The sequence below is a fragment of the Monodelphis domestica genome, chromosome 1 (genome assembly GCF_027887165.1).
Source record: "Monodelphis domestica isolate mMonDom1 chromosome 1, mMonDom1.pri, whole genome shotgun sequence".
Lineage (NCBI taxonomy): Eukaryota > Metazoa > Chordata > Mammalia > Didelphimorphia > Didelphidae > Monodelphis > Monodelphis domestica.
In genome coordinates this window covers 93637293-93781471 of record NC_077227.1, presented here as the reverse complement: position 1 = coordinate 93781471, position 144179 = coordinate 93637293, and the positions used below count along the sequence as shown (strand labels likewise).

Here is a 144179-nt window from a genome sequence, read left to right as displayed (position 1 = left end):
TATAGTGATGGGAAAAGGCATTTTGGTTTAGTATCCAGCCATCCCCCATTCTCATTTCTTGATGTATGCATGCTGGATTTGGTGTGTTTTTCTAATCTGATAAAAATTTTTAGTGAGTTGTAACTGAAACTGTTTCCAAGATGAATGAAATCATTTCCAGAATTTATCCAAGCTTGCAAGTGTTCATGTTGATGGTGATGGCAGGAAGATAATTTCCCTATGCTAAATGTAGGTGACTGAATTTACAGGGCTGGATCGTGTTCTTTATGTCTCCCTATGATGTGGAAATACCCAGTTATAAAATAACAAATATGACAATAATATAGCCAAACTGTATTAGAAGGTTAATTGGCTCTTTCTTTAAAACATGTTTTTAAACCAGTAGATTTTAAATCCCTCAAATTTGGTAAAGGACTGTAAAAATGGAGACTTGAATCCAGGACTTCAATCCCCAGAAGTCCTTGCTCCACTTCCCCAGAATGCCCTCTAATCTCACTGAAACCTTACCTGGGCCGAGGGAGATGGGGTATTTAACCTGGTTGTGAATAGGCTCTGCCCCCTTTTCCTACTTCCCCTTGGGAGAAGAGGTGGCTCTCCACCTAGCAGGCAAGATGTGAGTGGTCGTGAATAGGCTCTTTGGGCCTAGATACGTGCCTCTCTTACTTGTATTTTCTTTATGTTTTAATCTTCAATAAACCTCTAAAAATATAATACTCCTTGCAGAGAAACTAATTTCTACCTGCCTCAGTTTCCCAACATTTTAATTTTTACAGGACTATTTGAATAACTAAAAAGAGTACCTGTTGGGGGCAGCTGGGTGGCTCAGTGGATTGAGAGCCAGGCCTAGAGATTGGAGGTCTTAGGTTGAAATCTGGCCTCAGACACTTCCCAGCTGTGTGACCCTGGGCAAGTCACTTAACTCCCATTGCCTAGCCCTTACCACTCTTCTGCCTTGGAATCAATAAAGACGGAAGGTAAGGATTTTTTTTAAAGTGCCTGTTAACACGAAAGAGAAGCATTGCTCATTAGGTATGTTATGGAGGTAATTCTTGTTTAGGTGTGGGTTGGGCTAGGTGGCCATTCACATCCTTTCCAAATGGAAATTCTCTGATTCTATATAGAAAATGTGTCACAGATGTCATAAATTGTTGGAACCCATCATTTTACATATGAGGAATCTTTGAGGTTCAGGGTAGGTGGGTTTGGAGGAGGTCAGTAGTTTCTCTCTGAGATCATGTACCTAAATTATATCTCTAAATTTACTCTCAGCTTCAAATTCCTGTGGTAGAGCAGCCTGACCCAGTAGGAAGCACTTCGAATTTAGAATAAGAATACTTCGGGGTTCTAAGCCTAGCCATGTGACCTTGAAAAAGTTATTACTTAGCTTTGAAATTTAATTTCTTCTAATATAATATTCTTCTATAATATAATATTCTAATATAATATATTATATGTAATAATAATAATTTCTTCTAATATAAAGTGAAGGAATTCAACTACATGACTCCTAGTTAAGGTCCTTTCTAGCTTTAAAATCCTATAAGCCTAGTCAATTAGGTATTACAATATGCTTCCTGACTATTAGACTGTTTGCTGCCAGTGATACTAAGAGATCAAATAGTTCAACTGATTTGTATCCTTGAGTACTGAAAGAGTAGGGGCACTGAGGATAGAGTGCCTGGCCTGGAGTCAGAAAGACTTGAGTTCAAATCCAGCTTCAGATACTTTTTAGTTGTGTGAATCTGGATAAGTCACTTAATCTTGTTTTCTTCAGTTTCCTCATCCATAAAATGAACTGAAGAAGGAAATAAATGGCAAACCACCCCAGCATTTTTGCCAAGAAAACCCCAAATGGGATCACAAAGAGTTGGACACAACTGAAACAACTGAACAACTACTGAAAGAATAGGCAGATGAGATTGTTGGGTCATTGTTTGTGATCTTTGAAAAATCTTGTAGTACAGGAGTGTGTTACAGTTAAAATTATCTTAAGAGACTGATTTTGGGATATGACTATACATTTACTGATTACATCAGGTTTATTAGTTAGTCCAGTCATCATAACCAATAAAATGATATAGGTCTGTCTTTCTGGACCAGCGATGCTCTGAGCTGTGTCAGGCAGCTTATTAAATAGATTTAAGGAGCTCATTATTCAGACCCTCCCATCCCAAGACTTCTTTAATTGGTGATACCTAATTAAGTGTTGGTCCATAAACCTATCCATCCCTCTCCATCCCCACAGGTAGGCAGGGAAAAAAAAAAAAGCCTTTTCCTCTTTATTTATAAACCAAATTCTGTTAAAAAAGAAAGATATTCCTTAACATTCCCAAGATTAAAGAAAATTCAAAAAAGCAGCAGACTAGATCTCTGACCCAGATCCCAAACACAGGAATTCTCCCTAATACAAAGGAATTAATACAGTATATATTAAAAAAAAATTCTCACAAGAGGTACAGCCAGCTTGAAGTCAGAGTAAGAATGAGGGAATGTTTGACCTCAATTCCAGGCACAATTCTAGAATGCATATATAATCAGTGAACCTCTAGAATAGGTGAGTCACAAATACCCTCTGGTTATAGTAATAAGTAACTATAGTAGATTGACTTAGTTTCCTTTTTTTTGATAGTAACTAAATGGGGAGAATGCTGTAGGTGCAGTTTATCTAGATGTTAGCATTGGTTGTCTTTGTTCATTTGTTTTGCATAAGTAAATAATGTGATGTTGGCAGCCAAGAAAGCTAATGCATCCTTGGCTCTGATGAGAAACATAGTGTCCAAGTCTGCAGAGATGATAGTACTGTTTCGCTACCAAAGTCAGACTGCATTTGTTATACTGTCATTGGCATCATATATTGGGAAGGCATTGATAAAGCTAAAGAAGGTCAAAAGATGGCCATCTAGGATAGTGAAGAACTTTGATATCATACAAAAGCTCAGTTAAAGGTGTTGTGGGGTATAGGGGTGTCCCCTGGGCTTCGGGAAGGATACCTTTTGCAAGAATGCAAGACTCTGAAACTTAGCTTAAAAGTAAAGAGAGATTTATTAGTAATGTTGAATTTTTTGGCCAGCAAGACAGCATGAGTGGAAAACCTGGGAGGTTGCTCCCAGAATGCCTCCATTCTGGGGTTTCTATATTCTTCTACAGCAGTGGGGATGTGAATTTGGACCAAAGGGTTGGGGGGTGGGAGGTTAGCCCAAGGGCATGGGGGTGGTTCTCATAATTTGGAAGATGAATGAATTAGGTGTGTCTCTTTGTCCATCTAAATTCAATGGGGCAATCAAAGGAGGGTAATCTCCAAAGTCAGGTGTTTTGGGTTGGGAGTCACTGAGGGCCTAAGGGAGCAGAGGAATTTCCCTGATAATAGTTTGCCTGAGTTTCTGGGGGTACACTGCCCATGCCATCTCCCCCTTCTCCAAATATTTAAGGGGAAAAGGAGCAATGGTCTCCGTCTTCTATAGCTTCTTCAGACTTGAGAATGGGTGTAGAGCTGTCCCCTCCTATTGTCGGGAGAGAGAGAGGTATTGGCCTTAGGCAATGGCCAGGGGTTCAGGTCAGGAAGGTTGTAGGGTTGCAATGGCATCTCAATGACTCCAATGGGAGCTTTCACCCTAGAAGCAACTAGAGAAGTAACAAGGTTACAAATCAGAGAATTCTCTGTCCAGCTGGCTGGACATGCATGATTAAAACAACAGGAAAAGACAGAAAATGTAAGAAAAAGAATAGTTATGGCTAGAACAAGAGACATTTGAAATAACAAGGAGGAAAGGGGTAGATAGAATGACTGGATGGGGTCCCTCCCATGGAGGTGTTAACTGGTTTGATCCACTCCATGTTTTCCCATATATCAAATTTTCTGTCCAGGCTGCGTGGAGAGATTCCTCCTTATCCTCTCTTGAGAAGGATATGATTAGTGTATTCTCTCAGAACCTAATGGATCAGGCCAAGTTGCTTAGAAAACCTAACAAGGGTATGGATTTCTGTATCTAAAAGAACATCTGAGGTTAGAAAAGGTGTCCCATACAAAGATTCAAATGGGCTCAGCCCTAGATTTGCCTGAGGGGCATCCTGATTCTGGTTAGGGCAATTGTGAGAGCTTGGTAATTAGTGAGACATCCATTTGTGGCCTTTAGTCTCCCAAATACTCAGGACTCTATGTGGGGTCGGAATTTCTAGGGGTTGGCCCAGAGTTATTTTAGATGCCTCTTCTGCCATTTGGGCTGTGGCAGAAATTGATCTTCGTTATGGTGGCCACCCTTGGCTTCCTTTGAGGATAAGGAGAATCAGGTTTGAGGTACATCATTACAGGATTCTCATAAATGGCTTGTCCCAGTATGCTTTGATCCCAGACAATGGAAGGTACTTTCTCCCAGATTTCTGATGAGATTGTTGGAGGCTTTTGCAGGGAAGTGGCAAGGGAAATTAGAGTTGAGATAAGGGAGAATTGGGCACAGGCTAGGGGTGCCATTTCCCTACATCTAGGTATCATATCCCCAACTCCAATTATCTGGTGCTGCAAAGAGATTGTAGGACTATCATGTGAGGTAAGGACAGAGTGAGTTGCCCCCGAATCTATGAGAAACTCAATCATCTTACCTTCTACCTCAAGATTAACCCTGGGTTCTGCCATAGTGATGGAAACCGGGAGCATGCCGGCCCCAGGGCACCCCTATGCCGAGCCTTCAGGAGACTGGAGGATAGGGGGATGCCTCTTGGGTCACTGGGGTCTCTGTGTAGAGGGGCACTGGTATTTCCAGTATCCCCATTTCCCACAGGCTGGGCATGGAGTTGAGGGCAGTCTTCCCTTTGAAGAACAATCCTGTGACCAATACCCATTTTGTCTTCAGGTGTAGCAAGAGCCCCTTGGCCTCTGCCCATGGGTCAGGGAGGCGAGGGCTGCTGTGAACAGTTTCTCAGGGGTTTGTCTTTCCATTTTCACCTGGTCCCTATTATGAAAAACCATAAAGGCAGCATCTACTAATTGGTTTATTGGAGTTAAGGGGTCCCAGATCCAGCTTTTGCCTGATGTCTGGAGCTTACCGTCCTATAAAATGGAGGTCTAAGATAATTGCCCTCTCTTCACTCTCTGGGTGGACATTTGTATACTGTTTCATGGCCTCTACTAATTGGGACAAGAAGAGAGCTGGATTCTCCTCTTTTCCTTGAGTAACCTCTTTTAGTTTGTTATAATTTACTTGCTTCCTAATCCCTTTCTGCACAGCCTCAAGGAGACAGTGATCTCTGTGCTGTCTATGTCTTTCATTCATATCTGGGTCTTGCCTTGGGACAGTGGTAGCACCAGGGATTCCTGCCCATGTGTCACTTAGGGCCCTCTATCTCCTATTTCTACGGCCAAGTCCCAGATCCGCTTTTTCTCATCTGGAACCTCTTTCGTGCTCTCTCTCCAATCGGCCCCAGAAGTCAGTCTAGTCTGGCCACTATCTAGTCTATTGACTCCCCTTTTTCATACTAGAAGATGTTCTGGTGAAGGGGAGACTCTTGTCTCACTAACATGAGTGCAATAGGTCGGGCAACCTCTGTGGACACACAGTTTTTGACCCTTGGCCATTCTGCATCAAAATGGGACAGAGACAGAGTGTACCCTGAGATTCCCCTTTGGGATATATACTTGAAAATTGGGGGAAATTGGATCTATACACTTGAAAAAAGAGAAACTAATTTCTTTTTGTAATGTTAAATGGCCACATTACACTCTTGATAAGCAAGAAGCATGGCCTATCCATGGCTAAATTATACCATCCAACACTTGGACTTGTTTTGCATGAGGAAAGGAAAAAAAGACCGCACAACCCTATATTTCAGTATTTATTAAACTCAATCTGAATCCTGAGCTTATGAGGGCCTACCTTACTGCACTCTTGCTGACCCCTACTGGGAGAAGTCCTCAAGAGGACATTTTGGATGATTCAGCAATCACTGGCAATTTGACCTCCCAGAGGGGAGGGAAGGGGAGATAACAGTTCCCCTACCAGCTGAGGTTCTACCACAGCCTCCCTTTCCCCCAACCTCCTCAGAATTAACATTCACTTCAGGATCCCTCCTCCAGGTTTAACTGTTTCCTCTTCTCAACTCTCTGCTCCAAAATTCCTCTCTTACTCTCTAGGTTCAGAACCTGAGACCATTCCTGTCTCCTAAACCACTCCTAACCATAATATCCTTTGGTGCCCACCATTGTCTGATAATGTTACCTCACCCATACCCCAACCAAGCCCACTCCACACACTGAATTATAGTGACAGGATCCACCTCCTTCCTATGAGAGAGGTGCCTGCACCAGATGGGCTGGCTCCGGTACATATCCCTTATTCTATGACAGATTTAGCACAAATTAAGGAGAAATTAGGTCACTACTTAGAGAATCACTCCAAATTAATTGAAGGTTTTAAATTCCTACAGTTTGACCTGTCCTGGACAGATTTGCACATTATTATCTCCACCTGTTGCACCCTAGATGAGAAAAAGTGGATCTGGGATTTGGCTATAGAAATAGGAGATGAGAGGGCCATAGGTGGCACATGGGTAGGAGTCCCTGAGCAACTTGGAGGTTGCTCCCAGAATGCCTCCATTCTGGGGTTTCTATATTCTTCTACAGCAGTGGGGATGTGACTCTGGAGCTAGGGGTTGGAGGGGAAGGAGGTTAGCCCAAGGGCATGGGGGTGGTTCTCAGGATTTGGAGGATGAATGAATGAGGTGTGTCTCTGTCCATCTCTATTCAGTGGGGCAGTCAAAGGAGGGTAATCTCCAAAGTCAGGTGTTTTGGGTTGGGAGTCACTGAGGGCCTAAGGGAGCAGAGGATTTTCCCTGATAATAGTTTGCCTGAGTTTCTGGGGGTACAATGCCCATGCCAAAGGAACTGAGAGTGTTGAAATCTGGGATTAAAATGATGCCATAATAGTGCATACATGATAACTGTCTTCAAGGATTTGAAGGGGTTTGATGTGGAAAGAGAGGTCAAACTTGTTTTCCTTTGTCAAATCCTGCCATTTCCATCTCCCTTGCTTGTCTTATATCCTCCCCATGAATCACAGAGGTAACACCTTAGTTTTGGCCTTTATCACTTCTCCTGGACTATTATAGTAGTCTTTTAGTTGGTTTCCCTGCCAGAGGTCTCTTTCTCACCTATCTATCCTACATAGTTAGCAAAGTGATAATTGTCACTGCCCTACTAAGTACATTTCCAGAAATTCCCTATTGCCTCTAGGATAAAATATAAACTATTTGATTTTAAAAACTCCTCTTGGCATCAATCTCTCTTTCTCACTTTGTTTTATATTTTATGTGTTTGTACATACACACATATGCACACTTTTCTCTTGTCGAAGTACCTTCCAACCAAACTGGCCTTCTTGTTGTTCTTTACATTGTGAAACACACCATTTCCTGTTTTCTGTTTTTGCATTGGCTGACCCTTGTGCCTAGAATGCAATTCCTTCTTTCTTCTGCTTCACTGAATCTCTTGCTGTCTTTAAGACTTAGTCCATTTTGCCTTCTTACAGTATGAAACCTTTACACACACTCTGCCTGTGCCCTCTGCCCCAAATTACTTAGTATTTATTTTGTGCATAGTTGTATATGTGCATACTTTCTCCTTTATAGAATATGAGCTTCTCAGATTTTTTTGGTCTTTGTATCACTAGCACCTAGACTAGGTATCTGGTACATAGAAATAGACATAATAAATGCTTGTTAATTTATTTGCTGCAGAGAATAGAATTGTTAGCAATTAATATATTTTAAAGAGGCAAATTTAGATTTTAAGTAAGGAAAAATTTCCTAGTAATTGGAGTTATCCAAAAGTAGAATGGTAGATAAACAGGTTTTCCTTTACTGAAGGTCTTCTAAGGCTAGATAATTACTTTTTTGGGTGTTGTTGATGCAGTTCTTTCTCAGGTACTAGTAAGACTAGATGAGCCTTTGAGAAGTCTCTCCCAGTTCTAAGTATTGTGAGGGAAATCTGCTTGGGTTGGAGGAGTTTTCAAAACTTGCTTAAAGACTAAAATAAAACTGTAGATATTGCATATATGGTTACAATGTGCTTCATATTTCTAAAGAACCTTTCTAAGGATTATAGTCTTTATTTTTGTTGTGTGACCAATTCTTCATGATCCTCTATGGTTTTAGTGTTTTCTGACAAAGATACTAAAGTGGTTTGCCATTTCTTTTTCCAGATTATTTTACAAATTAGTATACTGAGGCAAACAGGGTTAAGTGATTTGCCCAGAGTCACCTAGCTAGTAAGTGTCTGAGGCTAGATTTTAATTCCTCTCTTCCTGACTCTAGTCCCAGAGCTCTTTATCCACTGTGCCATCTCACTTCCCTCATTGTAGTCTTTAGGCCACACAATTCTACCAACAAGTATTTTAGTCCATTTGTATACTTACAATGTATATTGTAGCACTTTAGATAGCTGTGATTTTTATCAGTGTAGTTGTTTCCTTCATTGATACAAATCACAACATCTTTATAAAATGCCTTTATGAGTTGCTGTGGTAGAAAAAAAAATTCATAACCTGGTTAGTATAGTCTTCTGAACTAGTTAGACTAATCCTTCATTATCTTGGAGCAAGAGATTGACAGATATAGGCCACAGGCAAAAAAAAAGGGCTCTGTTTAATATTTAATCATTAAATGTTAGAGCCTCAGATCAAAGGATCACAGATTTATAGCTAGAAGAGATTCCAGCCTCATTTCTTCCCTTTACAAATTAGGATACTGAGACTGGAAGACTTGTCTAAAGTCACTCATCAACTTAATGGCCACTACTCAGATAGAATAGGCCTTCCAATTTCCCAAGCCTCTTTCTGAGACAGGGAAATTTATTAAATAGCCTTTGATAGTATTTCTTGCCCCTGAGGAGGAAAGTAATATTAGAGGCAGGTGAAAGGAAAAGGGCAGATGTCATGATGGAACAGTGACAGGACTTGTGTGAGAGGAGCAGCTAGATGACTTCCTGAGATTCCAAGGGTAGAAACCACAGCCTACTTTAGGACCCCAAGTAGAAGTAGGAAGGAGACCTATCTCTGCCTAGAGGGCTAGTTCCCTTAGTGCCAAATAGTGGTGACCCAACAGCTATAGCAAATCCAAGAGACAGACAGCCAGGCAAGATTAAAATTAGAATGAACTACCTTATTAAGGGGATTGGTGCTTTGTAGATTCCCCAGCCCTAGGAGCTCTCTATTGCTTCTCTATATGCTATGCTCTGGGAAAAGGGTTATAGAAGGTTGAGGCACCCTTGGGAGGGGTGAGAGGGTGCCATCCCTTCCTAGGAATAGCTTTTTCCTATCTTTCAAAGTTTTGCTCTCCCAATAAGTGGATTGGAATCCGAGTAGAGTGAGCACCGAGGTTAGGGTGTGCCTAAAAGATGTGGAGGTGTGGGCCCAGACTTTCTACTTAAATATTTATCTAAAGTCATTAGTCAAAGACTGTTTTCTAGAGAGATCCTAAAGGGAGGCCATCTTTCAACAGCTTGAACAAGAGAGTGCTGGCTTGGAAGTCAGAACTGGGCTCTAGTATCTGCTCTGACACTATGAGTTTCTCATTCCCTATCTGTCAAATGTGGAGGTAGGAAAAGGTAGTTAATTTCTAAAGTCCCTTCTAGGTCCAACACTCTGAGTCTGAGATGTGGGCTGCATTGATGTCACCACATTGCAGCTTTAATATCAGTAAGTTTTCTCTAGGTCACAGGCAAGTCATTTCCCCTCCCTTGAGCCTCATTTTACCCTTCTGTAAAATGAGAAGTTAAAACTAAATGCTTCCTAAGGTCCCTTTCAGTTTTCACATGATTCCTTGAGAATTTTGGAGGATATGGCTTTTCACTCCCTCCCCAAAACATCTCTGTGTTTACTCCAAGGGTTATCCACTGCCCTTATCCCAAAGGGTGAGCAGCAACCTTTTGTATGTATCTTGGAGTATCTGTCTCTTTTGATGGGGTAATGTCCAGTAATCCTGTCCACCCCAACCTCTCCCTGCAAATAGTTTACCTTTCATGCCTTTTGACTTATTCAGCACTTTTTGGATATGATTTGTGTGGCTTCTTCCAGGTACATACATTCCTACTTAAAGCTCTGTATTTTTCCAGTATATACCATGCTGATTTAATCCTTGTGTTTGGACCACTTTCTCACAGTAGCAAACAAAGCTGATTCATTAATACGTGTTTGCATTAATCAGTACACAGTTAGATCTCTCAATGACTTTCTCTCTACCAAAAACTGTAATGATCCTCCTCCACAGGAGGCAAATTTTGAAAAGCCACATGATACTGGCCCTGGAGGATCCATATGGCTCATTTTACCAACTTCCTAGGATGGAGGTAGGAAAGACAGGAAAGAGTGTCACTTCCCCATTACCTCTGATGATTGTCCCTAGGCTATTTTGTTTGGTAGCCAAAAGTTAAATTCACAATCTTGCTACCAGAAGATACAAATTGAAAACCCTTTCTCCTAGCTTCCTTTTCAGCTAAGCTCAATTACAGTGAGTCAGCAATTATACTTTGCAATAAGCTCTGTTTTTAGAACATAGTAATTAATGATTTGAAAGATATTTTTGGAATCATGCAACCCAGTCCCATTCTTATATTAGTAATTGCATCTGAAATTATTTTTAAATTCTTTATTTTAACAAAATTTACATGAGCAGTCATTACATGAAATGTTATTAGTAATCATGAACTCCCTGTATTCCTAAATTGTGTTTTAAGCTGCTTACTAAAGTAATGCATAAATGGCTGTCCTATGTCACTTTCCTCCACACTGGCAAGGTATCTACCCAAAATTTGTCAGAAAATCAATTAGAGATGTGTGTGGGACCTGAAAGGTGATTAGCCTCTATTTAAGAATATTACTATGAGGGACCAACAAAGTGGCTCAGTGGATTGAGAGCCTGGCCTAGAGATAGGAGGTCCTGGATTCAAATTTGACCTCAGACACTTCCTAGCTATGTGACCCTGGGCAAACCATTTAACTTCAGTTGCCTATATTTTGCCACTCTTCTACCTTAGAACCAATATACAGAATTGATTCTAAGAAGGTATGGGTTTAAAAAAAAAAAGAATATTACTGTGAGCAGAGCAGACCAGTCCCCAATTTGCTCTTAGCATTTGATGTAAACAAACCCTTATTAATCTGTTACTTGAGTGGAGCTGGCAAACAAGGGATTGCTGGAAATTCAAGAGAAATGCTGATGTAGTTTCTCCTCTTGATATATACCTAAAGTGATCCCTTCCTCATCTCTTAACACTTTGTATTCCTTTTATACTTTTGGTCAATACTTTTTATTTTATCAGCCTTAGGAAACTCCTTGGTATGGAAGGAATTTTTGGAGAGTGGGCAGAACACCTATTGTGCCTCACAATAATAATACCTCATAAAAGGTAGCTGAGTATCATGGATAGGGGCCACTCTTGTAGAAAAGACTTAGGTTCAAGTTCAGCTTCTGAAACTAGTGTCTTAACCCTGAGGCAGACAAGTCAGTGCCCCAAGGAAACCCTCTAAACCCAAAGATAATAGACCCAGTGAGGAATCTTCCCCACAGGAAAAGAGGAAATTTCCTAAAAATAGGAAGAGAGTATGGAGTAGAAGAGGGCAAGAGTCAGAATATATCTCAGGATTATTATGAGAATCAAACAAGGTCATATCTCTGTGTAAAGTTTGTAAACCTTAAAGCACTATTTAAATGTCAACTATTATTTTTTAAACCTTCCATTCCCTTGTAGAATCAATACTAATTCAAGCCACTAAGCCCCCCGGCTGTCCCCAGTGTCAACTGCTATTAATCTTGAAATGGATCTGCCAAGATGCCTACTGTGAACTTTTTTTTTAAACCCTTACCTTCCATCTTGGAATCACTACTGTGTATTGGTTCCAAGGCAGAAGAGTAGTAAGGGAGGCAATGGGGGTTAAGTGACTTGCCCAGGGTGACACAGATGGGAAGTGTCTGAGGCCAGATTTCAACCTAGGACCTCCTGTCTCTAGGCCTGACTCTTAATCCACTGAGCTACCCAGCTGCCCCCTACTATGAACTTTTTGAGGGCAAGAAGTCTAGTTTTTCTTTATCACAAACAGTGATTGTCAGAATAGGCTCTTGATAAATGCTTATTGAATTAAAATTTAGATGTTCATTGGTGATTTAAGGTACTGATAGAAATCCTCAAAAATCCTAGGGAATGTTTCATTTACATATTATGTAATAGGACCATTGTTCACCAGGGTTATTCTTTGTCCCCATTCATATATTAGGAAAGATTTTCCCTAAAAGGCAACAAAGCAAGTATTAATGGGGAATGGTTCTCTCAAACTGGGCCTGCCCTGGCAGTGTTGAAGCAGGTCCTGGTCATCTCATCCCAAGTCTTACCTCTGTGGTGTTGGCACTCTTCAGACTTGGTGTATGCCATAAGACTGGCCATCCTTTTCCACTTAGACAAGGGACGGGTTGAGTCTGTGCCAGCCAAGCATTATCATATCCTTGATGCAGGGCCTTGCGCCTCAGGCTTTGGTAAATTCTGCACTGACCCTATTTGAGGACTGCATTTCATTCTTACATAGGATCTGAACTAACAGGATGCCGCCAGCCTCATGCCCTCCACTAATATGATGTTTTGTGCTTTTATCATGTGCATGTGTGCTATATAGTAGTAATTGTAGTCTGTACCTATAGTCCTCTACGATTTTTCTGCTTTCTGCAGAAAGGCAATTTAATAAATAGAGAATATACTATGTTCTAGCCACCAGATGGTGCTACCCTCAAGGCACCAGCTTTTGATGCCCTACCATAGTTTCCTCTGTAATGTGTGGCTCAGTTTCCCAGAGATAATAGTGTTGCAAACCCTACCTACTATGTAAACAAACCAGTAAGAGTCTGATTATGTCACCTTGCTCAAGAACTTTGCATGCCTTCTTCTTTCACCTAAGATCAAACCTTAACTTGGCATTAAGGCCTCAGATTCTGGCTCTTTCCTCTCTTTCCAGAATTATTGTCTATTATGTCCCTTTAGCCACTCTGTTCCAGCCTACCTGGCCTACTTGTGCTCTTCAGTTGGCATTCCATCTCCTATCCTTATGCCTTTGCATAGCCACCTCCCAAATCTAAAATAGTTTCTCTCCTGACCTCTGCCTAGCTCCTAGTTTCCTTCAAGCTCCAGCTTGTGTGCTAGGAATGTGCTTTTCTATGGAAAGGCTTTCCATTAGTTATTAGTGCTTTATGTAATTATAAATGATACTCAGTTACTAATGTTCTATCCTTCCTGATTAAATTTTTATCTATAAACTTATCTATTTACATGTTCCTTCTCTTCAACAGAATTTAGTTCTACAGAGGCAGTCTTTATATCCATAGGACCTAGGCCTAGTGCAGTATATCACACACATAGTAGACATTTAATACATTTTGGGTTTGATCAATCCCGTTTTATGTTTAGCAGGATAGAGATTGACTTTGACTTCTTATCTCTAGTTTCATGACACTTTTCCTTATATTGTATCTTTTTTTCCACTTACTAAATCTTACTCTAAGAAGCATATATTTACTTATTTTGTATTGTTGTTGTTTAAAAACCCTTACCTTCTGTCTTAGAATTGGCACTAAGTACTGATTACAAGGCCAAGGAGTGGTAAGGACCAGGCAGTTGTAGTTAAGTAACCTGCCCAGGGTCACACAGCTACAAAGTATCTTGAATCCAGATTTGAATCCATATCCTCTAGACACTAGGCCTGACACTCTATCCACTGTGTTACCTAGCTGTCCCTATATATTTACTTGTTAAACCACAATTCTAAAATAATCGATTTTCATTTCTTCCCCAGACTCCAACCCCAGGAATTTCACAGCTAATCCTGAGTGGCTGGCTAAAGGTACCTTCCTAGGAATTTGGCCAAAGCACAGCCTTCCAGTCCCACTAGTGAACACCCTGGGATAACCTCTCCCTTAGTTATAAACAAAAGATCATTTTATTCTTGCCTCTTGATGATCCTCACATGGGTACTCATAGTAGTAGTTGAATATTAAATATGTAGTGTAATACATAATACATAATACCTTGTGTATTTCTCAGTACAGTGATGTTTATAAATATTTAATACTAAAGGTGCTTAAGAAGTTTAAAATCTTTTCTAATATGTTTATTTTCCTTTCCTTTTAACCAAATTGCAATCTCAATCAAAGGTTAGCCTGAACTGAGTGAACTTTGTAAATAGAGTAGGCAATTGCCCATATAATATGATTTCAGAGACCCAAAATTTGTTTTGTACCTAAAATTCCACTTTTATTCATTCTCCTATATCTTCTTATTTTTAAACTGTAAGCACTCCTGGAACTTTGTGTAAATTAGTTTGTCACAAGATTTCCTCCCAGACAAGTGGATTCTGAGCACCTTTGAAGTGGAGGTTAGAAGAGGAAGGTACAGAAAGAAGAAATGAAAGCCCCTTCTTCTGCTTCACAATTTTACTAGAGTCCAACTATGACCAAGGTATATGTATTCAGTACAGAAAAATATATGTTGGTATATATACATATGCAAAAATACATGATATATGTGTATGTGTACATTTCTGTTGATTTTTATAGCTAATCTTTATTAGCTTGATATTATCTCTGAAAAAATATAATATTGAACTCTCAGGATATATCCTATTATAATTACCATACATTACTGTTGTTCATCCTTGAAGAGGACCAGTGATTTCTCAGGGTGATATTTTGACTTATTGAAGAATTGGATTTAAGTGAGGCAGAACTGCACAAAGTCATTACCCTCATTCTTGCAGAATCAACCAAGTTCAGTGGCAAGATAAAAGTCCAAGATGACTGGCAATGGTTTGAGATGAAATGGATGATCTTGGCTTTTTAGATGTCTGACCAAACTCAAGCACTCCACAGTGGCCTGCTTCAGCTACCTTTGTGGTCACTGAACAATTATTCCGTTTTGCTGGAAGAAGTTTTCCCCTGCTTGGGGAGGACACCCCTTAACTACCTGGAGGTACTAGTCCTCCTTGAATACCCCATACACTTCACGGAACTATATACTAAGAAACTGAAAGTATGTGATATCCACTGCCTAAGGGGTAGTGGGAGAGTACCAACAACAATTAGGGACAAAACTAGTTCTCTGAGTAGAATGATTGAGGCTTTGCCTCAGGGTCCTGATAACATTTAACTCTTCTTAGCAATTTGAAAACAACTGAGTTTAGTACCTGGTTAGCAAAAATAATTTTGTAGGGAGTATGTGATAGTAGAGTGCCCCTGGTAATTGTAAATAAAAGGGATAAAGCTGCAGAGGAAAGCCCATGTGATGAGCCTCCTTTCCACTCTTGTTTTCATCAGGGCTTCTGGCTCCAAACCAATAGTCTAAAAGAAATATATGCTAAGTGAAGAAGCCAAGGAATACCCTAGTAAGGTATCACAAAAGGATACTCATCTCAAATAACTCACTGAAAACACTAGGAGAATAATATCTTCAGTTTATAAATCTCTTTTTGCTATACTTCTGTTTATCACCCTGGGAAGACTTAGATTTTTGTCATGGACAGCACCATCAGGTTTGTGAGTTTCAGGGAGACTTCCATACTTCCAGCCAAGTAAAGGAAAAAATAATAGATGCATCTACTGCTTTTGTTCCAGACTTTCTATTTCCATTTCTTTTGCTCGGATAATATCATATAATTGAAGATTAGCACACTTTTTTCCTAACTATAGTATATAAAAATGAAACATAATATCTTTGGTCGTGATTAATGTGAAAATTTAATGCTTGACTATGCATATTTGTTACAAAGAGTTTCTTATTTTTCTTCAAGAAGTTTGAAGGGGGGGAGCAGCTGGGTAGCTCAGTGGATTGAGAGCCAGGCCTAGAGATGGGAGATCCTAGGTTCAAATCTGGCCTCAGACACTTCCCAGCTGTGTGACCCTGGGCAAGTCACTTAAACCTCATTGCCTAGCCCTTACCACTCTTCTGCCTTGGAACCAATACACAGTATCGATTACAAGAAAGAAGGTAGGGGTTTAAAAAAAAGAAGTTTGAAGTGGACCATGGGAGGGAGAAAGGTAAATGCTTGTTATTTTTTTTTAATGTTAAAGAAAAAAGAAAAATTTTATGTAGGAGGTAGCATTTGGCCTGAGTCTTGAAAGAAATTAGGATTTCACAAGAGGCAGAGATGAAGAGAGTACATTCCAGTCACAGGAACAACCTGCGTGAAGGCACAAAGAAGAGAAATATAATATCTAGGAGGAATAGCAAGTTTGCCAGCTTATTCATCTTTGTATGCCAGAACATAAAGTCTAGTACATAGTAAGTTTTTAGCAAAATATTTGCAGAATGGAACAAAAGAGAACAGAACAAATGGAAAAAACAGGAACTTCTGACAAGGATCCCTCATGTTTTGCCAGTTAAATTGTTCCCAGTGGTTTTCCTCTAGCAGTAGTACCACATTAGCAATGAGTTTGAAATAAGTCCAACCAGAAATAAGCAGATAATAGCAAACATTCCTGTCTAATTAGCATGAACAATACTTCCTTTAATAAGAGAAAAGAGAAAACTTAAACCAGATTGCCTTGTTTTGTAGAATATGATTGCTTCTTAATAAATAAGGAAGTAAACCTAAAAGACTGGGATTTTTTTTTTTTTAGTTTTGTAAATCACTGAACTATGGACGAAAATTTTCCAAATGAGAAGTTGAATTGTCCCTTCAAGATGTCCTCCTCAACTTCAAGCCAACTTACTATAAGAAATTAGATGATTTTTAAAAAAAAGTTTGGGAAATAAAAGGGCATATTCAGGTTATGAAAAGGAGTTGTGTATGGAGGCCAAGAAGATGGGAAGAAGAACCAGAGTGAAAAACTTGGATCCTAATAATAATTTTTCAAAAAAAAAATTTTTTTTAAATATAGGTACTCCCTACACCAAGATAAATTCAAAATGGGTGAATGACTTGAACATAAAGAAGGAAACTATAAGAAAATTAGGATAACACAGAATAGTATACATGTCAGACCTTTGGGAAGGGAAAGATTTTAAAACCAAGCAAGAGTTAGAAAGAGTCACAAAATGCAAAATAAATAATTTGGACTACATCAAATTAAAAAGGTTTTGTACAAACAAAATCAATGTAACCAAAATCAGAAGGAAAGCAACAAATTGGTAAACAATCCTCATAAAAACCTCAGACAAAGGTTTAATTACTCAAATTTACAAAGAGCTAAATCAATTGTACAAAAAATCAAGCCATTCTCCAATTGATAAATGGGCATGGGACATGAATAGGCAGTTTTCAGATAAAGAAATCAAAACTATTAATAGGCACATGAGAAAGTGTTCTCAATCTCTTATAATCAGAGAGATGCAAATTAAAACAACTCTGAGGTATCACCTCACACCTAGCAGATTGGCTAACATGACAGCAAAGGAAAATAATGAATGCTGGAGGGGATGTGGCAAAGTAGGGACACTAATCCATTGCTGGTGGGGTTGTGAACTGATCCAACCATTCTGGAGGGCAATTTGGAACATGTCCAAAGGGTGCTAAAAGACTGTCTGCCCTTTGATCCAGCCATAGCACTGCTGGGTTTGTACCCCAAAGAGATAATAAGGAAAAAGACTTGTACAAGAATATTCATAGCTGTGCTCTTTGTGGTGGCAAAAAATTGGAAAATGAGGGGATGCCCTTCAATTGGGGAATGGCTGAACAAATTGTGGTGTATGTTGGTGATGGAATACTATTGTGCTCAAAGGAATAATAAAGTGGAGGAATTCCATGGAGACTGGAACAACCTCCAGGAAGTGATGCAGAGCGAAAGGAGCAGAACCAGGAAAATATTGTACACAGAGACTGACACACTGTGGTACAATCGAATGTAATGGACTTCATTAGTGTCAATGCAATGTCCCTGAACAATCTGCAGGGATCTAGGAGAAAAAACACTATCCACAAGCAGAGGACAAACTGTGGGAGTAAAAACACTGAGGAAAAGCAACTGCTAGACTACAGGGGTTGAGGGGATATGCCTGAGGAGGGACTCTAAAAGAACACTAATGCAAATACCAACAACATGGAAATAGGTTCAAATCAAGAACACTTGTGATACCCAGTGGAATCACACGTCAGCTATGGGATGGGGGGAGGAGGGGGAGAAAATGATCTTTGTCTCCAATGAATAATGCTCGGAAATGACCAAAATAATGTTATTAAAAAAAAAAAAATATATATATATAGGTACTTTAATAATAGACAAAGTTGAAAAGGGAGTGCAAATAAAGATATCTTTCAAAACTAAATTTAATCACTTCAGAAAGGAAAATTTGATTGCATAAATTGTTATATTCTATATGATAAAAACATTATTGATATAATAAAGCATAATTCAAGATAAAGGAGGATACCAATTATAGCATTATCAAAAAGACCATTGTATGATGCATTACTATAAAATTCCAGTGTCCCCTGTCAGTTCATGAGATGTATAGTGGAAAGTGCTCAGAGATCTGAGTTCTAATACCACTTTTACAAATTCCTGTGTGACTTTGGGCAAATCATCACATTTCTGCTGGCCTCTGTGTCCTTAACTGTGTTAAATGAGGGTGTTGGACTAGATAAGAATAACTCAAATTTATGTAGCATTTTTAAGTCTTATAAAGCATTTTCCATACCACAGCCTGAAAGGGATATGTGATCTAAGTATTACTAATCCCATTTTACAGATAAGAAGGAAAAAACAATCTCAGAGAGGCAAAGGGATTTTCTTGCCTTCATATAACTAGTAAATACCTAAAATGAAGCACCTAGATGTCCCACATGTAGCATCTACTGAGATTTCTGTTCAGGCTTCATGATTCTAGTATATTGAGCAGGATGTGGTTGAAAAATTCCATAGCCCAGAAGTTAATATGGTATGGTTCTAGACTTCTTGTCTCTTGTTACCTTTAAAGATCATCTAATTATGGTATAAGTAGAAAGAACCCTAGATTTGGAATTTAAAAACCTGGAACCAAGGTCAAGATTTCCTTAAGTTATTTATATGCTTTCAAAGTTTGTAACATAAAGTAAATTCTGTCTAGGAAGCCATATACCAAGAATTATTTTTTCCCATTAACACCTAAGCAAGTAGTATAGTTTTCTGATCCTGGACTGAGAAAGCTTGTACATACAGGGTGATGGTCAGTTACCATTGGGATATAACTCATGTTCTTACTACTGTTACTTGCAGAGGCAAAAAGTCAAAGCACTCAAACTCCAACGGTTTAATGGTAAATACTCTAAAATATGCAGCATGAATTGGCATCACTTTCCTTTGAACATATTGAACACCAACAACACTTCTCATATATGCCATGTACCATTTGGAACCAGTAAAATCTGTTTCCAGTTGTAGGGTTTTCTCTTGACCTAAATGTCCAAAATGGTGCCTTTGTGCCCATAACATGAAATAGACCAATTATTCCATGATACCATGTGTAGGATCAGTTACAATCTAGTATAATACTTCATTGCACAGTTCCCATTTTTGTCATCATCTTAGTGCCATGATGTGAAAATATCAAAATTATTACCTCTGAATCAATCTGTACTGTATTGATTCTACAGTGTAACAGACTATGCTTTATTAATTATATAATTGGGGCTGCATCCACCTGACAAGTTGAGCTCAGGAATCCTGCTGAGATAGCTGAAAGTTAGTTTAGTTTAACAGAAAGATTATCTTTCATGCCATTATCCCCCAGGATACTTCATGGATATCCATTTGTTTAGCCCCACAAATTATCCCCAAAAGATATGTAGTCTGTCCTTTCCTGTTTTTGTATAGTTAAGGGAACTTTTTATTTCTTTAAAGAAGACAGCAAATCTATTAGTTGTGGTCCCCTACTAAAGACTGCAATATAGATGAGACTCCACAGAACAATTGACATTCCTTGATTGTTATGTGGTGTGAATAGCCTTGCCTGAATTGCCAGCTTACTTTTCTCAATATAACCAGTCATAATGTTCTTGTTCCATTCCTACAACCTATCACCTTTTCTCCACATCTACCAAGACCCCTTCTTTTATATGTGCTAATACGAGGGTACTTTCATCCTTTGAGGGTCACTGGCCTTGTTGAGGTAGCCAATCTGACCTTTGTTAACAGTGATATAAATTACTGTTAATAAACTGATGACCTTTTGACTTTGAATTTGTAATCCTAAAGATCCTATGACTTTGAGTAAGATACATTGAAGAATTTACCAAAGGAAAATAATAAATTTCTCAGGAGCTCTACAGTTGTTACTGACAAAACTCAAATAATCAAGCCTAATCATTTTTATTTTAAGATTTTGTACCTTAATGGAATTTTTATTCCCCTATTATTTGCTTTTATTGGCAACAATTTTTATATGGTTAATGGTGTCTGAAAAGGGTATATATGTATGTGTTTATATATATATATATATATATATATATATATATATATTTATCAACCTTTATGAAAATGTTCCAGTAATAAAGAAGGCTTCAAGGGCAGATCAGACAGTGCAGGGAAAAGTTGTGCCTCTAAGCAAGATGAGATTCCAACTCCAAAACACCACAACCTGTAGGAACACATCAATTGGAACCTTTATCTCCCACTATCAAGATCCAGAGTAGTCTGAGAAAAGGACCTTTGTGGGGAAAGGCATTCTAGGATAAGGAGTAGACTTAGGATATGGCCTGTGTACCAAGCAAGAAGGTTCAGAAGCAAGTGACAGTGGTGTAATGTGGATCCCAAGAGTAGTGTTTTATTTCCTGATTCATTATAATTTGATACCTGCAGAAAAATAATCAGGTAGCAATCTCAGACCAAAAGGAAAACTAAATACAGTTCTATCATACTAACCAGAAGTACTTTCTAGCAGGCTGATAGATGCTGAGTCGATCTACTGTTGCTTGGACCAAAACCCAGGTCAGGAACTTGTAATGCTCAGAACAAGAAAGCATCAATCAGATTTTGCCCTGGATCAGTCTCCTTGTGAATATGAAAGCTTACAAGTCCCCAGGAGTAAGAAAGCAGTAGCAGGATGAGCCTAGTCTTTCCCTGCAGAATTAGTGTGCAGAGCCTGGCCCTAACAAAGTTGAACTAGGAAATTAAAAAACCATCCCACCATTGAAAAGTTAAGGTAACAAAGGACACTCAAGACACAAATACAGAAGAAACTAACATTAAAATATTTAACAGCAAAGCCTCAAAAAACCTCCATCTTGAGCACAAATACAACTTGAATTTTTATTTTTTTAAAATATATTTTATTTGATCATTTCCAAGCATTATTCGTTGAAGACATAGATCATTTTCTTTTCCTTCCCCCCACCCCCCATAGCCGATGCGTAAGTCCACTGGGCATTAGATGTTTTCTTGATTTGAACCCATTGCTTTGTTGATAGTATTTGCATTAGAGTGTTCATTTAGAGTCTCTCCTCTGTCATGTCCCCTCAACCTCTGTATTCAGGCAGTTGCTTTTCCTCGGTGTTTCCACTCCCATAGTTTATCCTTTGCTTTTGAATGGTGTTTTTTTCTCCTGGATCCCTGCAAGTTGTTCAGGGACATTACACCGCCACTAATGGAGAAGTCCATTACGTTTGATTATACCACAGTGTATTAGTCTCTGTATACAATGTTCTCCTGGTTCTGCTCCTCTCGCTCTGCATCACTTCCTGGAGGTTGTTCCAGTCTCCATGGAACTCCTCCACTTTATTATTCCTTTTAGCACAATAGTATTCCATCACCAACATATACCACAGTTTGTTCAGCCATTCCCCAATTGATGGGCATCCCCTCGTTTTCCAGTTTTTGGCCACCACAAAGAGCGCAGCTATGAATATTTTGTCGCCCTTTGGGCATAGTTCCAAATTGCCCTCCAGAATGGTTGGATCAGTTCACAACTCCACCAGCAATGAATTAATGTCCCTACTTTGCCACATCCCCTCCAGCATTCATTACTTTCCTTTGCTGTTATGTTAGCCAATCTGCTAGGTGTGAGGTACAACTTGAATTTTTAAAAGAGATTAAACAAGTCTTTAACTAGCAAATGAGAACACTAGAGAAAAAAACTGGAAAAGAAATGGAATTATCAAGAAAGAATTTTTAAATATTAGGGGGAGCAGTTAGGTAGCTCAGTGAATTGAGAGCCAGGTCTGGAGACAGGAGGTCCTAGGTTCAAATCTGGCTTCAGATACTTCCGAGCAGTATGACCCTAGGCAAGTCACTTAACCTCCATTGTATAGCCCTTAACACTCTTATTCCATGGAACTAATATTTAATGTTGATTTTAAGACAGGAGGTAAGAGTTTTTTTAAAAGTTAGAATGAGAATAGCTTGGTATAAGAGGTACAAAACAAAAATAAGCTCTCTGAAAATTAGAATGAACCAAATAAAAAACAATGACTCCATGAGAGAAGAGGAAATGTTAGGAAAAACAAATCCAAAAGAACGAAGAAATAGAGAAAAAAATTAAAATATTTCATAGCAAACCAGAAGACCATTGTACATGGAAACTGATACATTGTGGTACGATCAAATGTAACAGACTTTTCTACTAGCAGCAATGCAATGACCTAGGACAATCCTAAGGAACTTATGAGAAAGAATGCTATCCACATCTAGAGAAGAAACTGTGGGAGCAGAAACACAGAAGAAAAACATGAGTGATCACGTAGTTCAATAAGTATATGATTGAGGTTTTGGTGTTAAAAGATCATTCTATTACAAATATGAATAATATGGAAATAGTTTTGAACAATGATACATATATAACGCAGGGGAATTACTTATCACCTCAGGGAGGGGCGAGAGAAGAGGTATGGGAAAAAACATGAATCATGTAACCATGGAAAAATATTATAAATAAATTTTAAAGAAAGATATTTCATAGCAAAAACAATTGACTGAAAACCAGATGGAAAAGAAAAAAATTTACATATCATTGGACTTCCTAAACACCATGAGAACTACATATATTTCTTAAGAGAAAATTGCAGAAGGCAGAATCAAGGTGGCAGAGTAGAGGCTGCAACCCTGTTAAACTCTCCTAACATTCTTCTCCAAGAAGCTTTAAAATAACACATTAAACCAAAATTTAGAGCAGCAGAGCCAATAAAAGGTCAGGATAAGACATTTTTCTAGCCAAAAACAACTTATTAGGAGATTGACGAGAAAAATCTCTGATGGTAGGATAAGGGGCTGGCCTAGAGCACACAGCAGGACGACCTGGAGTGAGCCATAGAGGCATCCTCAAGAGCAGCAATATAGTATTAGGAGTTCTCAGCCTAGAAATGGTAAGGGATTTGGACAACTGGTAAGAAAGAGATTACAGGGAATCCTTTCCCTACACCAGATGCAGCTTTCACTAATTGGCAACTCCATTACCTACACACTGGTCATACTATGTATGGTTCCAAACTGGAAAGGACTGCCCTTGAGGGAGCAGGGATTCTGGTTGTAGTTCCAAGGTTGCTTACAGCTGTAGGAGAGCAGGGGACCTGGTCATTGTTCCAGGGCCAAGAAAGGTGCTAGCACTTACAGTTACAAGGGAGAAAGGGGCTTTTCTTGGTAAATACCACAAAACAGATCAGGAGTAATCTTCAGCTCCTAACACATTGGAAGCACTGAAATCTTAAAGACCCTCAAAACTATATCTGAAAACATTGCACAAAAAAACTGAAGCTTGAAACAGTGCCTCCCCACTCCCAGGTGAGCAGTCAAAATCAAGAAATATGCTGTGAAAGTTACCAAACAAAAACAGAATGACCATAAAATGTTAGGGTGGCAGGAAAGACCAAGACACAAACTTTGAAGAATACAACAACATAAATATAGCTACAAACAAAGCCTCAAAGTTAAAAAAAAAAAAGTTAATTGGACATAAGACCAACAAGAATTCCTAGAAGAGTTAAAGAGATAACAGTGATAGAAGAAAAATAAGAGGGGAAAAAATTATGAAGGAGAATTAACAACTTGGTTAAAGAGTCACAAAAAGAAAGTAACACTTTAAAAACAGAATTGGCCTAACAGTAAAAGAAACACATTCACTGAAGAGAAGAACTTTGGAGAAAGCAGAATTGCCAAAAGGAAAAAGAGATACAAAAGCTCTAATGAACCATTAGTGAAGTTATGAATTTGTCTGACCTTTCTCAAGAATAATTTGGAACCAAACTTAAAGGGTTATAAAATTGGGCATACACTATTCCCCAGCGATATCCTTACTAAGTATGTACCCCCAAAGAGATCAAAGGAAAAGGGCTTTTGTACAAAGATCTACAAAAATGTAGCAGGGTTTTTTGTAGCATCAAAGAATTAGAAATTGAGGGGATACTCATATACTGAGGAATGGTTGAACAAGTTGTGGCACATGATTTTGATGAAGTACTATTGTACTATAAGAAATGATGGAGAAAAACTTGGGAAGATGACCTATATGAATTGATTCAAAGAGAAGTGAGTAAAACCAGGAGATCGTTATATACAGCAACAGCAATATTTTAAGGGTAATCAGTTGTGAAAGACTTAGCTTTTATGATTGATAGTTTGATCCAAGATAATTCAAAAAGATTCCTAATGAAAAAAGAAGTTCCCCTTCAGAGGGAGAACTGATAAATTCTGAGAGCAAATTGAAGTATAATTTTCTGTTTTTCTTTTTTTTTTGTGATATGGCTAATAAGGAAATATGTTTCAAATTATTTCATATGTATAATTGATGTATTACTTACCTTTTCAATGAATAAGAGAAAGATGGATAGGAGAAAATAAAAGAATTTGGGCCTATAAAATTTTTTTAATGTTAAAAATAAATAATAAAATTGAGAAAGAAAAGAGAACTGCCCAGAACTCTTAGAGCCAGAAAGCAATATAGAATAGAAAGAATTCTTTGATAACCTCCAGAAAGAATGATAATTCCTAGGAATAATATAACCAAAATCCAGAGCTTTCAGGTCAAAGAAAAAATCATGCAAGCAGCTAAAAAGTTATCAAGGAGCCACATCTATCATAATACACATGATTTAGCAGCCACTACCCTAAAGGAACAGAAAGTTCAGAATATGATCATTCAGAAGGCAAAGGATATAGACTAACAGATAAGAATTAACTTAATTATCAAAACTGAGTCTAATCCTACAGGGAAGGGGGGGTGTGTGTGACATTCTTGACTAAAAGACCAGAGCTTTATAGAAATTTTGAAATTCAAACATGAGTCAGGAAACATGGAAAAAGTCAACAAAACAAATTGATAAAGGACAAAAAGAGGATAAATTGCTTACATTCTAATATGGAATAATGATATATTTATATGATTTTGTATCCAATTATTATCAGAGGTCATAGAGGGAATTTAATTAATAGGTCTGGAAGTGGTTTTATTTGATCTTAAAAGGAGAATTGAAAGGGAAAGGAAGAGAAATATGCTGTAGGGGAGGGAAGGGAAAGGAAAGTTAGGGGAAATTATCTCACACAATCAGGATATACAAATAGAAGTCTATTCAAACAAGGAGAAAGGGTAAGAGAAGTGGATTAGTCAAGGAAGGGAAGAATTTATAGACACACAGAATTAGGTAAAGAAATACATTTCACCCAGAAATAGGGAAGGGGGAGATGTGAAAAGGGGGAAATGGAGAGTAGATTAAGAAAGGAATCAGTTCTAAGCAAAGCAAACTAAAGATATAAAAAACCTGCCTAGCTCTTTTTGAGGTGAAGAAGAATGGAAATGGGTGAGGGGCATAAATTGAACAAGTTATTATGGTACATAGACTATGAAGAGACTTGTATAAATTCATGCAGAGTGAAATGGGAGAAAAATTTATACTATAACAACAATGTAGTAAAGGTATATAGCTTTTCAAGACTTAAGAATTCTCATCAACATAATGATCAACCACAATTTCAGAGGACTAATGATGAAATATGCTACTTCCATATATACATATATATGGATATATATAGATATATGCATATATGTATATGTGTATACATATATTTTTTCCTTAAAGAGATAGCCAATATAGAAATGAAAAAGTGATACAGTGGATAAAGTGCTGGGCCTGGAGTCAGGAGGATCTAAGTTCAAATACAGCCTCAGACACTAGCCCTGAGCATGTCAGTTAACCCTGTAATTTGTAAGCCCTTATTTGGAAAATGAGCTGGAAAACCATTCCAGTATCTTTGCCAGGAAAACCCTAAATGGGGTCACAAAGAGTCAGACATGATTGAAAAATCTGAATGACAGCAGCAAAATGCAGTAATTTGTTTTATTTGAATTTATAACATTTTGTCTTTCATTTATTATTTAGGGGTAGGAGTGAGAAGAAAAGAGGTTAGATTTTTACTGATTGGAAAAATAAAATTTAATTTTTATGTCTTTTCCTTTCATCCTATACAGTTTGTTGCTGTTCCCTCTAAGTATACTTCTTTTTGCTGCCCAGGTAATAACAATAGTTTTTAAGAGTTACCAATGACCTCTTTTCTTATAGGGATACATATAATTTTAACTTATTGAATCTCTTAAAAAAATGTTTTTTTTTCTTTTTTCCCCTCTTTTTTAATTACCTTTTGATGATTCTCTTGAGTTCTGTGCTTGTACATCAAATTTTCTGTTCAGGTCTGGTCTTTTCTTTACGAATTCTTGAAATTCTTCTATTTTGTTGAATGACCATACTTTCCCCTGAAAGAATATAGTCAATTTTGCTGGGTAGTTGATTCTTGATTGTAGACCTAGTTCCCTTGCTTTCTGGAATATCGTATTCCATGCCTTTCTTTTTTTCAGTGTGGATGCAGCCAGATCCTGAGTTATCCTCACTGTGGTTCCTTGGTATCTGAATGACTTCTTGGCAGCTCGTAATATCTTTTCTTTGGTCTGATAGTTCAAATCTAGACTGAGATACCTCTAGCTGGGTGACTCTGAGCAAGTCACTTAACTCCCATTGCCTAGCCCTTAACACACTTCTGCCTTAGAACCAATTCAGCATTGATTCTAAGATAGAAGGTAAGGGTTTTTTGTTTTGTTTTTTTTAAAAGGAAAGAAAAGAAACAGGTTTAAAGGGACTTGCCCAGTGCCATATAGGAAGTTAAGTATTAGAGAAGTGAGATATGAAACTGGTTTTCTAACTCCAAATCCAAGTTCCTTCCATGCCTCTGTGATGAATCAACATAATTTGAAATCATTAATAACATGAAATGTTCCTCTCCAGCTTTTTACTGACTCTATGATTCCTCCACAGACTATATCTTAGAAGCTTTCTCATTATGAGAGATGCTTCCACACCTACAGCCTCTTCCCATTTGTGAGTTTCTTCTTTGAACCTCCATTTCAGGAAGTAACCAAGCCAGCCACACCCCATTTTATTCCTCTCTTCTGCTTCTAGCTTTCTAGAATTCTCACCTTTCAGTTCCTTTTCTTGTGCTGTCTTCTACCATTAGAAAGTAAGCTCCTTCAGGGGAGCTACTGCCATCCTTTTTGCTTGTATTGGTATTCCTAGCATCTGACACTGACATATAGTTAGCACTTAGTAAATACTTTATTTACTTTTGCTATAAAATCAATTAGCTAGCATACCATTTATAATATTTCTTTTGTAGAACTAATTGCTCCTTTGTCATTACTTTGTCTCAGTATAATTCTACTTTGTAATCTGATATATTTATTACCTTTAAAGGCATTTTTATCCCCAGAACAGTGCCTGGCACATAATAGGCACTTAATGCTCTTAATTTGACTTGAGAAAGGGTCTTTAGGCTTCAACTGACTGTCAAAGGGGTCCATGACACAAAAATGTTAAGAATCCAGTATCATTTATAAATAGTTTTAGGAAACCATTTAATGACATTAAGTGAATCATGTCAGTGTTGTGACAGTGCCTTGTATGCAGTAGTCACTTAAAGTATTTACTAACACATCCCACTGTATCATACTATTGTTCTAAACAATGTCGTTATTACAAAAATAAACTAGTACAGGCCTCATTTGTTCAAAACAGATTTCATTGACTTGCAGTCCCTTTAACCTTTGGAATTTCTGAGACCCGTGTCCATCCAACTTTTTGTCAACTTTTGGTTAGTAATGAGATTATTAAACCAAACTCTGGCAGAAATTTCTTTGATTGCTATGAGTTAAGAAATATCCAAGGCAAAGATTTTGAAGATACTGAGGTTTTTTTATCCCTCAGGCTAGCAGAATTAACATTAATCTATTGTCAAGGGCCACCCACAGAGTTTCATCTTTTCTAGTTGATGTCTTAATGAGAAGGAGGAAATGATTGCTTACAAAAATCACTTTTAGCTTTATTGACTTCTAAATACTGAAGTCCCAAATGTTGCTTTAATACAGGATATTCCAAATCTCAGGGGCCAGAGGACTGTCCGTTGTCACCATTGCTACATCCATTGGTAATTTATTAAGGATACAAATCTTAGATTCTCAAACAGCAGCTTCTGTATTAGCTGTCTTATATAATAATGTTGTATAATTCCATATATGTTATATGTCCATTTTCATGGTCAGTGCAGTTATTTCCTCCTGAAATACAAAGGCTACATCTAGAGAGGAAACCCTAGAAATTCAAAGGGCAATGAAAAATTGACTGGTAGTGATGAGACAGCACAACATTGTCCTCTTGAAATGTTAAAAGAAGAAAAGATTAACTCACAGGCAGTGCCCTTCCTGAATCCCTGTCTCCTAGACAAAGAAGGGGTATTTCCTTGGCAGCATGATCCCAAGAAATCTCCCTTTTATAACTAGAAGGAGACTAGATTCTGGAATCATGGGGATTGGGAAATCCTTCCTCTTCTAAGCAAAAAAATGGGAATTTTAGAATGATACTCCAAAGAAAGAGAATTTCCTGAGCAGCATTCCTCTCAGAGAAGAGAATTACCCACTCCCCTACAGAAATTAACAGCAAGGAACTGTAGTCACAGTATAGAGGAGCAAGGGCTCAAAACCATCCCTCCTCCACAAACACATTATTGCAGTGAGTTATTTAAACAATGCAGATCCTTTGGGAAAGAGAATTGCTTGTCTAGAAGCCCAGCGTATAGTTTCTCTTCTGAGGAGAGTTCAAACCACAGGATGGCAGTCTGGGAGGAAATAGAAAGAACCCTCTAGGAGAAAGGGAATCACTAGAATGTTGAGATGTTGAGATGTTGCCCTTATGTTGTGTGTTATTCAGTTGTTTCAGTAGTATCTGACTCTTTGTATCCCCTTTCAGGGTTTTTCTCAACAAAGATAACAGAGTGGTTTGCTGTTTCCTGCTCCAGCCCATTTTATAGATGAGGAAACTGAGGTAAATAAAGCAAGTTCTTAACCAGGGTCATACAGCTAGTAAGTATCTGAAGCTAGATTTGAATTCAGGAAGATGTCTTCCTGACTCCAGGCCCAGCACTCTTTTCAGTGAGCCACCTAGCTATTGCCTCAATTGGCACTTGACTTATGTTTCCTTCCAAGGAGAGTCTAAACAATAAGGTGATGCTGAGTTGGAAAGATCTTAGGACTCTGGTGGAAAAGTGGCACTCACTGGAAAGAATGAATGAATAAGCATTTATTAAGCACTTACTATGTACCAGACACTGTGCAAGTGCTTTACAAATACTAATTAATTGGATCCTCTGCCTGAGAAAAGAGTTTCAGTTGATTGCTTATGGGCAATTGAATGAGTTTCTGTTTTCTCTACATTTGTTTATAAGTTCCTTAAAGTCTTGTGTCTTTTGCATTTTCTCTGGGGTAAAATAAAAACTATCCTGAACTGATGTGTTTTTTTTTAGTGATTATACTAACAATCAAGAGCTAAGGACCCTGTTATCCATATCTGTTGAAGCCTAAACACAAGCTATATTTATGGAAATTTCACAAAGTAATTCTGGGGAGGAGTGTAAAGAGAACTATCTCCCAAGATTAAACTTGAAGATCTTAAATTTATCTGAACTACAGATTAGAGAGATATTATAGAAAATATGGACATCAGTAGTAGCTTGAAAAATGAGAAGGCTTACAGAATATCTAATTAGTAGAGGGATACTTAACACTAATGGAATTATAGATCCTTCAGTGTATTAGTAATTGTACAGAGCATATAATGCATAATTTAGCATTTATCAATTTTAAAAAAGAAACATTGATATCCTACTACTTACACTTAACTGTTACTTATTTCACTTATATGACTTTAAATTGTGAAGATTTTTCAGTACTTCAGAAGACTCGATTTTATCAGTGATACTTCTGTAATTAAAACTCCTTCACCTAGCCATCAGTAGATGGTCTTATATGTTGCCCTGGTCAAAACAAATAATTTATTAATGTTTTGATAATAACCTGTATTTGTATATCACTTTAAGGGTTGTAGAACATTTTACAAATATTACCTCATTTTATTCTCATGACCCTGGGAAGAAGTTGCTATTTTTATCCTTATTTTTCATATGAGGAGAATGACAGATATTACATGACTTGCATAGGGTCACATATAAATTATGTGTCTGAAACTATATTTTAATTCAGTTCTTTCTGACTTCAGGAACTGGACCACCTAGCTGTCATCACCTAGGAGACAATGTTCTGATGATGAGATTTTTGGAACTTACCTCAGGCTGAGCCTCAGATTCATCCTATTGTCCCAGAAACCTTTTCAGTTCTGGAGGATAGGATGCCCAGTTGTTGAGGCCTTAGGGTAAGATTTCAGTGGCATGAATAAAGTTTTTTGTTTAGTAACAAGGATATGCTGTAAATAAAAGTATTGAAAGGTTAATTAAAAATTATCACTAAGGAATAAATATGTTCACTGAATAATAAATTCAATAAAAATAATTATTTCTAGTTTCTGGAACAAGTCAAGGTAGAATCCTTGATCTCAGACAATTCAGGCCTTTCAAGAAAAGAAAGATACCAGATCCTATTCATTGACTGTTGTTCTTTTCATTTGTATTTTTTGGACTGGACCCATGATTTCATTTGGACATGGAACCAAGGAGACAATTTACTTTACTAATATCAACTGCATCTACTATGCATTATCATTAAATAAATTTTATATACTGGGTAAAATGATAAATATAGAATTCTGTCTTTCCATTATATTATGATCAAATGGCAAGTATTCCTTAAAAATGTCACAAGGACTAAAGGAAAAGGGTTGGTGGCTTGCAACTAATTTTGATTGGGTTGGCTATACACAACCCTAAATAATAAATGATGCTCCCCCATTAAGGAGAGATAGAGCTAAAGGATAAATGATTACTGACTCTCTGTTAACCATATAAAATAAAGCAGTAACTTAGTATGTCTGCCTTTGTTGCATGCCCTAAGCATAAGGATGAGTGATGAATCCCCACTGAGAAACTATCACCTCCAGCTAGTGGGTAAATCAAGTTTGCAGAGATAATAAATGTGGGAACAGGAGTTTGAACAAAAATTCTTATCTCTGAGTCCAGTATTTTTTTAACTAGGTGGCATCTAGGGTGTCTTTCAACTATAATGTTCAATGAATTCAGGAAGCCTTATTAAATGCCTTCTGTTTGCAAGGCACTGTGCAAAGTGTCAAGTTACAAAAAGGAAAGATACATATGTACAGATGTAACTAGAAGAATTTCTACAAAGTAATTTGAGGAGTAGGAAGAACACTATTCTATTCTAATTTAGCCAGAGTAGGAGGAGCTCATAAAAAATACTCAAAAGCTAAAAACTCTTTTCTTGTCTGCCTCCACTTGCATGTGAAGAAATATTTTTTAAAATTCTGCAATGCTATGTAAAGTGCTGAGAATCATTTCAAGTGAAGATGTTTTAATAGCTGGATAGAACATTTAAAGCTCATATTTAACTTAAATAATAGCTCCACTGCTGCTTCATGATAGGAGACTACTCCCTAATACTTGAAAGAATATTCTGCCTCAGCTGACAGTTTGCAAGATGTTTCAAGCACAAACTTGCTTGACACCCCAAATGACAAGTTATTATGAGCTCTTATAAGATACTTTTGAAACTGGAAAAACTCCCTAACTCCCAGACTTTAAGCACTGCCAGAAAACAGTGGAATCATAATTTAGAATAAGGCCCACATGATATATAACAACAAAACAACTCACATTTATGTAGTGTTTAAATTTTACCTTAAACAGGCTTATGCAGGGCTACCAGATGAACTGTTTGGAGAGTTTATTCAAGCTGGTAATTTGGTCATTTCAGTCAAATACCTAATTTAATGACACAACATCTTGCAAACAATTTAATGAGCAATTACCATGAGTACTGCTCTGTATATTGGTGGGGATACTCCAGCAGCAGAGGACTTAGAACCTGCCTGCTCCAGAGCATAAGTTCTGAATCTCCCTAGGGAAAAACATCAAAGATTAATAACACAAGGTAGTATATTATTAAATGCCACTTGTGAAGTACAAATAGTTGCCAGTTTGGGGGCGAGGGAGCTTTGGAACTCACAATCTTAAACTTTATTTTTATCAAATATTGCACTGAAATTTTAAAACTAAACACCATTATCACAAACTAAATTTGCTTTTCAGTTGCTTACATCTAAATGACTTTAGATGTAGAAATATACTGATGCATTTTTATTCTTTCCCCACTACTACTCTTCATTGTCCATTCTTTTTATTTACTTTTCTTCTTATATGTTGGTAGTTAGAATATTTTGTTCTGTTGTTTTGGCTACACTCATTTTGCATTATCCTATAAAGGTTTTTCTGGAATTCTTTATGTTCCTTATACTTGTCCTTTTTAATGTCATTAAAGATATTTCATTACATAAATGTACCACAATTTAACTACTCTTAATATTTTTGGATATTTATGTTGATTCTAGCTTTCAGAAAATATGCTTATACAGTGCTGCTATGAAAAGCTTTAAAGTTTTTTCCCTCCTTTTTACTTTAAATATTTTTAAATTTTTATTTGTATTGTTATGCAAAACACTTCCATATTGGTCATTGTTGTAAGAGCAAACTCATACATAACCAAAATCCCAAAATAAAATCATACATTGATATGAGATGACTCCAATAGTTCTCTTTCTGTGGAGTTGGATAATATTCCCCATCATAAAGTCTTTATGGATTGTCCCAGATCATTGCATTGCTGAAAGTATCCAGATCTTCACTGATAATCATTGTTACGATATTGCTGCTATTGTGTACAATGTTCTCCCAGTTCTGCATATTTTGCTTTGCATTAGTTCCTGCAGATCTTTCCAGCTTTTTCTGAAATCATCTTATCATTTCTTATAGCACAATAGTATTCCATCACCAACATGTACCACAATTTGTTCACCTATTCCCCAGTTGATAGACATCCCCTCAATTTCCAATTCTTTGCCATTACAAAAAGAGCTGCTATAAATATTTTTGTGCAAGTAGATCCTTTCTCCTTTTTTATTATCTCTTTGGGATACAGACCCAGTAGTGGTATTACTGAATCATATGGTATGCACAGTTTTATAGCCCTTTGGGCATAGTTCCAAGTTGCCCTCCACAATGGTTGGATCAATTCACAACTCCCCCAATGGTGCACTAGTGTTCCAGTTTTGCCACATCCCCTCCAACATTTGCTACTTTCCTTTATTGCTGAATTGGCCAATCTGGTAGGTGTGAAGTGGTACCTCAGCGTTGTTTTAATTTTCATTTCTTTAATTGGGTGATTTAGAATATTTTTTCATATAATTATGGCTTTGATTTCGTCATCTGAAAATTGTTTGTTTATATCCTTTGACCATTTGTCATTTGGAGAATGGGTTGTGTTCTTAAAAATTTGACTCAGTTCTCTATAAAGTTTTAATTGCTTAATGATCTAAAAAGGATGCATTTATTATTTCTGTTTTTCTGCATTTGGTTGTGAAGTTTTTATGCCCTTAAACATGGTTAGTTTTTGTGTAAGAGCCATGTACTACTGAAAAGGTGTATTCCTTTCTATTCTCATTCAATTCTCTTCAGAGATCTATAATTCTAACTTTTCTAAGATTTCATTTACTTTCTTTTTACTTATTTCTTGTTTCTTTTTTGGCTTGATTTATCTAGATCTGAAAGGGGGAAGTTATGGTTCCTCAGTAGTATAACTATACTAGTTTATTTCCTCCTGAAATTCATTTAATTTCTCCTTTAAAAATTAGAAGCTATACCAGCCTTGGTGAGGTATTGGCATGCGAACCGAGCTGGCCACAACAGGGACAGTGGAGTGCCCTGTACCCCCTCTTCCCAGTGCCTGAGGCATGCCCCGCTCCTTTGTCCAGCTCCTCAAAGTGAGCACATCCTTCCTCCCCTCTCTGGGGTAATGCAGGGGGCTTACAGGCAAACTTGAAGTTGCATTTTGGGTATGTAAACTTGAAAACCTTTGCCAATGCTGGACTATATACCATTTGGTACATATATGTTTAATATTGATATTATTTCATTGTTTATAATACCTTTTAGCAAGATATAATTTCCTTCCTTATCTCTTTTAATAGTATCTAATTTTGCTTTAGCTTTGTCTGAGATCATGATTGCTACTCCTGCTTTTTTTACTTTATATCAGTGGTTCTCAACCTTTCTAATGCCGTGACCCTGCAATACAGTTCCTCATGTTGCAGTGACCCCAAACCAAAAAATTATTTTGGTGGCTACTACAAAACTGTAATTATGCTACAGTTATGATTCAGAATGTAAATACCTGATATGCATTATGTATTCTCATTGCTATAAATGGAGAGGTTGAGAACCACTGCTTTAGATGATGCACAATAAATTCTGCTCCAGTCCCTTATCTTTTACTCTCTGTATGTCACCCTGCCTCAAATGTGTTTCTTTTAAACAACATATAGTAGGATTCTGGTTTTTAATCCACTCTGCTGTTCACTTCCATTTTATGAATCAGTTCTTCACATTCAGTTATGATTACCAACTGTGTATTCTCCTCCATCTCATTTTCCCCTTTTGATCCTGTTCTTTTTCCTTTTGTTCTGTCACTCCTTACCAGTGTTTTGCTTTTTTATTCTCCCCTACTTCCCTCTCCCTCCTAATACCATCCCCCTTTCCTCATTTTATTATCCTCCCAGTTCTGTATAGGGCAAGATAAGATATTCTACCCTAATGGGTATGATTATTGTTTTCTCTCTGAGCCAGTTAATATGAGAGTAAAGTTTAAGCATTGCCTGTTACCACCCTCATCCTCCCCTTCACTGTAATAGTTTTTCCCTCTTAAGGCAAGATAATTTACCTCATTCCATCTCTCTCTTCCCTTTTCTCTCAATGCAATCCTCTTTTTTACCATTTGGGGTTTTTTTTTTGCATACCATATCATTCTTATCAGCTTATTTCCACATTCTCAGTCTATGTATACTCCTTCCTTCTAACTGTTCTACTACTGAAAAAAAATTTTTTTAAGAATTAGAAATATCCTCTTTCAATGTATGAATATATATTATTTTATCTTATTGAGTCCTTTGGTATTTGAATTGTTTCTTTCTAGCTGCTTGCAATATTTTCTCCTTAGCTTAGAAACTTTTGAATTTAGTTTTATTTCTGGGAGTTGTCGTTTTGGGATTTATTTCAGGAAGTTATCTGTGGGTTCTTTCAATTTCTTTCTTTTTTTTTTTAGTCCTTACCTTCTATCTTAGAATTGATACAGTGTTTTAGTGCTAAGGCAAAAGAACAGTAAGGACCAAGCAATGGTGGTTAAGTGTCTTATCCAGGTGACACAGCTAGGAAGTGTCTGAGGCTAGATTTTAACCTAGGACCTCCTTTCTCTAGGTCTGGCTCTCAATCTACTGAACTACCTAGCTACCCTCAATTCTTTCAATTTCTATTTTACTCTCTTGTTCGAGAATATCAGGGCATTTTTTTCATGGACATCATATGATGTCCAGGAATTTTTTTATCATGATTTAGAGGTAGTCTAATAATTCTTAAATTGTCTCTCTTAGATCTCTTAGATCATGTGAGTTGCTTTTTCAGTGAGATATTTAACATTTTCTTCTTTTTTTCATTCTTTTGAGCTTGTTTTATTGTTTCTTGATGTCTTTTGAAGGCAATAGCTTCCAGTTGTCCAATTCTAATTTTTAAAAAATAATTTTCTTCATGGGCTTTTGAGCCTCCTTTTTTCATGTGGTCCATTTCTTCTTGTATTATTTTCATTTCTCTTCTGCATTTTTCCTCTCTCAAATGATTTTAAAAATCCTTTTCCAATTCATATTTTTCTTTGAAGCTTTGCATGTGTTTGCTTTGCTTTCACTGCCCCCTTCAATGTCTGTGCTTTGCTCATTGTATCCATAACAATTTTCTATGATTAGGTCTTTTGTTTGATGTTTGCTCATTTTCCCAGCCTTTTTCTTCCTTTCATTTTATTTTAAAAGTAGGCTCTGTTCTCAGAGAAGATAGGGCATTCTCTTAAACTTCAGTTCTTCCTCAGTGCTATTCTAAGCCTTATTTCTGGGTTTCTACAAATTACAGTTCTTCCAAGGAGGTATGATGGCCTGTGGGCTGGGAGCTCTGAGAGCCACCTCCCATTGCTGATTCAATCACCCTCTGAGACTGCTAATGGCTCAAATTCTAACCTCAGCCTTGAGTGGGGGATTTTGACCTCACCCTGGACTTGATCAAGTCAGACACATGTTAAGGGTAAAATTAGGGTTGTTGACTGAATATATTATGTTAGTAGTCACCAGGGATTTAAATTCAATCCCAATAAAATACTCAAATCAGTTTGGGATTTTTATGGTGGTTTAATTACAGTAGAATGAAGAAATTAAGAAGGAGAAGAGGGTAAGGGTAGGAGATTTTCTCTAGCCTGGAATAAGTCAAAGGGAGTTCAGAGGCCTCAGTCAAGGGGCCTTCTCAGAAGATTAAATCTAGCTCGGCTTCCATCCATGAGGCCTCCCCTGAGATGAGGGGCCTCCTAGGAGGATAGTGCTTTTCAGGAGGTCAAGGAAAGGAGGAATCAGCCTTACCACTCACCAAGATCACTTAGGGAAGACACCTCACCCAAACCACACTACTGAACCAAACACCGCAAGCATGCCAAAGCACCACCCAGAGCTCCCAATGTCGCCAAGAGAGAGTTCACAGGAAGTGACACGAATTATATAGGCAGTTCTTTACATCACTTCCTGTGTCTCACATGTACCAGTGGTAGCTTAAGCTTGGCTTAGGACAGTCCAGGGGGTCAGTCAGTTGTTTCTGATTTGTCACTTACTAGTACATTCGGTCATAGGCCTTCCTCCCCAACACTTAATCCTTAAGTGAGGGTTTATACATTCCTTGGTTGCTAAAATTCTAAAGACTAAGCAGGGTGGAATAAATCTAAAATTCACAGGCATACCTTGGGAATACCCTTCCCTGGGGGCTCCTCTTAAGCTTTGGCAAGGGTCACTCTGAGGATTGTCTTTACTGGGGATCTGAGGGCTCAGTGTGGGTCTACACTGACCCAGAGTGCCACACAGCCTATCCAAACTGGTATTCAGGTTCTCACCACAATCCTGAGCAGGGACTCCTTGCCTCCTTCTGGGCCCACACAGATTAGGGGTATGCATTTGGGTTGAACTGCTGTTGGCCTAGGCAGGGTCTCAGGTTCTGGATGTTGGCTTGGACCCAGGTTCAGAACCTGAAACAGTGGATATGGGGGCTGGAGGGTGTTGCTATTGGCTTGCTCCTACTGGCTATGCTCCTCTCTCACCCCAGTAACCCAGAAACTCTCTGCCTACCTTTCAAGTTGTTCTCTGCTTAAAAGTTACTTTATTCTGCCTTCTTGTTGGTTTTTTCACTCCTGTTCATTTTATGTCATTATTTTAAGATTGATTGGAGAGGATTCTTGGGGTGGTTTTGAGTTTCCTTGCTTCTATTCTGCTGTCTTGACTCTGCTTCTCCTTTTTTTCTTCTTCTTGATAACATTTTCAGAATATATTGCCAGCAACAGATTATTGGGTAGAAAGATATGATTGTTTTTATAATTTTTGCTACACACTACCAGATTACCTACCCAAAAGATTTCCCAAGTTTGCAGTTCCACCTGCAATGAATAAAGTGCTTATGTCTCTACAACCAAGTTGAATATGTATGTATTCTTCTTGAGTATAGGGTTTGTTCCTTTTTCTCTTCATATCTCCAGCACCTACTACTTTTTTATAGTAGTTACTTAACATAGAATTGGACGTCATCAAAGTCAAATTTACTTGCTTTTCATTGTATTTTGCCAACTAGAAACATTTTTTCATTTAGTTTTTTTAATTAACAAAAAATATTTTCTCTCCCTCTATATTAAAAAAAAAAGAAAAAACAAAGTACTTGGAACAAATTTATATAGTCAAACAAAACAAATGTCCAAGAAGTATATTTCTCATTCTATACCCTGAGCCTATCACCTCTCTGTTAGGAAGCAGTTAGCCTGCTTCATCATTGGTCTTTTGGAATTGTGGTTGTCCATCATGTTGATCAATGTCCAAAAGTCATTCAAAGTTGTTTGTCTTCACAGTGTTGTTATTATTGCATCTTTTCCCCCCCTGGTTGTGCTTATTTCATTCTGAATCAGTTCATATAAATCTTTCCAAATTTCTCTAAAACTATATCCTTCATCATTTCTTATGACACAGGATTCCATCACATTCATGTTCCCTAGTTTGATCTTCCAAATCATGGGAATGTCAAACTTTTAATAAGATTAAAAATGAGTGCTGAAACCTGTAGCCCACCTGTTCAATTTTGTCTATTTTTCTTAAAAGAATTTATGGAGCATGTTATCATAGAACCTTTTGTACATGCTATTTTCAGTTTCATATCAATTAAGCCATTATACCTCTACAATTTCCTTCCTAAAAGCTTAACTTTTTATTTTCTTTTTACTCTCAAAAATACTATGCAATCATTGTTTTTTCAAATATTCTCAGTTAGCCAGGCCTGAATTAACTCTAGATGTAGTAGCTAATTTCCACTATCTGAAGAGATTTATTTTTCCCCCCTTCTCTCTACTATCCCCTCTTTCCCTCCAATTTACTGTGAATCTCAAGCTACCAATCTTGAACAGTAAAATGGGAGGTAGGAAGGGGGTAGAATGAGTTGGGGTGGGGGTGGGGGGCACATATGGTTTTTATTCCCTGATTCTTGTCCTTTCCCATTTGCTGAGATAATACAGTCATGCCAATTTCTATGTCCCATTACATGGATTAAATCTTAGAGTATAAGTTTTTAAGGTGATGTTTAAAGCCCAATAGCTTGGCTACACTATACTTGTTATGATGTAAGATTGTTAGTCTGGAGTTATTTCGGATAAGGTTGTTTTATAATCCTTCACAGTAGACTTTTCTGTGAAACTGTGGTTTCATAAGTTTAATTTTAAAAAAATCAGTTCCCCTTCCCCTTAAAAAATGCCATTTCTACCCTCATCCTACTATGAGGTTGTTGGGTTAGATTATTTTAGGCATAGGCAAACTCTTTATCTATGATAAGATAAACTCACACAGGAAAATGTTTTTTTATACACACCCCTATCACACCTTACTGTGAACTACCTCTTACTATGAAACTATGAATTACTATGAACTAGTAATTACCATGTTTGTGATCTGAAGTAAGTACTGTTGTAATTAACACTTCTGTCTTGTCTAGATGAAAAAACAAATCTCTGTCTTCCTTATGGGACTACAATCTTGTGGAATAGCTTTTGATTCTTAGTTCTTTTAAGACGAGATCTATAATTGTCCAATTGAGTCTTTTAATACCAGGTAGGCCACGGCATGAATCTGTGTGTCTGTGTCCAAAGTGAGGTTAGCCAAGCTCAGAAAGCTAAGTGGTTACCAGGTGATGATTTTTTTGGCCATTGCAACTCATAAAGACTCTCTACAAAGGAGTAGAGGAGTTGTGAATTGGTGGTGATGGAGGGAGGACCCACACCCACAAAACCACCTTGCTTTGAAGTACTGAAGTGTAAGTATGTCTATCATTCAGACCCAAGAACAGGAACAAAGATTGATGGGGAAGTCTATGCCTGATCCAAAACCTCGATTGTCCAGAGCTCTGAGGAGTGCTGCCCTAATGAACTGAGTGGGTCCTTTCTTTCTTTTACTTAGTGGGCAATTATTGCCCTTGTTTAGACTTTTAAGTAATAGGCTTTAGGGAAAAGATTGCATTATCTTACCAACCCTAAAAATGTTATCCATAATAACATCACCAGAGGTCACACTTATTCATCATGGCTTACAGCTAGTTAATTGAAGAAACAATGGAAACCTCCATGCCCCTGGCTTCAAACATACTGAATAATTCACAGTCCTCTGTCCTGTGTCACTGGGATGGCTCAACCTCCAGAGCTCTGTCCTGGCAAAAAATGTCTGCAAGGCCTATAAAAGACAATGCTTATGAGGGTTAAATCATAGTACAACAACTTTTACAGACTTCAGCCAATATTTATTAATAAGTTGCAAAAACTACTAAAAAGTTGAGAGGCACAAGATGTAGTGGATAATCTCTGAAGCGGAGAAGGCCCTTGAGTTACAAAACTGCCTATGATGTAAAGATCATGGGCAAGTTACACTTAACTCTGTGCCCTAGGAAACCCTCTAAGACAATATGTTACTGACAAGTGGCAGATAAGCATTTTTGAATGCATTTGCATAGGGAGATCCCTATGCTGATGAAATCACAGGTCCAGATCCCTTTCCCACCCCCAACACAAAACAAAACTAGTTACAAATAAATTGTATTGAGCAAAGAAAGATATACATGAGTTTAAAATTCATTTTGAATTTGACTTGCAAAGGGGCAAAATGAACACAACTGGGAAGAGGTCCTTCTCAAACCCCTTTTCTATTAAGCCTTCCTAGACCATTCAAATCTCAGAATGACATCACTTTTCTTTGACCTCAACAATGATTTAGCAATTAACAGTCATGTCATTTATGACATTTCTTGTATTGTGGTATAGTACTGTTATTTAATACCTGTATTGGTGTCTAGAGGAGCAGTGAAGACAAAGGATAGAGGGCTAGCCTTGGAGTTAGGACGACCTGGGTTCAAATTCTGCTTCTGATATGTACTACCTGTTTTAACATTGTATAATCATAGGCAAGTAATAACCTTCATGTCCTGAGGTACCTGAGCTAGTTTGGTGTTCGAGAAACTCCAAAGAAAGTGTAGGAGAAAAGAGGTATTAGGGTGCCTACCAGCTTTGAAGGTCTATAGAATCATTGTGCTAACTTCATTGTTGTATACTTTTGAAACCTGGACAGTGTTCCATCACCATACCAGGAAATTGAATGGCTTCCATTTGAATTGTGTTAGGAATATTCTTTCAATCACCTGGCAAGGAACCAGACACTGTGGTCTTTTTTCAGGCTGAATTGTCAAATATTCAACTCTACTGCAGAGTGCAACTGTGATTGTCTGGTCACATAGTTCGAATGCCAAATGTACATTTGCCTAAAAGATTATTTTATGGAGAACTCACACAAGGCAAGCACTCACACAGAGGACAGAACATAAGAACACTTTCAGGGTCTCTCTAAAAGAACTTTGGTATTGATTGGGAAACATGGAAGACATTGGCATAGCATTGTGTGCCAGCATCAAAGAAGGCATTGTGCTCTATGAGCAAAGCAGACTTGCAGTAGCTCAAGAGAAACATGAGATGAACAAATTTAAGAGACATCTCCATCCAAAATGTTCATATGGATTATTTGTGCCTAACCTCCAGTAGATTCTACAGTGACACTGTACATTGATCCCAACATGGTAATGTCATTTTGGTCTTGAGTACGAAGGACAGCAATGAGCAAACAAATCAGAGGCAAGTGACAACCTCTCAGGCACTAAGGTAATTCTCTATGATTATTTGTATAGATATTTTGATGAAATCTATATGCTTTGATGAAATCACAGGTAGGAAGAAAAAATTTACCTAACTTTTTATGTTTGTCTTATTTCTGCACCTAGATCTTAGGCTTCTTGTGGATGATTTCAGACTATGGTTTATATTTCCTCCTAACCAAAAAAATCATAGAATTTTAGAGCTGGAAAACACCTCAGAAGTCATGTGATTTAGTGTCATTTTACAGAGAAGAAAATCTGAGGCCCAAAAAGGTGAAGTCTCTTGCTCTCAAGTCACGTCTGGTAGATAGTAGAGCAGGGGCTATCATACTAGCTCATGGTATATAGAGCAGGGATTATATATAATGCTCTTTTCATTATACTATTATCTTCCTTGAAATTATAAATTCCTTGAGAGAAAAGACCATGTCCTCAATTTATTTGCTCCTCCTTCCCCCAGCAACTTCAATAAAAATTGAATTTATTAATAGCATGAAATGTTTCTTGACTTCTTGGGATGCTGTTGTTTTGGCTGTATACTTACCTCATATAAATATGTCTCCATATAGCAGTGTGTTGTTAGTTGTATGGAACTGAAAATCATCCTCATCTGAATACGATTTCTCAAAGATCTAATTGGTTCTGTTCGAGGCATTGTCATAAGAATTATATGGACCTTATACCTACATGGCCTCTTATGACCTCACAATTTAAGACTGAAATAGATGTAGGAAGACCTCTCTCTCTCTCTGTGCCACTTAATTCCTATGTGACTTTTAGTAAGTCATTTAGCTTCTCTTGGCTGTGGTTTCTTCATCTGAAAATGAGGGCATAAAAGTAGATGATTTCTAAGGTTCTTTCCAGCTCTAACTCTATGATCCAGTGACCCAGGAAAATAGGTATAGTAAATAAATCAGTTGTTTCTATCATATAGAGGTCATCAAATGTGATCATAATTTAGGTATGAATAGCTAAGGTTAGAATGAAATTAGAGTGGATAGAATTGGATTTTCTGTATTCATATTAAATAGAATAAGAGAAATATAGTACCTGTTCCATAAGAATTTATAAACCACAACAGCTGTGGACAGATGTCAGTCACATAAGTATGTGAGTTAAACATTTACATTACATTGAAAGCTTTATGAACTTTCCCCAAGAGGTAGCTGCTATACTACTCCTATACTCTAAAAGTGTTAGGCAACACTATGTGATTGGAAGATATGCCATAAACCATTTTCAGTGTGTCTATGAGAACTAGGGAGCATGGTGTGACAGTGTTTCCTGGATCTTAATACTATGGAGCATTCTTCTTTGGGTAAGCTGTGATTCTGTGGTCTCAGCTTCTAACCTGTGCTTTGGAGAGTTAGGACTCATAATTAGCACACAAAACATTTATATGTGTCTAGGGTAAGAATGAACTGACAGAATTTGTAATTCTAGGAAACAGAACCATTCCAACCCTTTTTCTAGTCTGGACTTAAAATTTGCATGGAATTACTGAAGGCCAGAGGCCTTCCATCTGGGAGTTAATGAAAAGATTAATTGACCTTGTTTCCTTCTTCACAGATCCACACATCAAGATATTTTCTCCTTTTGTACTTTAATTTATTCAACATCTATTTTATTTAATGGCAATCAACTCTTTAAAAAATAAAGATGATTTCCCCCCTTTATAATGGTTCATTGAAAAAAAAAATTCTATGCTTTGTGTTGAATTATATTGAACAATCTGGGCCCAGAAAGGAAATGAGGAAATTGGCTTCCTGGCGCTTGAAGAAGTGTAATGTACATTGTAAAATGTGGACAGGTGGTCCACCTATGGATGTGGAATATTCGTAACTGTCCAGAATGGTAGTCCTGTTGGTTAGTTTTGCTTAACTATTCTTTTTCACAAAGGTCCTTGGGGAGTGGTGGTTGAGGGACATATTCTGAAAAAACCTGTAATGAAAAAACAAAAAATGTGTGAGAATGGGTAATTAACCTGGGTGAGAAAAGTAGGAGAAAACCTTGACTTTAGGGGAATGTTTTCTTCTTGAGAATACATGCACGTGCTTCATTCGGAGATATTCATTCTCTTTGGGAGAAATAATGTTAGGTCAGATTTCCCGTGACTCTTTGGAGCATGGAACTCAAACAGTACTCCATGTGGCACGTTAGACAGTTCTTATCCCAAAAGAACTCAAAATACTACGGGAGAGATTTCAAAACACCAGCTATAGTAGGAACAGGCGCCCTGCAGGTGTGTTTGCTCGCTAATCTTATCCCTGCTAAAAGACAGTCATGACCATAAGAAGTGAGCCCAGGGAAAACTGCACCCTTAGACGCGGGCACACGAGTTAGCTGCCGGGAACACTACAGTTCTACGAACATCAGATCCAAACGCTGTCTTTTTTGGCGTTGCCTTGCCATTTCCTCTTTGGTAAAAGAGTCTATAAAAAGACCCACATTCCCAATTAGATTTCTTTTCTGACCAGCAGACCCAGGTGGCTTACTCTTGAAAAGGCCAGGCTTTCTTCAGCTCCCCCGCCTTCCTCCTTCTCAACCTGCAGACGGGAGCCATCAACAGCCCAGGAAAGTAAATCGATTTTCTCCTGGTAAAAAGAAGGCGAAAGTAGCCCTGAATCGTCGGGCTCCGGACTGGGTGGAGAGACTAAGGGCCACAATAATAGACCGATGACTCAGGGTGGAGCTCTGCATCCTGGAAAGGGGACACGGCCAAGTCTGCTAGATGGAACCAGAAGTTTCTACCGGGCCAGTAGCTTCCTCCCTCTCGCTCCTCTCCTTATCTCCTCTGGGCCTCTTTGCACTGAGGGCTATTTCCAGATACTTCCAGCCCTTTCCTCTCACGTCACTCCACCATTAATTCATAAAGGTGCGTGGCCGCGGACTTGAGGACACCCTTGTCGCCGGACTCCGTCGCCTCCTCTTTAACCTCACCCTCCCCACCCCCCCAGCCTCCGCCCAGCTCAGCCCAGCCCAGCCCAGCTCGGCCCCACTCACTCTCCCCGCCCTAGACCCAGCCCCAACCCCAGCTAGTAGCAGCCTCTCCAGCAAGCAGCAGCCGCCGCCGCCTCAGCCCTAGACGTAGAAGCAGCAGCAGCAGCAGCAGCAGCAGCAGCAGCAGCAGCAGCAGCAGCAACACGAATAGTACTTGTAGTCGCTCCTCCCGCAGAGCATGAGCGCGGCCACTCACTCTCCAATGGTGCAGATGGCGACCAGCAACAGTGGAAACGGCGGGGATCGAGACCCCTTACCCCCAGGCTGGGAAATTAAAATCGACCCACAGACTGGTTGGCCCTTCTTCGTGGATCACAACAACCGTACCACTACGTGGAACGACCCGCGCGTCCCCCCAGAGGGGCCCAAAGTGAGTGGTCTTCCCTCCCCCACCGGCCTTGCCCACTCCTCAACCCGGGGCAGTAGGCAGCATTTGAGGGTTTGGGGATTACGAGGAGGGACTGGGACGTCTTTGGGGCTAGGACCGGGAGAAGAGAGTACGCAGATCACCCTTTTCTCCTTTTGGTCTCTTTTGGGGAGAGTGTTGGGCAGTGCAGGGAAAGTTGGTAGCGGAAAGGAGGGGCAGCAGGGCGGTAGCGGCGGGGTGGTGGTCCGTCAATGTGGCTGCGTGTGCGTGCGCGCGCCCCGCCGAGGTACAGGTTACTCTGTCCAGCGGCGTGGCAGTGCGGAGAGACCCGAGACTGTCTTGGCTTGGGGGGAAAAGACCTGGAGAGGTCTCCGAACAGGACCCAGGCGGATAGTCTAGTGCTAGAGATTGGGCCTGGAGACAGATTAGCCGGGTCACTGCGGGGGGCGGGTAGAATCCAGGAGAAGGGGGTACGGGGGCTGGCCGGGAAAGGGCAGGAGATGGAAAGGGCATTCATTGGCAAGCACGCTCTCACCCCACCCCACCCCCAAGTGGAGGGCAGGAGCTGCCTTTTGTCTCTGACGCACTGCAGCTCCTCTTGGTGCGCTAAATCATTTGATACTTCAGCCTGTAATGTTTATTTAAAGTTGGTGAAGTCCACCCGAACAGCGCAGAGAGAAGGGAAACTGATTTATTCTTCAGCTAAGTCTTCAGGTTAAAACAGTGGACTACGTTCAACAGGAAAGACAGAAAAACAGTTGAGTGGTGGCTGGCTGCCTTCTTTTTCGAGCTTCCTGGGAAGTTTTGTCCCCTACCCTGTTTAAACTTATGTTCACCAAGAGAGGCATTTCTATTCTAAATAAGTCCATAGATAGCGATGCAAAGGAGAGAGGCGCCCGATGTAGAAGAAAGCCTAGTGGCACCATTTAGAGGATCTGGATTTGAATTCCAGGCTTTGCCCCTTGTTATCTGGGTGACCTTGCTTGGGCAAAGCACATAAATTCTATGTTCCTCAGTTTCCTCATGTGAGAGGATTGGATTGGATTGGATGGAGCAATTGGATGAGTCTCTTCCATATCAGATCCTAAAAGAGAAGGGAAAGACAGGAAAAGAGGATTCTCCCTGACAACCTATTATATGATTTCTGGTCGACATTTGGTCCAGAAAAATGTTACATTAAAAGTTGCCATTTGTGTTATCTGTTCAGAGGGCGCATTAGACTGCATTTTAAGGGAAATTTTAGTCTCTTGATGTCTTGCAAAGCTTATATTTGATTTTTCAGTTTCCATTCTTAATGAAAGTATCTTTAATAAAACTGTCTCTAGCCAGGGGTGGGAACACCAAGAACCAGTGATTCCAGAAATGCTCTTTATGCCTGGGCCATGGTCTCTAGCTGGCTGAGCACAGGGGAAAACTAGAAGAAAAAGACTGAGAGGTTGCTAAAGGCCTATGTTGAAAGAAGTTTGGGTGGACTCTCTGGAGCCACAAAATTTGGCTCATGGCCCCAAAAGGCCTGGCCTCTTTCCCTGCCAAGGAAGGTTCCTGACACTTCTTCAGAAATGGGTTGAAACTTCCCAGCTGTTACCCTAAAAATGGTGGGCAGAAAGGCAGACAGCATTTTTTTCTGTTGCCCACTCAGGCAGCAGCAAAATGCAGAGTCCAGCTAGCTGTGAAGGTGACTCCTCATCTCTGTAGTAGGCGGCACATTTGTGGGGTTGCAGGCCTAGTCCTTGAAGCAGACTTTTGCTCCTGGACTAGATTTATCATCATTAGGCTTTTAGATTACCACTTTAAGATAAATGCAAGTATACCAGTTCACAGAGGAATAGCATTTTCATATTTGTTAATAATGGACTTTTTTCACCTTTAATTTTATATAATTAAGCAAAATACTCTAAGTCACCTAAAAAATAAGATCAACTCTTATTTCCAACATTTAAAAAATAACAAAAATCAAAACCAGAAAGGTTGGTAAAGCAATAACCAATGGTCAGGTTATTTTAAAAGTTAAAAGGTATTCAAACACTTGTGAATGTCTACCTCCAGAGAAAGAACTGATAAATAGAAATATGAAAGGTATAATGTGTGTGTGTATATATATATATACACACATATCTTTTTGTCTGATGCCTTTTGTGGTGCAAGGATGGAAGATTGTTGAACTACCTGAGGAATATGTTCTAAGGGGAAAAAACTATTTGATGGTGACTTTTAAAATTTAATTTAATTAAAATTAATTAAATTAATTGATTTCATTAATTACAAATTAATTTAAGGAAGTATTTTTTAAAAAAACTTTATTGCTTTTTTCCACTTGAGCTTTACAAACTACTATCTACTTCTCAAGCTTCCCTGGGCTGCAGTTTACTGAATTATCAGATAAAGGTTGGAGATGATCCCTTCTAGTACTGAGACTTTGATACTATGATCCTATGATTTTACAATGCTAAGGAAACTCCCCTGCCCACAGACATCAAATTCACAAGTAATTAATTATATATTCATTTCTAAAAATTAGCAGAGCTGACTAATTTTCTATAATTAACTTTGTATGTAATTGTGTGCATGAAGTTTTGAATGTGCAGATACTTAGGTGGGGTAGAAATCATCTTATGAAGGTTTTTGTGTAGTAACTGGGTTGGCATTTTAAATCACTGTAGAAGATATTAGGTAGTTATGGAACATTTGTTTTGACATGTCATTCAAGTATAAACTACCAAGTTTATGGGAAACCTATAGAAATCAGAAAAATGTGAGGTAGTTGGTAATAAACTGTCAAGTTTGAGCATTTGCTGCATGTGTTGAATGGCCTAGATAGTCTGGTATTTTGTTGTAAACATGAAACTGGTCTAACAAGTCCAGAATGCTATGTGCAAGAAATGTCTGCCCAATACATCATGTAGGCCGTGGCTTTAAAAAAAAAAATCAGATCAAATGGGAAGAGCTTTGGTTTGAATAAATTTGAAAGTCTATCACTCTGGGAAGTAATAACTCATTTTTTAAAAGTCCTTTTCTTACAAAAACCATGTAGGTAATATAAATATTATGAACTCTGTTTTACAAATAAGAAAACCCAGAGAATTATAAGAGATTGACCCTCTGACTTCATCCTTGTTGGAGTCAGGACTTCCCTAGGTCTTCTAAATTAAGTTAGCTGTGAGTGAGACAGAATCAGATTAAAATATATTGGAAAATGTTTAACAAAATTAATAAAAATTAGTATAATGTTAATTTGCAGCCCTTCCTCAGCCATTCTTCCCATGTTCTTCTATCTAATCAGGCTCATTCTTTCTGCACTCTGGCTTTATGACTTCCAGGAAATTGGATCTCTTGTACTTCCCATATTCACAAGTGTATGGCTAGACAAGTTCCCAGGAAAGGTGTTAAGACACCAATCTATGAGTGAAACAATTCAGGGAACAGTAAGGTGGCTCAGTGGATAGAAAGCCAGGCCTAGAGAACAAATCTGCTTTAGATACTTCCTAGCTGTGTGACCCTGGGCAAGTCACTAAACTCCCATTGCCTAGCTCTTAACTGCTGCTCATCTGCCTTGGAACCAATACTTAGTATTGATTCTAAGAGAGAAGGTAAGAGTTTAAAAGAAAGAAAAAGAACTCGGGAAATAAGAAGAAAGCATTCATCCTCTCCTGGGCCTTTTCCCAGAAAATAAGCATGTGCTGGACTTTTCAAGATGCCTCATATACTAACCCCCCCCCCCCCCAATCCCTGCATGAAAAGAAGTGGATATTTGTTTATCTATGTAGTCAATAAATTAGCTCTCAATAAACCAGGAAGGAAATAGGAGATGGGACTATTGCAGGGGTGGTGTAAATTTCAGACCACCTCAGAAACCATTAATCTAAGCCCCTCTGTTTATAAATTAAGAAACAAGAGGACCAGAAATGTTAAGTGATTTTGCTCACGGTCAAACAGGTAGCTTCAGAGCCAGGATATGAAATCAAGCTCTTGGACTTAATTAAGTCAGTATTTTTCTATTCATCTGTAACCAGCTGTTTATGGCTAAGCATATCTTTTTGTTTTTGATCTTATAAGTTTAAAAAAGTTTTTTTTACAAAATATCAATAAAAATAATAAACATATGGAGGGACTCATGTAAGGTAGCAAGCTTAAGGCCTTCCAGAAACTAGGCTCTCAAGTGTTTTTTTCCTACCATGCTGCCTGTCTCCTATAACATCACTAGTATCGTCATACTCCCCTGCACACAAATCTTTCATTTTTTGTGAAAATCTACAGGCTTCCTGTTGTGTTTCTAAGATGAAGCCATAGTCATCTCTTCCTGAACTCTGAAAATTGTGATTGCTGGAAAGAAGGGAGGCAGGATATCTCATCTAATCATCTTAAAGGAGGGAAAACTGAGGGTCAGAAACAAATTAGTTTGCCCAAGCTACATTAGCTATGTGGTAGGGCCTTTAATTCCTAATCTTTTGCTTATTCCATAAAACTACTTAACTATAACATTATCCTTTACTGTCTTACAACATTTTTTCTACTTATGTTTTTTTTACTTATTACTTGCCTTAATCTTTCAAATAAGAACATGGATTCTTTGAGAACAAAAATTGTTTTGTTGTTTCTCTTTTGAGATATATCCAGCTTTTTGTAGAACAGGGCACCTTAGTTCAAAACAAAGTTGAAGCCAGATACACCAGTTTCTATAGTCGTTCCAATTTAGGCACTGCATTTCCTGGTGTTAGGACACAGAAGAAATGTAGGCTTTGTCTCCCAAAGGGTGGCTGTCCTTAGGAAGATGAACTGAATAATATGGCTTTCCATATAGGCTTAGAAGTAGCTATCCACAGGCCAAGTATCAGCCAATCAATTTCCCCAAAATAAAAAGGACTTCTTTCATAAAATTGTGGACTAATAATGATGGATTCTTTGATTTGGAGAAGATTCTAGGAACTGATCCTACAACATATATTTAATCATCCATAATTAATTCAGAAATATTAGTTAAGCATCAAACATGTGCAAGATACATATTGATGAACAAGAAGACATGGACTCAACCCTGAAGGAACTTATACTCTAGTAAAATGGAAATGTCTATCTTTACTGTGCGTACTCTAGACCTTCAGGCTGAGTCACAAAGCATTTTGCTTAGTGACTACAACATGCCTTTATTTAGCACTCTTACTCTCTACAGTTTCCCCAGGAGGGCTATTTCTTTTTATAATACCTCTGGCTCTTAACATTTTTCTGAAAATTGTGAATGACATACATCAACTAACTTTTCCATATAGAAAGATGAGGAAAAAAAAGATGGCTATGAATGAAATTGAGTCCTTATTATGTACAATTTGCCTTTTGAAGTATATTTTAAATTGAACAGAGTAGTACTAATATTGCCTTTCTTGTCTTCTTCCTTAAGCTCTCAAAAATTTTTTGAAATGTTTTATCAATTTTCTTTTCCTTTTAAATCAGTACTACTTCTACAACTCTCTGCTCCCCAAAATAAAAGTCCTCATAACAAGTATATTGAAGCAAAAGAATTCACAGATTGCTTGTGGCTGATAATATATGTCTCATTCCATACTTACACTTAATTATTTCTCTGCTAAGAAGTATAATGTGCTTCATCATCAGCCTTTTGGAGCCTTTATTCATTGACTTGTCAGAATTCATAATTCTTTCAAAGTTGATTTTCTTTATGATATTGTAGTTTATTGCATAAATTGTTCTCCTGGTTCTGCCCACTTCACATTCTATCAGTTCATACGAGTCCATCCAGGTTTCTCTGAAGTCAACCCTATTCATCATTTTTTATAGCACAATAGTATCCATTATGTTCATATATGATAATTTGTTAATCTTTTCTTCAGTTGATACGTAGCCTCTGGTTCTATTTCTTGGCTACAACAAAAAACATTGCTATAAATATGTTGAGCATATGGATCCTTGCCTCGTAATCTTTGACCTCCCTTTGAGGTATATACCTAATAATGGTGTCCCTGGTTTGCAGGGTGTATATATACATATATAATGTGTGTGTTTGTGTGTGTGTGTGTGTGTGAGAGAGAGAGAGAGAGAGAGAGAGAGAGAGAGAGAGAGAGAGAGAGAGAGAATGAGAGAATACAGAGTTTAGTAACTTGAGGTATATTTCCAAATTGCTTTCCAGAAAGGCTGAACTAGTTCAAAGCTTCACCAAAAGGACATTATGGGTTTTATTTCTGCCTCTTAAACAATTGTCGTTTTCTTTTTTTGGTCAACTCCTAATCTGATGAGTGAGAGCTGAAATTTTAGTTACTCCAATTTGCATTTCTAGAATTATTAATTATTTTAAAGCATTTTTTTCAGATGGCTATTGATAGCTTGGATTTCTTCTCTTAAGAACTGCCTGTTCATTTCCTTTGACTCATTAACTTGTCTATTCTCATACATTGTCCATTTATATATTAAGTAATGGTTCTTGTTCTTTGTTCTTAGATATTAGAATTTAGATACTTTTGTTTTCAAAATAATAAACTACTTCTTTCTGGGTAACAGTGACTCATCCTCTTCAAAGATGGTAAACAGGAGAAAGAGACAAATTTTCAGCTGATAATAGGCCTGCTTTTCATTCATTTCTATACAAGTTCCATTAGGCACTGAGCTATGGGTCTCAATTTGTTTGTTGCTGGGCTGTAAATAGGGTAAAACCACATTTCATCTTTTATTTTAACATTTCAATTAGAAAACCACAAGATCTCTGTAGTTAAAAAGCATAATCCTTTAAAATCTCATAGGCACACAGGAGCCTAGATTTTCAGAAGACATTCAGGGATTTGCTGGGGTTTTCTTCAGATACCCAAAGTGATTTGAGTAGGGGATAGAGAATGTGTGTACGTCTAAATACCCCCCCCCCCCCATCTAAGCATAGAGGGACCTCTAATAACTACATGGCAGAATGTGTGTCTCTAGTGAAAATTCAGTAACTTCCTCTGTTAGTTGAACAGAGCTTCCCTACTCACTAGGTAATGTTTTACACACATTTTCACCATGTGTCGCAGTAGTTAGTGTAGTGGTGGCAGTGACTCAGAATCAGGGCCTGTGCCCTCTCAGTCTGGACTGGAAAAATGACTCAGCACTGAGCCTGTAGACGCGATGATGCTTGAAGCCCAAGTGTACTGAATGTTCTCTACTGAATTCTTATCCTCACTCAGTGAGGTGACAAGCTAAAAGCTGCCTTCCTGTGCTGTTTATTAAGACTAAATGGTTAAGTATTTTCATGGTTTCTTTCCTTTTTTTTCAAACAAGCACTGGCAGCATTTTCTTTCAAAAATTAAAGAGATATAGAGTATTATGCAGCCCATTCATGTTGGGGGGGGAAGGAAGCTCCCCAATTTAAGAGAGGAAATTTAACTCAGCCAGTCTCTCCCCTTCCAGCTCTGGCTCACCTGATTATGCGCCCATCTGCACTATATCTTTAGCTATCTTCCCCTACGCTAGTGTGCCTTCCTGGACTCCTTGGATTTTCTTGACTCCCCCAAAGCTGACCAACCTCTAAGATACAGTATATAGCAAATTGACCTCTCCTGATAAAGAAACAGTTGGTTGGCAGGTCCTCCAGGAGTTAGCAGTAGCAGGAAAAGGGGTTGTTGGCCAGTCACTCCTGGAAAGGATGTGGACCCCATGTTCTGACAGTTTGCTTTCACTGCCATCATTGGGATAAAGCAGATGAGTGGTATCCAGACACATATACCCTTTACATTTTTTGGCTTGTATGTATATAATTTTTTCCCCCTTCTAGGCTGCCTCTTCTATACTTTTTTTAACCTGTCAGAATGGAAGCAAGTTAAACAATATGAATGAAGGACTCTCTTTTTCATCTCTGAATAAGGGCAAATAAAAGCCATTGCACATAACAGATGTTTTATGAAAAATGATTAATTTAATTTGTATAAAAACATTGGGAGGAGAGAACCTCACAATGTGATTTGCCCTAGGCCTGGAAGTCTTGTAGGAATGACTCTGATGACCATTTTTCTCATATATATTTCCTGGGATATCCCTGAATCTTGTTCTTTCCCTATGTCTATTTGAGAGGAACGTGGTATCACTTTTTCTCTCTACTTTCCTTCAGCTTTAAATGATGCTCACTCTTCAATTAGGTCAGATTACTTATTCAGGTTAGAATTGCCTCCACAGGGTGGGCTTTTATAGTGCTTTGGGGATCAAAAACTTCATCTTTCTTTTCCTTTCCTGAAATAGCAAAGAGTGCTTTCATGAACTGTTTTTAGGTCATATTTTGGACATGATAGCTGCTCATTTGCATTTCCCATTGCTCAACTCTGGGAAAGTTGTGAATTTCCTTGCTTTAAACATATCTAGTGGTGTTGGTTGGAGGTTACCTCATCTAGACCCTTCATTTTACAAGGAAAATGAGGAAACCTAAAGATCAGAGGTCAAGTTACTTCCCTAGGGTTACATTAGGAAGGTAGTAGAACCTGGATCCCCCTTCCACATCCTGTGACTTAAAAAAACAGTGAGTCTCTTTCTCCTGCCTACTCATTAAAAGTAGTGTTTGGACTGAAGAGGGTATTCTAGTTATTACCAAATATGCTTCCAAACAGAAAGAGATAAAACAAGTCACTTCCCAAAGCAGCTGGATATTTGATACCTAAAGGATAAGAAATCCTGGCAATGAACTTAAGTTTTTTCATTTTTGAAGACTTGACCTTGAAAGTTCCATCCTGAGTTACCAGCTATAAGAATACCATTGTTTTAGTTATTACTGTTAATGTGTTTTTATATCATTTGCATTTTCTTCTTTCCTTCTTCGCAATAAACCTTTCCTTGTACCAGATTTTTTTTTAAAGGGGTAAAAAAAAATTATTCACCAAAACCTACTGGCAGTATATGCAGTATTCCACACCTATACCTGTGCAGTGAAAAGCAGGAGATGTATTTTCTGATCTCTTCTCCAGAGCCACGCTCCTTTATTATAACCAAGTATTTAGTTCTATTTTATTCATTCCATTTACATTGTTGTATGTAGTCTTGTTTCTTACATTGTTTTCTTGGCTCTATTTATTGATTTCACTTTGCATCAGTTCATATGTCTTCCTATTCTTTGAATTCTTCATATTTTTCACTCCTTTGCTGTAGGAATATTCCACTGAGTCATGTACCTTAGTTCGTTAGTCATTACCCAATCACTGGGCAGTACCTGTTTTGTATCCAGTTTTTTGCTATCTCAGAAAGTACATCAGTGACTATTTTGATATGTATATAGGCCCTGCCTTTCAGTATTTGACCTTCCTTGGAACTTCTTTCTTTGACTTTGTAAATTTAGACCTAGGATCTTTGGAACATGGAATATAGACATTTAAATTATTTTATGTGAGTATTATTACAACATTATTTTCTTACAAAATTATTTTCTTTATTTTAAAAGGAACAATTCCAGGGCTTATCTTGTTCTAAAATAAGCAAAATTTTGTATATGTTGTTCTTTTTTTTTTTAATGCTTCTGTCTTAGTAAGTATAAGATAGAAGGACAAGAGCTAGACAATTAAGTTAAGTTACTTACCCAGGGTCACCCAGCTAGAAAGTGTCTGAGGCCAGATTTGAACCCAGAAGCTCTCATCTCCAGGACTGGGCTCTCTATCCACTGAGCTACCTAGCTTTCCCTATGCTTTCTTATGTATTATTTCAGTTGTGAGATTGGTTAAAATGGAAATCCTCATCCTTTTTGTGAGAAAGCCTTAGTTTTAGAGTTTCCTAAAAAAATGAGAATGAACCAAGGTAGTAGGGAGAAAAAAGAGGGTAGGCTGATAGTAAAACCTTTCAAAAAGAAAGTAATGGTTACTTGGTCTGCTGAATTCCAGAGGAAATGAGGTGGAACAGCACCAGTTGGCTTACAGTCTTGAAATCTACCAGTAGGTCTTGATCTCCTGATTGAGAACTCCAGGTTAAAGTTTTCAAATCTGTGGCATGTTGATTTTGCAAGCAGCTTTTAATTTTTTATCTCAAGGCTGCAAAATAATGTATTTATCATATATATTTACATATATATCAACACATATATAAACATATGTATATATACACACACATATAAAATTTTATGTATATAATCTTTTATTCTCCCTCTCCTCATCTTCTGTGAAAAGAGAAGATATTTTTATCTTATCTCTCCTCTAGAACCTTCATTAGTTTTTTAATTACTCAGAGTTCAATTTCCTTTAGCAAACTTTTAATTTATATGATTGAAGTCATTGGGCATGTCATTCATTACTATTTTTAAAGCAAAACATGGTTAGGTAAGTAAATATGTTGGACCAAACAGAATTTCACAAAAGATAAACAAGTTATTTTTTTACAATTTTTTGCAAGAGTTCTTAACCTAGGGTCTATGGATAGATTTGAGTGTCTGTGAATTTAGGAAAAGATTCCAGCTTTCACTAACTTTTAACTGAAATTTAGCCTTTCGTTCAACAGTGAAGGAAATCCCGTTCTCTGGTTTTGGTGTACGCATATGATCGCTGAGAATAGAGCATACCATTGAGAGTTTGCCTTTTTGTTCTCATACTGTTTATTTTAAGCAGGTTGATACCTGTTGACTAGAGCAGGGAATTTTTGAGTTAGGGCACTGGAGTTTTATATTGCTGCTTTCTGTTTCAATTATTTGTGGGCATAGTTCTTGAGTCTTCAGCAATTCTTCTGTTAAATGGTTACAAAGTAAACTGCTTTATGAGACTTGATACTGGAAAAAGGTTTTTAAATTTGCAGCTTTAATGTGCTGAATAAATTACAAAGTTCTTTTTACCAATCTGCACAAAAGCCACTAATAGAAAAGGCATGTCAAGCCTTGTCTTTACATGGATAAAGCAACTTATTAATGATAAAAAAAAAACACACACACACACACAAAGTAGCTGTTTGACATCATGTAAGCCTAGCCTCAGAGAACAGCAGTTTTAAATTTCAAGAAGTTGGGTTTTTTAATTCAATTTTATTTTATTTTCAGTTCCAGATTCTCTCTTTCCCTCCCCCAACCACTGATGAAGCAAGAAAAACAAAACCTTACAATTATGTACATTGGTACAAAACAAATCCGCACATGAACCATATCTTAAAGCAATGTTTCATGCTCTCTAAGCATGTTTAAATGGCATATTTCATCTTAACTTGTGTTGATCAGATTTCCTTGTCTTTCAGGTTTTTACAATATTGTTGTAGTTATATAAATTGTTCTCCTGGTTTTGTTCATTTCACTTTGCATCAGTTCATATGACTCTTCCCAGATTTTTCTTTTTTTTTTTTAAACCCTTAGCATCCATCTTGGAGTCAATACTGTGTATTGGCTCCAAGGCAGAAGAGTGGTAAGGGCTAGGCAATGGGGGTTAAGTGACTTGCCCAGGGTCACACAGCTGGGAAGTGTATGAGGCCAGATTTGAACCTAGGACCTCCCATCTCTAGGCCTGACTCTCAATCCACTGAGCCACCCAGCTGCCCCCCCAGACTTTTCTAAAACCATCTCGTTCATTATTATTTATATAGCATGATAGCATTCCATCACATGCACATAACTTGTTAAGCTATTCCCCAGTTGGTTGCCATTCCCTTAGTTTCCAATTCTTTACCACATCAAAAAGAACTTTATATTCAAAAAACTTTATATTAAAAAATAATAAAAAAAAATATATATATATAGTGCTTTTTCCTTTTTCTTTGGTCTCTTTGGAGTATAGACCTCATAACAGTAGAGCTTAGATCAAAGGGTTTGCATAATTTAACCGTTTTGGGGTAAGTAATTCCAAATTGCTTTCCAGAATGACTGAACCAAAAAACCTAATCTAGTCTTGTTTTGTTTTCTGTAGGAAGATAGTGAACATCCAGCTTTTTTAAATTCTGGAATTAAATATCCCAGTAATCACAAATAAACTATCAGGTTAAACTTGGTACCTTTTAATTTCTTACAAAGCCTCCTTAACACAACAAGATTCTTGTGTTTCTAAGCATCTCAGTGCAGAATTTAAAGAATTATCTTTTTAATCACTGCACATTTATTGAGCACCTGCTCTGTCCAGGAAGGTAGGGTGGGAGGAGGGAAGAATTACAAAGAAATGTAAGCTGTGCTTTCACCTTGACCTGCACATTTTGATCCTTCGTTTTGTAGTAAAAACAAACATTTCCTAGGCCTGTTATTGATTCATGCCAAATAAAAATGTAATGGCCACTTGGAATGTTTGGCATTCATGATACAGGGAAAAGGTCACTGGATTTGGAGTCAGAGCTACCCGAATTCATCTCCCAGTGCTGCCAACCTAGTGTAACTTTGGGCAAGTCGCTGAACTTCTGCAGGCCTCGATTTTGTTGTTATTTGTCCTTTGTAAAAGAAGACCAATGGCATGAAGGCCACAAATTTACTTCATATGTAAAAAGAGGGAGTTGGAATAGATGGCCTTCAAGGTCCCTTTCATTTCTATCAGTGCTCCTAAGTGACTTCTCCTCTCTGGGTGTTTGTTTCTTCACCTCTAAAATGAAGAAATTGAGAACTGCTAGATCCAAGGTCTCTTCTAGTCATGAATCTATGACTACATAAAGATTTTTTCTCTTATGAGTTAATATCTCACATTGAAAAATATTTAAAATATTGAGAAACTAATTCAATAGGATGTCTCCTGAGCAATAACAACAACAGTAAAAAGATTTTTATAATACACTGGAATATATTTTGCCTTTGTAGCCAGGGGGAAAAAATAGAGGGAGAGTAAAAAGAAAGAAATTGTTTTTGATAGCTCTATTAACCAAACCATTGTTGTATATTGAGGGGAGGGTGTAGGAAGGCGGGGAATCTTGGCTGTTTAATAGAGATAAGCAATAGTTTTAGTATCATCTGACATCTGTAGACTATTTAACCGAGCTAAAAATGTTAGATGTTGAAACTTATACATAACTCACCTGACTCCTCAAGAAGTGGGTAATAATAGTTGATTTTATATACTTTTTATAAAACTTCAAGATTTGCAAGATACCATACATTATTCCCTTTTGAACCACACAACAACTGTATGGATTATAATACCATTATCTCCATTTTACTAAAGAGGAAACTGGAGGTAAGCAAGATAAAATAACTTGCCCCTAAATCACACAGTTAAAAATGCTGGTGTCAGGAGCTGAACCCAGATCTTCCTAGACTTGAAGCCCTTAATTCATTCTACTACATCATGCTACCTTTCTGTGCCTAAATCACTTCTTTTAAAACTAGTTCCTACCCCAAAATTTCTGAGAAAAGACTTTCAGTCTCTTTATTTCCTTCCACATTTTATCATCTTGAATTTGACTGCACTTTTCTTGGTCCATCATCTAATTGACTGATCTTAGTTGCACTTTAAATGGTTCTTCTGGCCTAAAAGCTCAGATAATTAAATCTTTGTCCTACTTAAGAACTCTACAGTTATGCAGAATTCAATGGAACCATTATTACTGTGGTAATCTCAGGTCACAGAATTGGTGCCTAGAAATCATTGGTTTAAATCTTTGTTCAGGTGAGGAAACTGAGAAGCAGTAGATTTTAAGTAGCATTGCTCAGATCGAAACCTTTGATTTCTGTATTCCAAATTCAGAACTGTTTCTATTATACCATGTGGTGACATCATTATACTTCATTTGAGATAGCTTAAATTTAGCAGTAGTTTTCAGGAGATTCTATGTTGGTTAAAGCAGTGTTTCCCAACCCCAGCTATTTAATGTGAAGAGATCAGTAAATGATCTAATTTTTTTCTTGTAGGCTGCTCTAACCTCTGCAGGGTTCATAAAGTAGAAAAAAATAACTGGCAGTGGTATCAGAGGACCTGAGTTCAAAATCCTTCTCTAGCATTCATTCCTTATATGACTGGGCAAATCATTTAATCTCTCTCAGTTTCAATTTCTTCATCTTTAAAATGAAAAGGTTTGGACTTTGGCTAGAGGACTTTTTCAGCTCTATGATCCTGTGTGAGCGAGGGAGAAACTGGGAGTGAGGGAAGACTCCAAAAGGAAAAGAATGGAGTGAGCTTTTGAAATCTATACATATTAAGCCATAAGAATCTTTGATAGCAAAAATGTATTGATAAAGATTTGCTGGGATCAACGGTTGAGATACAACATATTAAGGATTTGTGCAAATGTGGTCAAAGATTGGGAATTCCTTGTTTAGTCAAGAACACTTTGGTTTGTGCAGTAGAAAGAACCCTCTGCTGGTCTAGATTTTTCCAGCTCCCTCCTTAATCCTAAAGGGAACCAGAAGAGAGAGTATAAGTGGATCTTCATGATCCTTTCACCCTATAAGGGCAAAAAAAGTCCCCATTCACAAGTATATGTCCAGATACTTGCTGATAGTTTGAAAGTATCCTCTCCATATTGGAATGACAACACTTTTGAAGGCACCAGGGCTTAATTTGAGTTCTTTCTGTTTTTGTTTTGCCTTAATTGAATGCAAATTTAAAGTTTGATGTTTTTATACAGATATTCTACTGCTTGTATTGAATAGAATACTATAATATCCATAGAATTAAAATTGGGTTTTCACTCAGAACTCAGTGGCAAGTAACTGGTGCATGGTAGGGATAGCTCTTGTGTTCCTGTTATTAGTATCCCTGGCATAAGAGAAAGAAAGCAAAACCACAGCAGTACATTGAGCCAGCCTCCTATGGGAAAGTAATAGGAAGACACAGACAAGTATTACCTAGGCTAGGCAGGCATGGATGGGTTGTAATCTTCATTGATGGTGGGAAGTCCAAATAGATGAGATCCCAGCTTCACTTGAGAATATGGGTTAAACTTTATTGTTCTTAAATATAACATTAACGTAAAAAAATTATTGCCTTTTATTGCTTTCCCTTTAAACTCATACCACATTTATTATTGTCTCCCTTGTAATAAAAATATTTAAGCAATGCTGACCTCATGTATCTAATTCCACCATCCATAGTACCCCATCCTTATGTATGCTTTCTTTTAAGTTCTCAAGCACAAACATTCTTTAGATTACGTTTAGCTAACAGAGCAGCCCTTTAATTTGGTTGAGGCTGTGGAGGGAATGAGGATGGCCTGAAGCCAACCTTTCTTTACATGTAGGGAGTTGCCCCACTTTTGTGGATGAGACCGATATCCAGAGAGCTAAGGAAATTGATTTGGGGGCCTACTACTCTTTAAATTCAAACTTAAGTCTTCAATGTCTATACTCTTTCCACCATACTATGCTGAAGATAACACCACTTGTACTGTCTACAACTCAGTCATTTTTATAGTTCAAATAAGGTAACTGATATGAAAGTGCTTTGTAAACTTATAAAATGCCCTTCTATAATACCTTACAAGATAATCGTTTTTCCCTTAAATCCCCATGGATTTTATGTTTTGTATCAATATAAAGTAGTTTAAGTCCCTGGAGTAAAAGCCCAAACTAAAAACTTTGCCCTAGGTATCCTAATAAATACTTGTGCTTACTAGAGATTTTTATCTCACCCAGGGATAATTTTTCCTTATCTCTTATTCTGGTAATTTTCCATGGAGTAATTCATCTATAGAAACTGGCCCTTGAGGGCAGGGCAGTTTTCTGAGAATTTTATGGCAATTTACAGAATGACTGGCAAGAGCCATCAGATGTTAAATAAAATACAGCAAGATAAGCAGTGGATGGTATTAAAATAAAAATAAATTGAATAAAATAGAAATATATTTTGTGTCATGATACATGAATAACTCAGATTGAATTTCTTGTCAGTTCTGGGAGGGAGACAATATGGACTATATGACTTTGGAAAACTTAATGTGGAAATTTGTTATTAAAATAAATAAATAAAAGATGAGCAGTTGTTTTTTTAGTTCCTCCCTGGGCTTAGCAAATAATACATTTCCAATGTTTTTACCTAAAAGATTATGTCACTTAGCAAAATTCTTTGGCATAAAGTAGTTCCCAGAATGCTAAGATTGAGGTATATAAAAATTAAATTATCAAGTTAATTCTTTTTTTAAATTAACAACTATGCTTTATAAAGTACAGACAATAATGTAAAAATACAAAAAAAATGAGACACTAAATACTGTATTAAAGCAATTAGAATATTACCCAGCATCAAGTTAATTCTTTATAAAATTTTAGTTAAATTTAAAGTTAAATAAAATAACTTTCTAAGTAATAACATTAAAATTACATTTTTTTAAAAGTAGCTTTGTATACATGAGAGTTTCACTTTAATTCTATGAGGTAAATAATTATACTATAGGTATTATTGATTGCCATTTTCCATATTAAGAAATTGACTCAGGTTGAATAATTTGTCCATGATCACACAACACAGCTTTTAATTAATATGTAAAATATTCAAACTTAGGTTATCCTGACTCCAAATCTGTCATTACATCCACTATGCCAATCTGTGTCCTCTAAATGAAAATGATCTATTCAAATTCTTTTTTATCACATATTTTGTTTTAGAGTAAATGTTGAAAGTGTACTGTCATGTCATGTGTGTAAATAAATTGGAAGAAAGCTGAGCAAGAGATAGGATAATTATAGTAACTTGTTCCATATGTTGAGGTTTTGAAGTTAACAGCATTGTTTTCTGCAAGTAAAAAGAAAAAAAGCCTTACAGATTCACTGTGCTTATGCCTAAGTGAAGACAAGGATGCTTTACTGTAAAAAGAACATTAAGGAAATTATATCTTTTGGATGATAAACTGTGCTGAAACCTACTTGCTTTCATGTTAATTTTTTAGGATTACATTTTGTTGATGTCTTTCGCGTTATAATTGTTTTGCTCCTCTTTCCCCATCTAAGTTGAACCCTTCCTTTTCACAAAAAACCCCCAAAACACACATTAAAAATATTTGCTATGATGGCTCCATTTTATGGTATATATACAATGTTCTTGGCTTCCTAGTCCCCCTCCTTTCTAACTGGAAGGTAAAGGTATGTTTCACCATTTCTTCTCTGAGCTCTTCCCTGTTTTTTTCCATTACTCAAGAGTTCAGTTTCCTTTTAGTGATCTTTTTATTTTACATTGTTGTGGTTATTACATATTTTATTTTCTTATCTTTGACTATTTTGCCCTGCATCATTTTATACAGCTCCTCCTATTTGTTCATTAGAATTCTTCATTTGCCATTTCCTTTACATTAATATAGCATACTTTTTCCCCAGCCATTCCCCAATCAGTGGCTACCACCTTTATTTCCATTTCTTTGCTATTTATAAGAAATGCTGCTGTGAATATTTTGGTATATATTGTTTAATCATTTTTAAAAACTTAAAAACATAATCAGCAGCACAAATCAAGCAGCACTTTGGAGTTAGGGAGACCTGGGTTCAAATGCTCCCTGACACCTAATAGCTGTGTGACAATTGTCATGTAAGTCATTTAAAGCCTCAGTGTCTCAAAGCTCCCCTATACTTTAATTTACCAGAATAATTGCAGATCTCCATTAGAAGGAATGGTTTCTTCATCCAGAATTCCCTGAATAAACATGAAGATAGAGACAAGACCACCTTAAATTTATAGATGGAAAAAAGTCAACACTTTCCTTTCAAAACCTGAGGGGAAAAAGCTCAACTAATCAATTAAAGAATTTTTATCTTTTAAATTTTAAAGGCTGGCGATTTTCAATTTTATGCAAAAGTAATACCTATGAAAATTGTAGAGCTGCTTTACAACATTAATTTACTTACTCTTGGCAGGGCTGCAGGATATATCATTATTATATTACATTATATTTAAATAGCTATAGATTTCTCTTAAGAGAGGCCCAAGTGTAGCCTGGGATTCTGGAAGACCTAGATTCTAATCTTAGCTGCAACCCTTATTATAACTCCTTGTAATGATATTGTTTTTGTCCACCTCACAGAAAATTTGTTTTATCATTCTCATTTTCAGTTAGTTAGGATTGATTGTAATTCTACTTGAATAGAGCTGAAACTAAAGCACTAAATATGACAGTGTTTTCACACTTTAAATAACGGCTGCTTGGGGTCAGCTGAGTAGCTCAGTGGATTGAGAGCCAGGCCTAGAGACAGAAGGTCCTGGGTTCAAATTTGGTCTCAGACACTTCCTAGCTGTGTGACCCTGGACAAGTCACTTAACCCCCATTGCCCAGCCATTACTGCTCTTCTGCCTTGGAACCAATTGGTTCCAAGACTGAAGGTAAGGGTCTAATAAATAAATAAACAATGGCTGCTTTTATTAGAGCCACTGGCTTCCTCTAAAGCAGAGTTGCTTGCTCTCTAGCTCCCTCTCACTCTCCATCTCTCTTTCTCTCATTAACTTAGTCTGTTTTAACCTTGTATGTACTCCGTCTGTACTTATTTGTGTACACGTTCTCTGCCCTTTTCCCTGAGTTGAATGTAAGGTCCATGAGGGCAGGAACTGTTTCATCTTTGTGTTTTGTATCCCAAGCCCAGTACCCTGCTTATAGAAGCCAACAAATATTTCTTACTGAATGGAGGTCTTTTAAGCCCCTAGGAATTTTGTGTGGACCAAAAGAGACTGAGAGGCTTTTGTTCATCCTAAAAGATTAAGGTAGAGATTCTAAGAAGCAGTTGGGGGGGGAGGGGGGAGACAAAGAAGGGGTAGAAAATTATGGACAAATTGGGATTTTGGAATTCAGTTTAACAAGAATTTACTAAATGTCTGCTATATGTAAGGCCCCAGGAAATAAAAACAGAAAATGATTATAAAGAGCTAAATCAATTGTACAAAAAATCAAGCCATTCTCCAATTGATAAATGGGCAAGGGACATGGATAGGCAGTTCTCAGATAAAGAAATCAAAACTATTAATAAGCACATGAAGAAGTGTTCTAAATCTCTTATAACCAGAGAGATGCAAATCAAAACAACTCTGAGGTATCACCTCACACCTAGCAGATTGGCTAACATAACAGCAAAGGAAAATAATGAAGGCTGGAGGGGATGTGGCAAAGTAGGGACATTAATTCATTGCTGGTGGATTTGTGAACTGATCCAGCCATTCTGGAGGGCAATTTGGAACTATGCACAAAGGGCGTAAAAAGAATATCTACCCTTTGATCCAGCCATAGCACTGCTGGGTCTGTACCCCAAAGAGATAATGGACACAAAGACTTGTACAAAAATATTCATAGCTGCGCTCTTTGTGGTGGCCAAAAACTGGAAAACGAGGGGATGCCCATCAATTGGGGAATGGCTGAACAAACTGTGGTATATGTTGGTGATGGAATACTATTGTGCTAAAAGGAATAATAAAGTGGAGGAATTCCATGGAGACTGGAACAACCTCTAGGAAGTGATGCAGAGCGAGAGGAGCAGAACCAGGAGAACATTGTACACAGAGACTAATACACTGTGGTATAATCGAATGTAATGGACTTCTCCATTGGTGGTGGTGTAATGCCCCGGAACAATCTGCAGGGATCTAGGAGAAAAAACACTATGCATAAGCAAAGAAACTATGGGAGTGGAAACACCGAGGAAAAGCAACTGCCTGACTACAGCAGTTGAGGGGACAAGACAGAGGAGAGACTCTAAACGAAACTCTAATGCAAATATTGACAACATAGAAATGGATTCTAATCAAGAACACATGTGACACCCAGTGTAATCACGTGTCGGCGATGGGGGGTGGGGGGAGGAAAAGAAAATGATCTTTGTCTTTAATGAATAATGCTTGGAAATGATCAAATAAAATATTATTTAAAAAAACAAAACAAAAAAACAGAAAATGAAAACCAGTTCCTTCCCTTAGAGAGTTTACATTCTCTTGGATGACCCAATCTATAAATACATAAGTATATATAAGATATTTTGAGGAGGAAACAAGCACAAAGAATCAAAAGTACAAGAAAAGACTTTTTTTGGAGAGGGTTAGTATTTGAGCTGAGTCATAGAAAAAGATAAAATTTCCAAGATGTAGAGGTGAGGAGGTGTGGGGTGCATTCCATGGGTGAGGGACAGTATATGCAAAAATCTTGAGACAAGAAATTGAATGCTGAGTTTGGGGAACAGCAGATAAACTTGGGGAGTAATCTAGACAAAGGCACAGGAGTGGGAGTTAGAACATTAACTTCAGGGGAAGAGCAAGTAGGTTGGTTTCACCGGAACTTAGAATGAGTATAGAAAGAAATAATGTGAAGTAAGTTTGTATAGACTGGAGCCCAGTTGCATGGGAATTTATTTTTTAATCTAAAGGAAGTGGGGAAACACTAAAGATTCATGCGCAAGGAAATAAATCTTGGGAAGATTATTTTGGTAACTATGTAAATGAGAAGGAAGGAACTAGAAGCAGAGAAACCAAAGGAGATGAATCAGGAAGTAATTGTAATAGTTGAAAACAGATAATGAGGGTTCAGACCTCAAGTTGTGACTGTGGACGGGAAAGATTATGATTTGAGAACTACAACAGATTTCGTGGAGGAAGAACCAATGTCTTAGAAACTGATTAGATGTGGAGACAAGAAAGAAGAAAGAAGCAAGGATGATTCTGAATTTGTGAACTGGAGAGACTTAGAACAATGGTGGTACAATTAATAGAAAGGAAAAAAATAGAAAAACTTAGGGCTATTTTGAGTTCGAGATGTGTATGGGATATTCAGTGAAAGATGTCCAATAGGTAGTTGGTGATGTAAGACTGGATTTAAGTTTGCTTTGAGCTGATGATACTGTATAGAAAGAAGTGAAGGAAAGAGGAACCCAGGACCAAGCCTTGGGGAACATCCAGGATTTAGAGTGGGGGACAGTATGTGAGTAATAAATGCAGCAAAGGAGATTGAGGAGTAACCACACCAATAGGAGGAGAATTGGGACAGATCCTTGTCAAAAGTCAAGGGAGAGGAGAAAATCTTGGAGAAAGCTTTTCTTTATCTCTCTGAGCCTCACTTAACTCATCCCTAAAATGGAGGACATTGGACTAAATGATCTCCAAGTTCCTTTCCAACTATTTAACTACAGCAATACTATGTTTCCTGTGTTTTAGAGCATTTGAGAATTCACAAGTAACCATTTATATAACAAATTTATGTCACTATACAATGTCTAGCAAATGTTAAATTGCAAAAACATACAAATCTCTAGGGAGCTGTCAGGCATCTTTGATTTCTTCCTTTGCTTTATTCTTAGTCCATTCTGTACTAGTGTGGGTTGATTCTTCCTTCTCCTAGTCTCTTGCATTCTTTCCTATTCTTTCCCACTATTACCACTCCCATTACAGGTTTATACATTAAATCTAGGAGGAGTCCTACAAGCCATCTAATCCAACCTCATAGATAAGAAAAAAGGCTGAGTGGCTAAGTGATTTGCCTAAGGTCACATAGTTAATTAGTAGCAGAACTGGTGATGCCCCCAACTCCTAATCCAAGACCCTTTATATTGCACCATACTTTTTTTCATCTCATGCTTGTCTTCTATAATACCCTACAGTTAATATTTAAAGGATCTGTCATTTTCAGAGTATAGGTCCATTCACTCCTTGCAGACTGGAGCTCAGTGAAGAAGCACTTATTTAAGCTCCTCTGATGTACCAGACACTCTGCCAACTTCTAGAACTCCTTTTCACCTTAGTATAGATGGTCTTCATAGGTTGCTGTAGCTTAAAAACACATTTTTTTCATCAGTTACCGTTGGGTGATGGGGAAGGGGGGTCCTTAGACAACAAACAGCATTGTTAGTCCTATGCAAAAGTCTTCCATGTAAGTCTTACTCTAGCACCTTATCATGAGTCCTCTTGTGCATAATGGAACACAGAATCTTGCATGTCCTAACAATATAGAAAGAATTTGAGTATAGTCAGAATCTTCTTAAAGCAATTTTTTCATTATATAATCTTATTTCACTTAATAACCAATATTATCTCCTTATTGCCTGTCAGATCATCAAGTTATAGGTCTTCCCTTTTTACTTATTCTACTCTTTATCTCTAACAAATACCATGCACCATGCAATTCTGTCCTAGTAAAACCAGTCCTTGACACATAACCCACTTATTTGTCTTTGCTTATATTGCCCTCCATCCTATATTTACCTCTTCCTATTTTTCTATCAATCCAAATTCCACATGCCTTTCAAGGCTAAGTTCAGTTTTATCAGCCTTCTAAAGCTTTCCCCAATGACCTAAAACCATAGTCTTTTCCTTGTCTTGATTCTCCCCAGGGCCCTCTCAACCATTTGGCATTCTGGTGAAGCTTACAAACCCCTTTTCAGAGTAAAATTCTTAAATGTGTAAAATAGATAGGATTATAAAATAAACCAATTGTAGGCAAATATTATTATCAAAATATATTTTTTGAAAATTAATAAAGCCCAAGAATGTACCATATAACCCCTTAACTGTTATTTTGAATGCTAGGTATTTCACATATGTATTCTTGCCACCATAATTAGACTGTAAGCTCCTTGAGGGCAAGAAATGCTCTCATCTTTGTATCTCCTGCAGCTCCTTTCTCAGTGTTGGCACTGTTAGATTTTAAATGGTTGAAGGCCTTAAACTGTAATAGTTAAAAGAGTGATGTTGTAAACTGTAGTGAGTTAAAATGGTGGAAGATATAAATTGCGATAGATATAAGAGAGGGTGAATAAATTTGACCACAGAAAATATGTTTCACTACAGTGTCTTGGTTTTAAAATCAAATATAAGGTGGTCGCCAGGGAAATATTCCCAATTATTTAAATACCCAAGTCAACTGGGTTTTATGGAGATTTTAATTAATACAAATGTGGAATTAAAGAAAAGAGAGAAAAAGGAAATAAGTATGAAGGGCCTTAAGCCAACATGGCCTAGACGTGAGTCTTTAGAGAGAGAGATCAGTCAGTCTTTTAACACTCACCACAAGGTCTGTCTAAGCGAGGATTCTAGTGACACCAGGCCAGTTCCATCTCAGCTGACTTCACCAGAGAGAGTTCCAGCCAGAGTCCTCCTTAAAGAGCCTTCCAGCCAGAGACTGTCCCAAAGGGCCTCTCTCCAGAGCCTCCAGAGGGACAGAGTCCCCTCAGAGGAGCTCTAGCGAGACCTCCTTAGAGATTGTCCTCCAAGAGCTACCCTTCTCCAGAGCCTCTCTCAAGAGATTCTTCCCAAGCGATCCTCATCAGAGATCCTCCAAAAGGATTTTTTTCTCAAGAGATTCTGCATTTTCTTATATAGGGGTTTTCCTCCTATGTCACCTCCCCTAAGTCCTTACATCTACCAATCACTGTAGATGTTTTCCAAAGGACTGCCCATCTGAATTCCTGCTAAGTTGACTAATCTCCTCAGTAAATCTGAACCAGAAAAAAATGCTGCTGTGTCGACTAATCTCAGTAAGTCTGAACCAGTGAAAACACAGCTGAGTCGACTAATCTCATTAAGAGAAAACTTGCCCGACCCTTTTAGGTACCTAGCATCTCATTGTATCAATTCTAAAAAACAGGCATGGCTCAAAGAACTCCTTGCCTTATTATAAGCATGGGTCCAAGTACTTTCATTGTTTAGCAAGGATTTTTCTCCCATAAAGCAGTCTTAAGTAGGGGTGGAGTAGAGGTCCTCCCATTTCTGATCCTGGCGAGTTCTCACATCAAAATGGGGAATGTTTCCCAGTAGGGAATTTGTTCCAATGGAGGATTCCTCAATGTGGAAATTTTTAACATTCACAAGTCTGAGAAATTTCAAGATTTACAGCACATCATAAGAGACTTAATAAATATTTGATTTTGTCCCATTGGATATATCTTCAGTTAAGACTTTTGTACAATATTGTGAAAGAGTATGACAGATAAAAGCAACAACTTCCCTCCCCCCCCCCCAAAAATCAGTAAAACCTTATAGCAATAAAGAAAACCCAGCCCTTTTTGCCAGGCTTTCCCTTTAAAGTGAAACGAAGGAGGAGCAAATCTTTTAGGGATACCTTTTTACAAGACACCACCAATGTTTTTCTCGGTGTTCCTTTTAGCCCCTTTTAGTGGGAAGAAATTCAGTTCTAAATATGATTCCTGACTCTGGAGAGTTAATCATGGTTTAAAGAAAATACTGGAGCCCCCAGTATGTGGGTGTACTAATCCAGCCCCTGAGAGGAGATAGTCGCTGCCAGTGTCCCCAAGGACATCATGATATTCTTTCCTTTGATATTTGCTAAAGAAAGTTGATAGGAAGGGGGTTCCTCCAAGAGAGAGAAATATTGTTAGGTAAACATACTTAGCTTCCAAGGTCACCTAAATGTTTATACACATACATGTGCTCATGAAAGAAAACTAAAATTTAGATCGATCCCAAAGTTCTCGTTTTTGTCTGACAAATTTTCTAGGAGAGATTCTTCTCTGTAATCTCTTAGGTTCTTAACTTTTATTTGGTTTTAGTTTTGCCTTCAAAGATGTGATCACTTAGGGAAGAATATTCCTATTCAGGCCAAAAAAATGATTACCTTTCAAAGAAGTTCCCATGTATAATGTATATTAATGGTCATAGTTCATCACCTCTTTGGCAATTTGACATTTTTTGCTCATAAGATTAGCTAGTTCGGGGGGATTCCAAATATATGTGTGATATGCCATTATTTGGAAAGTTCCCTGCATGGTGAATAATGACATTGCTTAGTGAGTGCCCGAGGTGCCTTGTTGTCTGTAATATGATCTTTCCCAGTGGTACATCTGGAACTTGGCCTTCTGGAGGGCCCCAAAATAGATTGGCCACTGAAGGAAGAACTTCATAAGAGGACATGAGGGGGATCCTAGTCATTCTTAACCTGTGCAGGGTTTGTTGGTGTTAGTAAAAGAAAAAGCAGTAAATAGCCCTAGAATCTACAGACTGAAGCCCATAACCACTTCTACATTCTTTCCAGATATTGAAGGCATTTGACCCCCTTTCTCAACTTCTGTTATTGAGTTCTGACTTGAACTTAATTTCCAATAGCTAGCCTCTGTATTGGTACAAGGATCATTGTTATGGTTTATCTTTAGTCTAATTAGTAAATAAAGATTGAGTCCATAGGAAGCTTAAGAAATTAAGTATAATATAGTAGATATGAGATTGAACACAAAAGACTTAAGTCCAAATCTTGCCTTAAACATTTACTAGCTGTGTGACCCTGGACAAGTCATTTAACCTCTGTATGCTTCATTTTTCCTCACAGTTAAAACCAGATAGTTGGGTAATATCCCATATTCCTTCAGAAGCTAAAAATTTATGAATTATCCTTAAATGCCATTTTGTGGTCTTAAATTTCTCCTACAAAGTCATCTTTCTCTGCAGAGTCTTAGATGACTCAGCTAGGTAGGCATACAGGTACCTATCTGCTTAATGTTTTTCTCTTGCCCATTATATCACCCAAAGCAGACTAGACTAGCCTAGCCAGTTATAAATATTGACTTTATTCACTGTTAGGCCTGCCAACTGAAAACTCATCCTATTTTCTCTTTGCTGTTATGATTCTTTAACGTTTAGCCAAATAGGAGCCCCTGGAGGGAAAAAGGAGCTTTGAGGACACAGGAGAATAATGGTACAGAGGTAATTGTTTTTATTATGATTTTTTAACATCCAACAAACATTTATCAAACAATTACTAGTTATAGGTGTAAAGATTAAAATTTAGGAATATGGGGAGACTGAGGCAGGTAGAAATTAGTTTCTCTCTGCAAGGAGTATTATATTTTTTTAGATGTTTATTAAAGGTTAAAGATTAAAGAAAATACAGAATAAGAAAAAACACGTGCCTAGGCCAAAGGCCTAGGCCAGATAACCTCACATCATGGAAGAGATGCCTCTGCTCCAAAAAGGAAGTCCAAAAGAGCGAGAGAGACCCAAAAACCTTTGCCACCAGCTTAAATCCTTCCTCGATCTTGGCCCACCTCAGAATTCCCATGAGATTACAAAGCATCTTGGGGAAGTGGAACAAAGGCTTGTGGGGATTGTAGTCCTGTATTCGAGTCTTATTTTTTACATAGGGCAATGGGCATATAAGGAGCTTCCCTCAAAAGAGGAATAATCATTGAGAAAATAATTTGGAAGCATCAGTGAGGAACAAAGATGATTATGACTCCCACCCTATGAGTCAGAGATGATGGGAATGCTATGGCCTTTTTTAAAATGGGCATTGCTGGTAGAGTTGTGAATTGATCCAACCATTCTGGAATCCTGGAAGGCAATTTGGAATTGTGCCCAAAGGGCTTTAAAAGCCCTTTGATCCAGCAATACTACTACTAGGCTTGTATCCCAAAGAGATTTGAAAAAATGGAAAGGGTTCTGTTTGTACAAAAATATACATAGCTGTGCCTTTTGTGGTGGCAAAAAATCAGAAATTGAGGGGATGTCCCTCAATTGGGGAATGGCTAAACAAATTGTGATATATGATGGTGATGGAATACTGTTGTGCTATAAGAAATGATAAATCCATGGATTTCTATAACAACTGGAAAAACCTACATGAACTGATGTGGAGTGAAATAAGCAGAACCAGGAAAACATCGTACACAGTAACTGAAATATTGTAGGACGATCAAATGTGATAGACTTTGCTACTAAAAGCAATGCAAAGATCCAGGACAATTCTGAGGGACTTACGAGAAAGAATGCTATCCACACCTAGAAAAAGAAATGTGGGAGTAGAAATTCAGAAGAAAGCATGATCTATCACTTGTTTATATGGATATAGGATTTGGGGGTTTGTTTTTAAACAATTACTCTATTACAAAAATGAGTAATATGGAAATGGGTTTTGAGTGATAATATATGTATAACCTAGTGAAATTGCTTGTCACTCCAGGAGAGGGAAGGAAAGAGGGGAGGGAGACAATAAGAATCATGTAACTGGGGGCGGGGGGAGGGGGTAAAATAATTTTTTAAAAAAGAAAGTTGCTTCTCCAAAAATATTCACACATCATACATGGCATGTCAAGAAATTCTTTTTGGTTCTGACATTTAATAGCTCCATGTTTTCTAGATTTTGTCCTATCATTTCATTACCATCTCCCATCTCTTTCTTTGTCTCTGGTTCCTTTTGTTTTAGGAAAGTCAATCATCAGCCAACGGCCCATCTGAGGAAAGTCCCAAGCTACCTCCCACTAAGGAGGGTACCCCAGTGTATCCCCAGCTTCGTGCTGGCTACATTCCCATTCCAGTTATCCACGAAGGCTCTGAAAACTGGCAGCAGCAGCAGCACCCACTCTACTCTTATCAGCCTGGGATGCAGCGAATGAAAGCAAAACCAACCTCTCTGAGATCTCAGTCACCTTTATCACCCTTTCCCCAAGCAGAATCCTCTGCCAGAAACTCCTCTGAATCTGCCCGGACAGAAAGACCGTGTGGAAGGGCTACTGGGGTTCAGGTGAGTAGGTATATTTTGTAGGAAATTTGCTACACACTATTTCATGCCCTTTGGTACTGTCTTGGGTCTTTCAATGTTCAGGTACTCATTGGCATATCCTGGGTGTTTTTGACTTTTAACATATAATGAATTGTTTGGGTGTCCTCATCAGTCACCAAACCACACAGGAAAAGTTGGCTTTTTTTACTCCTGGTACACATGGTGTTTTGTTGTTTTTTTTTAACCTCTCACCTTTTGTCTTAGAATTTATACTAAATATCAGTTCCAAAGCAGAAGAGAGCAATAAGGGATAGGCAGTTGGGGTTAAGTGATTTTGCCCAGAACCAGACAACTAGGAAGTATCTTGAGGCTAGATTTGAACCCAGGAACCTCCTGGCTCCAGGTCTGGTTCTCTAACTCCTGAGCCACCTACCTACTCTATACATATGATTTTGACCACAGATAATTCCCAACAATTATCCAAAGTTCCCATAGTAGACATTCCCTGAAAATGTGCATTAGCATACTGTGTTTTAATAATCCTTTGAATCTTTCATCAAGTAATAGAATAGCTCATATTTATATTGTGCTTTAAAGTGCTATGTTATATTGTATTATCTAACCCTCATAATTGAGGTAGGCACTCCAGGTATTATCCCCATTTTACAGATGAGGAAACTGAGGCTTAGAGAAATTTTATAAACAGGAGAATTTATACGGACACATAAATAGTACATGTCAGAGGCAGAAATTCAATCTAGGTCCCTTCTTTTAATCACCAAACCTAATTCTTATTTTACTTTATCATGCTATCTCTCCCTTAAAAAAAACAAAACCCAGTGGTTCCCATGATCAACTAATTTTCTTCCTATTTCAGAGACAAAATAACTAAGTTTGAAGCAAGGTTAAGGTAAGGTTAAATATGTCATTATTTCTATAGTAAAACCAGAACAAATTGCTGCTGGAGGCACCAAGGCAGTGTTTCCAGGGTCTGCCTACATTGTAGCCTAGCATAGGAGAAAGAAGATCAGGTTCAAATACCCCTCCTGGCCTCAGTTTCCCCAACTATAAAATGAGGTTAAGCTAGCTAGCTAACTATTGAAGTCCCTTTCCAGTTTTTCTAGCATTATGATCCTAACATGGAAACATTGTGATAAAGTGAAAATACAAATGGCTTGGGAGTCTGGGAGATTTGGGTTTTATTCCTGGCTCTCTGCTGGCCATGATCTTGGGCAAATCACTTACTTAACCTTTCCAGGTCCCTGTTTCCTCATCTGCAAAACTAAGGGGTTGGACCATGTGTTTTTTAAGGTCTGTCAGCTCTGAAATCCTGTGGTTCTGAAAGTTAGATTTAATGCATTAAAAGGGTTCATTTTCTGGCCCAAGATCTTAGACATATTCGATGCAAATAGTATTACCTCATTATGTTCCTGTCTGCTTCTTGTACAATAATTTTCATTTTCTGTCTGCCCCAGAAACAACTTGCATCTCTTCTGCATTCTGCATCTGTTTGGCGTATACTCCCTTCACGTGGGAAGCAAAATAACCCTCATGTGAAACATCCAGCAAAGCTTTCTCTTTTATGAGGAGTGCATGTATTGGTGCTCTGTGGGGGTTTTCTTTTTAAATTTTTATTAATATGTTTTGTTTTTAACTTCACCTTCCCAACACATCTCTCTCAACCCTTTCCTTTCTAAGAGCCATCCCTTGTTGAAAAGAAGTCTTTCCTTTTTCTTAAGAAGATATTTCAGCAACAGCAGCCCCCAGATCCAGCGCTGTGGGCAGTGGTCTACTCCCAGCAACCCTCCTTTTTCAGAGAGGGAGGTGCCTCTTCTGTGGCTCCTCTGGAGCCGAGGATGGGCACTCTACTTCACAGCTCTCCGTTTTACTGGCTGTGCTTTACGTGTGCCCTGCTGTGTCGCTCACTTCCCTTTGGAGGTTCACGTCAGCCTTCCCATTCCTCTCCGTTTTCATTATTTTCGACGTTTCTCACATCCCTGGTAATGTGGGCCACCATGTGTGTAGCTATTCCCCAGCTGATGGGCACGTACTTTGTTTCGAGTTCTTTTTCACCAGCAAAAAGAAAGGAAAGGGCAGGGAGAGGAAGAGAAGAAACGCAGCCGTCGCGTTTGGTTAACACAGCGAGCCCGAGCGAAATGTCTCTTTTCCCTTTTGTGCCTTGCAGAGATCCCATTCTCCGGACCTTTCTGCCGCTGCCTCTTCCTCCTCGGGCCAGCCTTCCTCCTCCACCAGGAGCTGCCGGGCGGGCCAGCTTCCCCGAGGCTTCATCCCTATCCCTGTGATTCATGAGCACATCCACAAGCACCCGGCACATTACCATCACGCCCATAAGACTCACTATCCGGCGGTGGATTTACACTCTCATCAGCCAGTGCACAGGCTCCATGCTGATGAGCCCAAGTGTGGCCGCTCACAGTCCCCATTCAAAGTGCTTTCCAGGGACTCATCCAGCCGGGAAGAGTCTCCATGCAGATCGAACGCACCCCGTCTCTCGCAGTCTCCTGCCCGAGGACCGATCATGGACAGACCCCAGGTAGGGAGACTTCCGTCCAGCCGCGTCTGGGCGTGTCCTTGTACCAGTCAGTCTTCCATCTTCTGGGGTGGTTGTTGCACTTCATGGGAGGCAGTTCATTGGCCTCCGAGCCGAGAGCCCTGAATGCCTCCCTCTTCCCCCGCCCTCATTTCGCAGAAGAGCCGGCTCGAGGCCAGAGATTTCCCATGACTTTCCCGAGGCCGGGCGGGAGGAGCGGAGAGCCGAGAGCGGGCTTGCCTCTTTCGGAACCGTTTAGAACTGTTCAGGCTGATGTCAAGCCCAGAGCCCCTGCCGTTCCATCACGCTCGGTCGCTCGCTCAGTGGTGCGGGGCCTCGGACGCCTAGCGAGTCGCCCAGCTCCTCGGGCTCAGTTTCCTTATCCGTAAAGTGGGGATCATAGTAGCACCCGGAACCCGGAACGCTCGGTGAAGGTCCAAATGGCTCTCCATCACTTTGCACACCCGAACTTCGTGCTGAGAAATGCGAGCTGGGTTCTTGTGTGTCCAGGCTCTCTTCTCACCCACTCCGCCCAAGAGCTGGGGTTCCTTGTTTACCTCCTTTGGGGCCTGACCTCATTTGCCAAGTTCCTGGGGAATTCGTTGTGGTAGGATGCAGAAAGCCCACAAGCACAGGCTCAAGAAACTGGGCACCTGGATCTGCCGCTCACAAACCTTTTGTGGTTGTTTTTAAAAAGGCTGTTAGAGGGGGCAGCTGGGTGGCTCAGTGGAGTGAGAGCCAGGCCTAGAGATGGGAGGTCCTAGGTTCAAATCTGGCCTCAGCCACTTCCTAGCTGTGTGACCCTGGGCAAGTCACTTGACCCCCATTGCCTAGCCCTTACCACTCTTCTGCCTTGGAGCCAATACGCAGTATTGATTCCAAGACGGAAGGTAAGGGTTTAAAAAAAAAAAAGGCTGTTAGACTGGGGAGGGGACACCGGATAAGTCTCTTCCAAGCTCTCCCACCCAAAGAAATGAAACCCCTACAGCATAAATAGCCCAACTTTTCCCCTAAAGATTTAGAGCAGTACTAAGCAAGAATGGATTCCTCTCTCCTCACCATTAATTCAGTAGCTTTCCCATCTATTCTAAAATCCCTGTTTATTCCCCTTCTTGGGCTTTATTTGTCTGATTTGTAAAATAAGGGGGTTGGATTAGAGCCATCGTTTGGGGCAGGGCAGGTAGGTGGCTCAGTGGATAGAATACTAGACCTGGAGATGGGAGGTCCTGGGTTCAAATATAGTATTAGACACTTCCTAGTTGTGTGACCCTGGGCAAGTCACTTAACCCCCACTGCCTACTCTTCTGCCTTAGAACCAATACATAGTTTTGATTCCAAGGCAGACGGTCAGGGTTAAAAAAATAAGGATAAGAATAATAGCTAAGAGTTAGAGAGACAGAGAGCTCTAAGATTTACAGAGGGCTTTATAGAGTCTGTTATCTCATTTGATCCTCTCAACTGCCTTAGGAGGTTGATGCTATTATTATCTCCATTTTATGGTCGAATCAACTGAATGTGGAAGAGGTCTGGTGGCTTACTTCACACCACACAGCTGGTAAATGACTTGAAGCAGAATTTGAACTTGGGGTTTCCTGACTCCACATCCCTTGGATTCACTCTGCCGCCTAGCTGGCTAGAGGTGTTGCTTATGCATATATCTTTGGCCCTTCTGGAAGTGCAGGCCTTCTCTCCTCTCCCCCAGCCTGCAGCCCCTCAAAGCATAGCTCTTAAAAGATTAAATATCCTTGTCATTTTTATGTAGTATTTATTCATAGGGTCATAGTTTTAGAGCTGGAAGAGACCTTAAAGGCCATCAAATTCCAAGCCTGTCACGTAGTCCAATACAAATTAGGAAACTGAGGCAGGATTTGAACTCAGGTCTTCCTGGTTCTGGGCCCAACATTGCACACCACCACTCTGCTCCCAATAATTTTAGTTTTATCTTTTTCTCTCCGGCACAGCTGTTGTGGAGCATGGCTCTTTACTCCCTCCTGTCCTTCCCCCTTTTTCTCGGAGGGAAAGTCTTTAAAGGTGTAAATAGCCTGATCACCCTTTCAAAAAGCAAAGTGGCCTGGAGAAAAACGGCCACTGAGCAGCCCAAAGTGACAAAAAAAAAAGGAACAAGGCCTTTCAGAAGTGGAATCTTAGAAGAAAACACTGACCAGAAATTTATATATACCAGGAGTAGAGATCTGGCCATTACTGCAAGCTAAATCAGTGCAGGCTAAATGGGCAAGGAGTACCCCCCCCCGCCCCCCCCTGCCTCAGAATCCTCCATCCCTGGTCTGGTGCTCAGCATCAATCTAATTAACGTGCTGGATGTCATTCATAGGCTGTGCTTCCTTTTGTGTTGCGTAGCCCAAGTCTGTCCTTAAAGTGTATTTCTGACATTTTAAGTTTTTAAAATATCAATGAATTGATGTCTTCCAAAAATTGTCACTGAGTTAACCTAGCCTCTAAGCTTTTTTATTTTTTTATTTTTTTATTTTTTAAACCCTTAGCTTCCGTCTTGGAGTCAATACTGCGTATTGGCTCCAAGGCAGAAGAGTGGTAAGGGCTAGGCAATGGGGGTCAAGTGACTTGCCCAGGGTCACACAGCTGGGAAGTGTCTGAGGCCAAATTTGAACCTAGAACCTCCCATCTCTAGGCCTGGTTCTCAATCCCCTGAGCCACTTAGCTGCCTCCGATAAATAAATATTATTAAAAGCTTAGAGGCAGGTGTGTGACCCTGGGCAAGTCACTTGACCCCCATTGCCTAGCCCTTACCACTCTTCTGCCTTGGAATCAATATGCAGTACTGATTGCAAGATGGAAGGTAAGGGTTTAAAAACGAACAAACAAACAAACAAACAAATAAATAAATGTTTCTCTTCTCCAGGCTTCTTCTCAGCAGCCAGGGGTCCGCCAAGAGTCAGCCCCAGGGCCCCAACCTGAATGCAAGCCAGAAAATAAGTCAAGCCCTGCTGGATCAGATCTCTCTTCAGGCTATGTCCCAATTCAAGTTATCCACAAGGAGGCCGATTCCAAACCAGCTTCCAAGAAGCGTGCCCCTCCTCTGGAAAAGGTTGAAGTGAAGGTCCCTGCGTCCTCGACTCCCAGCTCCTCTCCTGTCCCCAGCACTTCTTCTGCCCCAGAAGAGAATCCGCCGTCCCCCGCTCCCTCCTCTCCCAAACCGGCAGCGAAGAAGCCGACTGATGCAGAAGGAGACCCCAAACATCCTGGCGTGGTGAAAGTAGAAGCCATCCTGGAAAAGGTGCAAGGGCTCGAGCAGGCTGTGGACTCATTCGAAGGGAAGAAGACAGACAAACAGTACCTGATGATCGAGGAGTATTTGACCAAAGAGCTTCTGGCCTTGGATTCGGTGGACCCTGAAGGACGTGCCGACGTGCGCCAGGCCAGGAGGGACGGCGTAAGAAAGGTCCAGCAGATCTTGGAAAAACTCGAACAGAAAGCTGAAGAGGATGTCCCGGGTCAAGATCAGGTTTACGAACTCCAGTCCAGCTCCTCAAAGGATGAGAGTCCCCCGGAGGAGGCTGCGGCGCCGGTCACTGCCCCGGCAGCAGGCAAAAGCAAGAAGAGTGCAAAGGCCAAAAAGGAGCCCAAAACGGAGCCGGAGCCGGCGAACACCAAAGAGGTGGTAGATGCCAGCACGTCTACAAATTCAGTAATGCTGCAGCCATCTTCCTATTCTAAATAAAAAACTACCTTGGACTTGGGACCTTGGCCCTGTGTGCTTAAAGAAATGTTAAGTTGCATGCATGTCTGGAACTCGGCAGCCTTTGGTCTTTAATAAACTTAGCCGCTTGGGGGGCACCGTACCAGCTTAGGCCGTAGTGCACGTAGTGGGGATGGTAAACAGGGGTGAAAACCTAACACCAAAAGGGCTACAATGAAAATGACGCTTTTTCTTCTGTGTTCTTCTCTTGTATAAATAAAGAAGCTGCTTGTTGTTTCAAAAAGCCCGTCCCGTACTTGAGTCATTCTGGTGCCCTTTGGGTACGAGGACGCGCTGTGTTGATCGGCGTGCATATGGTCTTCCCGGATGCTTCCTTGGCCGTCTGTTCTCTAGGGAGCTGGGTGGGGGGAACCGATACATCCGTACTCAAGAATAAGCCAGCTGATTTTTCAGACGTAGCAACTTCTCAGCAAGATGGCGGTTTTTTCCCTTCTTCTTTTCACCATTGGGCACGTTAAGAAATGGCAGATGGGAAGTATATGAGAAACCGTAGTCCTCTTTAGATGTGTGGACAACATTCAATGCTAAATTTTAAGAATGGAAAATAAACCAAGAATAATATAATAACCAGCCATGTTCGTTGTGGTTTCTGAATCCCTAGTCACTGACCCACCTCTGAAACACGCCCCATTGACAGGTCCATTTGGGATTGACGTCCATCTTTCTGTTGGCCCTTCTCTGACCCTCTAGTATTGACCGAGGACAGTGAAAAAGTTGGCCTGCCAGCATCCCTTTTAAAGACCACCCAACTTAGGGGAGTCATTCTCGCCTACTGCAGACTTCAGGTCCTCCCGAGTCCCCCGAGTCTCCAGGACCTTCCAAGCTATGCGGCGTGCGGTGGTAGAGCTTTAAAATGCATTCCAAGACTTGGAGGAGGCCAGACATTCAGGGTCATCACAGTTCTTGGCTCTACATCTGAAAGAAAGCTAGAGAGGATGTGTCTATGTTAGGGTCTCTGAAGGCAGATGCACTTGGAGCACCGTTCTATAGCTATTTCATGCACAGAGGATGTACAAAACCATGGCCAGGGCAGCTACGTGGCTCTGTGGATGGAGAGTCCGGTCTAGAGACAAGAAGTCCTGGCTTCACATCTGGTGTCAGCCACTTCCTAGCTGTGTGACCCTGGGCAAGTCACTCAATCCTCATTGCCTAGCCCTTACCACTCTTCTGCCCTGGAACCAATACTTGGTATCTACTCCAGGATGGAAGATAGTTTAGAAAAAGTCTCAACACATTTTCAAAATTAAAAAAAAAAACAAGTGGGACTTACTCAGTGTCTTAACATTTTATTTTCCTGTGTGCACTCAGAAGTCGTGCGAACACTGAATAAGAATACTAGCTAAGAGTTAGAGAGAGAGCTCTAAAGTTTACAAAGGACTTTACAAAGAGTGTCATCTTGTTTGATCCTCTCAACAACCTTATGAGGTAGAGGCTATTGTTATCTCCATTTTATAGTTGAATCAAAGGGAGGAGAAGGAGTCCTTTTGAGCCACACAATATCAGCGTGGGGTTTCATTGATTCTCCCCAAAGGTAGGCTCCCTAGAACCAATTCTGCTTTTAAGGATGGGGTTTAGACACACCCTGACCCTTGGGTTCCTTAGATTCCAGGTTGTGGCTCCTTGACCAAAGATTTTTGCTTCCAAAGAACAAATCTCTTCCCTGTGATTCCATCCCATTAAGAAGGCCAATGTTATCACATGAAGTAAGGGTTAAAAAAAAAAGAGTCATATATTTGTGTATACATATATATTCTCATTTATATTGGCTTTTTTCCCCCTAAATTTTCTGACTTACTACAGATCAGCAAATCAACAGAAAAAGAAGGGATGGGGCAAAGCCTTTAAGCCCTTCTGAAATCTTAGCTAGAAAAGAAACATAATAGCTACAGAGAAAATCTGGCCCTGGTACTGACTCTTACTATAAACAAGTACTTTTTCAAGCTGAAAGTGAGATACTTGGTGTAAGCACTTGTAACCCTATAAAGACTGTCTTCCCCTAGAACTTATATTCTGAGCATTACTGTTGACCCTGGTTTAATACTGGAATCATGGATGCACAACCCAGTTACCAGTTTGCTACTCTTAGCTGTGTGAACAATGCTGAAGTCATTCTGATGTCCATCTGCCAACATAATCCTGTGATAAACTAACCAACAACCACATTCTGGCTGGGGAATTGCATTTCTGCTTAAAGCACATTGCCCGCTCTTAATAGAAAAGAGAAATGGAATAATAGATTTTCCTAATTTTTTTTAATAGAAAAGAAAAAAGAAAAGTCCTTAATGCAGGAGAAATGGAAGATGACTTCTAATGATCAAAATCCCTAGGAGACTTACCCAAGGCAAAGAACGTGTGTTCCTCTTTCTGGCTTTGGTCGACTGTTACATGGATGAGTCGGAATCAGATTTGGCATCTGCTAGTGGTCCCTAGGTTAGAGATGGGGCAGTCAGTGGTGATGATGAGTCATATAACTGTCCTTTGTAGACCCATCACTGTAACCAGAATAAGCTATTTGCTGTGCCCTGAATATGTCCTTCTCTTTCCTATCTCTTTGCCAGTCATGCCATTTCCTATTCTTGGAATACCCATCCTGTTCTCATCTCAGGCTGTTTATGGGGACGCTCCTTGGGACAAGAGTTTTCCTGAAATTTCTTGTGTGTTGTCCCAAGGAGTGTCTCCATAAACAGAGAAAGACATCAAGGAACACATCAGATAAATGCAGTCACAGTGCCCCCTACAGTGAAGTCCTACAATCTGATTACTGGATCAGGTAACAGCTACAGTGTGAGAAAATGTCTTCAAAGGTCAACAGTGGAAGCCCTTCTTCTGGATTATATGCACTAGTTGGAGGTAGTTCCAGTGTGGAATCGCCTGGTAGATAGCTGATAGCTACTTATTGCAATTGCTGCCTTCCTGATGATGGTGCTAACAATTGTCTTCCTTTTTTGGTCCCCTCTTTTCAGATCTTTTATTCTGTTCCTAAACACTTTTTAATTGAATTTTCCCCAATTACATGTAGATACCATTTTTTAAAATATAAAAATCATTTATTTACATTTTCCTTTGGGGAAAAAAAAAGATTTTCCCCATTGATTTTTCAGAACCTGGGATTGTCAAAGTGAGGAAGAGGTAGGGAGGGAGAAGGGCTGGCAGCCAGAGAACACTCTACTTCCTGTCTGAGTCTTTGAGACCAGGGGATGTGGGTTTCCCTGATATTAGCCCTAGAATAATGCCTCTCTGCTAAGATAAATCCATGATGCTCCAGATACAATTTTTAACAATTTTCAAACACTTTACAATCCATGTTCTCTCCCTCATTCTCCCTCCTTCCCCGAGACTGCAGGTAGCATGATATACGTTATATCTGTGCTATCATGCAAAACATATTTCCATGTGCATCATGTTATAAAAGAAGACACGTATTGCTTATACAAGAAAAGAGCTCATAATGGAAATAAAATAAGAAATGGTTTGCTTCAATCTGCATTCAGGCTTCATCAGCTCCTCCTTCTATGGCAGTGGATAGCCTCTTTCAAAACAAGTCCTTTCAAGTTGTCTTAGATCCTGGCATTGCTGGTAATAGCCAAGTCATTCACAGTTAATCATCATACATTATTTCTGTTTCTGTGTACTCGCTCAACATTTATTAAGCGCCTACTGTATTCCAGATACTCTACTATATGCTACTATATGCTGGGAATACAAAAAGGAAAAAAAATATCCCCACCCTCAAGGAACTCTCGATCTAATTTATTCACTGATTCTACCTTCCCCCTACTTTTATATGTAAGTTGATTCAAATTAAACATGTCTCAAACAGAATTCACCTTTGCAAACTTTTCCTAAGAGACCACCACCATTGTTGGCTTTAATTTTCTCTTCATGAACGCCACTGATATTCTCCCACTCACTCAGGCTCAAGACCTTGGAGCTGTTGTTGAGTCTGTCTACTCCTTTAACCACAAAACTCCATTCTACCACAAAATCAGCTCCTCCTTTCAAAATATTTCTTTATATTATTGCTGCTACCACTCTAGGGGTGGCTGAGTGAATAGAATGTTGGATCTGGAGGAAGATTTGAGTTCAAATCCTGTGTCAGATACTTATTAGTGTGAACCTAGGCAAGTCACAACCTTTAAAAGCCTCAGTTTTATCAATAATATGGAAATAGATCTTGATCAGTGACACATGTAAAACCCAGTGGAATTGCTCATTGGCTAAGGGGGAGAAACATGTATCGTATAACCATGGAAAAATATTCTAAATCAATTAATTAAAGAAAAATGTTTAATCAAAGTCTCTGTTTCCTCATCTGTAAAATTGTGATAGTAGCTCCACCCAGAGTTGTCTCAAAGATAAAATGAGAATATATGTACAGTATTTTGTAATCCTTAAAATAGTATTTAAAATGCTAGCTATTAATATATCAATATAGAGCTTGATACAAAAAAGAAGGGCCATTGATAACAGTTCTATGACACAGAAGAGAACAGAAGGAAGCAGATAAACAATACAGTTTTGAAAGGACCATGCAGAATGTACATACTTTTAAAAGCAAGCAGTATGAAATGGAGCTTTATGGTTTCCTATAGAACCCTCCTTTGTGTTCTGTCATGGGCATGGAAATGTACTTTTTGATGTTTGAGTTCAAATAAAATTTTTAAACATAAATAATTCTTGTTGACCAGTGAAAAACAGTTTAACTGGTATGCTTCCAACTGCCCAGGATACAAGTATGCCAATGCTAATAAACCCAGAGCCTGGGAATTAACTCTTTGCAGTATCTTGCTGGATTGGCACAATTAGGGTTGTCTCTTACTTCTCTCCTCATTATTCCTGGCTTCTTATTGGGTGATTTAGAAAGTCCTCTCACTTTATTAGCCCTCTTGCCAAATGGGCAGTTTCCTATTGGCATCCTGCTGGCCCTTTATCTAAAACTATGTTTTGAGCCCAGAGAGACTCTGAACCTTGGACTTGATACAAGCCTTCTGACTCCACTGTGTGCTGCCTACCTCAAGCATGAAGGCATGTGGGGATTGTCCCTATTAGTAGTTTTCCTCTCCATTCTTTTCTTTTTTAAAAATAAAAACCCCTTACCTCCCATCTTAGAATCAATTCTAAGTATTCATTCCAAAGCAGAAGAGCAGTAAGGGCTGTGGCAATGGGGGTTAAGTGACTTGCCCAGGATCACACAGCTAGGAAGTATCTGAGGCCACATTTGAACCCAGGATTTCTAATCTCCAGGCCTAGCTCTCTATCTACTGAACCACTTAACTATCCCTTGGCCTCTCATTTTGAATACCAATAAAGTTTGTTAAAGCTTTCTCTGGGTAGAATGCTGCCTTTCATCAGAACTCTGCATGACTGTCTCACTCCATCCTTGAAATCACCCTGCAAGATAGTAGCAGACACATTATTTTCATTTTAGACCTTAGGAAATGCTCAGAGAGATAGTGATTATTTTCCAATCTAGAATTATTGATTCTCAGTCTTCCAATTAATTTTAAAAGTATCATTATTGTTTTGCATGATAATACACGTATAAACAAGATCAAATTGCTTTCCATCTCCAAGAGGGAAAGGAGGGAGAGAGGCAATTTGGATCTTATAATTTTGGAAAATGTATGTTGAAAAGTCATTATTACATGTAATTGGGAAAATAAAATGTCTTTCTTCTTTTCCTAACACAGAACTCTATCAGTAGCCTCCCATCAAACCTTTTATCCTCTAGTATCCTCCAATACATGTTTCCTTCTAATATGCGAGAACAATACCCTAAAACATCACTTTGATCATGGCACTCCTTTGCTGAAGAATGGCACAGCTAGGTGGCTCCGTGGATAGAGAGCCAGGCCTGGAGACAGGAGGTCCTGGTTTCAAATCTGCCTTCTGTGACACTTTCTAGCTCTGTGACCCTGGGCAAGTCACTTAACCCCAATTACCTAACCCTTAAAACTCTTCTGCCTTGGAACTAATAATTAGTGTTGATTCTAAATAGAAGGTAAAGGTTAAAAAATAAAGTGGCTCTTCCATATCAAATCCAAAATTTTCTGTGAATTTGAAAGACTTTTCACAATCTAATCTCAGACTCTGTCCAGCCATATCCACCACAATTCCAGTATTTACTCTCCATACCCCTAATTCTATCGTGCTCATTTCTACTTCTATTTCTGCTGATTTCATATTATTTCTTCCTTTTTCTAATATCCAGCCTCTTGTTCTTTATAAATCTTACCCATCATTCCATTCCTGGATGAAAAGCCACCTTTGTAAAGACTAAAAGACTCATAGGATCATAGACCTAGAAATACTGGAGACCTCTGAGGTCATATGGGCAAATCCCTTCAATTTACAGATAAAGAAACAGAGGCTAAAGGAGGTTAAGTGACTTGCATAAGGTTAGACAGCAGACTCCAGCTCACACACACTATTTTTTTTTTTGAGTTTCTGTCATGCTTAGAGAGCCTATACCACACAATTTAGTACTTAATATTTCTGTTTCATGATTTTAACCTCGTTTCATGGATTTTCGTCTTCATTCCACAATTAGGATGTAAGCTGCTTAAGGACTGGAATCATGCTTGAGGTCACTGTATCCCCTACAGTGCCTAAAATAGTATTGTTCGGGTACATTGGAATAGGTGCTTTGTGACTGCAAAGATCTCTTCCAACCATCAAACTTGATGTTTCAATAAATGACTGCTCATCTATAGAATGTTTTAAAATTTATTCATGATGATCCTTGGCTCACAAATTTGCAAGATGGTGGATCAAACTTGGGGGAGGTTGTTTATAACTGCAAAAGAATGGGAGTTGCCCAGAATAGGCAAGTCTTGATCTCTTTTGCATCGGGGTTATAACCAACTGAGCCTGAGGAAAACTTGAAAAGATGAGTCATTCTATTTAATTGAATCCTTAGAAAATACATCATGAACATTGGTATCACAATAATTCTCATGTCCATGAGCCAGATTTAATTTCAACAAGAGGCCCATCCCTGAAACCTGGTTATTACTCATCTTTCCAAAAAGGATGTCAGTCACAAGTCAACAGAGTCACTAATTCATGACCACTTGACATGTAGGTTGTTTAGCCTTTCTGGAAGATAATTAAGAATTATGCAATAAAAGTTACTAAATCGCTCGTACCTGTTGGCCCAGGTTTTCCACTATTGTGACTATATATTCCAAGGAGCTTATTGACAACAAGAAAAAAATCTATAGCCTTGTACAGAATTGTTAGTAGTAGCATGATTGGTTGAGAAAGCAGCTGGAAATAAAATTCGTGCTGCTGATTGGGAAATTGCCAAATAACAATAGTATATGGATTTGATGCATTCACTCTTGTCTTCTTGGATAGCCTCTAGGTTTTCATGATACTGCGCTCTCTTGGCTCTCCCTCTATCTGACTGCTTGTTCTCAATCTTCTTTGCTAGATCTTTCTACACAACACAAACAGCCCACGTGGCCTCTTTTCCTTCTGTTCTGTTTTGTTTGGTGACCTCATTACCTCCCATTGATTTAATTATCACCTCAATGCAGATTATTCTCAGGTCTATTTATCCAGCTACTATCTCTCCTGGGTCTCCTACCATCTATGATGCATCTTGAACTGGATGTCCCATTAGACATCTTACCCTCATCTTGTCTAAAAGTGAACTTAGTATCTCTCCATGTTTGCAATAGAGGTTCTGTCCTTAACTCCTCACTCTCCCATCAGCACCCCATAGCTAATCAATTTCCAGGTCCTCTTTTCTACCTTTGCAACAATCAATTGATTGGAATGCTACCTCTTCTGTCCTCTGACCACTGCCACCATCCTGGCTCAGGCTTTCATCTCCTCCCACCAGGACTTCTGCTTGGTTTTCCGGCTTCAAAGTTTCTCCTCATTCCAGTCCATCCTCCATTCAGTTGTCGAATCGTTCTTCCAAAAAGCCAGTTTTGACCATGTCACCCATCTATTCAATGAGATTCAGTGTCTCACCATTACTTTCAAAATCAAATAGAAAATCCTCCAGCTGGCTTTTATAGCCCCTCATAACCTGGCTCCTTCCTACCTTTGCAGGCTTCTTATACCTTCTTTCCCTCCATATGTTCTATGATCTAGTGACACTAGCCTCCTTGTAGTTAATGTTAATATTAAGTTATCAAAGTTAAAGAGCAGCTAGGTATTGAAGAAGATAGAGCACCAAGCCTGGAGTGTTGAATCTGGCCTCAGACACTTAGTGACCCTGGACAAGTCACTTATCCCTCTTTGCCTCAGTTTTCTTATCTGTAAAATGAGCTAAAGAAGGAAATGTAAACCACTCTACTCTCTTTGCCAAGAAAACCCCAAATAGGGTCATAATGAAAGAGTCATGACTGAACAATAGCATTAAAGTTAAAGGACACCTTTCTGAAAACAGTGTGGCTCATTTGTAAGATCATTAGATTGAGAATTATAGATTTATATATGGCAGAGACCTTTGAGATGATCCAGTCTATCCCCTCCCTCATTTTACATTTGAGAAAAACTGAGATCCAGAGACCTTTAATGACCTGACCACAATCATACAACTAATAGGTGGCAGAGTTGAGATTTGAACACAGCTTCTATGACTCTAACCATTGCTCTCCCCACTGTACCATGTTATCTCCTATAAGTTATAGGTTTAAACTCTGATCACCATTTATGACCTGCAAATTATGTACCCAACCAGGAATTCAGTTTCCTCCTTAATAAAATGGCAAGGTTGAACATGATGAACTCTCAGATCTCTTCCAGGTCTAGATCTCCTTTCCTTTCTGGGAACACTTGTTGGATTATTTTCAGAAAATATACTTTATTGGGAGTTGAAATGGGAGATTATTTGAGTTTTTGTTGGGAAGTATCTGTTGTATAGAAACAAAATAACAGCACATTTTTACAATTTAAAAAAGTCAATACAGTTTCTGTTTGTGTCACATGCACAATGCTTCTTTGAACTTGGATATAGTTGGTAACAATAGTTAGCTATTTCTCAGGGGATGAAGCAGAGAACATGTTCGTTTATGGTCTCATCCCACATTCCTATAAGCCACGGAGTGAATGTGGGTGATTTGTCTACGCTTCTGAAACATTATCCAAATGTAACCGTACTCCAATGAGTGGAATCCAGAGTGGAAGTTATTTTAGGCTATGCAGGAGGCTGGTGGGAAAATGCTAGAACATATTCTAAGTGACTTAGTCAAACATCTTTCTATTTTACAGTAGAGAAAAAAAAACAAAAACAACCTTGAAGGCAAACCCTCTCCCTTAGGAATTTGTTATTTGAAATGAATGTAACTTATTTCTTCAACTTTTTTTCTCTCTCTTAAACATATTTTGGCTTTGTTACCGGTCTGAAATACATGTGAAATGAAGTCTAGAATTCTAGAGTGGTAGGGCTAGATGTGCTCTAGTTCAGCTCCTTCATTTTACAAATCATTGGATTTAGGGCTGAAAGGACTCGTAGAGATTCCCCCCCCCCCCTCCCCAGGACATGATTTTGAGTGTCAAAATTTGAGCCAACCCTCCACAAAAGTATGAGATCTATGAAGCTGTGATTTCACCTTCCCCTTGAGTATCCTTTCTCTCCCTTGCCTCTTTCCCAATCTACCTGAAACCTCATTCTTTTGTTTTATTCTTATTCTCAGCCAGCTGCCAAAGAATCCTGCTGAAGTTGTAAACCAATTCTGGAGGGCAATTTGGAATTATGTCCAAAGGGTTATAAAATAATGCATACATACCCTTTGATCCAGTAATAGCACTACTAGCGCTGTACCCCAAAGAGATTTTTTTAAAGTGGGAAAGGACCTGTTTGTACAAAAATATTTGTAGCTGCTCTTTTTGTGGTGGCAAAGAATTGGAAATTGAAGGAATGCCCATCAATTGGGGAATGTCTGAAGAAATTGTGGTACATGCTGGTGATGGAATACTATTGTGCTGTAAGAAATGATCAGTAAGATGATTTCAGAAAAAGCTGGAAAGATCTGATGAACTGATGCAGAATGAAATAAGAAGAAACCAGGAAACAGTACACAATATTATGGAATGATCAACTGTGATAGACTTAGCTACTCTCAGCAGTACAACGATCCAGAACAATTTTTAAAAATTTTTATTTAATTAGATGATTTAGAATATTTTTCCATGGTTACAAGACTCATGTTCTTTCCCTCCCCTTCCCTCCCCCCCTTCCTGTATCTGACACACAATTCCACTAGGTTTAATATGTGTCATTGATCAAGACCCATTTTCATATTATTAATATTTGCACTAGGGTGATCTTTTAGAGTCTACTTTCCCAGTCGTAGTCCCACCAACCCTCATGATCAAGCAGTTGTTTTTTTTCTGTGTTTCTTTTCCCACAGTCCTTCCTCTGGATGTGGATAGTGTTCTTTCTCTTAAGTCTCTCCGAATAGTTCAATCCAGAACAATTCTGAGGAACTTATGACACCTCCAGAGAAAGAACTGCTGGAATAGAAATGCAGATGAAAACATATGATTTATCACTTGTTTATTTGGGTGTATGTTTTGGGGTTTTGGTTATATAAGATTATTCACTTACAAAAATAAATAATATGGAAATATAATAAATGTGTTCGAAGGGAATCTCTCTCTCTCTCCATTATGTCACTTTGTTTGACGTCATCAATCAGTGACCTGGAGGTCAAAGACCACTGAGATGTGCAGGTATAGACAAACCCTCAGAGAAAGGAAGTTGAAACCAACAAGATGGGAAACTGATTCCATAGGCACTGCCCCCACCCCCACTCCCACCCCCCATGGATTAAGGCAAATTAAGGAACTCTAGTTGGTTCCTGAGATGTGATGTGGGAGAGCTAGTGGGTGGAGAAAACTGCTTATAAGGTGAGATCAGGAGACTGTTTGGCCTCTTCTGGCTGGAGCTTGGAACCTGAAGGAACCCATGTTGTTGGTGAGCTTCAGTCCATCATAGCGGCAAATAGAGTAGGAAGCTAAGCAACTCTCTACCTCTTGCCTACATTTCCCTCTCTTTACTCTCACTACTTTGATGTAATAAAGTTATAAAAGCTACTAGCAGCCTCATAATTTAATTTTAACTATTACACACATATAACCCAGATTGAATTGCTTGATAGCTCCAGGAGAGGGGGAGGAAAGGAAGGAGGAGAGACAGTTTGGATCATGTAATTTTGGAGAACTTATGTGAAAATTTGTTATTACATGTAATTGGTAAAAAAACCAACCAAACAAAAACCAAAAACAATCCTGCTGAGGCAATTCTCCTCAACCCCCAGCTATCTGATCTTCCATCTCTCCTTTCCTCCTTAGTTCTTTCCCAGTTGTTTAAAAACATGCTCAATTCCTTCATTCTTTAAAACAAAACATTATCTTACCTTGTTGTCAAACTATTATCATATACCTCTCCTCACTTTTCTGGCCAAATGCCTTAAAAAGGAGATATCTCCATTTGTCTCCACTCACTCATCTCCTTTCACTCATTTTTCACCTCTTTCCAGGCTTGTTTCCAACCTCATCATTAAACTGAAACTGTTTTCTCCAATCAATCAACAAACATGTATTAAGTGTTAATATGTGCCAAGCACTGTGCCAAGCCCTGGAGGTACAAAGACAAAAAAAAAAAAGTAAAACAGACCTTACCCTTAAAGAACCTGCATCCTATTAGGAGAGAACATGTACATATATGATACTGAATAAAGCAAATAAAAGAGAATTTGTGGGACAATGGGGTAGTTCAACTAGGCCTTGAGATAAGAGGACCTGGGTTCAAATTTGCCCTCAGACACTCGGACAATTCACTTAACCCCAACTGTCTAGCCCTAATTGATCTTCTGCCTTGGAACTGAGATTTAGTATTGTAAAAATGGAGATTTGAACCCTAGACTTCAATCCCCAGAAGTCCTTGGTATTTCCCAGAATTCCCTATAATCTCACCTGAGTCTCCACCTGGGTGAGATCACAATTAGTATTTAACTGGCAGTAACTCCTCCCACAGGTTCTCTGCTCCGCCATTGCAATGATGTAGTAAGTAAGCTTTGAGTGGGCTAATCAGCCCATGGCACGTGGTGTATTTTATTTATTCTTTGATTTCTAATAATCTTTCATAAACCTCATAAAATATAATATTTCTATTACTAGAGACTAATTTAATTTTTACAGTATTAATTCTAAACCAGAAGGGTTTTAATTTTTTTAAAAGATAATTTGGAGAAGGCATTAGGAGCTGGGGGGGGGGAGGAAGGGGAGGACACAGAATTGTGAATTTAGAGTTGAAAGGGACCTTAGAGGCCACTGAGTCCAGTTCCTCTGTTGTACAGCTAACCAAATGAAGGCCTAGAGGGGCTTATGTGCTTTGTCTAGGATAACAAAATTAACAAGTGTCTGAGGCAGGGAACTTTATCCACTGCTTCATGTTGTGACTCCCAGAGGTGGTGCTTAAGTCAAGTGTTGAAGGGAGCCAGGAATTCCAAGGCGCTGAGGTGCATTCTAGGCATGTGGGAGAGGCAACACCAAAGAGATGATAGAGCAGGGAGGCTATTACAATTGGACCGCAGACTGAGGGAAGGGTAGTAATATAGTAAAAGACTGGAAAATTAGGAAAAGGCCATGTTGTAAAAGACTTTAAATGTCTCGTAGTAGTTTATAATTGATCTTATTGATAGTAGGAAGCCACTAGAATTTGTTGAGTCCGACCTATATCTTAAGAAAATCAGAAAATCATTTTGGGAGAAACTAGATGACTCAGTGAATTGAGAGCCAGGCCCAGAGGTGGGAGGTCCTGGGTTCAAATTTGACCTCACTTCCCTCCTAGCTGTGGGAGCCTGGGCAAGTCACAATCCCCTTTTTCTAGCTCTTACCACTCTTCTGCCTTGGAGCCTATACTTAGTACTGATTCTAAAATAGAAGGAAAGGGTTTATTTAAAAAAAAAGAAACACAATCACTTTGACAGCTTTATAGAGCATGGATTAGAGCAAGGAGACACTTGAGGGAAGGACACCAAATAGGAGGTACAGGAGTCCCCTTTAGTGATGGGGAATTGAACTAAGGTGGTCATTATATGAATAGAGAGAGGGATGTATGCAAGAGATGTTGGGAGGGTAGAAATGACAGGATGTGGCAACTGACTGGATCGATGGGCTCAGTGAGTGAGCAGCGGAGGATGATAAGGTTGCGAACTCAGGGGACCAGAAGGATAGTGATGCCCACAACAGCAATACAGCTAGGCGGCATAGTGGATATAGTGCCAGACCTGGAGTCAGGAGGACCTGGATCTAAATCTGGCCTCAGACACTTCCTAGGTGTGTGACCCTGCCTGAGTCAGTTAACTCAGAGAGAGAGAGGGTGAGAGAAGGAGAAAGGGAGGGAGGGAGGAAGGGAAGGAGAAAAGGAACCCCAAATAGAAACGTATCATATCCACAAGTGTATGGCTAGACAAGTTCCCAGGAAAGGTGTTAAGACACCCATCTATGAGTGAAACAATTCAGGGAACAGCAAGGTGGCTCAGTGGATAGAAAACCAGGTCTAGAGAACAAATTTGGCTTTAGACACTTCCTAGCTGTGTGACCCTGGACAAGTCACTAAACTCCCATTGCCTAGTCCTTACCACCCTTCTGACTTGGAACTGATATTTAGTATCAATTCTAAGAGGAGATAAGAATTTTTTGTCCTTTCTCTTTAAAAAAAAAAGTCCCTCTTTTGTATTTAGTCAATCAATAATCATTTTTAAGCATCTACTAGGTGCTAAGCACCATGTAGTCCTGGCATAACAAATACAAAAGTGACCTGGTCCCTGCCCTTAAGGGGCTGATATATGGCTGGCAGGATACACCACGTATTCAGAGAGAGGTAAACATGATCTATATGTACAATACATACAGAGTGACAGAGGTTGAGGGGCACTAGCATATGGGAGAATCAGGAAGGGCTTCCTGAAGAAGGTACCACTAGAGATGAGCTTGAAGGGAGTCGGGGCTTCTAAAAGGATGAGAAGGATGGAGACAGCCTTTACGAAGGCACAGCAGTAGGAGAAAGAATGATGTGTCGGGGGAACCACATGTATACCAGTGGGCTGGAGTGTCATGTGTAAGGGGGAGTAATGTATAATCAGCCTTGGAAGGCAGCCTGGAACCAGGTTGTAAAGGTCAGCTCCGTAATAATCCTGGAAACAAATCAGGACCAGATTGTCTCAATCCTTCCATTTCCCATCTGATTCTCTCCTTAACCCTCTATAATCAGGTTGCAACTCTAATCTCATAAGGCAGCTAGGTGATATGATAGATAGAGTGCTGGATGGACCTGGAGTCAAGAAGATATGGGTTCAAATCTAACCTCAGGGGGTAGATAGGTGGACTCCAGGAGTGCCAGTCCTGTAGTTGAGAAGACTGGGTTCAAATCTGACCTCAGATACTTCCTAACTGTGTGATCATGGACAAGTCACTTCAATCCACTTGCCAGCCATTTGTTTTAACCACTCTTTTGCTTTGGAACCAATACTTAGTATTAATTCCAAGACCGAAGGTAAGGATTTAAAATTTTTTTTTATTTAATTTTTTTTGGCTACAATGCTCATTTTATTTCCCTCCCTCCCTTCCACCCACCTGAAGGTAAGGATTTAAAAAATTTTTTAATTTAATTTAATTTTTTTGGTTACAATGCTCACTTTATTTCCCTCCTTCCCTCCTCTCCACACACCTGAAGGTAAAGATTTTTTTATTAAAACCCTTACCTTCCATCTTGGAAGCAATATTGTGTATTGGCTCCAAGGCAGAAGAGTGGTAAGGGCTAGGCAATGGGGGTCAAGTGACTTGCCCAGGGTCACACAGCTAGGAAGTGTCTGAGGCCAGTTTGAACCTAGGACCTCCCGTCTCTAGGCCTGGTTCTCAATCCACTGAGCTACCCAGCTGCCCCCAAGGATTTTAAAAAAATTTTTAATTTAATTTAATTTTTTTGGTTACAATACTCACTTTATTTCCCTCCCTCCCCTCCACCCACCTGAAGCTAAGCATTTTTAAAAAATAAAAAAATAAAAATCTAATCTCAGACATATACTCTCTGTGAGACCCTGAACAAGTCACCTAACCTCTATACTCCTTATTCCCAATCCTCTCATATGGGCCCTTTGAGAGGCAGGAAATAACCCAAGATTAGATGCCCTCTGGCCAGTTGTAGAGCTCTACTTTAGTCTGCCAGATATTTTTGTAACTTCTGGACCTCGTCAGTCTGTTTATAAGTTTTCCCGAGTATTTATCTCTGTGAAAGTCCCTGCATCTTACAGGTATAGACAAGAACAAGAAAAGTCTGCGGCCTCAAGGAGCTTACAGTCAAATGAGGGGAGAAAACCCAAAGCAAGTATATCTCAAAAGATAGCACATCGTTGTCCTTTTATCTTCAATCAGGGCCAAGAGAGTGATACAGGAAGTGCTTGTTATAGGAAATGAAAGGAGAGAGATCATTGTAGGCAGGGTGGTCGGGGAAAGCTTCCCAGAGGAGGTAGAAGGTTACTGCACAGGAGCCAATCGATCCGGTGTTAGCTGAGCTTGGGGGGGAGGGAGGGTAGTGAAGGAGAGACATAATTACCTATTTAAAAAGAAAGAAGGGGGGGAGGAAGGCCAAAGGCAGAAATAGTCTTTCTGCCTCCAGTCTCCCCATCCAGCCTACACACAGCTGTTAGAATAATCTTTTCCAAATATTGTTTTCACTCTGGCACTTGCCTGCTCTGAAGAATCTGCAATAGTCACCAATTAAGTCTGACTCACACTCCTCGCCTTCAAAGCCCTCCCCCAACCATTACCTTTTTCCTCATCTGTCTCCATTAATAAAAATAGCCAGCTAGTATTATAGCTAGTATTATAGAGGGCTCGACGGTTTTTAAAGCACTTTATATATATTATTGAATTTGATCTTACAACAAATCTATGAAGTAGTTGTTGTGGCTACCTCTAGTTTAATGATAAAGGAACTGAGGGTAGGTGCAGTTGGTGGTTCAGTGCATACAGTGTTGAGCCTGGACCTTTCTGAGTTCAAATCCAGCCTCAGATACCAGCTGTTGTGACCCTGGGCAAGTCACTTAATCCTGTTTGCCTTAGAAAAGAAAAAAAAATGGGGTTGCTAGGTGGCTCCATAGACTGAGACCCAGGCCTAGAGACTGCAGGTCCTAGATTCAAATTTGACCTTAGACACTTCCTAGATCTGTGACACTGGATAAGTCACTTAATTCCCATTTCCTTGCCCATAACAGTATTCTTCCTTGGAACCAATATGCAGTATTGATTCTAAGATGGAAGATGGGGTTTAAAAAAGAAGAAAAAAGAAACTAAGGATAAGACAAGTTGTTATTCATTCAAGTTAAGGCAGGATTTGAACTCGTTTCCCTGACTTTGAGGCCAGAACTCTAACCATGTTTCCTTATTCATATCAATCTGCTGTTTTCACTACATCCCTCAACATATATACATTCCTTCCTCTCCTCCTTTTGTCTTACTAATTTCTGCTTTGGGGCAGAAGGAAATATATTTCCATCATTTCCTAAACTTGGAATGGCCTCTATCCTCTCCACCAATTCATATCCTTCCTTTCCTTCAAACAAAACACAGCTGGAAAAGCTCCAAGCTTTAAATCTCAGCTCCTTAGAGTATCCTCTTAGTAAAGACACTCTCACTATGATCATCACACAGTTACTCCAAGAACTGAAAAAATCTCTAGCAGCCAGGTTATCAGCACACCAAACAAACATTTCAGGGTGTATCATATTTTCAGTGAAACGTTCCTGAAGATTATAGAAGTATCCCACATTCCACCACCACCCTCCAACCCCCAGAGGGTAGAGTAGAAAGAAAGATGAATTGCTGAAGTGCTGTGAAGTTCTCAAATATATAAAGAATTAAGTCAAATTTATAAGAACCCAAGTCATTCCCTAATTGATAAATGGTCAGAGGATATGAATATGTTCTAAATCACTCTTGATTAGAGAAATGTAAGTTAAAACAACTCTGAGGTACCACCTCAAACCTATCAGATTGGTCAATATGCCAGTAAAGGAAAATAATAAATGTTGAAGTGAATGTGGTAAAATTGGAACACTAATGCATTGCTGGTGGAATTGTGAATTTATCCAAATATTCTGGAGGGCAGTTTGGAATTATGCCAAAAGGGCTATAAAAAGAACACGTGACTTCTGACCCAGCAATACCACTACTAGGTCTGTATCCCAAAGAGATAAAAAAATGGGAATGTATCTGCTTGTACAAAAATATTTATAACTGCTCTTTTTATGGTGGCAAAGAACTGAAAACTAAAGAGATGTCCTTTAACTGGGGAATGGCTGAACAAATTGTGGTATATGATGGTGACAGAATACTGTTGCGCTATAAGGAATGCTGAGCAGGATGGTTTCAGAAAAATTTTGAATGACCTACATATGTAAAGGGTGAAAATTATGGTTGAGACTGAAAAAATCTAAATTTAAATGGTCACCAAGGGAAATCCCAAATAATAAAATACCCAAGTCAGCTGCCAAAATTTTATAGTGATTTAATTACAACAGGAGGAAGAAAATAATAGAGGGAGGGAGAGAGGGAGAGAGAAGGAAAGGAGTTTAACTCAGAACCACTCTGACTCAGGCTGAGCCAAAGCGGGCCTTGGAGAGCCAAGGCAAGGAAAGGGGTCAGTCCTTAACACTCACGTGACCAGTCTGAAGGAAAGCAGTCTGCGGGGCTCCTCCAACCTCAAGCTCCAGGATTGAACTCACTCTAGCCCTCCTCACAGGAAGTCCCAAGAACTCCCAAGGCTGTTCTCTTCCTCCCTTCCTGCGTCTCACATGTGCCAATGGTGGCTCTAGCTTGACCTAGGACCTCCCAGAGGTCTGTCCTTTTTTTGCACATGTCTGTTGAGGCCATTTTCTCAAATAATTAAGTCTTGAGTTTGATGCAGCCCTTCCTAGTCTTGTTACACTGAGTAGGGTGGAGAATGTAGTTTCCAAGACCTGATACTGTTATTCCAAGTATCTCTATTGTTATTGATCAGGAAATAGCTAAATCAGATCTTCTAAAGAATGGTCTGATTAGGGTGGAATAGTTTTGAAATTCACACATGAACTGATGCTGAGTGAAATAAACAGAACCAGTAGAACATTATACACAGAAAGTGAAACATTGTGGGAGGTTCAAATGTGATAGACTTTGCTACTAACAGCACTACAATGATCCAGGACAATTCTGAGGGACTTATGACAAAGAATGCTATCCACCTCCAGAGAAAGAACTGTGGGAGTAGAAATACAGATGAAAGCATATGATTTATCACTTCTTTATTTGGTTACATGTTTTTAGGTTTGGGTTTTATAAGATTATTCACTTACAAAAATAAATAATATGGAAATACATTTTGTGTGATAATACATGTATAACCCAACTTGAATTGCTTATTGGTTCTGGGAGTAGGGAGGGGAAAAGGGAAGGAGACAATATGTATTGTCAACATGGAATCTAAAAGCCCCCAAACTTGTAGCCTAGTAAGATTTGATGACCTCCAGTTTAGTTAGCTTAACGGTGAAAAGCCCCAAGTTTGACCTTGTCACTTTGGAGTTTTTCATCTGAGTGGTGAGACTCCCAGGGGTCTGTGACCAGAAGTGCAAGTGTTAAGGTGCACAGCTCTGAGTAGCAACCCCTTTTCCTCAATTAAAAAGTGTTTTTCTTTTTCTTTTTCTTTAAAAAAAATTTTTTTAATCCTTACCTTCCATCTTGGAGTCAATACTGTGTATTGGCTCCAAGGCAGAGGAGTGGTAAGGGCTAGGCAATGGGGGTCAAGTGACTTGCCCAGGGGCACACAGCTGGGAAGTGTCTGAGGCCAGATTTGAACCTAGGACCTCCTGTCTCTAGGCCTGGCTCTCTCAATCCACTGAGCTACCCAGCTGTCCCCTAAAAAGTGTTTTTCTGACTATTTTAATAATTCTTTTTTTCCCCAGTTTAACAGGATCATATAACTTTAGAAAAGTTATATGGAAATTTGTTATTAAAATAAATAATTTTTAAATAAAATTAAGTGCTCTAAAGACCTAGATAAATTTAAAGTGTCTTTCAAACTCTTAACATTCTTCTAAATCTGTGACATTAGTCTACCACCATACTGGCACTTGGCAGAGAAAATTTCCCATTTTGTCTTCCATTCTGTTTCTAAAGAAAAAAAATAATAACCCCTTGCCTTTTGTTCTAGAATGAATACTAAGTTTTGGTTCTAAGGCAAAAGAGCAGTAAGGACCAGGCAGTTGGGGTTAAGTGACTTGCTCAGGGTCATAAAGCTGGAAAGTGTCTACAGCCACATTTGAACCCAAGTCCTCCTGACTGCAAGCCTGGCTCTCTATTCACTGAGCCACCTGTCTTCCTTTCTGCTCTCTCTTTCATTCCTTTTAAATTAAGAAGGGCCAAAGAACTTATATTGTTTAAAAAAAATTTAAAAAAATGTTCAAGGCAGAACCAATGACAGAAGAGAGAGTATAATGGGCTTGCTTCCATTCTGCTTTAAGCAGCTCTAATTTTATATTTCACCTCCTTCTTATGTAGGTACCCTTACCCTTTCCCCCTGCTGCTTCCTTTTCTCTCTTTGCCTTCCCAACCTTCCCTTCTCTTTTCACAACAAAGCTTATGGTAGTATAGAGAATCCTAGAAGATTTTAACTAAAAGAGACTTAAAAAACCCCCCAAAACTTCCTTCCCTCTTGGAAGCAATATTGTGTATTGGTTCCAAGGCAGAAAAATGGTCAATGCTAGGCAGTGGGGGTTAAGTGACTTGCCCAGGGTCACACAGCTAAGAAGTGTCTAATACTATATTTGAACCCAGGAACTCCCATCTCCAGGCCTTACTCTCTATCCACTGAGCCACCCAACTTCCCCTTAAAAGAGACTTTAAAGATTATCTAGTATTGGATTCTTAACCTGGGATCCATGAATAGATTTCAGGGGTTCCATGAATTTGATTGTGGGGGGAGGAACCTATCTTTTTATTGTCACTAACTTCTAAATGTATTTATTCATAATAATATATTCATAAATAATTTTAAACTATTTAAAAACATTATTCTGATGAAGGGTCCAATGGCTTTAGCCCACTTATAAATTGGCCGGAGAAAGAAAAAAGCTTAAGAACAGATCTCTGCAAAACCCTCTCATTTTATGGATAAGGAAACAAATCCAGAGAGGTAAGTGATTTAGGATTTTATTTAGTGATGAACTTGGCCAAGCAGTGGTAGAGCTGAGCCTAAGTCTCTGACTTCCATGTCAATAAAGATTTGAGCACAAAGGGGCACTTCGGGACATTTGCCAGATCCTGTACTACAAAAAATATCTAGTAATAGCAATCCCATGCTCACCTCCTTCTCTATTGTCGTGTCCCCAGTTATGCATCTCACCCAACATTGAAGGCCACTTACTGGAACTAAGGAGCTCTCTGTGGTTCACTATAAACTTTTCTTCCCTAGCTCCATCTTTCATGTGTGTAGTTGTGATTTATTTGTTAAGTCTGGGTCTGGGTCGATTTATTCAATTAGTCTCTTGGCTTGAGCCTTACTCTACTGGAGAGTTCCAGTTCTTCCTTTCCTGCTAAGTTTCAACAGATCCCAATCATAAGAGCATGGTATATTATCACTTACACAGATGTGGTTTAAGTGTAAACAGTTTCTTTACATTCATACCCACAAGAAACAAAAGATATAAAATCTAATGCAATAGGGCTCCCATATTCACAAGGAATACTTTCTAACACCTACAATGGATGACTGAAACCATAGATATAAGTAAACACCTGTTAACCTTTGGGTAATTGAATCAGCAGATTACCAAAGCAGCAGATACTTGAGCTATGGGACCATTGTTACAGTAAATAAGGACTTTTTAAAACAAAGACACTGTCATAACATTACAATGAATATGATCAGTGAGAACACTAGAGGCAGACTGGAGGAAAGTTTCCCATAGGAGCATGGATATAGAGACTAAGGGAGATGAATCATGTACTGGGCTGGTGTCACTATGTTACAATCTGTACTCACTTGGGCAGTTTGAAACTTATGAACTATTTTTTATTTTCTGGAATTTTCCATATTCTCCAATTTTTAAAAATTTTCCTCTGCTATTTAACAGGAGGCAACTCAATCAGCATATACCACACCATAAGATACAGAGCACAACTTTTTTCAATTATTTAAAAAATTATATAACTAGGGGGCAGCTGGGTAGCTCAGTGGATTGAGAACCAGGCCTAGAGATGGGAGGTCCTAGGTTCAAATCTGGCCTCAGACACTTCCCAGCTGTGTGCCCCTGGGCAAGTCACTTGACCCCCATTGCCTAGCCCTTACCACTCTTCTGCCTTGGAGCCAATACACAGTATTGACTCCAAGATGGAAGGTAAGGGTTTAAAAAAAAATTATATAACTACCTCCAACCAAAAAAACCCACCACATTTTAACAAATAAATGCATAAAAATAATTACATGCAAAACAGCAAACTCTATATTGTTTATAATTTGTTTTAAAATATGTAAATTATATATATGTGATATGTATATAATGTAAGTTATATATATATTATTTATATAATAAACATTTTCTGCTTTTTAGTTCCCTTTGAATTTGCTATATATATATATATTGAATTTGGTATACTTTTCTCTTGATTTTGTGACTGTTAGTTTTCAAAAATAAAATTATAATATGTATTATTCCTATTCTCTTTTCATCTCTTCATATGTTTCTGTTATTTTCTTTATATTTATAATATTTGTCATTTCTAATAAAATCCATTACATTCAAATATCACAATCTATTCAACCATTTCTCCCAGCATTTGTGTTTCTAGTTATTTTGTCATTACAAACAAAACTTCCATGACTATTTTCATACATACACAGATTTTTATCCTCTCAGTAATGCCCTTAGGGCCAAATCCCAGTAATGAGATCTATAGGGCAATGAATATGAATAGATTTATAGCTATTAATGTATATTTCTATCTTATATTTCTAAAAAAAACAATTCACAGCTCCTCTATCAACATAATATTAGGTCTATTACTCCATGTTCCTATCAACATTTAATTTGATCAATTTAATCTATCTTGTTCTCAGTTGATATATATTACAAGATCCATATCTTTAAGTAGGTTGGTTCTTGGGCATTAGAGACAATCCGTTGCCACGATCTTTCCAAAACCAAGTCTTTTCAGCTTGGATATACACAGTAGAACTTTTGTTCCAATGTTACAACCCCTCAGGAATTATTTTCATAGTGTGATAAGTGTTAAAGTAAGACTTCTGCAGAATATTTATATATATATATATATATATTTTTTAAAATTTTATTTAGTCAATTTGGAACATTATTCCTTGGTTACAAGAATCATATTCTTTCCCTCCCTCCCCTCCCCCCCCTTTCCATAGTCGATGCACAATTCCACTGGGTTTTACATGTGTCTTTGATCAGAGCCTATTTTCATGTTGTTGATATTTGCACTAGGGTGATCATTTAGAGTCTATCTCCCCAATCATATCCCCATCAACCCATATGATCAAGCAGTTGTTTTACTTCTGTGTTTCTGCTCCCACAGTTCTTTCTCTGTGTGGATAGCATTCTTTCTCATAAATCCCTCCAAACTGTTCTGGATCATTGCATTGCCACTAATGGAGAAGTCCATTACATTTGATTGTACCACAGTGTATCATTCTCTGTGTGTAATGTTCTCCTGGTTCTGCTCCTTTCAGTCTTCTGCAGAATATTTATATTCTCTAAACCATTGCTGTCCCACCTGAAAATATGTTTGGATTATATGTATGCTCAGGCTTAGATCTACTACTAGCCTTGTGCGAGTGTGTGTGAGCTCTCCAAATATCTATCATATTTAACTTATCTAAAGTTTTTCTTATTAAATTTTTGGTTTAATTTATCTAGTTCTGAGATGATAAAATTAAAGTTGCTGGGGACAACTGGGTAGCTCAGTGGATTGAGAGCCAGCCCTAGAGATGAGAGGTCCTAAATTCAAATTTCATCTCAGATACTTCCTAGCTGTGTGACCCTGGGCAAGTCACTTAATCCCCATTGCCTAGCCCTTACCACTATTTTGCCCTGGAACCAATAAATAGTATTTAATTCTAAAATGGAAGGCAAGGATTTGTTTTTTTAATAAAAGTTCCCTGCTATTATTATTTTGTTATCTATTTCCATCTGCATCTCATTTAGTTTTTCCTTTAAAAATCTGGATGCTATAATTCTTGGGACATACAAGTCCAATATTGATAATGCTTCATTATCCATAGTATCATCCCCCCACCAACCTAATATGTTCATCCCTTCTTTTTTTTCTCTTTTTTTTATTAATATATTTTATTTGATCATTTCCAAGCATTATTCGTTAAAGACATAGATCATTTCCTTTTCCTCCCCCTCACCCCCCATAGCCGACGCGTAAGTCCACTGGGCATTAGATGTTTTCTTGATTTGAACCCATTGCTTTGTTGATAGTATTTGCATTAGAGTGTTCATTTAGAGTCTATCCTCTGTCATGTCCCCTCAACCTCTGTATTCAGGCAGTTGCTTTTCCTCGGTGTTTCCACTCCCATAGTTTATCCTTTGCTTATGAATGGTGTTTTTTTCTCCTGGATCCCTGCAAGTTGTTCAGGGACATTACACCACCACTAATGGAGAAGTCCATTACGTTCGATTATACCACAGTGTATTAGTCTCTGTGTACAATGTTCTCCTGGTTCTGCTCCTCTCGCTCTGCATCACTTCCTGGAGGTTGTTCCAGTCTCCATGGAACTCCTCCACTTTATTATTCCTTTTAGCACAATAGTATTCCATCACCAACATATACCACAGTTTGTTCAGCCATTCCCCAATTGATGGGCATCCCCTCGTTTTCCAGTTTTGGGCCACCACAAAGAGCGCAGCTATGAATATTTTTGTACAAGTCTTTGTGTCCATTATCTCTTTGGGGTACAGACCCAGCAGTGCTATGGCTGGGTCAAAGGGTAGATATTCTTTTGTCACCCTTTGGGCATAGTTCCAAATTGCCCTCCAGAATGGTTGGATCAATTCACAACTCCACCAGCAATGAATTAATGTCCCTACTTTGCCACATCCCCTCCAGCATTCATTACTTTCCTTTGCTGTTATGTTAGCCAATCTGCTAGGTGTGAGGTGATACCTCAGAGTTGTTTTGATTTGCATCTCTCTGATTATAAGAGATGTAGAACACTTCTTCATGTGCTTGTTAATAGTTTTGATTTCTTTATCTGAGAACTGCCTATCCATTTCCCTTGCCCATTTATCAATTGGAGAATGGCTTGATTTTTTGTACAATTGATTTAGCTCATTATAAATATGAGTAATTAAACCTTTGTCAGAGGTTTCTATGAAGATTTTTTCCCAATTTGTTGTTTCCCTTCTGATTTTAGTTATATTGGTTTTGTTTGTACAAAAGCTTTTTAGTTTGATGTAGTCAAAATTATTTATTTTACATTTTGTGATTCTTTCTATATCTTGCTTGGTTTTAAAGCCTTTCCCCTCCCAAAGGTCTGACATGTATACTATTCTGTGTTTACCCAATTTACTTATGGTTTCCTTCTTTATGTTTAAGTCACCCACCCATTTTGAATTTATCTTGGTGTAGGGTGTGAGGTGTTGATCTATTCTAGTCTCTCCCACACTGTCTTCCAATTTTCCCAGCAGTTTTTATCGAATAGTGGATTTTTGTCCCAAAATCTGGGATCTTTGGGTTTATCGTATACTGTCTTGCTGAGGTCACTTTCCCCCAGTCTATTCCACTGATCTTCCTTTCTGTTTCTTAGCCAGTACCAAATTGTTTTGATGACTGCTGCTTTGTAATATAGTTTTAGGTCAGGGACTGCAAGGCCCCCATCATATGTGTTTTTTTTCATTATTTCCCTGGATATCCTTGATCTTTTGTTCTTCCAAATGAACTTTGTTATGGTTTTTTCTAAATCAGTGAAGAAGTATTTTGGTAGTTCAATGGGTATGGCACTAAATAGATAAATAAGTTTGGGTAGGATGGTCATTTTTATTATATTGGCTCGTCCTATCCATGAGCAGTTAATGTTTTTCCATTTGTTCAAGTCTAGTTTTAGTTGTGTGGCGAGTGTTTTGTAGTTGTGTTCATATAGTTCCTGTGTTTGTCTTGCATCCCTTCTAATTATATTCATTTCAGCCCCACTTCTATCAGAGATAATGACTGCTATTCCTGCTTTCTCTGAATCAGCTGAGGCATAGTATATGTGGCTCCAGCCCCTCCCTTTTACTCTATGCCTGTCTCTCATTTTCAGTGTGTTTTTTGTAAAGGGCTTAATTTTTTAACCTTTCTGTAATCCATTTTCTTCTCATGGGTAAATTCATCCCATTTGCATTTAATGTCTAATAGCTAATAGTTATTAGCTGTGCATTTCTGTTTGTTCCCCTCTTCTTTCTTTCTGTGGTGTCCCTCCTTAGATGTTCAATTTCCTTTAACTAATGCTTCTCCAAATCATTACCCTTCCCCAAAGTCTCCCTTATCCTCTCCTCTTGCCTTCCGAGTTCTAAATTGGCCCACCTTTCCAAAATTCTCTTTTCCCTTCTCCCTTATCTTTTGAAAAAAAATATTTAACTAATTAAATTAGAATATTCTTCTATGGTTACATGATTCATGTTTTTTTCCATACCCTCCTCCTTCTCCTTTCTCAGAGCCGATGAACAATTCCACTGAGTTTTACATGTATTATTATTCAAAACCTATTTCTATACTATTAGTATTTGCAATAGAGTGATAATTTAAAGTCATCATCCCCAATCATATACCCATTGAACCATGTGTTTTTCTTCTGTATTTCTGCTCCCACAGTTCTTTCTCATAAGTTCCTCAGAATTGTCCTGGATCATTGTATTGCTGTTAGTAGAGAAGTCCATTATGTTCAGTTGTGCCACAGTGTACCAATCTCTGTGTACAACGTCCTCCTGGTTCTGCTTCTTTCACTCTGCATCAGTTCCTGGAGGTTGTTCCAGTTCACATGCTCCTTTCAGCACAATAGTATTCCATCATCAACAGATACCACAATTTGTTCAGTCATTCCCCAATCAATGGACACTCCCTCATTTTCCAGTTTTTTGCCCTTCTTATCTTTTAATTCTTATTCTACCCACCTTTCCAAACATCCCTTCCTTATCTCCACAACTGTACCCTCCTATTTCCTGATACACTTTGATTCTAAAAATCGGTCCCCTCAGTAAACAAGGCAAGGTTGCCAATCCAGCTCCCAGGAAGCTACCTTGTTGATTGGACTGTGTTTGCTTTGTTTCTCCCCTCAGGGCCTACTGAGGTGGGACTGAAGCCAGGGAAGTCAGAAACCTTCTTCTGTAGTTAATCCTGGTTATTCAGCTTCACTCCCAATTCCAATCTGTGTGTGTGTGTTATTTTTAGCATTGATTCTGTGGGGTTATTTTTAGTTATTTGTGTGTAGAGGGTATTAGGAAGTTGAAAAAACTTCACACCCTACTCCACCATGTTCCTACAATGCATCCAACAATTTTATATTAAAATAACTACCACAAAAGCATGTGCTTGCTGCTTCTCAAAAACTCAGGCAAACCATGATCAATCTATAGGTACATACTAAATCCAAATATTGTAAATTAGATGCTTAGACTCAAGATCTCCTAATATTGGAGTTATCAAACATCCCCAATGTTGTTATCATCACTCAGAGTTTCCTAGAAGACCAACATTAACCTCCTAAAGGACCTCAAGACCTTGGGGACTGATTCCACTTGTAGCAGGGAATAGCAGGAAACTTTTTTTTAAACCCTTACCTTCTGTCTTGGAATCAATATTGTGTATTGGTTCCAAGGTAGAAGAGTGGTAAGGGCTAGGCAATGGGAGTCAAGTGACTTGCTCAGGGTCACACATCTGGGAAGTGTCTGAGGCCAGATTTGAACCTAGGACCTCCCATCTCTAGGCTTGGCTCTCAGTCCACTGAGCTACCCAGCTGTCCCTAGCAGGGAACTTTTCTACATTTATCATTCTGTTGCTGGCCAAGGTCTCTGATCCTCCTGCTGCCTCCTGGTGTAGGTGACCCAGATCTCATTACTTTCCCAGACTTGTTTATCATTTGTGGAATGGTAGAGTCAGTAACAGCTCTAGGCAGAGAGAGAAAATCTTCCCATTCCCACTCTTTCTCCTTTAAGCTCTTTGTTCCTTGAACAAAGCCACATGCTTCATCATTTGTGCCCTTTTAGAAAAATCACTCTTTGTAGCAAGATCTTTACTGGCATACCCATCTTCAATTTTCTCTGAAACTTGATCTTCCCTTTAAAACTCATTCCTTCTCCTCCTCTTGGTTACTAGCTAGTTCTGGTCCATTATTTAAGACAAGAGGGAAGAGGGTAGAGCAAAGAGGAAGAAAGGACATTACTACTTTTGACAAGTCAATCACTTTGGACCTGAATTTCCTTATCTGTAAAATGGGGGAAGAGAAGCATGATAAATTAGATGATCACCAAAATCTCCTCCAGCTTGTAATCATATGCACTGAATTGATTTGCTCATCATTAATAACAAAAATTCTTAAATACAAGAGGGGAATGTTCCATACAATAGAAAGCCATTCATTATCATACCATCCTGATGCAATTCGGCCCAAAAGAATCCTTTCTCATTCCTATGCTGGTAACTATCACTTAAGAATGGAGGGAATAGGAGCAGCTAAGTGGCTCAGTGGCTAGAGAGGTCCAGGATTTATATCTAGCCTGAGACACTTCTGAATTGTGTGACCATGGGCAAGTCACTTAACTCCATTGCCTCGTCCTTACCACTATGTTCTAAGACAGAAGGCAAGGATTTCAAAAAGAAAGAGTGGAGAGAATGAAGGACTGATATTTTTATGATTTGATTTCTTCCCTAGTACAACTAAGAGATTGACTAAGAAGACTCTGACCTCTATTTGAAGATGAAAGAATTTAAAGTTATACTTGGACTTCTATTGGACACTCGTCAGTTGATCAAAAGTTGAGCAGAATATAGTATTGGGGGATAAGGAGTTTAGCCCCTAGATGAAACAATCTTTCTGGCTTTAGTTCCCTATCTAGACTTTACCTCTAATCCTCATCAGCCTACTTTAAAACCCTTGGTCAAGAATAGAGAAAGGAACAGGGATCATCACCCAATGATACCCAAGGCAAGGAGTAAGGTGGAAGGTCTGGCAAACACTACCAGCTGAAAACTTCCTATATTTAGCTCCAATAGACATAGTGGATCTAAAAGCATCCCTGGGCTGTGGGCTGTGGAGAGGAAAAGTAGACAGAGTAGGCTCAAAGTAAAATTAGGGTGTAGACAATTTATCTTCCATGTTTTCTTTTCTTTTCTTTTTTTTTTTTACTTCCATATCCCTCATCTCTCGAGTTATTGACTTGGCTTCCCTCCAAGTGTTCACTTAGCTCTGAAGCACCTAGATTGCTTCTAGAAGCTTGTTCGTCATTAATGGATTGATGAAGTGGAGTCAGGGGCAGGTCCAGATATGGCTGGGATTCCATTCCATGCCAACCCTTTGTCTAGTTCTCAGATTCTCATATTTCTATAAAATTACATTTTAGATCATTTCTGCCCTATTGGAATGTTCACTTTTTTTGGTAGCCAAAGCTTGGTGGGTATACCTGCCATCAGTTTTCTTCATCAGCTACAGCCTGCTATCCCATCCTTAAGACCTCATCTCCCCCATCCCCACTCCTCAGTTTTCTGTAAAAAATATTGCCATTATGCTCAACTTTCCTGGAAATGTACTTGCCCTCTACCTCACCAAAGTCAATTTGATTAGTGACTCATGCTAAAGGAGGAGAGAGCTACAGATGGGAACCTTAAGCTCTGTCCTTTACTGATTGGCCAGCTATGCAAGCTTTAGCAAATTACTTCTTTTCCAGGATCCTTATGTACAAAGATATTTATAGCAACTCTTTTCTTAGAAGCTCAATCTGGAAACCAAGGGGGTTGTTGACCTATTAGGGAATGGCTAAATAAATTGTGATATGTGAATTTAATGGAATATTACTGCACCTTAAGAAATGATGAAATAGACAAATTCAGACGATACTAGAAGACCTCTCGGAACTGAAGAGAGTTAGAAGAACAATTTATGCAATGATAACATTCTGAAGGAAAAATACTTAGAAAAACTTTTAGAACTTTACTCGGTGTAGTGATAAACAGATGAAGCATTCCACCCACCTTTTGCCAGACAGGTTATTGACTCACAATGCAGAGGCAGCTAGGTGGGTGCAGTGATTAGAGTTCAGAACTGGGGACACTTGCTAACTCTAGCTTTGGGGGTGTCTGTTAGTTACAGCACTGGAGGTATTGACTGGATCCTAAATCTAAACAACTGAACTGACTACTTGTGTTTGGGATGTATCCATAGAAAGGTTAAAGGTTATCTGGGCTTAGAAGGAACCACGGGACCTAAGGTCAGGAAGACCTGAAGTGCAAATCTAACCTCAGATATTTACCAGCTGCATGACCCTGGGCAAGTCATTTAACCATTTTCTACCTCAGTTTCCTCATCTATAAAGTGAAGATAGTAATAGCACCTACCTCTCTGAGTTATTATGAAGATAAAACAAAAATACTAAAGTGTTTTCTAAATATATAGTGCTTTATAAATTACTTGCTGTTATTTTTATTTTTAGAATGCAATAGAATTCTGGACATGGATGGTATAGGAATTTGCTGGACAATGCATATTTATTATGAGGGTTTTCTTTTTTTTCCCATTGTTCACTTGTTGGGAAAAAGTAGAAGAGAGAGATAATAACAGTTTTTAAAAATAAATAAGTAAAAATAATTTTAAAAAGTTACTTCTTCAGGCCTAGAGATGGGAGGTCCTAGGTTCAAATCTGGTCTCAGATACTTCCCAGCTGCATGACCTTGGGGAAGTCACTTAACCCCCATTGCCTAGCCCTTACCATTCTTCTGCCTTGGAACCAATACACAGTATTGATTCCAAGACAGAAGGTAAGGATTTATTTAAAAATAATAATAATAAAGTTAAAAAAATAAAAAAATAAAAGTGACTTCTTTTCTCTGGGACTCAACTCCTTCCTCTATAGCTAATGAAAGGATGTAGCCTAAATGATCTATGAAGGCTTTTACAACTCCACCTTTATATGGATCTGTGATTCTATGAAATGTGTGTGCAGTTGACAGCTGTCTGGTATGTGTTGTGGATAGACATGTCCAAAGATATGGTCTACCTCATCTCCAGGAGAAACATCTCTTTTGACCTTTGTAAGCAGAAGGAAGAGTAGCTCTACCTGGACATCAACTTCTTGACTTGCTTTTCTCTAATAAGGATGTTGGGCTAGAATTTCAGGGGTGTTCTGGGAAATGTATAGCAACCAGCTCTCTAAAACCTCACAATACATTTTCAGATTTACTCTATATTATTGATATTTTTCATTATTTTCCTACGTTTAGGCATTTAACAAAACAATCAAACCCTGATTTATAGAGTTTGCAAATTTAGTGTGTAAAATCTAGTAATCAGTTCTCTTCAGCCTGGCTCCAGGACACTTCTGGAACTTATTAGATGTCTACCACACATCTATCTGTATTTTAGGGAAAGGTCAGTACAAAAGTAATTTTCCCTGATTGCTCTCAAGGAAAAGGTACACTTAATTTACTCTATAGAGCTTAGCTCTCTTTCATCAAAACTGGTCAGAAAAAAGGCAGTCATGAAAAGCTAACAAACCTCTTTATCAAAGTAAACAGTACACAAAATTAGAGAAGTTATGTAGGTTAGAGGATGTAGTAGAAGACAAAAGAATCAATGAGCTTTTTTGACTAGGAGCACTCAACCCAAAGAAAAATAGAAAAATCTCACTGGGGAAGTCTGTTCCTGGCAGTCTTTGGAGACTAAGAATGAAGGAATATATTATGGACCAGCTTCCCCACAAGTCTGTAGCTCTAAGGAGATCTCCCATCCTCTCTTAAATAGTTTCTTTTTGTCTCTCTCCACTCCTCTTTGGTCTTTCCAAAGTCTTTAACCTCCTAAACAGTTACTCAGTGTTATTTGCTTAGGGGTCTCTCAGGTAATCAGAAGTCACATCTTCCTCTCTATACATAGTACAGAGGTCACACAGTTGTGCTTCAGGACCTGCTCACTCTAAGCAGGAGAGAGGTCACATAAAGCATAGCATTGATTCCAAAGGAGGATGGGGAGTGAGGGCAAAGCGTGGATGAATTTGCATAAATCCAGTCCCACTCCTGGAAGTACATACCTTTAGTTAGTGATAGTGGATAAAAAGTGTCATCATAGGCATGTAAGTCAGTTTCCAAGTTGGAGAAGTTGCAAGTAGGAAATAAGACCATTATTTTTCTAGATTAACCAAGGAAAGGGCATGATATGACTCTAGATGTATGGAATTATGTTGACTTGTTTGGGATTCAAACAGATATTTATTGTAAACTTTTTATGCCATTGTGTCCTACTACTTAATGTTATAATTTGAAAGACACCCATGAAGGTAGACAAGAAGGAAGTAGTTTTTATGAAAGTCAGCAGAGGGCAGCAGAAAACCAGTTTAATCCAATTTGCCTACAGGGTCAGGAAAATTGATATTAAGGGCTTGGAGCAAAATGCAAATAAGGGTGGATTCAGAGAACTAGGAGTACCAGCTTCTCTCCAAGAACTAAGAATTGTTTTAGCCATTAAAGTCAAAGGGAAAGATCGAAGGGAAGAAATCCAGATAAATGGTTAGATTCAGTCAGGAGTTTGGATTGTAGCATGGTCAAAGGCAGTCAGGACTAAAAGGAAGAGAGTCCTTCCTGCATAAATTGGGTCTGCCAACTTGTTTTAAAAAATATTTTAGAGAGACTTCTGAGGGTGGAGCCAGATGGAGGAGTGAACCAGAGCTGCTCCATGTTAACCAAGAGAATCCTCTCTGACCAAGATTAAAATATCACCACAAAATGAATACAGGAGTGAAAGAACCAACAAGGAGACAGAGTGAAACAAATTTGAAGAAAAGGAAAACCCAAAATGTAGGCAGAGATCATCTGGAAGAACTGAGGTGAGAGAAAAACAGAGCCAGCAAAAGTATGTAGCAAAAAGGAGGGAAGAGCAAGCCACCACCCCTCCATCCCACATCTGCTGTCCCAGGTTTGGAACCTAAGCCTAAACTAGCTTTCAGATACTGAGATCCTGCCTGGGCAAATAGTGGTACATGCCAACCCAAACCCCTTGAAATTTCAAATCTGTGGAAAAGTCCAGAGTCTCAGCCCTGAGAAGTTTGGGCTGAAATGGGCTGACCTATGTGGGCCTAGAGAGAAGCCAGGATTTCCATTCTAGGCTTGGGATAAGGACATAGTACACATTTTGGAGTGACTGATAGTACTAAATACTAAGTACTGATCTTTCTGCCTAAAGATAAGGCCAGAGCTCCAAGACAGGGCAATCAAGGGTATACCTGACTGGATTGAGTACACAGCAAGACCAAAAACTTAAGCCTAAGCCTGGGGCTAGAATTTGATCAGCCCCTGACCCAGTCAAGGTCAGAATGAAATCAAAAACTTATGCCCAAGCCTGAGGCAAGTCCATAAGCCATCAGCATCTCAAGGGTCAATTGAATCAGCAAGGGGAGGGGGGTCCCAGAGTTCTCAGCCCTCTGCCCCAGAAAATAAGCTGAGAAAAACATCAAGCAAGGACTGAAGTTTAAGAGGGTACCCCAACTTCCCAGAAAACAGAGCCTACCTATAATCAGATGGGGAAAATGAGCAAACAACAACAACAACAACAAAAACACCCAACTCAAAAGCATTTTTATGAAGACAAAGAGCAAGGTACAGACACAAAAGGGGACAGTAAAAGCAAAGGAAACATACAAAGTCCAAAAGAAAAATATGGATTAGACAAAAATTCTTGAAGAGCTCAAAAAAGACTTCAAAAACCAATGAAAAGAAACAGGAAAAGTGGGGAAGAGAAATGAAAGTGATACAAGAAGAAATGGGCCAATTGAAAAAGGAGAGCTAAAAACTGACAGAGGAAAATCAGGTTTTAAAAATCAGAATTGACCATCTAGACACTAATGATTTTATGAGAAATCCAGAAACAATAAAGCAGAAGCAAAGGAATAAAAAAAAAGAGGAAAACATGAAATATGTTATTAAAAATATTTTTGTATTCCTACATGGGAAAATGATATGTGTAACTTCAAAGAACTTTATAATTATTAGGGTAGTTAAAAGGAATAAACATAAGTAGGGCTCAGATGTGAGTTGAATATGTTGGGATAATGACTAAAAAAATAAAATTAGGGAGTGAGAAAAAGGGATTCACTGGGAGAAGGGGAGAGGAGAGATAAAATGAAGTAAATTATTTCACATAATCTCTCATAAAAGAGGTCAAACATTTTTTTATATTGGAGTGGAATATGGGGAATTGGTGGCAGACAATGCATGAGTCTTACTTTCACTGGATTTGGCTCAAAGAGGGAACCATATACACACTCAGTTGAGTATAGAAATCTATCTTACCCTACAGGGAAGTAGGAGAGGAAGGAGAGTTGTTAGAAAGGAGGGAAGATGGAAGGAGGCAGTGGTCAGAATCAAAACACTTTTGAGGAGGGACAGGGCAAAAGGAGAGAGAAGACAAATGGGGAAAAATAGGATGGAGGGAAGTACACAGTAATCATAACTACCTACCCATAAAACAGAAGTGTTTAGAAGATAGGATTAATAACCAGAATCCTACAATATGTTTACAAGAAACACATTTGAAGCTGAGACACAGGGGGCATGTCTACCCAAAGTATATGAAGACTATCTCCTACAAGGGTGGGTAGATGAGATCAATTTATTCTAAAGGCCATTGCAGGTGCTGGAGCACCTGGAGCTTGGTCAGACATCAAAGACACTGCATTCTGGGACAATCATCTTGACTTTTGTCCTGACATTGAACTTGGATGATGCTGGAAAAGAGAGTGAGGCTGATGACCTTGTGCAACTGCCTCACTGAAATATAACTCATAGGAATTAAGGCATCACTTTTGTGATAACTTTGGTCCTTGTAGAAAATGAAGGACTAATTGTCAAGTATGTTATAAAATAAAATTTTTGTCAGATAAAATTTGGAGTATAAGGCCACCAAAGTCTCTTGCAAGTCTGTGATTCTGAGTTTAGGAGTTTGGGACAGACCATGCTTTTTCCTGGACTCCTGATTCCAAATTAGGGTCACGCAGCTTGTGGTAGCAGCATAATAGCTAGAAAGAATCTCTAAAAAACTTTGTAGAGTTTGTAGGAGATTGGTAATGTTTTTCTTTTGGACACGTGAGTTTTACAGAGCCCCAGAAGGTTGACAATACAACCTAACCAGTGTCTGACATGAAATTTCAGAAGTTTATACAATGTATGGGTTTTAACTCCAAGTGTTGTTATAACTAATAAATTTACATTTGTAGACAAGGGCTATCAATTGTATTGCTTGTTTTTTTCATTATTTTTCCTGAAGGAAGATGCTGGGAGTCAGAATGTGATAAAATACTATTGGGCTGTAAGAAACAATAAGAGGTTAGTTTCAGAGAAACTTGGGAAGATTTATATGAATTGTTATAAGATGAAGTGAACAGAACCAGAGCAATTTACACAGTGACAACAATATTGTAAAGTCAACTTTGAAAGGCTTAGGAACTCTGATTGATGTAATGATTCCAGAGGACTAATGCTGAAGCATCCTAATACTTACTTCCTAAAAGAAAGGTGATAAACTTGGATTACAAAATGAGGCATTCATACAAATATCATATACATATATACGTGTATTTAATGTGAAAATCTATTTTACTTAACTATACATTTTTGTAAAAGGAAAAGGTTGTTTTTTCCCTAAAATTTACAAAACCAAATAAACAAGCATTTTTATATGTGAAGAAAAAGATTGTGTGCATAAGTAAAATCACAAATCTCTTATCTGTTTAGTTTACTTTTCTTGATGTCTATTTAATAAATCCCATCCACAAAAGTCCTAGCTCCTCCCCACCCAACCTCTCTGCATCATAGAAGGTATCTCCTGGAAGACTATCATGTGCATATAAATTAAATCTTTCATGTTTCACATTTGCAGTTCATCTTCTGGAGGTAACATTCACAGTTTAATCTTCCAGCATTAATTCTATGGTTGTATATAATGTTCTCCTTGTTCTACTCATTTTACTATTCATTATCCCATGTAGTTTTTTCCAAGTTTTTTTTTTAATCAGCTTGCTTGTTGCTTCTTATGGAACAGTAGTATTCCATCACAATCATATAACACAATTAGTTTAACCATTTCTCAACTGATGGGCATCCCATTGATTTCTAATTCTTTGCTACCACAAAGAAAATTGCTATAGATAATTTGGAATATATGAATTTTTTTTCTCCTGATCTTCTTGGCAAACATACCCAGCAATAGGGGTATACACAATTTTATAACTCTCTGGGTACAATTCCAAATTGTTTTTCAAAATAGTTGGATCAGTTCACAACTCCACCAACAGTGTTTTAGTGTCCCCATTTTTCCATATTCCATATTCCCTCCAACATTTGACATTTTGCCCTTTTATAATTTTAGCCACTCTGATGGGTTTGAGGTGATTTTTCTCAAAGTTGTTTTGGTTTCTACTTTTCTACTCAGAAGTGATTTGGAGTATTTTTTCCCAAATATCTACATATGACTTTAAATTAAAATTTTTCATCTGAAAATTATCTGTTTATATCTTTTGCCCATTTATCAATTTGGGGGGTGGCTCTATTTGACAAATTTATCTATATATTTTAGATATGAGACCCTGTAATTCCCCCAATTTTTTGCTTTCCTCTTAATCTTGTCAGCATTTACTTTATTTGTACAAAAGCTTTTAAACTTAATATACTCACATTCATTGACTTTACATTTTACAATGCTCTCCATTTCTTGTTGACTCATAAATCCTTTTTCCCATCCATAAATATGATAGATAATGTGTTCCCTGTGTGAATTTCAAAACTACTCCACCCTAATCAGACCATTCTTTAGAAGATCTGATTTTAGCTATTTCCTGATCAATAACAATAGAGATACTTAGAATAACAGAATCAGGTCTTGGAAACCCACATTCTCCACCCTACTCAGTGTAACAAGATTAGGAAGGGCTGCATCAAACTCAAGGTTTAATTATTTGAGAAAATGGCCTTCAACAGACATGGGCAAAAAAAGGACAGACCTCTGGGTGGTCCTAAGTCAAGCTTGAGCCACCATTGGCACATGTGGGATGCAGGAAGGGAGGTAGAGAACAGCCTTGGGAGTTCTCAGGACTTCCTGTGAGGAAGGCTAGAGTGAGTTCAGTCCTGGATCTTGAGCTTGGAGGAGCCCCACAGACTGCTTTCCTTCAGACTGGACACGTGAGTGATAAGGACTGACCCCTTTCCCTGCCTTGGCTCTCCAAGGCCCGCTTTGGCTCAGCCTGAGTCAGAGTGGTTCTGAGTTCAATTCCTTTCCTTCTCTCCCTTGCTCTCTCTCCCTCTAATATTTTCTTCCTCCTATTGTAATTAAATCACCATAAAAATTTGGCAGCTGACTTGGGTATTTTATTATTTGGGATTTCCCTAGGCAACCATTTAAATTTAGATTTTTTTCAGTATTAACTCCAATTTTAACTGTTACACCTGTTCTCGTTTCCTTATGATATCTGCTTTAATGTCTTAATCATGTATCTATTTTTATCTAATCTTAGTGAATAGTATAAGATCTTGGTCTATACCTAGTTTCTGCCAAACTATTTCCCAGGTGTTCCAGCAATTTTTACCAAATGGTGATTTTTTTATCCCCCAAATCTGGTCCTTTGTTTTTTTCAAATACAAGATTACTGTAATCTTTTACTGCTGTTTGCTGTGTCTTTTCTTTTCCACTGATCTTTCCATTTCTTAGCTAGTACCAGATAGTTTTATAATTACTGCCTTATAATACAATTTAGAATTTGGCCCTGCTAGACCTCCTTCCTTTACAGTTTTTTTCAGGAATTTGTTTTTCTTTCATTTTCAATTGAGGGGCTGGAGTAAGAGGGAGAGAAGGTAGCTTTTTATTTGATTTGATTATTTTTCAAGGTTATTCATGTATTACCAGCCAAAACATACTTCCATATTATTTATTTTTGTGAGTGAATAATTTTATAAACCCCAAACCCCCAAACATATAACCAAATAAACAAGTGATAAATCATATGTTTTCATCTTTCATTTCTACCCCAGCAGTTCTTTATCTGGAGGTTATTTGCATTCTTTTTCAGAAGTCTCTCAGAATTGTACTGGATCATTGTGTTGCTATTAGAAGCATAGTCTATCACAGTTGATCGCTCCACAATATTGCAGTTACTGTGTATAATGTTCTCCTGTTTTTGCTTATTTCACTCTGCATCAATTAACTTAGGTCTTTTCAGCTCTTTCTGAAATCATTCTCTTCATCATTCCTTATAACACAGTAGTATTCCATCATCATCATATACCACAGTTTCTTCAGCCATTCCCCAATTAAAGGATATTCCTTTAGTTTCTAATTCTTTGCTACAAAAAAAAAGCAGCTATAAATATTTTAGTACAAACATTTCTCATTTTTTATCTCTTTACATTCTAGACCTAGTATAGATTTTTCATTTAAAAAAAATTTTAATGAAAAAAAAAGAATTCTTCCAAGTCCTGACAGGGTTGGTGGATTAACATGAAGAATGAGACATATTTTTTAGGCATAGCCAGTAGGAAAATTTGTTTTATTGAAAGAGCATATTTGTTACACTGGTTTTGTTTTTCCTTTTTTTTTTAATTGGTAAGGGAGAAAATGAATGCTTATAACTTTTTAAAAATAAAATTTAATTGAAAACACAAAAATCAATTTATTCTTTAATAAAACATAAAGTTCTACTGGATTGCCTTATCATTTTTGTGGAGCTGTCTGTGGTTTGTTAAAAGCTATGTCAGTGAACAATAAGTGTGGCCAAAGTCATACAAAACTGGGAGGTCTCAAGTCTAGGCCTAATAATACAAACTGAATTTGTTGCTCAAGAACCAGTCTACGTTCAGGGAAACTCATTAGGTTGGCCACCAGATGATTATTATTTTTTTTAACATTATTTTATTTGGTCATTTCCAAACATTATTCACTGGAAACAAAGATCATTTTCTTTTCCTCCCCACCCCTCCTCCCACCACCTTTCCCTCTCCCATAGCCGATGCACGATTCCACTGGTTATCACATGTGTTCTTGACTCAAACCCATTTCCCTGTTGTTGGTATTTGCATTAGAGTGTTCATTTAGAGTCTCTCCTCAGTCATATCCCCTCCACCCCTGTAGTCAAGCAGTTGCTTTTCATTGGTGTTTTTACTCCCACAGTTTATCCTCTGCTTGTGGATAGTATTTTTAGATCCCTGCAGATTGTTCAGGGACATTGCATTGACACCAATGGAGAAGTCCACTACCTTCGATTGTACCACAGTGTATCAGTCTCTGTGTACAATGTTTTCCTGGTTCTGCTCCTCTCGCTCTGCATAACTTCCTGGAGGTTGTTCCAGTCTCCATAGAATTCCTCTACTTTATTATTCCTTTTAGCACAATAGTATTCCATCACCAACATATACCACAATTTGTTCAGCCATTCCCCAATTGATGGGCATCCCCTTGTTTTCCAATTTTTGGCCACCACAAAGAATGCAGCTATGAATATTCTTGTACGAGTCTTTTTCCTTATTATCTCTTTGGGGTACAAACCCAGCAGTGCTATGGCTGGATCAAAGGGCAGACAGTCTTTTATCACCCTTTGGGCATAGTTCCAAATTGCCCTCCAGAATGGTTGGATCAATTCACAACTCCACCAGCAATGGATTAGTGTCCCCACTTTGCCACATCCCCTCCAGCATTCATTACTTTCGATAGCTGTCATGTTAGCCAATCTGCTAGGTGTGAGGTGATACCTCAGAGTTGTTTTGATTTGCATCTCTCTGATTATAAGAGATGTAGAGCACTTTTTCATGTGCTTATTAATAGTTTTGATTCCTTTGACTGAGAACTGCCTGTTCATGTCCCTTGCCCATTTATCAATTGGAGAATGGCTTGATTTTTTGTACAATTGATTTAGTTCTTTGTAAATTTGAGTAATTAAACCTTTGTCAGAGGTTTTTATGAAGACTGTTTCCCAATTTGTTGCTACCCTTCTGATTTTGGTTACATTGGTTTTGTTTGTACAAAAAGTTTTTAATTTGATGTATTCCAGATTATTTATTTTGCATTTTGTAACTCTTTCTAAGTCTTGCTTAGTTTTGAAGTCTTTCCCTTCCCAAAGGTCTGACATGTATGCTATTCTGTGTTTGCCTAATTTTCTTATAGTTTCCTTCTTTATGTTCAAGTCATTCACCCATTTTGAATTTATCTTGGTGTAGGGTGTGAGGTGTTGATCTAAACCTAATCTTTCCCACACTGTCTTCCAATTTTTCCAGCAGATTTTATGAAATAGTGGATTTTTGTCCCAAAAGCTGGGATCTTTGGGTTTGTCATATACTGTCTTGCTGAGGTCACTTATCCCGAGTCTATTCCACTGATCCTCCTTTCTGTCTCTTAGCCAGTACCAGATTGTTTTGGTGACCGCTGCTTTTTATAATATAGTCTGAGATCTGGGACTGCAAGGCCCCCTTCCTTTGTTTTTTTTTTCCATCATTTGGCTGGATATCCTTGATCCTTTGTTCTTCCAAATGAACTTTGTTATGGTTTTTTCTAAATCAGTAAAAAAAAATTTTTGTAAGTTCCATGGGTATGGCACTAAATAGATAGATGAGTTTGGGTAGGATGGTCATTTTTGTTATATTGGCTCGTCCTACCCATGAGCAGTTAATGTTTTTCCAATTGTTCAAGTCTAGTTTTAGTTGTGTGGAGAGTGTTTTGTAGTTGTGTTCATATAGTTCCTGTGTTTGTCTCAGGAGATAGATTCCTAGGTATTTTATTTTGTCTAAGGTGATTTTGAATGGGATTTCTCTTTCTAGTTTTTGCTGCTGAGCTGTGTTGGAAATATATAGAAATGCTGATGACTTATGTGTATCCTGCAACTTTGCTAAAGTTGTTGATTATTTCAATTAGCTTTTTGGTTGAATCTCTAGGATTCTTTAGGTAGACCATCATGTCATCTGCAAAGAGCAATAATGTGGTCTCCTCCTTGCCTATTTTAATGCCTTCAATTTCTTTTTCTTCTCTAATTGCTACTGCTAGTGTTTCTAGTACAATGTCAAATAATAGAGGTGATAATGGGCATCCTTGTTTCACTCCTGATCTTAATGGGAATGGATCTAGTTTATCCCCATTGCAGGTGATATTAGTTGATGGTTTTAGATATATACTATTTATTATTTTTAGGAATGGCCCTTCTATTCCTATGCTTTCCAGTGTTTTTAATAGGAATGGGTGTTGTATTTTATCAAAGGCTTTTTCTGCATCTATTGAAATAAGCATGTGATTTTTGTTGGTTTGTTTGTTGATATGGTCAGTTATGTGGATGGTGTTCCTAATATTGAACCAGCCCTGCATCCCTGGTATGAATCCTACTTGATCATGGTGAATGATTCTTCTGATCACTTGCTGGAGTCTTTTTGCTAGTATCCTATTTAAGATTTTTGCATCTATATTCATTAGGGAGATTGGTCTATAATTTTCTTTCTCTGTTTTTGGCCTGCCTGGCTTTGGAATTAGTACCATGTTTGTGTCATAAAAGGAATTTGGTAGAACTCCCTCTTTGCTTATTATGTCAAATAGTTTGTATAGTATTGGAGTTAGCTGTTCTTTGAATGTTTGATAGAATTCACTGGTGAATCCATCAGGCCCTGGGGATTTTTTCTTAGGAAGTTCTTTGATGGCCTGTTGGATTTCTTTTTCTGACATGGGATTGTTTAAGAAATCTATTTCTTCTTCTGTTAGTCTAGGCAATTTATATTTTTGTAAATATGCATCCATATCACCTAGGTTGGTATATTTATTGCCATATAGTTGGGCAAAGTAGTTTTTAATGATTGCATTAATTTCCCCTTTATTGGAAGTGAGATCCCCCTTTTCATCCTTGATGCTGTTAATTTGCCTTTCTTCTTTCCTTTTTTAAATTAGATTGACCAGTACTTTGTCTATTTTGTCTGTTTTTTCAAAGTACCAGCTTCTAGTCTTGTTTATTAGGTCAATAGTTCTATCACTTTCGATTTTATTAATTTCTCCCTTAATTTTTAGGATCTCTAGTTTGGTTTTCTTCTGGGGGGTTTTAATTTGTTTGTTCTCAAGTTTTTTGATTTGCATTTCCAATTCCTTGATCTCTGTCCTCCCTAATTTGTTAACATATGCACTCAGGGATATGAATTTTCCTCTAAGTACTGCCTTGGCTGCATCCCATAAGGTTTGAAAGGATGTCTCCCCGTTGTCATTTTCCTTGACGAAATTATTAATTGTTTCTATGATTTCTTCTCTAACTAACCAATTTTGGAGTATCATATTATTTAATTTCTAATTAATTTTTGATTTGGCTCTCCATGTACCCTTACCCATCAATATTTTTATTGCCTTGTGATCTGAAAAGGCTGCATTTATTATTTCTGCTTTTCTGTATTTGAGTGCCATGTTTCTGTGACCTAGTGTATGATCTATTTTTGTGAATGTGCCATGTCGTACTGAAAAGAAGGTGTATTTCTTTTTGTCCCTATTTATTTTTTTCCATATGTCTATTAACTCTAATTTTTCTAAGATTTCATTCACCTCTTTTACCTCTTTCTTGTTTATTTTTTGGTTTGATTTATCTACATTTGATAGTGGTTGGTTCAAGTCTCCCACTAATATGGTTTTACTATCTATTTCCTCCTTCAATTCTCCTAGTTTCTCCATTAAAAATTTGGATGCTATACCATTTGTTGCATACATGTTGATTAGTGATATTTCCTCATTGTCTATACTCCCTTTTAACAGAATATATTTACCTTCCCTATCCCTTTTGATCAGGTCTATTTTTGCTTTGGCTTTGTCAGATATCATGATTGCAACTCCTGCCTTCTTTCTATCAGTTGAGGCCCAAAAGGTCTTACTCCATCCTTTAATCCTAACTTGTGAGTATCGACCCGCCTCATATGTGTTTCTTGAAGACAACAAATGGTAGGGTTTTGGGTTCTAATCCAATCTGCTATTTGTCTACGTTTTATGGGTGAGTTCATCCCATTCACGTTCAAAGTTATGATTGTCACTTGTGGATTCGCTGGCATTTTGATATCTTCCCCTAGTTCTGACCTTTCTTCTTTAGCTATATCCTTTTGAACCAGTGATTTACTTTAGGTCAGTCCCCCTAGTCCCCTCCCTTGATATGCTTCCCTTTCTAGCCCCTCCCTTTTTATGCTCCCTCCCCCTCCCCCCTCTCCTTCCCTCCCTTTTTATACTCCCTCCCCTCTTCCCCTCCTGAATTTTCCTTTCTTTCTTGCCCTGTTGGATAAGATAGAATTCAGGATCCCACAGGATCTAGATGTTCTTTCCTCTCAGATTTGATTTCACTGAGAGTAAGGTTTAAGTAATTCCACTTCACGCTCTCTTCCTCTCCTTCTCATATGAGAGTTCTTCCCCTCCCCTTCCCATGTGTATCTTTATATGGGAAAGATTATTCTATTAAGTACCCCCCTATTTCTTGAAGTAAATCTTAGTATTATCAATGGTTCCCCCCTCCCCTTTCCTTTCTTTTCCCCCACTTTCACCAAATCTTCTTAATGCCCCAATCTTTCCATATGCATGTTTCTTCTAACTACTCTTATGATGCATACAATTTTTGAGAGTTACACAAAACATTTTCCCCACATATTAATATATATAATTTGATGTAAATGTAGTTCTTATAGAAGAGAGTTTGAATAAAAGAAAAAGATAAGATTTATCTCCTTTTCCCTTTCTTTCATATTTACCTTTTCATGTTTTTCTTGCTTTCTGTGATTGAATATCAAATTTTCCACTAAGTTCTGGTCTTTTCTTAGCAAATATTTGGAAATCTTCTATTTTGTTGAATGCCCATACTTTCCCCTGGAAGTATATAGTTAGTTTTACTGGGTAGTTGATTCTTGGTTGGAGACCCAGCTCTCTTGCCTTTCTAAATATCGTGTTCCATGCTTTGCGGTCTCTTAGTGTGTTAGCTGCTAAGTCATGTGTGATCCTTATGGGAGCCCCGCTATATCTGAAGCTCCTCTTCTTGGCTTCTTGTAGGATTTTCTCCTTTTCTTGGAAGCTCTTGAATTTGGCAATTACATTCCTGGGGGTTGTCTTTTGGAGATTTAGTATAGAGGGTGTTCTATGAACCCTTTCTATTTCTATTTTGCCCCCTTGATCCAGAACACGTGGGCAATTTTCTTTTATGATCTCCTTAGCCTCTGTGGGGTACTGAGGAGTCCTTCTGTTCCTCCAAAGGTGATTTTTATGCTCCTTTGATGTAGTCTATTTCGTTCGGTGCTGGGGAGAGGAAGCGTGTGGCATCTAGATTGCAGCCATGTTTACCCGGAAGTCCAGATGATTATTTTTGGCAACAAGAGGAAGCTCAGTGAAGCTAAGGTGTGAAGGGATTGCAACCCACATCAGTGGAAATAGTAGCCACCCCAATGAAACCATGAATCTTTAGAGGGATGGGGTGGGGAGGGATGAAAGGGGCAGCACTTGAGCAGAGAGCACATTGGATGACAGAATAAAGAGATGAGAAAACAGATAGGAAGGCAGTGAAGAGAAAGTTGGGGACTGCAAAGTTAAATCCTGGTCTATGATGAGGGAAAAGAGTAACCTCATTTTAGGTGAGAAGTCAAGCTCAGAAAATTGAGGAATTCGTAAATCTATTAACAAGTGACAAAACTGGGACAGATATAATTTATGGTACATAGAAGACCCCAAGTCTTTTGTCTCATTTTTTCATGCTCTTTCCCATATTACACCACATCCCTTCTCTTAAGGTTTTGAAAAATCCCTTTATGCTACATAAAGTTCTTATGTTTTAGAAAACTTCAAACAACCTTAATTTGGTCAGTAGAAACACAAGATGAGGAACTAACAGAAAGGCAGCTGGGTGACTCAGTGGATAGAGAGCCAGGCCCAGAGACAGAAGTTCCTGGTTTCAAGTCTAATTTCAGACACTTCCTAGCTGTGTGACCCTGGGCAAGTCATTTAACCCCCATTGCCTAGCCCTTACTGTCCTTATTTGAAACCAATACTTAGTATCAATTGTGAATCTTAAAATTGCTCAGACTATACCTTAGAAAATTTGGTTAAGCTATTCCCCTATTGTAACAACATAGGTACTTGGTCAGGAATGTATTGAGAACTTTAAAATTACTCCACCCTGCTCAGACAGTGCCTTAGGGGAAGATAAAGTTGTAAACTCCTGATGGAACAATGAAAAGTCCATAACTCACACTTATAGTGAAGCTAGAAACTTAAGGTCTATTTTTAGATCTAATACAAAAGGGTGCTAAGTACCTATAAAGGTTAAATTAATCACTAAAAGGTCAAACAACTTACAAAAGGCAAGCTTAGCAAAAGAGATGTGAAATACTCAGAAGATATAATCTACCCAGAGAAGGTGAGAACTAAAGAGAGATGTGAACTAAGAATGGACAGTCCTGGGGAAAACGTCTACTGTGATTGGTAGATGTGAAAATTTAGGGGAGGTGACATAAGAGAAATTTCTCTTTAAAAGGAGCTCTCTGAACTGAGTTCAGGGAGTTTGCCATGGAGGTTGGAGTTTGGAGTTAGTTTGTAGGAGCTGGCTCTCTGAACTTAGTTGGAGTTTGGAGTTAGTTGGAGGAGCTGGGTCTCTGAACTCAGTTCAGGAGTTGAGGATTTCAGTGAAGGACTGGAGTTTTGCTTGGGACAATCTTGTGGTGAGTGATAAACGACTGACTAGTCTCTCTTAAGGCTCAGGAGATACTTCATCATCTGGCCCCTTCCCCCCCCCCTCTCTCTCTTCCCTTAATTCCTTCATTTGTATTAATTAAAATCTCCATAAAACCCAGCTGACTTGGGTATTTTCATATTTGGGAATTTTCCCATGGCAACCACTTATTTTTTATTTAAATCAAGACATTAAAAATTATCTTTACAGTTTTGGCAATTCACAGTCTTGAATCCCACATTTTCGTGGTTACACAATTCTAAGACAGAAGGTAAACATTTAGAAAAAAAAAAAGAGTTAGCATGAATCTTAGAGATACTATGTATTCCTTTTCACAAATGAAGAAATAGAGGTCTTAAAAGGAAAAATACTTCACGAAGGTCACATAGATACTAAGATTTCACTGCCAACCCTCATTCCCCTCTACTTCACCATCTTCAGATTTATGCTAATTTCTTTTCTCTGTCACTGACTATTTTCTGTGCAGCCAAATATAGATATTGACACTAGGGTACAATGGATGTTTTTTCAAGGTCTGGAGAAAGATCTTAGATTATTGGTTCTATGGCCTTAGTTAAATTACTTCATTTCTTTGAGGGCCCATTTTCTCCCCTCTGAAAGATAAGCAAGATGGGCCAGAAGTCTGAGATAAATTCTAGCTCTAACATTCTATTTAAAAATATTTGGCAAAATAAAGTCATCTCTTTAGCAATATATTTTTGAGATTTAATTTTGTTTGATTAAAAAGATGGTGATGACCATTTCTTTTCCAGTTAGTCTTCCTATTATCACACTGAATATAAAAGAGGGGAAAGATACAATTCTAGGTAGCAAAAATACAACCAACTGCATATATGAACTACATTAGGCCCTGGGGGGACAAGAAAAGCCGAATAATAAAGCTATGGTGTTCTTTAAATATAACCTTGCCATTCCTTGAGATATATTTTACTTAGAAAATTCAAGCTATGTGACAAGGAAATCACTTTAAAAGACTGATATATATTAATTTAAGGTTGCCAAGGAATTCAGCTATGTAATTCCTAAATGAAAACTCAAGTCAGCCGTCAACCTTTTATAGAGTTTAATTACAAACAGGAGGAAGAAAGGAATTAGAAATAGAGAGAGAGAGGGAGAAAGAAAGGGGAGAGAAGGGAATAGGACTTAAATACCCCTTCTGTTTAGGCTGGGCCAAAAGGCCCAAGCCCTTAGATAGCTGAGGCAAAGAAAGGAGATCAGTCCCTATTACTCACGTGACCAAAATGGAGAAACAGTCTCAGGGGCCTCCACCTCCAGCTTCCTTCAGAGCAGCTTCCTTCAGAGCAAGAACAACCTCTCAGAGCCAAAAAACTCTCCAACCAACCACACCCAGTCCTCAGACCCCTCTCTCTTTAAGCAAACCATCCAAGTTCCCTCCCCTCAGTTCTCACATCTACCAATCACTGTCCATGTCTTCCCTGTGCCAATGGTGGCTCTAGCTTAACCCAGGACCGCCCAGAGGTCTGTGGCTTTGCACATGTCTGTTGAAGGTCATATTCTCAAATAATTAAATCTTGATCCTTTGCTACAGCCCTTCCTAAATCCTGTTACCCTGAGTAGGGTAGAGATTGGAATAATTAAATTTTGATCTATGCTGCAGCCCTTCCTAAATCCTGTTAGGACTGAGTAGGGTGGAGATTGTAATTTCCAAGACCTGGTTCTGTCATTCCAAGTATCTCTATTGTATCAATTCTAAAATCAATCATGACTCAAAGAAATTCCTGTTCTATGCTTAAGCATAGGTCAAAGCCCTTTCCATTGTTCAGCAAAAGGTTTCTGTCCTAAAGTAATCTTAAGAAGGGAGGAGGAGGAATCTCCCATGCCAATGGGGTTCACATTCCAATAGAGTTCCCACTATCAATAGGAAATTTTTCAAGTATGAAATTTCCCAATGGTGAAATTTCCAACATTTATAAGTCTAAGAAATTTTAAGGTTTACAGCTAGCAGATACTGCCAAGAATTATTATGACACAATAGACAATCTCTCTAGAATCTAGACTGGCAGTGGGAGGAAAGAGGACTCTTCTAAGGAAAAATATCAGAGGAAGGGATCCAATCCAAAGATATAGAGGTCTCAGTGTGCCAATCAATAGTTCAGCTCAAGAGAAGCTTAATTAAAGAACTAGGTTGTGAATGGCTATTTCTGAGGAGTCCTTTCTGAGGAAATGGGGGCTGAGAACTATATAGGGGTTGGAAAAAGTAGAAATTTTATTTAAGGAACTGAGAATGATTTCAAGTTCAAAGATATTCCTGCTGGGGCCAAGGAGGTAGAGGGGATTTTGCAACCAATGTTGTGATAGAAATATAAGTCTAGACGGGAAAGGATTAGATGATTTCCTAGGGATATGGAGTAGTGGATGAGATGTGGACAGAGGGTTCTGACTCTTATTTCCTCATTCATTCTAAGAGGCTTCCTTGAGGGACAGATTCTAAATGTCTAGTTTTCAGATATTATAATTGATTACATTTACATAAAAATTATTTTGTACCTTAGTCTTTCTAGCAAATAAATTATTCTCCTACTCTTTGCTGGCATTACTAATCAGAGATCTATAAATGGAAGGGTTTCTTCTCCAACCTTTTCTTTTTATAGGTAAAGAAACCGAAATTCAGAGAGGTTAAATGAGTTGCCTAATGTTGTCCAGGTAAATAGTGACAGGCCAACTTTGATCTTAGATCTTCTGAATCCAGTGCAATAGTCTTTCCACTAAATCTTACTATCTCTCTTCTTATAGATGGAATTATGGTACTTGGAGTTCATGTCATATAACACATTGAAACTATAAAGTGCCTCTTAGGTATTCTCTCATTTGATATGTGCAATAACTCTACCAGACATGAGGGCAATTTTATGGATGAAGACACAAACACTCAGGTCCCCTAGCAAAGCTTAGAAACCCTACCTTCCAATTACCAAGTCTTTCCACCACACGGCAATTGCAACTGAGCTCTTTCTATTTATAGTGAATAATACCTGGACATCCTTTAGCTGAGGTTAACTTGTTTAAGTGGTTGAGAATAGACCCAAAGAACACAGTCAATACTTTTCAATTGTTTTGAAAACACTTGTTCCTGAGACTCTTCAAAGCACCACGAATGAGTTTATACTTTGACTCAGTTATTTAACAGTAAATAAATGTAAGAAATATCGACTGGCAGGCTGTGAGGGTGAAGGTAGAAAAGATAATGGCAGGGGGAGGAGGTAATACTTCAATACAAAGCTCTTTCTAGTAAGTTAATAATAAATTATTCTGCAGGAGAAAGAGAAATGTGAATAGATGAATGTTGATCAGTGTCAAGGCTAAATATCAGTAACATCATCACCCAGTTACAGAAATAAATATGGAAAATTCTTATTTAAAACTACTTCCAGGGGGCAGGTAGGTAGCTCAGTGGACTGAGAGCCACACCTAGAGATGGGAGATAATGGGTTGAAATCTGACTTTAGATACTTCCTAGCTGTTGTGAATTTTAGATTACTCCACCCGACTTAGTCTAACAAAATCAGGAATGTCTATACCCATACTTAATGATTAAGTATCTAGGAAGGTGGCCTATGATAGATATGTGCTAGCAAATGACAAATCTGCTAGCTGGCAGACTCCTGGGCTGTCCTAAGTCAAGCTTAAGCTACCATTGGTACAGGTGAGATGCAGGAAAGTGATGTAAAACCGTCTATATATTTTGTGTCACTTCCTCTCTCAGGCCTCTTTTTTGACGGCGGAGAGGTGGCTGGCAGCAGCTGACTGAGCATGGCAGCATCTTGGCATGGCGGCTGCTATTGTCCGGTTTTAGTGGTGAGTTTTCCTTGATAACATACTGGAGGAAGTCTAGTAACCTAGTTTGGTGAGGTTCTTCTCTGAGATCTCTCAAAGTTAGGCTGATTTTTCTCTTCTTTACCTTCCAAACACTATCCTCTTAAAGAAAGCTTCTAATTTTCAAGGACCTCGTGGCTCGCCTGGCACAGGCCAGGAGGGAGAAATCCTATACCTTTTCCCTCTCTCTTCTCCTTGATTTCTTCCCTAAATATTGATTAAACCACCATATATTTCCAAACTGACTTGGGTATTTTATATGGGATATCCCCTGGCGACCAAAAATCAAATTTAGATTAGGTCACAACCCTAAATTATCCTTACACTGTATGACCCTGGGCAAGTCACTTAATTCTCATTGACTAGCTCTTACTGTTCTTCTGCCTTGGAACCAATACACAGTATTGATTCTAGGACAGAAGGTAAGGCTTTTAAAAATAAATGCTTCATGCCTTGGACTTGGGATTTCATTGGTGGAGGAAGGTGGTACAATCCATGTATAACTTAGAATGTTAGAGAATCACCACAGGTTCAGAGAAGTCTAGCAAGTGACCAATAGATGACAGCTGGCAAGTGACCAAGGATTTTGGACTCAAATCTTCCTGGATCTTATGAAGATGTGATTAACTCTCCCCTGCCCATTTTTAGATTTAATCATCAGAAGCATATACAACCCACTTACACTTGATTGGAGGAGGTATATAGCCCACATGTGATGAAAGTGGGTGACAAATCAGAAGCAATTGACTGTTCCCTGGGCAGTCCTAAGAAAATTACAGACTATAATTTGTCCACATAAAAGTAGAGGAAAGCACAGGAAGTAATGCAAAGAAGAGTCTTTAAAAGGAGTTACAACTTCCTGTGAGGGGTTCTTCATTCTTTGGAGTTCCAATTTTGAGTTGGAGGCTGGTGAAGAATCTACTTCATGGACCTGAGACCCTGGAGTTAGTGATACTGTTCTTAAATCTCTCCCTTTGAACTACCATGTGGGTGAGTGAGAAAGGCTGACTACTTTCCTGGATTTTCTGGAGAGACTAACTTCAGGAGAGGCCTCCCCTCTTGAGAGAGGCTTCAGGGCTGAAGCCCTTGATGTATTCATCACCAGGCCCTCAGCTCAAGGCTGAGGCTCCTCCAGCTGAGGACTAATTAGCCCTGCCTGGGTTGAGCCAGGGGCTAGAGCAAAATACTTAGTGTGTTAGGTTAGATATCTTACCCTATCCTAGCTCTGATTTTCTTACTTTCACTCTTTCTCCTTTTGCAAATAAATTACCATAAAAAATCATTTGGAATTGAGTAATTAATTCCTGGCAACCATACTCAAATAATTTAGTCCAACCCTTTAATTTTAACCCCTTACATTCTGGCCTTTAAAACCTGTATCCAGCACCTCATCCATCACTCTGGCATATAACCTCTCCAAGGTGTCCCCAGGCTATAACCTTGCCTCTGTTCAGATCTGTAGATATATATATATATATATATATATATATATATATATATATATATATATATACATATACACATATATATAATTTATTATGACATAATTTGAAATCAGAAATCAAATCTATAAAAGAGCTTGTTTCTTTTCAAAATAAATTTTCCATCTGTTTCCTCTCAAGACCTCTAACAGCCTGTTTTTCATTTGCTACTTTTGCTTTATACACGAACTTATATTGTTTAATGTATATATGTTTCCTCTCTCAAAATGAATGGAAAGGTTCTTATAGGTGTGTGCTGTCATCCTTTGCTCTTATGACAGAGCCTGTGGTTCTGCTTATAGGAGAGGAAATGTGACTTTAAATCTGTAAAGAGCCAAGTTTCTGAACCTAGGGTCTTTAAATGTGTATTTTACAAATATATTTATTTTGAAGGGGCATCTAGGTAGTTCAGTATATAGAGAGTCAGGCCTAGAGACAGGCAGTCTTGGGTTCAAGTCTGGCTTCAGATACTTCTTAGCTATGTGATTCTGGGCAAGTCATTTAAACCCAATTGCCTGGCCCTTATTGCTCTTCTGCCTTGGAACCAATATAGAAGGTAAGGATTTAAATATATGAAATCACATTTTAGTGTAATTGGTAAAATGGGTTTGACAACTATATGAATTTTTAAAACTTGTGGTCACCATTTATAAAAATTAAACTATGAGTATGTTAGTACCTTTAATAGCTTTATTACAGCAAAATAGTGATAGTAATAGAGGGAAATGTAGGAAGGAGATAAGGAATTTTCTAGTCTACCACTCTGTTTGCTCCAAAGAAATCTAGCGTGCTCCCCCAACAAAATTCCAATCTCAGGCCAGATGAACAGGAAAGTATTGGCCTCCTGGGGGAAGGCTGCAAAAGTCTCTTCAACCCAAACCAGTCACTGAAACTGAACTCAAGCCACCACCATGGAATCCAAGGCAGAATTGAATGCCTGATCAAGCTGAGACACCACAAGACTGACCCCAGGGTCCCAGAGACTCCCATTTATAAGCAGTTTTCTCTACCCATCAGCTCTCCTCATCTCATCTCAGGAATCAATCACAGTCTCCCAATTTGCCTAGCACTGCCTGGGGGAAGGGGTTGGGGCAGGGCTTGTGGTCTTTTAGGGTATGAACTTCCTTTGCTAGTAAAAGGTTATTACTAAGTGTTAATGCCTAAGTGTGAAAGGCCCTGACTCCAAGTTAAAATAAACAAAAGGAGTTTAAATTCTCTTTCACCCATAATAATCTGATGTATTCTATTTTGCGTATTTAAAAATTATATTCTTAGATGTCCATAGGCTCCACCAAACAATCAGAAGTGTGATGGGGCTGGCACTAAAGAAAAAGTGCCAAACTGAAGAGTATGTGAAATTGATCACCTCCACGGGGGAGGGGTCCCAGGAGTGAATTTCCTGAGGAGAGAAGACTGGCTGGAGAGCAGTGAGGGTCTCTCAGTCTTGAGACATCGAAGAGAGAAGGTGGAAAAAGACTTTCTCCTGAGGGTTACCCATTTTTCCTGCTGGTGACTGGAAATCTTTCCCCCCTACACTTCTCAATTGAAAGGACTTTCTGAAGAGAAACCTGAGCAGACTGCCTCAGCTCCTGTTGCCTAGGGGTGAGTCAACCTGACTTTCTCTCAGGGGGCTCAGGCTGCGAAGGCCTGAGTTCCCCCCAAACTCAAGGAGGGAGGGAAAAGGGTTTAGATAGACAGGGACCTCCTTTTCCCACTTTCCTTTTCCCATTCTTCTGTGCCCATTTATTATTTTGTATTACCTGATTGAATTGACATTAAAAGTTATCTGTTCCCCAGGCTGAGTGTGAGTGAACAGATCAAGGGAAGACCTTTTTTGGTTTCGAGTAGTGGAGGGGGGACAAGAGGAACAAGAGCGAATTGGGGAGAGCAGCTTTAGCTAAGGAGGGAAGGCAGAAGGGGGAAGATCTTCAAACCGCCTCTCCTCTCTCTGAGCTAACCCTTTACATCTACTGTCTCCCCAGTACCCCACTTTGTGGAGTACTCTCTGTCTGTCTGTCTGTCTGTCTGTCTGTCTGTCTGTCTCTCTCTCTACCTCAGGGTACAAGCCTCCCTCTCCTCTAGATTACATTCCTTTAAAAAAATTTTTTTTAAAACAGAGGTGTCCCATGACACAAAAGAGATTAAGAAGTTCTGGCATGGAGTGTGGACCACTGGTGATGGCAAACCCTGGAGGAGCATTCTCATTGGTGTTTCCCTTTGAGGATGATAAAATGGGAAAAAAGGGATTGACTTGGACTGCAGATTCAGGAATCTAGGTCTTGTCCCAGATTAATCATTATCTATCAGTGTAACCTTTGACGTTCCCTCCCTGAGTTTCACTTTTTTCTGTTAAAGGTAAGGGCTGTACTAGATGATATTGTGTCCTTCTGGTTTGAAGATTCCATAATAAATCTTTCTTTAGAATTGCATTTTAAACCTAATGCAGACTCTTTAGAATTTTCTCACAGTAACAAGTCCTCTTCTCTCCAAGGTTTATTTGATTTCTGTAAAGGGTCCTAAATAATTGGGATCCAAATCTCTTAAATGTGGTAGATGTTTGAGCTGGGGAATACTGGGTTTTTTTTTTAAACCCTTACCTTCCGTCTTGGAGTCAATACTGTGTATTGACTCCAAGGCAGAAGAGTGGTAAGGGCTAGGCAATGGGGGTCAAGTGACTTGCCCAGGGTCACACAGCTAGGAAGTGTCTGAGGCCAGATTTGAATCTAGGACCTCCCGCCTCTAGGCCTGGTTCTCAATCCACTGAGCTACCCAGCTGCCCCCGGGAATACTGGTTTTTAATTTAAAACAATAACAACAAACTTGAAGTCTGTCTTGAAAGCTGGGGTCAGCAAACTATAGCTAATGGTCCAAATCTAGCCCTCCAGGGATTTGTGTATGTTGTGAAAAGACCATTCTTAACTCACTGAGCTGTGCAAAAACAAGTTGTGGGCTGGATTTGGCCCACAGATCGTTCACCAAACTTTGCTCTAAATGAATAAGATTGATGTGCTTGCATGACCCATTTTGTTGTTCAATAGTTTCAGTTGTGTCTGATTCTTTGTGACGCCATTTGTGGTTTTTGTGGTAAAGACACCAGAATAGTCTGCCATTTCTTTCTCCAGCTCATTTTAGAGGTGAGAAAATTGAGGCAAACAGGGTTAAGTGAATTTCCCACAGCTAGTAAATATTTAAGGCAAAATTTGAATTTAGTTCTTCCTGGCTCCAGGCCTCACTCTTTCTCTACTTCACCATCTAGCTGTCCCCGTGTGACTCATAAATTCAGTCTAAAGTTGATTCTCAAAGATATGGTCTAAAAATATTTTTAATATTGGCAGCATCTTTGTAATAAACAAATAGATTCCTCAGGTCACAACTCAAAAGGGGTCAACACTTAATGGAGGACATTCCCTATACCTGGAATCTAATTTTAGCTCTATCTGTTGAAACTCTACAAAAGCCATCTCCTCACTGAAGTTTTCCCTTCCTCCTTCCATCAGAAATGAACTTTTCTTTCTTAAATCCTGCATAGTTTTATATTTGTTCCTCTCTCATGTATCATCATATTTTACTTTACACTGTAGTTATTTGCATAAGAATCATTCACCCCTGCCCTTCATGAGTAGGGGGAAGTAGGTCGTTTTTCTTCTAATCAATGTTCCAAGCTTTTCCCCTCTCAACCCCACTCCAGAGAAGGCTAACCTGCCCATCATATCTTTCATGGCAGTAATATTCTGTCACAATGATATGCCAAAACTTGTCTAGTCATTCCCCAACTAATGGGCATCCCTTCCATTTCTAGTTCTTTGCCACCACAAAGAGAGCTGCTGTAAATATTTTAGAACATATAGGTTCTTTTCCTTTTTCTCTGATCACCTTGGAAAAGAGACATAATATTGGTAACTATTAGGTCAAAAAATATAAATAGTTTTGTAACTCTCTGGCCATAGTTCCATATTGCTTTCCAAATTTTTTTTCCAAGATATCATTTTCCCCTACTATCATTTTAGCCAAGGTGTGAGATGATATCCTAAACATGTTTTGATTTGCATTTCTCTAATCAACAATGATTTAGAACATTTTTTCATATGACTATAGATAGTTTTGATTTCTTCCCCAAACTGCCTATTCATATCCTTTGACAATTTATCAATTAGGGAATGACTCATATTCTTATAGATATAACAAAATTCTCTATGTTGGAGATATGAGACTTTATCTGTAACAGTTAAATTAGTTCTCTACTAAAAGTATTATATTTTTAGAGGTTTATTAAAGATTATTAGAATTAAGAAATAAAGAAATACAAAATAAGAAAAGCACGTGCAACCAACTCACTATACCTTGCCTGCCCAGTAGAGAGATGCATGTGCTTAGAAGCAGAAGCCAAGCCCAAGTAGGCAGTATAGTCAGTTTAAATACAAATTTTGTTCTCGGCCCAGGTGGGGATTCAGGTGATATTGTAGGGAATTCTGGGAACTGCCAAGGACTTCTGGGGATTGAAGTTTGGGGTTCAAATCTCCATTTTTACATTCCCCTATTTGATCCTTATTGGGAAAGGTTTCTCCAAAAAGGATCATGAAAACATAATCAACTTAAAGGCTACAATAATTTGAGGATAAGAGGAAAAAAGAACAAAACCAATAATTGGTAGATGCATTGACAAAAATCCAGTTAGGGGGCAGTCCCCTTTGGTATGAGAGTATACATAAAAATAAATGTTCAATCAACCACACCCAAAGTTCATTCTTGATTTTCTCGTACAGCTTGTGGTCTGGAGGCATCTTCATGGTGTCTTCTCCAAACAGTTCAGTTTCTGGATTCGGAGAGGTAGCATGTTTCTTAACCTAAAATTTCTTCTCAAAAGGAATTTAAACTTTGCAATTTAAAATAATAATATTTTTACATTCCCCCCTTGAAGAGGGTGATTGAATAACACAGGGATCATTTAGGGATGCATGACTGAGTTATGAGGTATATGAATCAATTGACAAGAAAAATTAAAAAGACATCAGAAAAATCCAAATGAAAAAGATAATTTCTGGATGAAAATATAGACTATCAAAGTCTTATGTGTAAAGATTCTAAGTAAAGGAAAAATCAGTCTATAACAGGTCCTTGAATCAGGGCCCAATTAAAATGATATAAGCAAGTAAGCATTTACCCAGTCAGTAGCTGGGACTACAGAAAGTTTGCCATACCATTAAAGATAGAAAAGGGACTAGATTATAGGAGCCAAGTTTGGGATACTCATCTGTAAATATTTTCACAAAGAGTGTGGATACAAGGAAGGCCTATGTCTTAACGTGTATTAAGCATCGCAACCTTGAGTCTTCACACTAGGTTCAAGTCCTTTGTATTGGCTTAGAAGTACATCAATCCTTCCTGGTTTGGTTTCTTTGACCCTGTGCAATGGCTCTTTTGTATATCTTGTCCTGGAATCAGACAGACTCATTAAGCAAAGTCCCATAATTTTTTTTAAACAATTAGTGACATCATTTTTTTATAGTCTCAAGTTTTGGGGGCATGCATTGATATTATAGCAAATGTATTTTAAACTTATATTACTGGAAAATCAAAAAGTTAAAGAAAATCTTAATACTTTAAAATTCAAAAATATACCTTATAATCATTGACACACTGTGTCAGCTAAGAAAATATAGAATACAAGGCTTTCTCACCAAAATGAGATCCCTTTCCTCTTCATATCTGGCCATGATCCACTGTGAGTACAAGCAAATGAATTTCACAAGATAACATTTTTTTTATAAAGAACAGTAGTACAAATATGTAGGTATCAATATCCCCAAAATTCTCAATAGCCAAGTTAATTACAATAACAAACAAACCCACTATCATATTTTATATGAATTGCTGTATGACATTTTTAAAAGCCTATGAACTGATGGATATTTGTCATAATTTTTATAAACATAGCAAATCTTTCAAACTTGGTAAACATATTTTTTTAAACCCTTACCTTCCATCTTGGAGTCAATACTGTGTATTGGCTCCAAGGCAGAAGAGTGGTAAGGGCTAGGCAATGGGGGTCAAGTGACTTGCCCAGGATCACACAGCTGGGAAGTGTCTGAGGCCAGATTTGAACCTAGGACCTCCCATCTCTAGGCCTGGCTTTCAATCCACTGAGCTGCCCCTGGTAAATATATTTTTAAACAAAGTTAAACTCATTTGGGGTTTAGAACATCATCAAGAAATCTAGATATCATTCTCGTGGAAGTAAAATGAGCTGAAAAGTTATAAATGAGAAATGCTCCTCTTTTGGGGAGCCATCCAGGGGTACTATATGTCCTGGGATTAACTTACCAGCTTCTGTTCACATTTTTCTAAATGTGGGAGGTGGGAGTTATAATTGTATTTCACTTCAGCTACTAAAATGGGCCTTACCTCCTGTTAGGGGCAGGCAAAATGGCCAGAGATTGTTAAGAAAAATTCTAAAAAACATGTCTAAAGGACCCTTAAAATCAATTTGAGATATTTAGCTCATTAACTTTTCCAAAGATTGTTATACAATTGTAGCAATTTTCTGATGGAGTCCATCTATCCTCTATGTGACAATTTACAAAGTCAAAATAGAAAAGCTATTTTTATATGAGCTTACTCAATAATGTTTGTTCAGTATGGTTATAGGGGGAAAGCAACAGAATATAACAGTAGTTAAAACCCAGTACATTAAAATGATTCAGTGTAACAGAATAGTATTGAATGCAGTAATATATGAACTTAAAATCACAAAGTTAAATCTTAAACAAAACAATCAGTAAAATGCAATAGAATGCCATGTCCCAATTCTGTAGTAGGCCCAAGAGGCTTTAGCAGGGAAGTTTGTCCAGCCAAAGGGGCTGCACCCTACAAGAAGCTGCAGATATGACTTCTAGAGAAGAAATGGGATACCAAATAGCACCAGAGGTGTTAGTTGTTTATCCATTGCATCCTCTTTGAGTGGGTCCCTCATACAATCTCTGTACTTGATTATACTTCCCTTTGATGATATATACTTTGTGAAAGAATGTGCCTTAGATTTATTAGAGATTTTTGTTTTTTTCTCTCTCTTTTTTCAACTAGGCTATTTTAGTAAATGTCTTCTCTTGAGTTAAAAACAAATAAACAAACATTCTCTAAGACCACCTGATTTGGTTTGGGCCTCTACCATCTCCATGCTTGACCTCAACTGAACTCCTGATCTAGGGCACTACTGTGTACTTTGGGGGTGGGTGGGTGGAGAGGAAGGCCCATATCCTAGAACCAATAGGATGTACTCAGGTTGATTTTTTTCCCAAGTAGTATCCTAGCTCTTGCCAGTTTCACTCAGCTCTGTAGCTAGAATCTCTTTAATTGGATGCTACCATGAACTTTTCCTATAGAATGCTATTGTCAATGAGGCAGAGAAAAGAGAAGAATTCTTTCCTTTCCCCCACTTGTTCTGCTCTGTCCAAGAGGTGTAAAAGTAATGATGGAGAGCACTTTCAACAACTGAATTCTTTCTTTAGAAATTAGTGACAAATTGGGTCTAGCATGCTTTTTATCTAGGCTTCCAGGGACATAGCCAATCCTCTCTGCCAACCATTGGAAATTCCCTTTTATTCACCAGTTGTTTTATTCATGTTTGAGTGGTTTGCCCTTTCCTTCTCCAGCTTATTTTATAGATGATGAAACTAAGGAAAATAGGATTAAGTGACTTACCCAGGGTCATGCAGCTAGTAAATGTCTGAGACCAGATTTGAACACAAGAAGATGTCTTCTTGTCTCCAGGCTCAGCACTCTTTTTACTATACCACGTAGCTGCTCTGTTCATGGGTTGTTTTATCCAGAGACCAACACAATATAGTCCTATCAGATTAATTGAGGAGCTTTTCTATACATTGTTATTGGTTATTTAGGAAAATTCCCTTATGCTCCGTTGTCTAATTATTTAGGAAACTCTGTGACTTGTTCAGTGATTAATCTACCTTCTTTACATTAATATACTGGTAGAATAACCAATAATGTCTCAAAGGAATTTTAATGATAGTAATTCTATTTCCCTTTTATTTCTTAATTTAGTACTTTCAGTATTAGAAACTCTAAACCAGAATTTCCTCTTTTTTTTTCCTTGCTTTGGTATTTTTCCAAGTTACAAAGTTATGCTAATAAGATTTCACACTTCACAAATCCTCTAAAATGGCTTATATCACCTTTTTAAAGGAATTATTCTTGCAAATTCCATTCAGACATCTGGATCACAGTTTTAGTATTCTGAATCTATATTTAACAATAGCTATAAGGGTCAAAGACTAATAATTTACTCTCACAATACATGTACTTTAGTAATACTGTACTCTGTTATAAGAGAATCTATTAATGGACATCATATGAAAGATGGAAGATTTTATATCCATGAGAAATCTCCTATTATGAGAATTCCCTTTATCAAAGCAGATTTCAAAGCATCTATGAGCTGGATAAACCCAAGAGTTCTTGAGGCACAAAGATGTTACTGATTTACATGTACCATGATTTCTCTACAGTAAGCACCACATTGATATGATGGGGAAAGAGCATTGGAATTGAGAGTGAAGAAATTTGGGTTATTTTCTTGACCTGATCATTGACCAGATGTATGATCTTGACCTAATCACTCAACACCTCTAAGCCTTAGTTTCTTAATATACAAAATGAATTTGGATTACATGGAAGAAAGATTACACTCGAGTTGTTTGGTCTCAAAAGGGAAAATTACCCAGTGGATGGAAGTTGCAAGAAGGCTGATTTTTCACTCAATAAAAGGAAATACTTCATAGCAATAAAAAATTGAATGTGTTGCCTCAGGAGGTAATGAGTTCCTTATTGCTGGAGGCCTTTACATGGAAAATGACTCATTATTTATCAGGAGTGTAGATTATAAAATTTGTACATATTTTTATTAGACAAGATGACTGCCAAAATACCATAACAATATACCGTTTTGTCAAATGATGCCTTCTCTAACAAAAAAAAGGGAGAAAGGAAATTAACTGGGTATCTTAATGTAACAAATAAATAAATTTAAATCTCTTTTAAAATATGCAAGATTTTAGAGTTCTGTGACTACCAAGTTTATTCTTGTTCTAAAATCTTTGATTTTATAGGAATTATAACAACTCAAATTAGTAGAGAAAAGCTGGGAAAGCATGTGGAGAAAGAAAGGAACCCACTGAGAGAATGGAGAGAAGTGAAGCACAGTAGAAAGGAGCTAATGAAAAATAATTCAGGAAAATATATATAATAGATGATTGGATCATACAGGTTTCTCCCTTTGAGCATGCACAGTGTTCTCTGTTTGTTACCAACCTACACAAAGGCCTGCTTCCAAGTGGATCTAGTGAAAGGAACTGCCTTCTGTTTTAGAGCATGTACAGTTAATTGCCTCCTGTCAATTTACTTTGGGGTGATGAAAATCCTTTTAATTCTCCATTTATCCAGGACTAAGTAAGGATCCCAAAGACTGCAATAGGAAAACTCATGTTTCTCTTCCCTGGTGGTGAGCAAGGAAGAAATGCTGTAAGCCTCCTGGTAGATGTAGGGGCTGTCAAGAGGCTTTAACTCCTCATCTGGGTCTCCATGAAACAGGGAACATATGGCATTGCTATTTTTCTCCCTCTATTATTTTTATCCTTTCCTTCTCAGGTAAATAAATATGTTTCATCAGGTACAAAGGGGAAATGACTATGTATCTGAACTGAAGAGCACTCATAATTGATTAAAGTTCCAAATTATATCCTGATATCTGAAAGTGATCAGGATCTTCTCCTGATGCTGATAATCAGTTAAGTGAGGAAATTGACTTCTAGAAGCCTAGAGTCTAGAGAAACGTATAAGGAGAATGAAAGCAAAATCCTTTAGAGAAAGTGGATAGTAGTGTGAATGTGTGATGAGAGAATATGACTTCCTAGCTGTGTGATCCTGGGCAAGTCACTTAACTCCCATTGCCTAGTCCTTACCATTCTTCTGCCTTGGAACCAATACACAGTATTGATTCTAAGACAGAAGGTAAAACTTAAAAAAAAAAAAAGAATATGCGATTCAAGAGTAACATGATTATATGGAAGCAGAGAATGAGTCAGTGCTGCTGATTTGTGTGTTTGGGTATAGAATCCTATAATTTTGTGGGTCTGTCCAATTGTGAATTCCTAGTGGTTTGGATTTTGCCTCCAGGGTGAACTTTGAATTAGAAATGACAGAGAGAAGAGTGAAGATTGAGGTTGAGGAAGTTTGTGGGATGTCCAGGGTTACTCTGGACAGAGAGCCAATAAGATGTTAACTAAGACTGAGTGTACACAGATTTTAGTGCCCTTTCCTTTGAATGGCTAGGTGGCTCAGGTAGCCAGGCTTAGAGATGGGAGATTCTGGGTCCAAATCTGGACTCTGATACTTCCTAGATGTGTGATTCTGGGTAAGTCACTTAACACCAATTGCCTAGCTCTTACTGTTCTGCCTTGGAACTGAAACTTAGTATTTATTCTTAGACCAGAAGGTAATGGTTTAAAACAGAAAAAAATATATCTCATGTCACTGGATCATTCATATCACCTTCATGTCCTGAGCTCTAGGTCTACTTTTATCTTTTTGGGTACCTTCCTTTCCTATGCAGAAGACAGAGGGAACTAAGAAAATACGGATTCAGATAAATGATAATAGTCTAAAACTGGTTATTGGCCATTCATCATGGCTACCTAATGCAGTGCTTCATGGCACCTCCACTAAGGCTTGGAATCCAACACTCAGTGTCTAATGAACAGGTGGAGAACCCCAGCATCATACCTGTCCTAAATTCAACCCCTTCATAATTCCTCAAATCAAGTTCTCTTCAACACATGTAAGCTCAGGTCCTATTTTAATCTCAAGTAGTCTTTCCAGTGCAATTATTCTTCCTAAATGATTGATTCCATTCTACACATATTCATCAATGTTCTCCTACTTAGTCACTAGCAGCCGTCTGGAATTAGGAAGACCTGTGTGAGCCTAGACAAGTGTCTTAACCTCTACCTGTCTCGGTTTCCTCAACTATAAAATTGAGTTAATAATCACACCTACCTCTCTGTGTTGTTGTGAAGATCAAGTGAGATATTCATGAAATGCTTAGCATAATATCTGGCACATGGTGGGCATTTAACAAATGGCCATTCACTTTCCCCTTTCCTCCTACTCTAGGAGCCAATTCATATCACTTAAGTAGCCACCAGATCATTGAACATATTCCTCTCTTCATCACAGGTAGGAGTCAGTTTCTACCATCCCTTCTCTAATGCCAGTTTCAAAGGTAAAGGAAAAGCATCAAAGTAATTTGAATAATCTAGGGTATAATTGCTATCTACAGGCAACTATTTGCCTACACCAGTTCTGTGCATAACTGTTCCTTGTTGAGACCCTATCACTTTACTGGAATTGTATTTTATTGAATTACAATCAAAATGAGACTCTCAAGTAGTTTTTAATTCTATAGAAATTATTCTATGAAATGCAAGGTCTTTTTTAAACATGTCTGTCTATTGGTAAAACCATATTACATAGCTATTTGAACATGTTATAATAAACTTTAAAATGAACCTATAATATGAATCTGTGCTTTACCAAGAAAAAAGATAAAATAAAATAATTCTTTTGCAGTAGAAAACACACTCTGGAAACTTTCTTCCATTCCTCTCTTAATATGTTCCTTGGGAAAATAGAATTTTTTGTTATAAGTATGTAATTATAATAAATATGATCATATGAGAGAAACACATTTTTACATTAGCTCTGGTTGTACATATATTATTATATAATCCATATTTTCCTGTTCATCAACTTGTGAAACAAGAGACATATTGCTTACACTAGAGAAAAATTCATGGAGGAAATAAATTGAAGAGTGGCATGTTTCAATCTGTATTTAGACCCTGTCTGCTCCTTTCATAGTGATAGATATCTTTTTTCATCATGAGTCCCTTGGAGTTGTCCTGGGTCCTTGCCTTATTGAAAATAGTTAAGCCATTCACAGCATTATCTTTTTTATATTATTTATTAGTTATTTTATAATTTTTCTTTTGCTGAAATTATATATTTTACCAAATTCCAAAATTTTAGCATTGATAAGGATCTCAGAAGTCTAGGCTGATGCTAACTGGAGCAGGGATCCTTTCTCCAAAATCTCCAAGTGGTCATACCACCTCTTCTTAAAGACTTTCAGTGGGAAATCTACTACCTCCTAGGGACACCTGTCCGAATTTGGAACAGTTGATCAAAGGCCAAATATCTTCCTATATGTAAAATGTGCATCTATTTCCCCTTCTGCATCTAAATCTAGGAGTACAGGCTTCCCCTACACACCCCAAACCCCAGATTATGTCGCAGGTCAGATAGTACATAAAGACTCATTTTTCCTTGCATTCCTGCAGTGCTAAGGGAAGGTTACTAATGTTACCAAGGAGTTGGGGACTGTTGATATTCTTCCTTTGGCTTCTTAGCTAAGGAATGTTTAAGGTTTTAAGAAAAATTTCAATATCATATGAATCATTTGATTGGCCAGGTGAGGTTAATATTAACAAAAGACAGACTTTTAGTTAACCAAAATTTGTTGGAGAAATGGCTCTGAGTTACAAATGATAAAAGGAAACAAAAAAACAGAATATTTCCATTACAATTATAAACACTCTAATCCTTCCATAGCTCTCCTATTCTCAACAATTTTTCCATAGTCATTGATGGTGTTCTTAACATGTTCTCCCTTAATTTGGATTCCAGCTTTTTTTCCCCAACATATTTTTGCTTGTCTTTACCAGTTTGAAAATCATTCTCTTTGGCAGAGAAAATATAAATATTTTAAGAATTTTAAAGTTCTGCCTTCTTAACCTTCTGATATTATCATCCCATTTAGCCTGAGCAACAGGTCTATCTTCTTCCCACAATATAGCTTGAAAAACTATTTTTGTTGTTGCCCTTAGCATCTATTGCTGCCCTCAACTTATTCTAAGCTTTAGCACTTTGATATTTTTCTTCCAGGGACATGCTACTCTTTGGTATTCATCCTCTGTTAACTAGTCCTTGTTTCCATGTTTTGAAAATCTAGTTCTTTTCCCTGAACACATCACCTTGGTACTTGACAGTTATTTTTGTTTCAATGCCATTAGCAATTTCACTTCTGGGGCAAACTGTAATATATTATTTTTCATTATCTCAGTAAGTCTGCTGCTTGTTTTATTTCATTCATCAACTTTCAGCAGTGAGAAAAAATTCTCATTGAATATGTTCCCTCACTTGTTAGCTTGTAAAAATAAGTGTAAATTGAAGGCATCTGTAGCACTGTGTTTTTTTTAAATGTGTGAAATCTATGTAAACTCTGTTGACTCATGCTTAATCTAAATGTTCCTCTGCTACATTGAATAAACTTTCCTGACAACAATCTTGAGAGGTAGATAGCTCAAATATTATTCCCAAATAATATGATATCTGGAACTATGTCAGTTATTTGAAGAAGAGGCTGGTAATATAATTATTCACAAATTATATGCCTTACATTCCTATAGTATCTAGTTGAGAAATTCTAGCTTATTTCTTTTGTCACCCAACAGAGAGCCTAAAGATTATCATTTTCATTTAACCTAACTTCCACTAAGTACACCAGAAAACAGGGACTATATTATGTTTCTGAAATTATGTTTCAGTCTTTTAATGTTCTGGGCCCATATGTAGCTGTCCAGGCTGTCCTTGCTTTAGTTGTATCTTCGACATCATGGCAGGAGAGTGGACACCCACTGGTAGTTATAGACAGTGGAATGATGTCATTCATGTCATTTCTGTGACTGAAGGGTATGGGATTGGCAGCTGATTCAAGCCTATTCCAATTTCTAGAAGAGATAAAACATATTTCATTCAGCAATTACTCAGATAGTGAGAATTCCTTCTGAATAATTGCTGAAAACAGTGGAGGCAGAGAAGAAATATTGGTTATGTCTGTCCAGTTTTATAAGAATCAAAGAATTTCACAAGTATGATACAGAATGATCAAAGTAGAACAAACAATATAATAGAATCAATGTGATTTCACAGAAACAATTTTCTATGGATGTTGGTTATAAACAGTTCCTGGGCCAAAATTCTTTCATTGAGTTTGGTAATTCAGACTTCATATAACCTATATAAATGGAAAATGTGTATTTTTTTGACTTCATCTCCCAGAATTCTCCCCACATCCCAAGAAACCTTTTTTCCCTTTCTGTTTATGTGTATCCTTTACAGTATGGTTTTTAAGCAGTGGGTAATGCCTCCCTTGTTCTTTTTTCCATGTGAAAGACTGATGAGCTCTGTTTCTCTAGCCTTTTATTTTCCTTTTGCTTCAAATTAAATATTAATAAATCTTATTAAATATAATAGAGTATTGAATATTCATTTTTAAATTTTACAAACTCATCTGAGAAATAGTAGATGAGATAATTCAAAATTGTCTTATCAATGTCAGATGTCTTCTCTGAGTGTTCAACCATGTTAGGGAATTTTGGAGGACTATTACAATAAGCTTGAAAAGAACTGTGATTAAAATCTGAAACTAAGTGAAGAATTATATGATAGCAAATAGAAGCCAAAGCCTAATGATGTACAAATCATTACACACTATATGCAGTGATAGTTTGGGAGATAAATGCTGCCTTCGGCACCTGAGTTCTACCAATATGCCACACCAAAAAAAGATTATGAAGAAATTGGACCTCGGATTTTCAGAGAATAGAATGCTGGGAAAATTCTTCTTTGTGGATTCAAATCTGCCCTCAAACACTTTCTAGTGGATGACCATGGGTAAATCACTGTTGCCTCAGCTTCCTTGTCTCTAAAATGACCTGGATAAGGAAAAGGCAACTATTGCAGTACCAAGGAAATCCCAAATGGGGTCACAAAGAGGTGGACACAACTGAAAAATGACTGAACAACAATAACAGCTTGCCACTACAACCCAGTGTTTGGGGTCATGTCTTAAAATTGACTTCATAGTTATAACAGGGAAATGGGGAAGAGATCAGCCTTCTGATGACCTGTTTTGTCTGGGTAACTGGTATTATGGTAGCAAATTGATTTGACCAAAAAAAAAAAATTAAACATAATTCAACAGAAACATTTCAATGTGTCAACATACAAATGTAGAAAAAGTCAAAATGACTAAAAATGCTTTTCTTTAGAAAATATTAAATGTATGTTACCAAAAAAGTGGCTTTTCATTCTTTCCATGGCATATTTTGTATGTTAG

The 144179-nt window shown here is 38.3% G+C and overlaps 1 protein-coding gene and 1 pseudogene across 2 annotated transcripts; both read left to right on the top strand.

The window, feature by feature from the left end:
* The first annotated feature begins 44696 nt into the window (after nt 1–44696).
* On the top strand, nt 44697–79218 carry BAG3 (BAG cochaperone 3). 2 transcript variants are annotated; one of them, XM_007478912.2, is made up of 5 exons: nt 44697–45139; nt 70504–70566; nt 72065–72382; nt 74547–74915; nt 77791–79218. In XM_007478912.2, exons 1-5 carry the CDS (start codon nt 44948–44950, stop codon nt 78607–78609), a joined length of 1761 nt encoding a protein of 586 aa, XP_007478974.2. In that variant the 5' UTR covers nt 44697–44947; the 3' UTR covers nt 78610–79218. The 2 variants fall into 2 exon arrangements, with proteins under 2 accessions (XP_007478974.2, XP_007478975.2); XM_007478913.2 differs by lacking the exon at nt 70504–70566 and having other exon boundaries at nt 77791–78871.
* A 3-nt stretch (nt 79219–79221) lies between these two features.
* On the top strand, nt 79222–143199 carry LOC130457093 (actin-related protein 3C-like; annotated as a pseudogene).
* The last annotated feature ends 980 nt before the right edge of the window (nt 143200–144179 follow it).

Excerpts from the sequence above, each read along its gene's own strand:
- BAG3 (XM_007478912.2), top strand. The coding sequence starts at position 44,948 with ATGAGCGCGGCCACTCACTCTCCAATGGTGCAGATGGCGACCAGCAAC. Across the intron at positions 70,567-72,064 it reads AGGAGAATAATGGTACAGAG|GAAAGTCAATCATCAGCCAA; the intron begins GTAATTGTTTTT and ends CTTTTGTTTTAG. Across the intron at positions 74,916-77,790 it reads CGATCATGGACAGACCCCAG|GCTTCTTCTCAGCAGCCAGG; the intron begins GTAGGGAGACTT and ends TCTCTTCTCCAG.